Source organism: Rhinolophus sinicus, chromosome 14 (genome assembly GCF_057876585.1).
Source record: "Rhinolophus sinicus isolate RSI-liver-muscle chromosome 14, RSI-T2T, whole genome shotgun sequence".
Lineage (NCBI taxonomy): Eukaryota > Metazoa > Chordata > Mammalia > Chiroptera > Rhinolophidae > Rhinolophus > Rhinolophus sinicus.
In genome coordinates, this window is record NC_142514.1 from 127,257,000 (window position 1) to 127,401,178 (window position 144,179).

The 144,179-nt window shown below is 36.8% G+C and overlaps 5 protein-coding genes across 6 annotated transcripts; 2 read left to right on the plus strand and 3 right to left on the minus strand.

Moving 5' to 3' along the window:
- Nucleotides 1–2,436: 2,436 nt before the first annotated feature.
- LOC109451373 (tripartite motif-containing protein 43-like) lies at nt 2,437–9,367 on the plus strand. Its single transcript, XM_088789881.1, is given in 7 exon segments — nt 2,437–2,453; nt 3,938–4,115; nt 6,003–6,233; nt 7,163–7,185; nt 7,707–7,804; nt 8,899–9,099; nt 9,102–9,367. Coding segments are annotated over 7 exon segments (1,014 nt in total).
- An 11,119-nt stretch (nt 9,368–20,486) lies between these two features.
- LOC141572432 (tripartite motif-containing protein 64B-like) lies at nt 20,487–26,431 on the plus strand. Its single transcript, XM_074337126.2, has 5 exons — nt 20,487–20,980; nt 21,544–21,639; nt 22,715–22,995; nt 24,679–24,776; nt 25,881–26,431. The coding sequence occupies exons 1-5, from the start codon at nt 20,570–20,572 to the stop codon at nt 26,372–26,374; spliced, it is 1,380 nt and encodes a 459-aa protein (XP_074193227.2). The 5' UTR covers nt 20,487–20,569; the 3' UTR covers nt 26,375–26,431.
- An 8,463-nt stretch (nt 26,432–34,894) lies between these two features.
- LOC141572334 (tripartite motif-containing protein 43-like) lies at nt 34,895–42,702 on the minus strand. Its single transcript, XM_088789945.1, has 7 exons — nt 41,864–42,702; nt 40,187–40,601; nt 39,613–39,708; nt 38,131–38,361; nt 37,407–37,429; nt 36,786–36,883; nt 34,895–35,456 (listed from the first exon to the last, which is right to left on the minus strand). Exons 1-7 carry the CDS (start codon nt 41,872–41,874, stop codon nt 34,963–34,965), a joined length of 1,368 nt encoding a protein of 455 aa, XP_088646071.1. The 5' UTR covers nt 41,875–42,702; the 3' UTR covers nt 34,895–34,962.
- A 3,351-nt stretch (nt 42,703–46,053) lies between these two features.
- On the minus strand, nt 46,054–58,757 carry LOC109451390 (tripartite motif-containing protein 64-like). Its single transcript, XM_088791521.1, has 6 exons — nt 54,998–58,757; nt 53,221–53,635; nt 52,562–52,657; nt 51,203–51,483; nt 49,452–49,549; nt 46,054–48,351 (listed from the first exon to the last, which is right to left on the minus strand). The coding sequence occupies exons 2-6, from the start codon at nt 53,629–53,631 to the stop codon at nt 47,858–47,860; spliced, it is 1,380 nt and encodes a 459-aa protein (XP_088647647.1). The 5' UTR covers nt 53,632–53,635; nt 54,998–58,757; the 3' UTR covers nt 46,054–47,857.
- A 142-nt stretch (nt 58,758–58,899) lies between these two features.
- On the minus strand, nt 58,900–105,115 carry FOLH1 (folate hydrolase 1). Of its 2 annotated transcripts, XM_088791520.1 has the most exons (19): nt 104,885–105,115; nt 102,505–102,613; nt 98,230–98,416; nt 94,787–94,888; nt 87,683–87,808; nt 86,633–86,819; nt 84,101–84,194; nt 81,217–81,312; nt 80,832–80,917; nt 79,422–79,541; nt 77,150–77,232; nt 75,669–75,732; nt 72,611–72,678; nt 70,001–70,092; nt 67,050–67,140; nt 63,881–64,145; nt 63,526–63,607; nt 61,172–61,264; nt 58,900–59,834 (listed from the first exon to the last, which is right to left on the minus strand). In XM_088791520.1, exons 1-19 carry the CDS (start codon nt 105,000–105,002, stop codon nt 59,645–59,647), a joined length of 2,253 nt encoding a protein of 750 aa, XP_088647646.1. In that variant the 5' UTR covers nt 105,003–105,115; the 3' UTR covers nt 58,900–59,644. The 2 variants fall into 2 exon arrangements, with proteins under 2 accessions (XP_088647646.1, XP_019595201.3); XM_019739642.3 differs by lacking the exons at nt 98,230–98,416; nt 104,885–105,115.
- Nucleotides 105,116–144,179: the final 39,064 nt, after the last annotated feature.

The following is a 144,179-nucleotide window of genomic DNA, read 5'->3' on the forward strand; positions in this document are numbered from 1 at the left end:
CTGACTATTCCGGCCCCTGCTTACCTCATTCCACTTCTGTCTGTTGCTCCTTTCAGATTCAGTGACTTGCTTTAGTCACTTAAACTTATCACACTCCTTCCCACCTCAGGATGGGAGGTTCCACCCCACCACGCCCTAATTACCCACAAGTCTGTTTTCAAAGGCCACTTCCTTACACTAGCCTAAGTTTACATCTCATTATATATTCCCTTAATTTTGCCCCCTCCCCCTTTTTTTCCTTCATGTCATTAACTCAATTTGTAATTAAAATTCCTGCATCTACTTGTTCAATGCCTTGCTCCCTGACTATATCCTTCAGGAGCGTAGCACTGGTTTTTGTCTTGATCATGGCTGCTTCTCAGTATCTAGGACAAATCGTTCATAAATAAGCCATGAAATAATCCAAGAATGCCTTCAGATGTATTATTCCCAGTATTGAAAATACATTTATGAATTAAAAGGCAGAACATCTTAAATAAATCACAGTGACAATAATCCCAAATCAAAATATCATTCTCTAGTAGATATGAATTTAGATTCATCGTCTAGAGTGACTTTAGGGAATCCTATATAAATCTTGACCAACAGCATTTTAATCTCATTCTTAGCTTTCCATTTTTGCATGACTTCTACTGATTTTTCGTTCTCTCCAGTTACCGGCTAAATACAAGTATTATTATTAATTCATGTTATGATTCTCTAGTTCAGGATTTTTCAATGTCAGACTATTGGCATTTGGGATGGGATAATTCTTTCTTCAGGTGGGGTTCCTCTTTGTATTGTAGGATGTATAGCAGAATTCACGGTCTCTACACTAAATGCTAGTAGTGACTTCCAGTTGTGAAACCAAAAATGTTTCCAGACATCAACAAATGTCCCCTGGAAAAAACAATATCTCCCCCAGTTGAAACTACTGCATTAGTTACTACAACAGAATAAATATAAGGCATGAATAAGATCCTTCCTTAAAATAGTTTAGATATGCTAACTGGTACTTAAAATCGTACAGTTAGATGACACAAAGAAATAACACATAAAATAGTCAGTAGAAAACTTGCTTGTAGAAATGTAAGCATAATAGCGAATAAGCAATAATATGAAAGAAAAATACAATCAAATTATAGTCCAGCAAAAAAAATATATATAGTCCAGCCTGCATTCCATATATATATGTATATACACACAAATAGGTGTTTGAAGATAGAATATGAGGGAGAAATAATAGCATCTACAGTCCACTCCTACCTTGTGTTTGAAGAATGATATTACTATAAATTTATTGAGAAAGGATGTCAATTTAGTCTGATCTTTAGTTGAGGCATTGTTTTCTTCACTCCATAGAAGTTTCCCTGGACTACTCTAGCTCTCTAGAAGCTGTGTGAATCTTTCAAGCTCAAGGCTACAAAAATCCCACGAATCTTCCTTGATCATCCATTTTTTATTCTTGCAGGCTGCTTCCTTTTCGTAAATGCGATTTGTCTTGTTAATAGGATTAGGCTAATGCAGTCAGTGTTAGTTGTGGGTGTTTCCCAGACATCTTTGGAGATGAACTGTAGGTGAGGTGAGACAACTCACAAAGGAAGATTTCCAAGTGGCTGGGGAAAAAGAAGCACAGAGTGAATGATTAATCTTATTTCCTAAGATTGGATTGAGGGAAACTGTTGCTACTGATCTCCTTTCAACATCACAATTACATGAGTCTCCTCTTATCTTTTCACAAAGATATTCTCGATTTGATTTTCTCAAGTATGAAAACAATGAATTTGAGGTCTCCCTTTAAAACAAGGGTATACTTATAGATTTCAGAGCTCCCAAAAGTTTGAAAAGTTTTAAAGTCTCAAAAGCATTCTGTATTAGGTAACTGGAATGGTGGACCAAATGTGTTCTTACATTAAAGTCTTACCTTAAAATGACGAAAGTCAATCAATGAGTACAAGTAAGTGCTTACTCCATAAATGAACATATTTAAACAAACCTCAGGAAACATGTCCAAGTTTTCAGGCATTTTTTTCTAAAATCACTAACTGACAAAATAATCCTTCCTCCCTTTTTGTAAATTAAACAAAAGTTCATAATGTCCAGAAATTTATATGCAAAGGCAGCATATGAGCCTTGTTTTGTTGTAAAATGAGAGGCTCTTGATGAGGTGATGTTTGTAGAGGTTTATTTAGGGAGATTAGCTAAGGTGTTAAATTAATTATTTTCTCTGGTTTGAAGAAAACTAGTCATTATTAACAACTCTCTGGAAGAAAGTGGTCTTCAGAGACTCAATATAAAGAGATTCAGGGAGCCAAGCTCATTCTTCTCCAGAACAGAGAGAGTGTGTTTGGAACTCACCTGGCTGGGGAGACTTTGGAAAGCTACCACACTTGGAAGGCTTGATCCCTGAGCTGACTTCTCTGTGTTATTACTTCTACAGCAAGCATTGGCGAGACCATGGATATGCTCCTTAGGTGAGTACACAATTGACCACTGAGTAGTTCCTGCATCTTTCCTAAAGGCAAATAAAACAATTTCCTAATTTTAATTTATTTGTAAACTGAGGTTTTTCCTATGAAATGACGTTGTTTGCCAACTTAGTGAAAATTGTTCCATTCCTGTTTTGGCGTCCTATGTGTATGTCTGTTGGAATTAATATAATGATTAATTTTAGTTCTTTAGTTTTATGCATCCCATAGTTGTTCCCATATATTATAAGGACTCAGAAGGTAGTGTCCAGATATCTTGTATTTTTGTACCTGGTGTAGATTAAAAACATTTTTAAAGGAATATTTCATTCTATATGTAGTACACATTAGAGTCTACTTTAATAGTGGTACATGCCTATATACACAAAAGATGACAGTTTATATTATATAACTAGATAACACATTCAGTGATTTGAGGAAAATATTGTTTTAAAGTGAAGAAAATGTTGTCTCTTAAGAAGCATAAGTTTTCTGACTTAAATTTTAAAGAAGCTTGGAAATTATATCCAAGTTATATCTTATCACAATGTGAAGGGGTGGTTGATAATCATTTATAGGACTTGGAAGAGACAATCATTTTCTTTAATTTTTAGTGTCTTTGACTTAGTGTCTTTGGTATAGATAGTAGAGGGGGAGGACTATTCAACAGATCAGTATATTCATTTAAGTAGATTCTAGATAGACTCTGTTTCAATTTGACAATGTTTGGTTTCCTCTTCATTAATTCTTAAAGTATTCACAACATTTTGTAAAACAATGTTTTGGGATGTGGATCCTGATTGAGATAAAAAAGGATATCCAAGGAAAAATCCCTGACAGTTACATGAAATAAGGAAAATTGAAGCTTTTCAAATATCCTTTGCTAAATCAATGACTAGCACTGAGCCTTATGATGGATTTTCAGAACATTCAAGACCAACCACCTGGGGCTATAAATTGTGTTAAACTCCTGAAACTCAAGCTATGTGGTAAAAGTAAGACCTCAAAAAACCAGGGTTCTTTTTTTATGATAGAGAGAGGGAGGCAAGAGGTGGATAGTGTTCGTTCAAAGCCTAGTTCTCTACAGATCCTGAGAACTCTCCTTGTCTAAGTTTTCCATTTGTGTCACATGAGCAATCAAGCCTGTTCTGCTCCAAACGCAATGTTATTATCAAATCGAATCACAGCCAGAATCAAATATTACTTAGACCTTTGTGTATTCAGGTCAGAGGTATAAATGCCTGATTTTCTTCCTTCAGAAAAATGGACTCAGACATCTCGCAAGACTTTCATAAATAACTCACCTGTCTCATCTGCCTGAATTACCTTATAGACCAAGTCACCATGGGATGTGGGCAGTTTCTGTTTGTCATGTCTCTGTGTTTCCTGGGAGAAAGTTGAAAGCCCCGCAAGGAACTCTGCAAGGAACCATCACAGCAGACAAACTTCAAAACCAGTATTCTACTGAAAAATCTGGTGTCCATTGCCAGAAAAGTCTGTCTCTGGCAATTCCTCAGCTCTGAGGAACATATGTGTGATATACACAAGGAGACAAAGCAGATCTTCTGCGAAGATGGCAGGAGTCTGCTCTGTTTGCTCTGCTCTGGCTCTCAGGAGCACGAGGCTCACAGACACTGCTCCATTGAAGAGGCTGCTGAGGAATCCCGGGTAAGTGATGGCTCTGAAAGCACTTTGAAAGCTGGGGGGATAGAACAGCAAAGAGATGATAAGGATGTGAGGATCGTGATGATTAAATCCTCTCTTTATTGAGTCTCCAGTACCAATCTAAGCACCAGTAATGAAAACACACTGGTATGCCGACTTTCATGGAGCTTGCGTCCAATGGGATGGTGGTTAAGTTGATGGTCATTATTTTGATGATACAGCATCATACTCAAGGCCTCATAAAACCCTGCTTTTGAGAAAGAGTCTCTGGAATAAAAACTACAAATGCCAAAAAGTTTGCTATGGGGTGCATATTTGCTAATACTTGACAAAAAAGTAGGATAAAGTGCATTGGAATTAGCGTAGAACAAGTATCACTCGTTCCAAATTCTGATGAAAGATGCTTCATCTGGAAGTAGCCATGCTATGTAAAATCAGTTTCCTTAGAAAAATGAATACGTTATATTGTGTGGTTCAATAGGTTGATATCTCCTAAAATTGATCATTTTAAAGACTGATGTGGTATATAAAGCTGAAAAAAACAAAAGAACAAGACAAACAAATGAAGAAATAAAAACTCATAGGCATAGACAACAATTTAGTGGTTACCAGAGGGTAAGGGGGGAGGGGAGTGGTAGATGAGGGTAAAGGGGATCAAATATATGGTGATGGGAAGAGAATTGACATTGGGTGGTGAGCATACAATGTGACATAGGTGATGTATTACAGAATTGTACACCTGACATCTATGTAACTTTAATAATTGTCACTCCAATAAACTTTAATTTAAAAAAAAAGATGAATAGAGAAACATGATTAATCTTACACACTATCTAAAATACTTTTTTTAAACATCTATCATTTGGGGTCTGAAACTAAACCTATTTGCTTCTCTAGGCTAAAATTCACAGTTCTTTTACAGGCGAAGTTCTCAAACCAAATGAAATCTTTATGGGGAAATATCCAAAAAATCCAAAGAATAAAGATGGTGGAATATCTGTCTATTGGATGGTATGTATGAGAAAGTAATTCTGTATGAATTAGGTTACACATACATGCCAGAAAAATGAATTGTGACCAGCAATTTAAGAAATGTGCCTGTGATGGTGAAAACGGATTCTGCGGGTGCTAGAGAGTAACATTAGTTTATTTAGGAGAAAATGTAACATGTTAAAAAGGAAAACAGGAAAATAAGAAAAGAAAAAGGCTATGATTGGAGAGAGCATGAATCCATAACTATTGGGAGAGAATATGCAATAGAATAAGGATTAATGTCCTTCAAAACAATATGAGAGCCTGTGGCTTTAGATGGAGGATGGAAGCTCATTCACAGAGCAAAGAAAAACAGAAAAAAAAGGGTGGGGAGGAGGGACATCAGTTTGAAGTGATGAGAATTTCAGGAAGATATTTTCTGATGGTTTTTAATCCTGAGAGAACAATGCAACATTGCTGCTAAGAGGGAGAGGTCAGGCTGTGGAGTAGGGACGGTTAGACAGTGGAGACTCATTTACTATCACAAAGATCAGACTATTGCATATTATGATTGATTAATCGACGATAAATTTTAATTGCTTGCATGCAGTCTTTCAGATTTGAGAGGATGCATGTGAAGGAAATTATCAATGACAAGCTTTTCTCCATTTGTTTCAGGAACTCATGAATTGGATGGAAGTGGTTTGAGGGAAGAGTGGGATTGGCTTTGGGTATAGTTAAAATGGAAGATAAAGGAAGAGGAATGAGTTTGTGGTTTCTGGCAAGTGGGATGACCCGAAATCAGGATGCATGTAGTTTATTGGTAAAGAACACGAATCATTAAACTAGATGCTGTTTTAAGCACAGGAGGATAAGGTCACCCTGAGTATTTGATCTAGAAAATCTATATCCTTACAGACTTATCTAAATGGACAGCAAGATGAAACCAGAGATTTTTATGAGACTCTGCAACTGGTTCTCCATGAGGAAGAAGAACAATATTTAGAGAATCTTATTAAAGAAGGCTCAAAAATGTTTGAGCAACTGGAGAAATGTGGAGCTGAAATGATCGAGAAGGAGATAAGCCTAAGAGCAATGTATGAGGAGCTCGTGCACCTGTGCCATAAACCAGATGTAGAGCTGCTCCAGGTAGGAATTCAGCATGTGATATGCATATTTTATATCATCAGAAGCCCACACATTTCCATTATTTCATACCAAAGATATATTTCTGTATCTCCTGCATCTATGGTGAGGGGTCTCTTCCAGTTGGGAATAATATAGATAAGCCGCAACTCCTGACCTGATCATGAACAAGCAAGCTTTATGGAACTGTGATTATGGAGGTTCCCCAGGGAATGTTTCCCATCCTAAATGTCCTCTTATGTCTTGCTTCACTAAAAACCAGCAAAGAACAAATTATTCATGGGCATTTAATTGTGGTCTGCAGTTGGGCAATGTGGAGACATTTGGTTAAAGCACCTATATATGTCTTCTTTCTGTTGGGATATGCTTGGTTTCATTTGCCATTAATTTGGGGGCGTATTACCTTTTGGGGACAAGCCATAGAAAAGATCTCTTTGCAGAGAGGTGATGGTGACAGCAATGCAAATAATTACCCTTGTCTTCTGTTTTCACACAGGATTTTCAACTCACCAATAACAAAAAGAGACCAAAAGGATGGTTACCAGAAGGGAGGGAGTGGGAGAAAGGGTGAAAAGAGAGAGGGGTTTATAGTCAATAATATGATAAGTTTACACAGTAAGAGATAATTGCTAGAAGTAGTGGGGTCATCACATTGTAAAATATAAAAATGTCAAATCACTATCGTACACCTGAAACTAATATAACCAATATATAATTGTATACCAACTATAGTTAAATAAAAATTAAATTTAAAAAAAGAATTTAGATTCTGAAAACATGTTATCTTTAGGGAGGAAAATAAAAAGTAATTTATAAGATAGTTTGAGGGCAATAGTGATTCGTACTTTTCTGAACTTGCCCAAATCCGAAGACTGGTTGGCAGAATGCCCTATTTCTGAAGAAGTCTAAGCTTCTCTTTTCTTTCTTGACAGGAATTAGGGGACAAACTGACAAGGTGAGTTTCATCTTCAATGCCAATGGGAGCTTGTGAGGGCTGTGAAAGACTGAGCTACTTCTACCAAAGTGCAGACATAATTTCTCAGATTGTATCCAATTATTTTTGTATGCACATGTTGTGCATGTTTTACTGAATATGATTTCCTGCCCCCTTGATCAAAAGTTAACCTTTTCCTTACTGTGGTGGAGGGAGGTATGTGTTGTTTGGTTCAATTAACAGTTTCTAGAAAACTGGTCATTTATGATTTTAGATTTCAAAATCAGTAAGAACTATAAGTGCAAGGACTAGGTATTCCCAGACATCAGGTGACAGAGGCAAGAACTTCTGAGAAATGGGGGTGGAAACACGCCAAGAAGAAAACAGAGTTTCCCTAAGAATGACACAGTCGTATCCCATAATTGTGCAGGAAAGGATTTAGATGAAGAGTGTTCAGTTAAAGGCTGAGGACTTTCCTTAAACAATGTGTGGTTGAGAAGCCTTGGGCACCAGAAAGTGTGACTGCATCTTCCTCCCTGTAGGACTGAGCGGGTGCAGCTGCACGTGCCGCAGCCTCTGCAGCCACAACTGCCTGCGCGACCCATCACTGGACTGGTGGACAGGCTCAACCACTTCCGAGGTGAATGTCGCACATTTGTGGGAACACCTGGCAGGGCCCTTCAAGAGTGATTTTTATGGGTGATCTTGTCCTCTTTCTTAATCTTCACCTTGTAGGGAAGAACAGCCTGCAAAGAGACATGTATAGTCCTGCTTAGTCACAGAGTCATTATAATAGGGAAAAGATAATGTGAAAGCTGGTGTACCAATACATGGGACTCAGGATTATCAATTACTTATAGATTTGATAAGTTAAAGGACATGCTCCAGAAAAGGGATCCTTGAGCCCCTAAAGTTATTATCATATAAAGTATCAGTTGCTCACTGAGTCATAGAAAACTGGATATTAATTCAAGGTATTCCAATTTCAAATAAGGGCAATGAGTTATATTTTTAAAAATATTTTTTTCTTTAAAGTTTCTGAGTAATTGAATGTATAATGTATGTTTCAAATGATGTAATCAGAAAAAAGCACATAAAAATTAGTGCAGAAACCAAGAATTTATGAATAACAATGATGAAGTAAGTTGGTGGTGGATGAGGCTATATATTGAGCCCACGGTAAACCTAAACCTGGAGAGTTAGTCCAGCAGAAAGAGGAAGTCTAGTCCTCAGGTGGAACCAGCTTTCTAAGGGAGACAATACTCAGTAGGAAACCACTTCTAAGAAGGCATCTAGGTTTTCTTCAATGTCAATTTGTTTACTTAACGAGAATATCATTTTATCCTGGTAAAGTGATCACAGTTTATTTGGTCTCAGGTATATCTTTTTTTTTCCTCCCCTGAGAAGGGGTGGTGGAGTAAATTATATTGCTATGGACTTGGAAGCATTGCACAGGTATCTATCTTTTCAGGTGTCAAGAAAATAACCAGCCACAAATAGACATGACTTCCCTCTCCTTTATGATCTCTGAATTTTTAGGAAGTGTTTTATATTGCAATTAGGTATTTGTTCAAGAGACACTCTGGCATCATTTGAATCCGATATTTTTTAGTCAGAACTACCCTTCTAATTTTGGAATTTTTTTTCCAGTGAGACACTAAGGAGAACCTTTCTCTCATAGACAGTTTTATTTTTAACATTGATTTTGACTGGAATATTCTCTTCTCTCCACAGTGGAAATTTCCTTCACTAATGAAATAACCAGTCACAATATCAGGCTGTTTGATGATGTGAGAAGGCTGAGGTTTATGCATGACAGTCTTCATGTGTCTTTGGATCCTGGAACATGTAACTATTATGCTGCGTGGGGAGCCCAGGTCTTCACCTCTGGCAAACATTATTCGGAGCTGCATGTGGATGACTCTTGGGATTGGGCGGTAACACATTTCTCCTTTTATGTCTGAAGGAGGATAATCGTTACACTCTCTGGACCACCACCCCGATGACTCATCAATTTGTAGAGAAACCTCTGGGCAGGGTTGGTGTGTGCCTTGATGCTGACAGCGGAAGTGGAAGTTTTGTGGATATTGCGAAGTGTTCCCTCATAAACCATTCCCGCATTAAGCCTTCTCCTCTCCAGAGGTATCTAGATGACATGTTCAGTTTCCCTTTCAGGCCGTTCATTTACACGAGCCATTCATGATTAGAGCTGAGTCAGGAACCTGACTTTCTGCCCACGATCTCCATATCTGAGGGAGCCCTTCTCAGTTGAAGCAAATCAATGATAATTTGTCTTTTATGCTTCTACTTTAATGTAATCTCCTTTTCTTATTATTCGATCTGACGATAGTGTGAAATGCAAACTTTTGTTGGGTCCATTTTCTTGACATGAAAATCATATGTTGTGGTTCATTATCTAGAATATATGCTGTTGTTGCTTACCTGTTTTCTGAGCTTGCTGGAGTCACCAAAATAGATACGACTGTGATCCTGCTTCATCGTCCCGAATGCAGGAACACAGGGTTTGCATAGCATGGACAGACCAGGTTATCTGCCATAACCATGTCAGTTCAACTTTCTTCTCCTTCCTCTTGGTCTGGTCAATAGTGCAAGTGAACTTACACTCAGGGGAAAAAAACAAATTGACAGGGAAGTTTCCACTGACTTTTAGGACCTGTTTTAGAGAACATGGAATAACTGATACTTTTCTTTTACCATAGAATAAATGACAAGAGATAGAGAGGAAGTGTCTCTAGCTTTCACTACTGTGTTCTCAATAGCTAACACATTGGCTAGGACATCAGGGGCACTAAACAAATTTTTGCAGGAATAAATTAAATGGGTGAGACAATTACTTTACTTGAGAGGGGTTTGCTATAAAAGTTAGGACATAAATTCAAAACTTTACATTTTCAGGATTTGAAGGCTGGTATGAAAAACTGATTAAATTACATATGCTGAGTTTAAACCCCATTGATTTTTCACTGGTGTGAGAAAAATGGCATCGTTCGTGGGAGGAAGAACGTATAGAGACTAGGGCTGTGTGTTTGTGTGTGTGTGTGTGTGTGTGTGTGTGTGTGTGTGTGTGTTTACGGTCATGGCTGTCTTACATTGTTAATTTATTTAAGATCATTGCCCAGGATCTGAGAAAGGAGATGGAAGGACAGAAAAACAAAATGCAGACATAAACTCCCTACTATCTATCCCCATTTCACTATCATACAGTATTGCCTTGGTTTTTGTTTTAATTGTTCTTGTCCCACGCTGAATTGTAAATTCACCATTGTATTTCCTCCATCAAATATGTTTTCCTAATATATTATTAGAAATTAAAGCTGATTAATTAAATCAAGGTGGTTTCTTAGACTAGAAAATGAGACTCAAGCTTAACAGACATTGTGATCTACCACACATGGGAATGAGTGTTGGCTGCGTTGTCTGGAACAGGTCACTTAAATTCACTTTACCAGTGTCTTCATTTGCAGTTACTAGTAATGAATTTACATTTATGGAGATCTTACCATGTAGTTTTCCTATAAATTTGTTCAATTTACATATAAAAACGTTAATCCATTATTTCTGATGAAGAAACGGAGCCGTGATTAATTTAGTGATTTGAACTAAATCAATAATTAAGTCTCCAATATCTGTGTGCTTACCTTTGCTGTGTGTTGCCTCTAAAAAATACATGACTCTAAGGTGAAATGATATAGGAAATGGAACAACCTCCCAATGACTGTTGGTGAGAGTCAGATTACCTAATGCAAGGAAAGAGTATACTAGGATCCGACACAGTTAATCCTGAGAAACGTGTACTGCCAATATTAAAAATATACATATTATTAATATTAGTGCAGAAATTATCATATTTACTTTGGTTTTCTAGACATTTTCCTCACCCCATTCTATCAATGGCTGATCTAGACTTTTCTTCTGTCAACAGCTACCTCAAATCACCTCCTTTCTTATTCTCAGTAGATGGCTAGTAGAACTCAATAAAATGAAGTTCACGTAGTCCCTTACATTCATGCTCTGACACCTTTATTCCAAACCACATCAGCAACCATCATCACTGCCTCTCAATTTATTGGCAAAAAAAAAAAAAAAAAAAGTAACAAAGTTAGTTTATATCTTTCATAGAGTAAATGTTTATGAAATGCCTTTATTGTGCTTCGAATGAATTGTTATACCCTAGATATACACAGTCCCTGACATTCCCTTCTCACATAATTTTTTAGGAGACAGACGTTAAACAGATAATTACAGTACTAGGGTTTTGTGGCATTAGTAAATTAATTACTTGATTTACAAAGAAAAGGGGTTAATCATATTAATTGGGTTTAGAATTAATGTATTTCAATGAAACTGAATATCTACATAACTGACTGATGCTTATTATTTATCTGTCTTATAAAAACTAATAGAGATGGAATTTCATCTCTGGTTATTAGGGCTTTTCACTATGATTTCTCATATTTCAATTCATGTGCTGTCTACTACATTTACTTGAGTAAATCAGATCCTTCTGGGATTTAAAAAAAAAAATATTTTGGAGCTATTTATAAAGACAACAAACGCAAATGCCAAATAGTGAAATTTTCAAATAATTTAAATTCAGTTTATATCCAACCCAAAATATATTCAAACGCCAAAATAAGTTACAGATGAAATATACAGTTAAATGTGAAGAATATAACAACAAAATCAGAAGAAAATGAAGGTGTGGTTTAACAAGTCTAGATGAATTAGGACCTACTAAACCTAAAAATTGGAAAAATCACAAAGTAAATGATCTACAAACAGAAGAAACTAATAAAAAAAAAAGAAAACAGCAAACTAGGAAAAATATTTGCAATGAATATAACAAAGTGTAACCATAACTAACTTAAAGGTTCTTTTAAATCAATAAGTTCAATATTAATTAATCTCCACCTTCCTCCCCTATGGGTGTGTGTGTGTGTGTGTGTGTGTGTGTGTGTGTGTGTGTGTGTTCAGGTTAGGAGAAAAAGAAAATAAAATGAATGAAGAGGATAAGGAAATAAAAACAAGCCACAAGTAAGTATAGAATGAAAATGCATACAGTTAAGCCTGCTATCCTGAATGTTCAGCCACAACCTTAATATAGGAATAAATCTGTTACTTGAGAGAAGAAAAAAAAAAAAACAATAGGGCAATATGATGGCAGGCTTAGATGGTGAGTGGAGAGGATTACTGAAAAATAATAAATTAGGAGATTGTGAGGAGCAGGTAATAGAGAGTTAATCTCTATAATGTATTGAGCTAGAGTTGAAAGGATCACTATACTAAGTAGACGCCTCTCAGTCTCATACATTTCATCAAAAATGTTTTGATTCTTACTTGTTTTTCATAGTTATATCAGGTTTAGACAATGCTTCAGAGAAGTTCATTAGCCCACTACTAACTTTTGATCTATGAACTTATTGTGATCTGTGATTTGGGAATTTTTGTAAGTCACTACAATTAAATTGTGCTTCAGAATACTGATCTAATGATCCACAACGTTTTTACAGTTTCATACCTATAATTCAGTCACCATAGATTGTGCTGCTGTTGAATAGTAAATGTATCTCAAAGTCATTCAAACTCTATTTTGTGAAATGTCTTTAACTTCCAAAAGGTCACAAACAGGAAAAAGCAGTTCTTTATAATAAAATATATACATACTTATACATACATGCTGACAAACCACTTAACCTAAAGGACAATTTTCTGAGAGAACTCTGTTTTTTTTATCAGAAAACATTTATTTTTAATTGCCTTATAAGAAAAACGTTCTCTGCTTAAAAAAAAAATCGTAATCAGCATAATGGATTCAGGTGGAGCATAGAGGGTTTTTAGACAGTAAAACTACTCTGTATGATACTATTATGGTGAATATATTTCATTATAAATTGTCCAAACTCATAGACACCACCGAGAGTGAACCCTAAGGTAAACTATGGATTTACATATGGGACTCTGTGTCATTGTAGGTTCATCAATTGTAACAAATATACTACTCTGACGGGGAATGCTGATAATGTGGGAGGCTATGCATGTGTGGGGGCAGGAGGTATATGGGAAATTTCTGTACCTTCCCCTCAATTTTGCTGAATCTAAAACTGGTCTAAAAAATAAAGTCTATTTTCATATGAAAAGATGCTCAATGTCACTAATCATCAGAAATGCACATTAAAACCACAATTAGATACAACCTAGAATGGCTATCATCAATAAATGAAAAAACAACAAATGTTGGTGAGGATGTGGAGAAAAGAGAACCCTCATGAACTGTTAGTGGGACTGCAAATTGGTGCAGCCACTATGGAAAATAGTTTGGAGGTCCTCAAAAAATTAAAACTAGATTTACCTTATGACTAAGCAATTCCAATTCTGGATATTTACCTGAAGAAATCCAAAACACTAATTTGAAAAGATATAAGCATCCTTATTTCACTGCCAAGGTATGGAAGCAACTGAAATGTCCTCAGTAGACAATTGGATAAAGAAGATATGGTACATATATACAATGGACTATTAGCCATAAAAACAAAAATGAAATCTTACCATTTGTGACAACGTGGATGGACCTAGAGGATATTATGCTAAGTGAAATAAGTCAGAGAGAGCTAAATATCATATGATCTCACTTATATGTTGTGGAATCTAAAGAACAAAACAAACAAACAAAAAAAACAGAAACAGACTTATAGATCAGAGAACAAACTGATGGTTACCAGCTGGGAGGGAGATTGGGAGGCTCGGCAAAAAAGGTGAAGGGATTAAGAAGTCCAAGTGGGTACTTACAAAATAGTCACAGAGATGTAAAGTACAGTAGGGAATATAGTCAACAATATAGTAATAACTATGTATAAAGCCAGGTGGGTATTGAACTTATCAGGGGGATCACTTCATACATTATATAAATGTCTAACCACTACCTATACATCTGAAATTAATATGAAACAATATTGAATGCCCACTATAATTGAAATAAATAAATAAATATTTTTAAAAAGATTCATGCAAAAGTCCTATTGCAGTTAATATATTTTTAGGTTTAGACTGAAGGGTCACTGAAAGGCACACATAAAGTCACTTTATGTGGGCTTAAAAATGTAAGATCAAATAATGGCATCAAACAAACTAATCTAATTATGAGGTGTTTGTTGTTTCCTTAAATAGATTAAGCGATTATGTAAATCCAATCAAATGACTTGAACTTGTATTTACACCTACTATAACGTAGTCTTCCATTAGTAGTGTACTATAATATGTTAAAATTGTTCATTCTTTGGAAATTCTACAAAGGAGCTTAAGAATAAGATTCAGTCCTCCACATTTTCTAGAAAATAAAGACGCTCGTTGGTGGTCAATATGATGCCAAGTTACATCCTCAGTGAATACTGTCCTATAAAGCAACCAACCTGGCTAACTTTGACAACTTTTCCTGTAAAACTGTTATCATAAGAACATTTAAATGGTCATTTGTTGGAATTTAGAGAATGTAGGTTCCTATCCACCTTCTCTTCCTAAGATTACTTGACATCTTGAAATTGTTCTCTCATTTTTGAGAGGATTTGAAAACCAGGTGTCTCCTATGTAGTTGGGTGGTTTTCCTAATTCTGTATTGCCTAATCGGGTAGTCACATGCAGACACTGAACCCTTGATATGTGACTAGTCTGAATTGGGCTGTGTTGTAAGTGTGAAATGCATGAGGAATGTCAAAAACTTAGGACATTTAATCTAGGAATAAAATTATGATAATCATTGCAGAAAATACTGAAATTAGAAAAAAATAAAATTATAAAACCAACAACAAAAAAACTGGCTCTTGGAATAGATCAATTAAATTTATAACTGCCTAGGAAGACTCATCCAACAACAGGAGGGGTGGTGTTCAAATCAAGAATATAAGATCAAGAATAAGAAGGCAAATGTGAAGGTTCCTTAGACATTAATAAAGAAGTAAGAGGATTTTATTAACAATTGTATGCCTATGCATTTGGCAATTTAGATGTTGGATAAAAAATTGGATATAAATTCAATGCCCATTCATTATGTTTAAATACCTATTAACAAACAAAAAAAGGGAGTGACATTTCATAATCTTATAAAATTATCCAGAAAAAATATAGCATATATTATACTCAATGGAGAACTTGAAAGCTTTCTCCACAGAATATGGAATGAAATGAGAATGTCTGCTATTACCACTTATATATACAACACTATTATGGATGCCCTATTCAATACAATTAGACAAGAAAAAGAAAAATATCTTATAAGAGTTGGGAAGAAATAAAGCTATCATAATTTGCATGATTAGCATAAATGATTGTATGGTTACAAAATTTCCCAAAATCTATAATTAGTGAAGTAAGGAAGAAATGTAACCAACTATATTTCTATAAACAACAATAAAAAGTGGGAAAGGAAATTTAAAATGCATTTAATAAATGCACAAACATCAAATACCTAAAAATAAATCTAATGAAAGATCTACAATTTCATGCATATTACCTATTAACCACTCTTGAAAGAAATTAAAGAACTATGAGTACTGTAACTGAAGATATCCAATATTTGTGGATTGAAAGACATAATATGGTAAATATGTCCATTCTCCCCAAATAGATTTATAGAGTAAATACCATTCAAATAAGTAGTCAACAAGTGGTGTGTGTGCGTGTGTGTGAGTGTGTGTGTGTGTGAGAGAGAGAGAGAGATTGAGAAGTTTATTTTTAATGTGTGGCTGGGGATCTTAGATATTTTATGCTCTAGAGTCTAGACAATAAGGGACAGACAGACCACACTAAAGACGTATTAGTATTATGGGTTTTGTCACCTCAATTCTTTCCATACCTAAATAGCACAAATAAAACTGCTTCCATATTGTGGGGGACATTTGTGAAAAAGAGATACATTGTAGTAGGAACAGAGTATAAAGATCTCTCTAAAAAGGTCCATGTCAGCTTTTCTCTCCTTTCAGGAGTGAGCTTGAGCTAATTTAGGATGTGGTAACCCAGGCAGCTGCAGTGGACTTACATTCTCAATAACTCACAATTTTATTCATTGCTCGTTACCTATTGGATGAAACTGTTTATAGCTCTTTTTTAATCTCAGAGAAAACTTAAAACTTAAAGACAACTACCCACATTCCTCTACGTCACAAGGGGTCTTTCCCTCCCCCTTGTGCTAAATTGGGATTAAGAAGTACCTCAGAAATACTAACACTTTAAACTGAATTATTTCAAATTGGATCCCTAATGTGCTGGTGAGCAGGACTAACTTCCCAGACATATTAGGAAATATACCAGGATGCACTATGTTCTGAGGATACAGAAAATAGCATCTGAAGATGTTTTAAAAAACTTTCCAATGTTCATTTGAAATGCAGTTCTGAGAGAGCTTGGAGCTGCTGCCTTCAGGCTCTTGCTATGCAGCATATTGAGAATGCCAGGCTGGTAACTGGCTCTAGGGTCTGAGTCAGTTCCAAATCTTCCCGTCAAAAGTGGCTCATGTTAGGGTATAAATGATAAATGTCTAACTATTACATTGTTTTGTACACCTGAAGCTAATAAAAACAAATAAACAACTCCACAAAACAACAACAACATAGGCTCATATCTGGGGGGGGGGGGAGGGAAGAAGTACAAACTTCCAGCTATAAAATAAACAAGCCACAGGAATGTAGTGCACAGTACAGGGAGTACAGTATAGTCAATAATATCGTAATAACTTTGTATGGTGACAGTTACTAGACGTGTTGTGGTGAACACTCGAATCACAATGTTGAATACTAGAAACTAATGTAATATTGTATGCCAACTGTACTTTACAATATTTTCCAAAAAAAAAATAAATAAAAAGTTGACTTGAAAACAAAAAAGTGGCTCATATAAGCTGAAAAGCAGATGACCAGGTGAGCGTGACTTGAGCTGTGTTTCCTAAGTGTTCACATCTCTTTATAGTTGGCCAGGGAGTCCTAAAAGCAGTTTTATAAGTTGTTCACCTTCTGCTAAAAAGACTCACCAACTCTTCCCAGCAACCACACTGATGTCAACCTGGAATTCAGTGGTAGTTTCTAGTAGCAAAATCCGACAGCGCCTCTCAAGATGTTCAGGTTTCAGAATGTGGGGGATCCTGTTATCTGTCGTGTTAAAACCCATGTTGCACTTCAGATGGATGTGTTGCTGTTTCTGCCCTGGCTTTTGATGGCACCCTCACCCTCACTCCCCATCCCGACCCTGTCATGTGAGATGAACTGAAGGTTTGTTTTAACCCACTGGTGTGAACTGATCTTCCAAGAGACTCTCTAGGCATAATAGATTATTAGTGTTCTTTTGAAAATATTTTATTTGGTCCATCTGTTTTTTATTTCCAAAGTGTCTGACATTTGTGTTATAAGTATTTCCTTGGCCTAACAAACAAGACCTTTTTTCAACATTCCACTTTCAGAGTTAGGTTCATATGAGTAGATATGTCCTGTTTTATAGCAGGCCCACTGTTGGCCATAGGAGGGACTCAAGCTTTTTTAATCTGTGTTTTTCGGGAGCTTTTTCCTGTGGAAAGATGTTGGTGAAGGAATCTCAGGTTCGAGATTCCTTCTTTGTTTTCTGCTTCAGTTATAACACCTGCTTTGTTTTCTTCTTCAGTTATAACAGCAGAATCTTTTTCCTTATTTGAGATATTATGAACTTTTCATTTCTCTATGTATGTATTCATCTTTCCTACTAACCTGTAATCTCCAGATTCTAGGGGTTTTGTCTTACCTTAAAAGACTGGGTTTCAGGGAGGGAAATCAAGACGTCACTAGTACTTAGTAAAACATAGTAAGAATAACAGCGTCTTACTTACTCTATTTATTTTTTTGAGGGAGAGATGAGATCAAAGCCTGGTATAGGACGTTGAAGTGCTGTCTGAAGTAATTGCAAATCCAGGAAATAACAGTGTAAGTGCTGGACAAGACCCAATAAGAGAGAACGCCATTTACTACCACTCACTACGGGGGACATCCTGCACACATAACCATTTAATTTTTACTAAAACATGAGAACACTAGAAACTTCTTCCTCTAGATGCTTATGTAGATGACATGTAACATGTTGACAAATGTTTGAGGCAATTTTCCAGAATTAATTTTTCAAAAAGACCTCAAATGCATACCTATATGTGCCTTAACAGTACACATATTATATCCTTAGTCTCCTTAGGATACAGTTTTTGAAGTATCTATCACTGCTGGTCAAATGACACTTCTGAACTTATGTTAATTTACAATCTATACATTGAGTAAGAGGCCTGCTACTTTACCTCTTTTTAGGATATGCTGGCTTTTATCATTAGTTTTCCAAATTTTTGATAATTTTTAAATGGAGAATTTTATTTAGATTTTTACGTTTTGAATGTTTCGCAAGGTTAGATTATCTTTGTATGTTTATAGAAAAGGGACTAAATCTCAAACATTAGATAATATAGTGAAACATCTTATATGGAAGCATCGGTGATTTGCTAAACAGTGACAGTGTCAAAACAATACAAGTAGCATCACACCGCTGGTAAAAATAATTTTCTATAGCATGTATAAGATGGCAAATATAGTGAATAATACTGTGTTGCATATTTGAAAGTTTCTTGCATCTTACCCCAAAACACATCTACATTCTGTTAGTCAGTCCCCACATATTGTTTTCTACAGGGTTGTAAACCTAATCAGCCATTTTGACATCTTTTGGTGTAATCTAATCAGCCATTCCCACTTCCTTTGAAGACATTAGCCAATCGCAGGAAGAGGCTGTGGCCTGAGGTGAATGGAATCCCATAAAAGGTACATTTCTCCAGAGACTACTTCTTCTTCAGGGTAGTCTGACTGAGTTTGCAGCTCCCAGCAGAGTGGAGAGCTCTTGCTGACCCTGATATCAGCTGGTCTTCCAGAACGTCCAGAGGTGAGACCACTCAGAATAGGCTCTGGTGAGTTTGGAATTTAGAGCAAATAGCTTCATGTCTACTTTCTCTTATACAGATACATACTTTCAATTTACCTGTTAGCATGCTTGGGTCTTGTCCAAGCGAACAAGTGGCTTTCCTAGTTAATTAATACGTAAATATTGATAACTCCTAATTATCAATACTTAAATTATCTGTGACTAGAACATTGGTAATATATTGATATTGTTAGGTGTTTGATTATTTTTATGTTATTACATTATGTTTTGCTATATTTGTTAGATTTTAAAAGAGATTTCCATAGTTTTTATACAATTATCAAAGTCATAAACCACCTAGAATGTTCAACATCATGTAGGTACGTAATAATAGTCTTTACACACATCAACATAAAAGTAAAATGAATTGCATTAATTAGAAAACCCTTATAAAGATACTATTTGCTAGGCCTTTAAAACCTTCAGTTTGCAGACTTGATTTGAAAACTGTACAAAAGATATGAGACCAATGGTAAGGACTCCGTAGATGTGGCACTGGTCACAATGGGGGAATATCAAAATAAAGATGAACCAGTCATGCTTCCCTGAACTGCATGTCTGGACTTTCTAGTGTAGAGAGGACACCCAGTGTTCTCATTTTTTCTTTTTTTTTTCTTTTTTAAACAATTGATTACTTGTTGCTGATTATAATTGTAGCTTGAACATTCACCCAAAATGTGAAGGTGCTGTGATAATCTGAACTGATTTGGAAAAAATTGTTTTCCTGAACTAGAAATAACAGATGATTTTTATAATTTATTGTTGGAAAGGAGTTTTGCTATTAAAGTTAGAATCATAAATTCAACTGTTTCTAGTTTTAGGAGTGGAAAGATAAAGTTGACCCAGCTTAAACTAATGAGCCTAAGTTAACCTAATCAGTTTTACGGTTTGATTTGTCAGTTCAGAGGCAAAAAACAGAGACCATTCACATAGATATGGGTGTGTGTGTGTGTGTGTGTGTGCGCATGCGCGTGCGTCTTACAGTCAGAGAGTCATGGAGAGAGAGAGAGAGAGAGAGAGAGAGAGAGAGAGAGAGAGAGAGAGAGAGAGAGAGAGAGAGAGAGATCAATCAGCTAAAAAAGTAACTCTGGAATCATTCTAGCTTTTATCCTCTTCTCCAGTCATTCTTCTCATCTAACTCAGTTAGGTGTGATTTGTTTATTTTAACCAAAAAAGATGCCGAGGGCTCTGTTGTCTCATTTTCTCATTTCTATCATAGCCTAAACCCAATCTGTCCTGATTTACCAAGGTTTGTACGGGGGTCAGCTAATAAGTAGATTATGGACCTACTTAATAGGAAGGTGGAGCTCAAAAGACAAGCCAAAGACGTTCTTCCCTCCTCTGGAAAGAATGGCATTCTTTTTCTCCCTCCCTCATTTCTCTCACTTTTTTTTTTTTTTTTTAAATTTTCAGAAACATGGATTCAGACACCTTGCAAGCCTTCCAGAAAGAACTCACCTGCTCCATCTGCATGGACTTCTTCCTAGACCCTGTCACCATAGACTGTGGGCACAGCTTTTGCCGTCCCTGCCTGTGCCTGTGCTGGGAGGAAGGCCAAACTCCAATGTGCTGCCCTGAGTGCAGGGGAGGATCAGAGAAGCCAGATTTCAAAACCAACATCGTACTCAAGAACCTGGCTTCCCTTGCCAGACGGACCAGAGCTTCCTACGTCAACAGCTCTGAGGAGCACATCTGTGTGGCACACAAAAAAGCCAAGAGGCTCTTCTGTGACGTTGAAAACAGCCTGCTCTGTGGGCTCTGCTCTCAATCCGCAGAGCATGTGGCTCACAGCCACAGCCCAATGCAATGGGCTGCGGAGGAATACAGGGTAGGTGACGCCTCCAATGCGATGGGAAAGCCGTAGGTTCCTAAATCAGAGCTAGATGAGGATGATAAGGAAGTTATGAGAATGGAGATGGGGAAGTGGTGATTTTTCCATGTAAATGTCAAGATATAAGTGTATCCTCACAATGCTGTCGACCCATTGAGATCATATTATGGGAGCTGTGATGAGCTGTTACTAAGGGAGGTTTCCTTAGAAACATTGTCCAAATATGTAGAATCGGTGTGATTGTGGGGCAGGTGTCTGCACCAGGAATGCCGGCTTGTGATGCAAGTTTGACTTGTGCATAGTCAGGTTATGTAAAAATCGGGGTGTACATTTCTCAGGAATGGATAATATGATCAGGAAGGTCCCCCTAAATGTTCTACTGATGTTTCTGTCACTTAATGCACCAAATATTAGAATCAAAGTATATTAATGTGAAAAAATCAGACCTCTTCATTTTAACTCAAGGTGGCTGTTTTCAATGACTGCCTCTTATCATAAAATAAGGGATGAAATTTACAAAATCATCTTCTGTGTCGCAGAAGCTCTTGGTTATTTTGCAGGAGAATCTTCTAAAGAGAATGGACTCCTTATGGAATATGACTCAAGAAATGCAAACCAGTCTGAAGCAGGAAACAAGCAAAACCCAGTCATTACAGGTAAGAAGCAACATGTTCTGTTTATTTGTATGCAGATTGATGGCTTAGACTTTTAGCTAAATTCAAGTTGCTGGTTAAAGGGTAATGGTTTCTGTCCAGGAAAATGTAGTGGTTTCAGGTGATGTATCAGTACTCACAAATACACTGGCCAATAGAAGTCAGTGCAAGGAATGCTGATCCAGCTGACCCTTGAACAACGAGGGGAATTAGGGCCCCACAGACTTGCAGTCAAATGCCCAGTTATAACTGGCTCTCCCCAAAAGTTCTCATCCCTTGGTACCTGCAGGGCATTGGCTCCAGTACCTCAATGCAGCCCAAATCCAGGGATGTTCAAGTCCCGTGTATAAAACAGTATAGGATAAATGCATATATCGACTCTGCATGTGGGATCCTTAACCTCGGATCAAAAGTAGTGTCTTTGATGTGCCATTGGTTGAATCATGGATAGGAATCCCTGAGGTACAGATGGCTGACTGTATATTTATACTGAAATAAAACAAAGTATTATTGGACTCTCGCAGTTGAAACGCATGTGGTGCCAGGGAGAACATGTGTGTGGCATAATCCAGGCTTGATACGTGTTCCTAGTTCAACTTTCAGGGTTTGGATACATCTTTTCAGAAACTGAGTATAAGACAATATTGCACTAAGTTTGGCTGTGTAGGAAAGGAGAGAAATAAAGTAGTACCCAGAGGAAAAGTAGAGAATGTTGCAAAAATCTGTAATCTGTAATATGGTGTATACATACATATTTTAAGTATGTAGAAAAATCCGGGAAAGGAACAAAAGGAAAAGAAGATTACAGTAACAGAAAATAATTGAAGGTGTAAGAACCCCAAAGAGCATCACAGATAGAGAGAGCCTGGGACCCCTTCGGGGGCTCAGTTTAACATGAAAACACACCAGGACATAGAGAAAGCATGGACAGAAGGCCAGCAAACACTCAAGACATTTTGAGGGTTGAGGTAGAAGATTTGTCCAGTAAGTTCTTGATGAAGCTAAGGAAATATTTGATGTTTGAAGATTTCTGCTGAGAGTGAGGATATGTAACCCCGTTCACCCCCTACTTCTGCAGGAGTATGTGGCCTTAAGGAAGGTGATGATCAAAGCTGAATATCAGAAGATGCATCTGTTTCTCTGTGAGGACCAGCACCTCCATCTGGACACAATGGAGAGAGAAGCCAAGGACATTTTCCAACAACTCAAGGAAAGTGAACTCAGGATGATGCAACAGAAAGAAAGCCTGAAAGTAATGTACAGAGAGCTGACTGAGATGTGCCACAAGCCTGACATGGAGCTTCTCCAGGTGAGAATGGAGGGTCCATCCTCACAGACAGGAATCCTTTTGGGAGCAAGGTGGCCATGACATTCAAATGTTACCTACACACAGCATTACTCTCAGCTAAGTGATGATGCCCCCTGACTCATATCATTACGTTTGTACAATCACTTATTTCCTAGTATCCTGGTCATCTTTGGGAGATTTCTGTCCTTGGTAGCTAAGACAGGACAGAATTATTTCAGTGTAATCAGGAGTACCATCCACACAGACAGATTATTCAAAATCAGGAAACCTCTGTGGCCATGGGAATGTTAATTTTGTGAGGGTCATTCTCAGTTTGTGTTCCTCTGATTCATTGTCCCACTCTGTTATCTCTACAAATGCAACTTGTTGCAGACACACTGGGGTTTTACCCATTGCCTAAGGAAGATTTGTGCACTCTTCAATTATTTTATATGGTTTCCTATTTTGCTTTAATTGTATCATAAATGGTCAGGTCTCTCTATGGGAATAAGATGGAACAATGAGTGACACTGGAAACCTAGTTCTTGTTGAATGACTTCACACCCCTGCCTGACTTCCTTTCACAATATACCCTGAGGAAGCCCCCCTCGTGTTTTAGTTTAAGTTCTGTTATTTAGATAGCCTGTGATTATTCTGTAAAGGGAATAGGAAAAAAAAATACATTATCAAAACCAATTCTAACATGTAACATGACAGAACAATCATGATTACTCTTTTATTTTATTTTATTTTATTTTATTTTATTTTATTTTATTTTATTTTATTTTATTTTATTTTATTTTATTTTATTTTTTGCAGGACATGGGAAATGTATTGGAAAGGTGAGTTTACACTAAGGATTTCTGACTTCTGAGCCAGTCATTGTCTGTCGGTGAGGCATGTTTTAAGTTATTAACATTGTCATCTGTGGCTATTTTCCATTTTCTTTCAAAAAAGGCCCTGAGGCCTTCTCCTGGGTCTCAGAAGTTTCCTTTTTATGTGGCTGAATACAAATATACCTAAAACCCATCTGACATTCTGGGCTTTGTTCCAGCCAGTCAGCCCCATCCTCTCCAGCCTTATCACAATAAACATTCTGAAGGGATCTTTCTGAGGTATATCAGACGAGGCACCTTCACTATAGAGTGGAAGGTAAAAAAGACAGGAAAGAAGGAGCTTTCCTAAGAGTGGGAAGGGAGTGTGTACATTTGTCCCCAGGAGTAGCACTGACTTGGCCTGTTCTATCACAGCAGACCCCACCTTGTAGGCAAGATTTCAGGGGGAATGGCTTCCTGGTCCCACTTCAGAGCAGGGCTGCCAGGCTGGAGTTCATTCCCCTTGCTTGGCAGAAAAGAGCAAAGCAGTCTGGCCCTGGGACTAGACACTGAATGTATCACTGGTGACTACTTGCAGACTCAAGTCTCAATGGCTTTGCCTGAATTTCCTGCTCTCTGTAAGACACTCAGGATTTTTGTATTCCCCGAGGTGGAGGAGATAGTAGGAATGATTCTGTATAGTTTTAGACATGGAATAATACCTGAGAAGAATGGGGAAGTTGGAATTTGGTATAACTTTAGAATAAAGGCAAGGTATCATTTCTTACATCCCCAAGAGGGTAGAATAGAATGTATGTGTACCCAATTAACCCCCAAATGGGAGAATTCTGATGAAATACCTTGGATTAAAAGTTCCTATTTTTGTAACGGTTGTGTGATCATGCTTTGCTGTGGAATGCCTGATGTCATTCTTTATAGGACTGAATTGGTGCAGATGCAAAAGCCTCAGCCAGTGAACCCAGAGCTCACTTTATGGTGTTTCCCTGGAATCCTAGACATGCTGAACAGCTTCAGAGGTACGTGTCAGCCCTTTGGCCTCAGGCCTCAATTCCTTTCTGGTTTTTGGGAATGAGCCTTTCTCCATCTTAGTTTTAGTTTTGCTGATGTGAAGGTGGTACATGACTTTTCAAAATGATCTCTTCTCCCTGTATAGTTATCACAATGATCAAAACTGAACTTTGCAAGTTATAGTACTGAAAATGAAGAGCAAGATACATATTTTTAATTACACCTAACATAGGCATAATAAGAGAAGAGTAATCGGGTTGGTCATGTGATTTTGAAGAGAGAGATTATTTACTTCCCAGAGTAGCCACCAATAGTGTGTTTATTCAGTTTACCCCACTCTTGAAAGTTTAAATATGTGATTGATGGCTTTTAATTGCTTCTATATTCCAACTGTATTTATCATGCTTTGCACAAAGAATATTTATTATTTATAAAATCAGAAAGTTCTGACTGAAATAAAGACCAAAATTTTCAGAAGCAGAACAATTTTAATGCTTTTAGATCAATCTCGAAACAAGTAGAAGGAGAAGGCTCTGAGCATGACCCAAGCATATTAGGCCCACACTAGAGAGCAGGTCTAGACGCAGAGGGCTGAAATCGGGATCAGGCTAATGTGGGGTCCAAACAGGTAGTGTAAAGACAGAACATTCTCTTCAGAAACTTCTACTCTACGCATAATGAAGATTTCCGTCAGGTATCTTAACACTTGAAAATGAGACACGTACAGCTTATATCCCAGTAAATACCCACATAATAGCAAAGTGCTGTCTATTTATTAAACAACACCAAGGATAATCAACACAAGAGATTTCTAAAGTAAAATTAGTTTTATGTGTGTCCTGAAACATACTTCCTGAAGGTTGACATTAAATCACTGCTTCACACTGTTCAAGATACGTTCTTTTTTGTTTGTTTCCTTTTCTTTTTCTGTATAAGTTGAAGGATTTATGTGTTCTGCAAAGGTAGTAATAACTTCTGTTCTTCATAGATGTCAGTCAGGACTCTCTTTGCTGTCTTTATTTTCCTTTTTTTGGAGGAGGGGCAACTGAAGAGACTCTGCCCTTCAGACATGGAAATCCCATCAGTGACCTTATTTTTGCCTCTTTCTGCAGTGAATAATGTTCTGACTCAGGAAACCATCACTCACTATGTGAACCTTCCTGAGGACATCAGAAGTGTGATGTTTGGAGATGACCGTCAGGACACGTCCAGAGAGCCCCAGAGCATGCAGAGCTTTGCGGCATGGGGAGCTCAGACCTTCACCTCTGGTAGGCATTACTGGGAGGTGGACATGCCACACTCCTTGAATTGGATCCTGGGAGTCTGTAAAGATTCCTTGATAAGTGATACCGGTATCACTATTGATTTTGAAGAAGCTTCTCTCCTGTTTTCCTTGAAGATGAACAATCATTATCGTCTCTCCACTAATTCCCTACCCTTAATTCAGTATATGAAAAGGCCTCTGGGTAAGATTGGAGTCTTTCTCGATTATGACAATGGAAGCGTGAGCTTCTATGATGCTGACAAAGGTTCCCTCATATGTAGTTTAGTTTCTTCCTCCTTCTCTTCCCCTCTGAAGCCTTTCCTTTGCCTTGGTTCCCCATGAGAAGTTGTGGTTGACCATTTATTGGATGAACTTCCATGTCTGAGGAAGCTGTTGTCATGTGAGGCAGCAGGACCATGCCTGTCTTTGAGCACATTTCAGCTTAAGGGAGCACACTTATTATATGTTTACAAAATGCATAACCATGCTGAATGTGTAAATGTGTTTATTAAATTTTCTTTTAATAAAAATTGTTTATAATTGAACATAGCCAATAGCTTTTTCTTCTTTTTAAAATAACAGTTGTATTAAGATGAAACTTACAATACATATAGTCACAATTTCCCCCTAAATACTAACATAAAATTGTCATAAAAATTATAATCCGCTTTCGTTCCAAAACATGCTTTTCACTTCAGCATGCTTTTTCTTAGCAATTAGCACACCATATTTCCAATTCTTCAAATCCTTCATTCACATTCAATAACACTTTGCCTCATCTCGCCCAGTACAATGAAAGTGATCTTTCTTTACAAGCACAATTATAAATATGAGCTGCTGGAGTGTAACAGATTCTGCCAAACTCTAGTAGGTTTTTAAAAAATAATCTTGGGTAATACATTTTGTCACATTTCACCTGTCATTAAACACAGAGTAGACAGATTAGTAAAAGACTCAGATTAGTAAACACTGAAAAGACAGATTAGTAAAAGACAGAATTGACTGTAAGGGAAAATGTTTAAAAATTTAAATTTTAAGGCAGAAAATTCTTTGAAAGGGTTACAATATACATAATGTAGAATCTTAAAATTACCTTTGTTTTTTGACATACATGTTAATTGAAGCTCGTTTGGAATTTATATTGAGTAAATGAGCAGACAAGTTATGCAGAACATATTGACAATATTTTTTTAAATGCAATTATTATAATACACAGCCCAAATATCTTTCAATGGATGATTGGATAAAACTGTGGTACATTACATGATGGAATAGTACTCTGACAAAAAGGTGAAATATTGCCATTTTCAACAAATTGGATGGATCTTGAGAGTATTATGCTAAATAAAATAAGTGAGATGGAAAAGGACAAGAACCTTATGGTTTCACTCATAAAAAGGATATGAAACAAAAAGTAGCAATGCAGAAAAACCAAAATGAACTCATAGATATAGACAATGGAATAGTAGCTACCAGAAGGGAAGTATGGTGGGAGAATAAAGAAGGCAAAGAGGGTCAAATACATGTTGATCGAAGGAGACTAGACTTTGGGTGGTGAGCATACAATACCATACAGATGTCACATTGTAAAGGTCTACCCGAAATTTATATGATGCATTAACCAATATTCTCCCAATAAATTTAATCAGTATACAATGATTGTAATATGCAAATACACACATATGTAGTCTCTATGCTAATAGAGTCTCTAAACACCCTGCTTCCTCACACACAGGTGACTTTTTCTCAACCAGAGAAAAATCTGAAGGGTTTTAAACTGAACAAGTGCCGCTAATGTCCTAGCCAATGTTTTAACTGCTGAGGACAAACACAACAGTGAATACAAGAGACACTTCCTTTATTTCTGGTATTTTATAGTGTTGTAAAAGTAAAGGAACACATATTCTGGGTTCTTAAAACAAAAGCCTGCCGTGGGCCTGAGGGTCAGCAGAGACTTTAATGTCAAATCGGTTTTTAACCCGGAAGGTGAATATATGTGCAGAACGGACTAAATCAAGAGGAAGGAGTAGAAGTTGGACACTGACATGGCCATGCTAGATGAACAGGTTTGATTATGACATGCAAACTGTTTTCCTGCATTCGGACCACAAAGTAGGAATCGCAGTCATACCTGTTTTAGTGACTCCAGCAAGCTCACAAAACAGGCACACAACCACAGCATATATTCCAAATAATGAACCACAACATGTGATTGTAATGTCAAGAAAATGGAAAGAACAAGTCTGCGTTTCACACGATCGTTATATTGAATAAAAATAAAAAGAGGTTACATTAAAGTAGAAGCATAAAAGACAATAAAATATCATTGATTGGCTTCAACAGAGAAAGTCTCTTGACATAACCCTGCTCATGTGTGGCCAGTGTAAATGAGAGACCTGACAGGGAAGTTGAATATGCCATGGGGGTATGCTGAAATGAGGGAACACTCTGCAAGATCTACAAAACTCAAACTTCCATTGTCAGCATAAAGGCACACACCAACCCTGCCCAGAGGTTTCTCTACAAACTGACGAGTCATTGGGGCGGTGGTCCAGAGAGTGTAATGATTATCCTCCTTCAGATATAAAAGGAGAAATGTGTCTCGAGACCCAATCAGTGTGCCATTCTTCCTTAGACGGGACTCCTTACAGACCCCTACAGCCCAGTCCCAAGAGTCATCCATGTGCAGCTCCCAATAATGTTTGCCAGAGGTGAAGACCTGGGCTCCCCACACAGCATAACAGTTACATGTTCCAGGATCCTGAGATGCATGAAGACTGTCACACATAAACCTCAAACCTCTCATATCGTCAAACAGCCTGATGTTGCGATTATTTCATTAGTGAAGGAAATTTCCACTGTGGATAGAAGAGAACATTCCAGTCAAAATCAATGTTAAAAATAAAATTGTCTATGAGAGAAGCACTTCTTAGTGTCTCACTAGGAAAAAAAGAAATCCAGGGTTAGAAGGGCAGTTCTGATTGGAAATATTGGACTCAGATGAAGCCAGCATATCTGTTGAAGAAAAAAAGACTTGATGTCAATGGAACAAAAAGTTCCTAAAAAACTCAGAAAAAAGGAGAGGGAAATCATTTCTACTTGTGGCTGGTTATTTTCTTGATACCTGAAAAGGTGGACACCTGTGCAGTGCCTCCAAGTCCATGGCAATATGATTTACTCCACCACTTCTTCTCAGGGGGGGAAAAAAATTATGCCTTAGACTAAATAAACTGATCACTTTACCAGGATATAATGACATTCCAATTATGTAAACAAATTGACACTGAAGAAGAAAACCTAAACACGCCATCTGAGAAGTGGTTTCCTACTAAGCATTGTCTGCCTTTGATAGCTGCTTCCACCTGAGGACTACACTTCGTCTTTCTGCTAAACTAACCCACCAGGTTTAGGTTTACCATGGAGTTCGATATATGGCCTCCTCACCAACTTATTTCATTGCTGTTCATAAATTCTTGGTTTCTGTACTAATTTTTTAATGTGCTTTTTCTGATTATATCATTTAAAACACACATTACACATTCAATTACTCAGAAAATTTAAAGAAAAAATATTTTTTTACATATAACTCACTGCCCTTATTTGATATTGGAATAGCTTGTTAGTATCCAGTTTTCTACGGCACAGTGAGCAACTGACCTTTCATGTGATAATATTTCTGCAGCTCAAGGAGGCCTTTTCTGAAGCATGTCCTTGTTCTCATTTTATAAGTAACTTATCAAATCTATAAGAAATGGATAAAGCGTGAGTCCCATGTATTGTTACAACAGCTTTCACTGTATCTTTTCCCTATTATTGTGGCTTTGTGACTAAGTAGGACCACACAAGCCTTTGCAGGCAGCTCTCCTCCACAAGGTGAAGATTAAGAAAGAGGAAAAGATCACCCATAAAAATCTTGAAGGGGCCTGCCAGGTGTTCCCACCAATGGGGTTGCACTCACCTTGGAAGCGGATGAGCCTCTCCACCAGTCCAGTGATGGATGCAGTCAGCTGTGGCTGCAGAGGCTGCAGCACGTGCAGCTAATTACCCTTTCTGGTACCCAAGGCTTCTCAATCACTCATTGTTTAAGAAAAGTCCTCATTGTTTAAATGACAGATCTTCATCTAAATCCTTTTCTGCACATTCGTGGCATAGGACTGTGTCATTCTTAGGGAATCTCATTTTTCTTCTTGGCCTTTTTCCACTCCCATTTCTCAGACATAGTTGCCTCTGTCACTTGATGTCTGGAAAACCTAGTCTTTGCACTTTCAATTCTTACTGATTTTGAAATCTAAAATCATAAATGACTGGTCTTCTAGAAATAGCTAATTGAACCCAACATACCTCCCTCCACTACAGAGAGGAAAAAGGTTAACTTTTGATCAAGGGGACAGGAAACCATATTCAGTAAAACATGCACGACATGTGCATACAAAAAAATAGTTGAAAGTAATCTGAGAAATTATGTCTGTGCTTTGCGAGAAGTAGCTAAATCTTTCTCATAGCCCTCATGAGCCCCAGTTAGCATCGAAGATGAAATTTACCTTGTCGGTTTCTTGAAAACGCCCCAGGTTTTCTTTCTCTGCCTCTTGCTTCTCTCTGCCCCACAGCAGCTCACACAGGACAGGGCATGGAGCCAATTCACACGTTTTCTTTCATTTATCCACATATTACTTGAGGACACTCTGCTCTTAATAAATAGAAATGTTTGGCCCAAAACCATCCATCTGGACCACGTCCAAGGTCTAGTGACCTCCCTAGCATTTCTGGAATTCTGAGGACTTCCTGTCCTCTTGGTCACTAAGACCTTCCTCATCAGTATCAATTGTGGTTCTGAATCTATAGATTTGAGTCAGGTGCCAACTACTGAAGTCATGTAGATTCAGAGATGAATTATCCCTTTCTCTGAGTTCAAAAATAAAAGTCACACAAAAGTGTTCTTACACATCTCATCCAAGATTTTTACAGATGTTCCTTCCAATAATTCCTGCTTCAGGAAAAGGCCTGATTTCCCCAAACAACATATCCCTGAATGTCTAGGAATTTTATGGCTCTTAAAAACCTCATGACCCTCAAATTCTCAAGTCATATTTTATCAGGATCCAGAGTAACATCCCCCATGAGAAGAAAAAGCAGTCAGCCTAAAAAATTATAACCTAAAAGTACTGAGTGACAGAAAACTGGTTTTCCTAGGGCTCTTTTCTTTGCTGGCTTTCACCCCAGGACCAGTCTCTGAACCACACAGCAGGAGCTCACAGAAAAACTTTAGGAGACCCTCTCTTTCCAGCCACAGGATCAGGAAAGAGGCAACTGCAAACAGGAAAGTGTGGGGGGAAAGGTTCCATTTTTTTCTTGTTTTTCTCCATCCCTGGGCCAGACCTCATCACAAAAAGCACTGTGTGGCCACATTAAAATGGCAGAGCAGTGGGGATGGCAAGTGCACCTATGCCCATGGCGGGTGGTGGGGGCACTGCCTTTAGTATGGAGGAACTGGGAAAGGGGGCACCTTTAGGTCCAAGGGGTCAGATGCCAGGCCATGAAGGAAGATGGGGTCAGGAAGCACAGGATCTTGCCCCATCACAATCCTGCATCATCTGAGGTTACCCCAGGTTTTCAATTCTCCCATCTATTCAGTCCCTGAGGAATCCCCTTTCCTGCCCAGTGCTTTAGGAGCTTTCAAGCCAGAAGTGCCAGGCACTGCCGAGCACTTTTAGAGAAGAACACTGCCCATCTCTGGTGACTCCTGGGTGCTGCCCAAGGTAGGAAAGTCTTTAAATGCATCTCCCAGATGTCAGTGGCTTTTCTTGGGTGGGGACCATCCCCCACTGTACCCCACGTGCCTGAAGCCATTTCCCACAAGAAGTCATTCTGGGAACATACGAGTAGTGACCTACAGCCTTCAAAACTGTCATCATGCCCCCCACCTTACATCTCCACTGTCACCGCCAGTCATTCTTTTCCCCTCTGTGATAGTTAGAGAGACCCTAGCCATGGCCCAGGGCCTAGCATAGTCCTGGGTACAGCGGGTACTGGGGCTTTGGGAAGGTGTGATCCGTCGTCCTGAGTGTGTCCAGAAGATGCAGTAGTTAGGGCGGCTGAGGACAGAACAAGAGAAAAAGAAAATTTTTTTTTTTTTTTTCAAATAGGTAATGTCACAATGGGGAGCTGGGAGCTAATTCTTCCAGTCTCTCTGCTGTAGCTCGGTGAATTGGTAGAGAGAGTGGAGCTGCCACGCACCAGCCTCCATGTCCTGCTCAAATGCCACGCCTTTGATGCCCTGTGTGACTGTGCTTTGTCCCCAGTGGTGGCTGCAGTGTCACCAGCCGCATCCTGGGTCTCCAGATTCCAGAGTTGCTACCCTCCATCCTCCCGCACACACTCTGTCTGGAGGTGAAGTTGGGGGGAAGATGCCATCCAGTGCACCCCAACCTTGCTTGGAGCCCTGAGTCCTCCAGGACCACCTCCCATTCCCCTCAAGCCCAAGCCTCTGTGTGGAGCCAGGAGAGCAAGATCGCGCTCCTTGAAATCTGCAGCGCCTAGGAGCTGAGAGGGGGCGCTAAGGGCACCTGGGCCTCAGCTGTGGGTTTGTTAGGTTTATTATAGTTACCTTCCAGTACTACTGATTTGTATTCAGTACTTAATAGATACAAAAACACAAGGGGTACGTATCAATTGGAAAGAAATAAGTTAATAAACATCAGCGTTCCTTCCTTTAAGAAACATCTTAAAGTTAATAAAAATCTCTGTTCCTTTAAGAAATGAAATATATATACTGGGGGTGCCAAAAAAGGTATACACATGACTTGTATTCATCTTTTGTTATTGGTATATATTGAGTATTACAATTTTAATATAGTTTTTTTCCATTCTTAAAATGTGTATACATTTTTGGACACCCTCTGTATGTAGTCAAGGATATAAATACATAAAGTACACCATAGGAACTATAGTCAATGGTATTGTAATAGCTATGTATGGAGTCCGATGTGGGTTACCATTTTGTGAGGGGTGTAAATGTCTAATGATTCTGTTGTTTTGTCCATCTGAAACTTACAAAAAATGGAAAAATTGCCCTTTATTGTAATGATTTTAATTTAAATATTCACCATAGTTTTTGATCAAAATAAAATCACCCTTAACTCTGCAGCCCAGTCTGTGCCCCTCCTGACTTATCAGTTTCTCCTGGCTCTCAGAGGAACACCTGTGTAGAAGTTGTAGTTTTGCATGCTTGCTTCACTTTATAATTTGCCATCTGTGTCCATAACTGTCAATAATATATTGTAGAATTTTGTAGGTTTTGAAATATAGCATATGAATTTTACTGAGACTTTTAAAAAGTTTAACGTGGAATTTCTGAGATTTATCCAGTTTGTTACATGTAACAGTATTTTATCCATTTTCACTCTATTGTATATTTTATCACAGAAATGTGCTTCAATTGATTTATCCATTCCACCTTTGATGCAATTGAGATTAGTTCTAGGGTTATTTTACTAACTGTTTTTGTGACTTCCAGTAGCATTATAACTGCTATTGTGTGAGTTTCAATACCTTGGAATTTTCAGATTCCTCCATGTCATTAGCAAAACTTCATATAAATATTTTGAAATTCGTATTTCATGGTAGTGATTATTTTAATTTTAGTTCTGTTTACAAATGAGGTTGAGGTTATTTCTCATGTATTTCTCTCTTCCTTGCCTTGAAGTAATTGTTTCAGTCTTTTTTTTCTTAGAAAAAGAACAAAGAGTTCTTAGAACAAAGAGTTCTTTAGATGATTTGGACTCTTATCCTTTACTAGTTTTGTGTTATAGTTTTCTCTGAGAATTTTATTTCCACTGTGGTGTCTTTTGAGAAAAGAAATTTAAAAAAAATTTGCAGTTAAATTCATAAATAGTTCCCTTATTTAACTGTGGTTTTTGTTTCATTAAGTAATCCATTTCTAGCAGTCATAAAAGATACTCCCCTATATTCACATCATTTAGAATGATAAATTTGTTTTTCTTATTGAATGTGCTTGAAAATAAGTTTTGTGAAAATATCACAACATATTTACTGGGAAGCCTGTCTTTTTAACCCATTCACCATGCCTGTGTTTTTAGTCAAAAAGCAGGTATCCATACATCACATGAGTCTAAGTTAGGCTTTCTCTTTGGTTCCTGTGATCTTGTCCATCCAGGTACCAATGTGCCACCTCTTAATATTTACAGTGTCATAAAACCATAACATTTACCACTGATATCTCCTATTTGATGCTTTCACCCATAAAAGAACATTTTTCCACTAACACGGACATTTTAGATAACCAGGTCTATCCATGATGGGCATGCTGTGTTCCAGCCTAAAACCATTAAGTTAGAATCCCACACTCACTATTTGTATAACTCCACCCAGGAGTCACCAGAGATGGGCAGTGTTCTTCTCTAAAAGTGCTCGGCAGTGCCTGGCACTTCTGGCTTGAAAGCTCCTAAAGCACTGGGCAGGGAAGGGGATTCCTCACAGACTAAATGGATGGGAGAATCGAAAACCTGGGGTAACCTCAGATGATGCAGGATTGTGATGGGGCAAGATCCTGTGCTTCCTGACCCCGTCTTCCTTCATGGCCTGGCATCTGACCACTTGGACCTAAAGGTGCCCCCTTTCCCAGTTCCTCCAGACTGAAGGCAGTGCCCCTCCCATGGCCATAGGTGTCTATGCCATCCCCACCGCTCTGCCGTTTTAATGTGGCCACACAGTGCTTTTTGTGGATAATGTGCAAAAGAAATGATTTTCATGCAAAGAAGCTAAAACAAACAATTTTTTTCATTTCATAGTAGTTTTGTATTTAATAACCAAAGAACAAGGTTACATGAAAGTAGAACAAGCTTAAAAGAAAATAAAGTATCATTGGTTTGGTTCAACTGAGACTGGCTCCCTCAGATAACACTTAATGCTCCTCATGTGTGGCCAGTATAAATGAAAGGCCTGACAGGGAAGTTGAATATGCCATGAGGATAAGCCCAAATGAGGGAACACTTTGCAACATCCACAAAACTCAAACTTCCACTGTCAGCATCAAGGCACACACCAACCCTGCCCAGAGGTTTCTCTACAAACTGACGAGTCATTGGGGCGGTGGTCCAGAGAGTGTAATGATTATCCTCCTTCAGACATAAAAGGAGAAATGTATCCTGAGACCCAATCAGTGTGCCATTCTTCCTTAGACGGGACTCCTTACAGACCCCTACAGCCCAGTCCCAAGAGTCATCCATGTGCAGCTCCCAATAATGTTTGCCAGAGGTGAAGACCTGGGCTCCCCATGCAGAATAATAGTTACATGTTCCAGGATCCTGAGATGCATAATGACTGTCACCCCTAAAACTCAGACTTCTCACGTCGTCAAGAAGCCTGATATTGTGATTGGTTATTTCATTGGTGAAGGAAATTTCCACTGTGGAGAGAGGAGAATATTCTAGTCAAAATCATGTTAAAAATGAAATTGTCTATGAGAGAAAGGTTCTCCTTAGTGTCTCACTAGGAAGAAAACAAAAACCCCCAAGGATAGAAGGGCAAGTCTGACTGGAAAATATTGGATTCAAATGATACCAGCATGTCTCCTGAAGAAACACATACCTAATTACAATGGGAAAAACTTCCTAAAAATTCAGAGATCATAAAGGAGAGGGAAGTCATGTGTACTTGAAGCTGGTTATTTTCTTGACACCTGAAAAGCTGGACACCTGTGCCTCCAAATCCATAACAATATAATTTACCTCCACGATCTCTTCTCAGGGGAAAAAATATTACGTCTTAGAACAAATAAATGGGGTTATATTTACCAGGATATGACAATATTCCAGTTAAGTCGACAAATTAACACTGAAGATGAAAACCTAAACACGCCATCTGAGAAGTGCTTTCCTTCTAATCATTGTCTGCCTTTGAAAGCTGGTTCCAAATGAGGACTAGACTTCCGCTTTCTGCTAGACTAACCCTCCAGGTTCAGGTTTACCATGGAGCTCGATATATGGCCTCATCACCAACTTACTTCATTGCTGTTTATAAATTCTTGATTTCCCCAGTAATTTTTATTTGCTTTCTTCTAATTGTGTAATTTGAAAAATACGTTATACATTCTATGACTCAGAAACTTTACAGTAAAACTTTTTTTAAAAATCTAACTTACTGCCCTTAGTTGAAATTGGAATATGTTGAATATCCAGTTTTCTATGGCTCAGTGAGCCACTGACCTTTCATGTGATAATACTTCTATGGCTCAAGCAGACCTTTTCTGAAGTGTGTCTTAACTTTCATTTTATAAGTAACTTATCAAATCTATAAATAATTGATAATCTTGATCCCATGTACTGTTATACCAGCTTTCACTTTATCTTTCCCTATTACCTTGTTTCCCCCAAAATAAGACCTAGACGGACAATCAGCTCTAATGCATCTTTTGGAGCAAAAATTAATATAAGACCAGGTATTCTTATTCTATCATATCATATCATATCATATCATATCATATCATGTCATAGACCCGATCTTATAGTAAAATGAGACCTGGTCTTAATTTTAGCTCCAAGAGACTGATTGTCTGGCAAGGTCTTATTTTTGGGGAAACACCGCATAGTGAGTCTGTGACTAAGTAGGACCACACATGCCTCTTTGCAGGCTGTTCTTCTCTACATGATGAACAGTAAGAAAGAGGACAAGATCACCCATAAAAATCACTCTTGAAGGGCCCTGCCAGGTGTTCCCACCAATGTGCGACACTCACCTCGGAAGCGGTTGAGCCTGTCCACCAGTCCAGTGATGGGCCGCGCAGGCAGTTGTGGCTGCAGAGGCTGCAGCACGTCCAGCTGCACCCGCTCACTCCTACAGGGAGGAAGATGCAATTATGCTTTCTGGTGCCCAAGGCTTCTCAACCACACATTGTTTAAGAAAAGTCGTCATCGTTTAATTGAACGTTCTTCATTTAAATCCTTTTCTGCACAATCGTGGGATAGAACTGTGCCATTCTTAGGGAATCTCTCTCACTTTTCTTCTTGGCCTGCTTCCACCCCCATTTCTCAGAGGTAATTGCCTCTGTCACCTGTTGTCTAGGAAAACCTCCTCTTTGCACTTTCAGTTCTCACTGATTTTGAAATCTAAAATCATAAATGACTGCTCTTCTGGAAACTGCTGATTGAGCCCAACTATACATAGCTCCCTCTACCACAGAAAGGAAAAAGGCAAACTTCTCATCAAAGGGACAGGAAATCATATTCAGTAAAACATGCACATGTGGATGCAAAAATAATTGGGCATAATCAAAGAAATTATGTCTGCACTTTGGTAGAAGTAGCTCAATCTCTCATAGCCCTCATGAGCCACAGTTAGCACTGAAGATGAAACTTACCTTGTCAGTTTGTCTCCTAATTCCTGTAAGGAAAGAAAAGAGAAACTTAAAATTCATCAAAAATAGTGTATTCTGCCAACCAGTCTTAGGGTTTGGGAACTTCAGAAAAGTACTAATCACCACCACCCAAGCTGTCCTGTAAATTCATTTTCCTTTTACTCCCTAAGGATAATCTTGGCACAATACATTGTCAGAATCTAAATTCTTGATGAACTAGAACCCTGAGGGCGAGCAGAGAGGACAAGTGTGTGACTGCGCATAGCTGCCACCCTCAGCTCTCTGTGGACTTTGTCCATCCTAAGGTTTGTCCCCAAAGGGTACATGCCCCAAATTCATGGCAAATGAAACCAAGGTCATCCCAACAGGACAAGGAAATATACTGGAGTTTTTACCACATGTCTCCACATTTCCCAATTATGGACCAAAATTGAACGTCTATGATTAAACTGTTCCTTTCTAGTGTTCAGTGAAGGAAGCTGCCAAAGGAGATTTTGAGCAGGGAAATATTCCCTGGGGAATCTCCATGATCGCAGTCCTATAAAGCCTGCTTGTTCATGGTTAGGTCAGGAGTTGCAGCTAATTTCCAATTGGAAGAGACCCCCCCCCCCACCTCTACCATAGATGCAGGAGGTGCAGAAATATATCTTTGTTACCAAATAATGGAAGTCAAAGGTGTGGGCTTCTGATAACATAAAATATTTCTAGACAGGTGCTCAGTTCCTACCTGGAGCAGCTCTGCATCTGGTCTATGGCACATGGCCACGAGCTCCTCATACATTGCTCTTAGGCTTATCTTCTTCTCAACCATTTCAGCTTGACGTTTCTTGAGTTGTTTAAACATCTCTGAGCCTTCCTTTTCTAGGCTCTTTAAATGTTGCTTTTCTTCCTGATGGAGAACGTCACGCAGTGCATGATAAGCAGATCTTGTGAAGTGCTCATGTCGATACACATAACTCTGCAGGGAGATGGATTTCCTAGATCACATGCTCAGGCCAACCTATTCTCCTTCACTTAAACAGCATCTAGTTTGCTGATTCTTGTTGTCTACCAGTAAGCTACGTATATTTTAAATTCATGTCCTCCTACTTATCAGACACCACAAACTCATTCCTTTCCTTTATTTATATTCCATTCTTAACTATACCAACAGCCCATCCCACTCTTCTCTCAAACCACTTCTACCCGCTTCATGAATCTTGAAACTGTAGAAAAGCTGCTCATTGATTATTTCTTTCACACTCATCCTCTCAAATCTGAAAAACTACAAGCAAACAGTATATGCGATATTCTGATCTCTGGGTTAGTGAATCCGTCTCTAGTGTCAAACCTCTCCACTCCACCCGCTGACCTCTCCCTCTTAGCAGCAATGTTGCATTTTACTCAGGCTAGAAACCATCAGAAAAGATATGCCTGAAATTCTCACCATCTTCCCTCAAACTGATGTCCATCCTCCCAGCCCTTTTTCTGCCCTCCTTTCTGTATGGAATGTGCTTCCATTCTCCATAAGGCCACTGGCTCCTGTATTGTTTACAAGGACTTTACTCCTCATTCCATCGCATATTCCTCCCAACAGTTATAGATTCACTCTCTTACTCTCCAAACCCAGTCTTTTTCTTTGTTCAATTTTGTCATTATTTTTAACATGTTACATTTTTTCCTACTTGAAGCAATATTGTTCACTTTCTCTTCCTGCAGTATTAGTTCCAATCATCACAGAAATAAATCTTAAATTGCTGGTCAAAGTTCCTTTTTATCCCCCTGGGCTCATTGTACTAGTCAGACTTAAATACCTGCAGTTCTCAGTGATACCCTCTTTAGTTTCTAGAATGTATGACATACAGCAATGTCGGTCTGAAATACTGTGGAATTTTTAACATCTACTTGTCCTTCAGAACTGGGATTGATTTTACACCTAAGAAATTTTGCCCATGACTCTGAATAATGATTACTGAGCTGTCCAAATCACACTATGTACCTCCTTCTGAAACTGGTTACATATTTCTGATGGTTCTTTTTCAAAGTGACTGAAACATTAGTCTAAAAATCCTAAAAGTCTTGCTACCATAAGCTGAAAACAGAAGTTTCTTGTTTAACCTTCTCACAAAACTTTATGACACATGATGCTTTCAGCTCAAATTGTTAATGGATAAGTTTCTAGCATGTCAGTGTCAACCTGATTCAGAGCAAAATACAGTCTCATACTTACCATCCACTGGTCAGATATCCTGCCATCTTTATTGAGATTTCTTTGGATTTCTTGGATCTTCTCCCATAAGGATGTCATTTGGTTTGACAGCTTCTTCTGGAAAATAACTAAATTTTAGTATCAGAGAAGCAAATATATTTAGGTTTCAGACCCCAAATGATGGATGCTAGATAAAAGTATTTTAGGGAGAGTTGAAGGATCATCACATTAACCTATTCACCCTCATTAATGATCACTTTCTGAAGATTTTGACAAGGATCACAAATGTAGTCATTTGTCTAGGGATACTCAGTAAAATTCTGATTTTACTTAGCATGACTGCTTTTCAGATTTTGTGATATCTTGCATAGAATTTGGATGCTTGTATATTATAATTCCAATTTACTTTACCCTACTTCTTTGCCCAGTGTTAGTAAATATGTACATCACAGAGACCCTTATTTTCTTCACAGCTTGATCATTGTATCTGGCATTGGGTAAAGAGGATTTAATCATCACGATCCTCACATCCTTATCATCTCTTTGCTGTACCATCCCCTCCAGCTTTCTAAGTGCTCTCAGAGGCATCACTTACCCGGGATTCCTCAGCAGCCTCTTCAATGGAGCAGTGTCTGTGAGCCTCGTGCTCCTGAGAGCTGGAGCAGAGCAAACAGAGCAGGCTCCTATTGTCTTCACAGAAGATCTGCTTTGTCTCCTTGTGTAATGCACACATATGTTCCTCAGAGCTCAGGAATTGCCGGAGACTGGCCTTTCTGGCAATGGACACCAGATTTTTCAGAAGAATATTGGTTTTGAGCTTTGTCTGCTGTGGTGGTTCCCTGCACAGAGGACAATGAGCAGGGCTCTCAGCTTTCTCCCAGGAAACACAGAGACATGGCAAACAGAAGCTGTGCCCACATCCCAGGGTGACTGGGTTTATAAGGTAATTCACGCAGATGAGGCAGGTGAGTTCTTCCTGGAAAGCTTGTAAGATGTCTGAGTCCATTTTTCTGAGGGAAGAAAATCAGGCATTTATACCTCTGACCTGAATACACAAAGGTCTAAGCAAAATTTGACACAGATTGTGACACAATAACATTGTGTCTGGAGGAGAACAAGATTGATATTGCCCAAGATATAAATGGAAAACCAAGACGTAGGAGAACTCTCAATCTCTGTAGAGATCTTTCTTGGCTTTCCAACCAACACTATCCAGTTCCTGCCCTGTTTTCTCCTGCATAAATGAGAACCTTAGTTTTGCTGAGATCTTAATTTGTGCAGATAGATTGAGTTTCAGGAGTTTGACCCAACTTATAGCTCTAGGTGGTAGTTCTGAAAGTTCTAAAAATTAATCATAATGCTCAAAGTCAATCACTGATGTAGCATAGGATGTTTAAATAAGCTTCTACTTTCCTTATTTCATGTAGTTGTGGAGCATTTTGTTGTTGTTTTGATATCCTTTTTCACCTCAATCAGAATCTACATCCCAAAACTGTATTTTTTTTTTTTACAAAACACTATATGTATGCATGAAGAGTTAATAAAGAGGAAACTAAACATTGTCAAATTGTTTCAAAATTTAACCAGAATCTTTGTACATGATTATACCAATGTGCTGAATTTGCCCTCCTCTCTTTATTATCTATACTTCTTTAATGAATGAAATCAAATTAAAGAGTGGCTATATCTTCCAATTCTTTAAAATGATTACGAAGAACTCCTTCACCTTTTGACAAGATATAATGCTCCTAATCAGCACCAAAAAAACATTATGGTTTTTAAAATTTATTTGGCTAAACAAAACAAAACAAAATAAAATGGGTTATCTTATCTATACAAGCTAAATACAGATGCCCCTCAAATTTATCATATTTCTGTATGGCCACCAATATCTCTTTTCTAGCTGTCCAATCATTTCAAAGCTTCTTTAAAATTTAAGTAAAAAAATTCATGTTTTTTCAAAGAAATATTTACTTCATTTTCAAACAATAATTTCCCAAATCATTGAATGCTTATCTAGGTATATATTAGAAATGTCATCTCTCTTGTGTATACAGGCAACTGATTAACTAAAATGAACTACCATATTATTTCCAATATACATACACACCAGATGTGAAAACAAAACAGGAATGGAATCATTTTCACTAAGTTGCAAATGATGTAATTTCACAAAACAACCACAGTTTGCGGATAAATTAAAATTAGAAAATGTTTTTGTTATCTGTTAAGAAAGTTACAGGAACTCCTCTGTGTTCAACTGTGTACTCACCTAAGGAGCATATCCACGGTCTCTCCAAGGCTTGCAGTGGAAGTAATAACACAAAGAAGTCAGCTCAGAGATCAAGCCTTCCACGTGTCGTAAAGGTAGCTTTCAAAAGTCTCCCCAGCCAGGTGAGTTCCAAACACTGTTCTGGAGAAGAATGAGTTTGGCTCCCTGAATCTCCTTATATGGAGTCTCTAAAAGACCACACCCATTTCTTCCAAGAGATTACATTTCAGAAGTCTTCAGATAGGTTTAATAATGGATGATTGGGTTTCTTCAAACTAAAGGAAAGGGTTAATGTAACAACTTTGCTAATCCTAAATAAACCTCTACAAACATAATCTAATCAAGGGGTAGTGATTTTACAACTGACCAACCCTCACATGCCCCTTTATATCTAAATTTCTCAAAATCAAAGACTTCTGTTTTTAACTTACAGAAAGAGACAAAAGATTATGTAACAAGTTAGGAATTTTAGAAAATGTCTGAATGTGTGGAAATATTTTACCTGAAGTTAGTTTAATTATGTCCTGCCACGTAGGAAGTGCTTTATTTTATTTGTTGGTATATTTTTGTATTTTAATGTAAGACTTTAATGTAAAAACACGTTGGCCACCACTCTTGAGCAGAAATTCGTTCCACCCCTCACAGTCCAGATCAAGCCCCCCAAAGCCTCCCAGCAACAGCAGGACAGGCGATTCTCTGCCTGGACCTCCCCAACCCAGCTCTGGGGGACAGTAGAGAATGGCCCTAGTTCAGAGAACCCCACCCTCTCTGAGTCAATTTATAACTAGCATTGAAACAAAGCAGAAACAATAATAAAATATTACAAAAGACATTTTTTAAAGAGTAACTCATATCCCCACTCTGTCACAACTTGATAGTTAAATCTGTATATCTCCCTTTCACTTTCCCACCAAACACTCAGCTTGGGAATGCAGAGGCTTTGGAAAGAGTAGAAATCGTGACCTGGCCTTTAAATCTTTCAAAACATATGTACAACAAATATCTATTTCAACTGGATGATGCTTGTAAATGTTTACAACCATGCTTTTTAAAAAACATCTTGACTCCAAAAGCAAAACTACTCTCATTTGGTCCAAGTATTGTGAAAGATACCCCAAGAACTTCATTTTCTAATTTTTAACCAATTTTTCTAGCACCCTTCTTTCCGCAGTGAAGTATGGAAATGCAGGTTATTTAATACAGTAATATGTCTTTTTCCAAAACATTCATAAAACGTTTCTAGGAGTAATAACATTAAAGTGATTTCGTTATATAATTTTGATACTCTGTATTTTACAAAATGGTGGATGCCCCAAAACTGGGACCCTGGAAACATGTGCACATTTTTGTTTTCAGGGACATGCTAGATTTTTAGCTTGCCTAACACACCCCCACACTAATCTCTGAGGAGGGTTACAGAGGACCCCCTTATGTGTTTGTTTAATTAGCAGCCTGCCCTCAGGCAACAGCTATGAAGATAAGCTACTTTGAGCTCTGTAGTTTAAAATAATGATAAGGGATTTTACTTACATCTGCAAAACCACTTCATAGTAGCAGTTAAAGTATATTGAATAACTGGGAGAAGGTGTGTGTATGCTATAAAATGGCTGCCACCTCATTTCAGTCCTGGTAGTTATGCCTAGTCATGTTGTCAGTCAAAAATCCACCATGAGGTTCTATGCCATCATATTTTGTTGCGTCCTGCGCAACACAGGCTGTGGGGAGGCGAGAAGAGGCGGCTTTGGGTTAAGCTTTAAGAAAGAAGCAGACACTCAATGCGGTTAAATCTCAGCGGGCCAAGGGTCTCGCAGCCTCGAAAGACTGGAGTCCCGAATCAGACCGACTGACGGATTTTATTGATCACATACAAGAAAGTGGCATTGTTTTAGACACGGTCTGTGAAACTCATCCACTACGTCAGAAAATTACCTCAAACCGAAATTATTTGTCCCAAAACAGCCGAAGCATATAGTAGCATGATGACTAAGGTGCTGTATGCACCTCCCTGGGGGGCAAAGTCTCTCATGTTGAAACAGTTCTATAGAGTTGAGCAGAAAGAGCTTGATCTTATCGCTCCAAAGACCTCTCTCACAATTAGGTGAGAGGGAGCAGCAAGAGTCAGCAGCAGCTTTTCTCAAGCATAGGGAAAAGGGAGGCAAGGCCCTTCCCAGATCTCATAAGGCAGCTCATCGGGGTCTCTGTAGGGTCCCGCCTGGCTTGAGTTGTCCCCCCCCCCCCCCCCCCCCGTGGGGAATCTTACTCGTCATTGGCTGCAGACCCTCTTTTGGAGACCAGACAGAGAAACATAAGCTGTAATAAACTCAGTCCCAGAGAAGCACAGTCCCACAGACTCTTCTTTCCTTAAGGAAAGGTATGGGGGACAGATGGCTAGGCTGTTGTGTGACTACAATATTTATTTATTTTAAAACTTAAATTTTTTATTAGTTTCAGGTGTACAAAACAATGTAATAGTTAGACATTTACACGCTGCACCAAGTGATAACCTCCCTCCCCCACTCTACTACCCCTCTGACATCATATATAGCTGCTACAATTCTATTGACTCTATTCCCTATGCTATACTCCACATCCTGTGACTATATGTAAGTTAAATTACAGTTGACATTCATTATTATTCAGCTTCAGCTTCAGGTCTACAGTGCAGTGGTCAGGCATCTACACTGTCCATGAAGTGGTCTCCCTAATAAGACAAGTGTCTATGACATGGAAACAACTGATATGGCCATCAGTAGACGACTGGAATAAGAAACTGTGGCATATTTATAAATGGAATATTACTCAGCCATAAAGAAGAATGAAATCTTGCCATTTGCAATTATATGGATGGACCTAGAGAACATTATGCTAAGTGAAATAAGTCAAACTGAGAAAGGCAAATACCAGATGATCTCACTTATATGTGGAATCTAAATAATAGAATAAAAGAGCAAACTAATCAGAAACAGCCTCAGAGATAAGGTATAGAGAAAAAACAGGGTTGCTAGATGGGAGATGGACGAGGATGAGGGAGAAGGTGAGGGGATTAGAAAGCATAAATTGGTAACCACAACATTGCCACGGGGATACAAAAGACAGTTAGGAGAATATAATCAATAATGTTGTAAAGATTTTGTATGCCATTATATTTAAATACAAAAATTGGTCTCCTTGTTCCATTCTAGATTTACCATGCAGGACCATCTACAGAGTGAATACACTGGATATGCCTTCTCTAATCCAATGGATTGATTATTACAGTAAACATTTCTGATTGTATTGGCAATAAATTGAAATTTTAGCCTCTACGATCACTTACTGTGAACTTGACTGACATCAGTGAATTTTATTATTAATTTGATATCAGACAGTACTGTGAATAGTCTTCCAGTAATTTTTATCATGTAGAAGCCTTTGTTTTAAAATATTAATGAAATCCATTAGTTAAAAACATACAAAATATGAAATAAACTAGTGATTGCAGAATATTGTCACATATCAGGCTGATAATATGTAGTATATTTTATTAAATGTTTCACCGTATTTCAGAACATTTAAGTTATTTCTTATTTATGTATTCATTCATTCATTCATTCATTCATTCATTCATTCATTCAGCTCATCTGTAGATGAGGAAATTGCCAAAAGAATGTTATCTTTCATAACACAAAGTTAACATGCTCCCACATCCAGTTCCCAGTATTGCCTACCTTTTTCCAACTCTAAGCCCCTCCCTTTTAAAGGTGATCACATCTAGGTGATTAACATACCCTGATACTAATTATCATTTCTTAAAATTTATATAACTAAAATCACATAGCATATACTCTTTCATGTGTGATTTCTTTTGTTTAAAAGTATGTTGGTGAGATTCATCCCCTCTGTTGCATATAGCAATTGTTTTTAGTATTTTGTTTCACAGTATTCTGTCACATCAGTATACCACAATTTACTTATTCCACTGTGAGTGAATGACTTCACTTCCAACTGGGTAAGCATAAATACTGCTGCCATTAATTCTGCACATCCTTTTCTTTTTTTTTTTGATCATATGTATGTATTGCTATTGGGTGTGTAACTAGGAGTGAAATCATTGGATCATAATGCATAACTAATGCTTAAAAAAATGTTTGCAGGCTGGCCCGATGGCTCAGGTGGTTAGAGCTCCGTGCTCCTAACTCCGAAGGCTGCAGGTACGATTCCCACATGGGCCAGTGGGCTCTCAACCACAAGGTTGCCAATTCAATTCCTGCAAGGGATGGTGGGCTGCGCCCCCTGCACTAGTAATGGCAACTGTACCTGGAGCTGAGCTGCACCCTCCACAACTAAGACTGAAAGGACAACAACTTGAAGCTGAATGGTACTCTCCACAAATAAGATTGAAAGGACAACAACTTGACTTGGAAAAAAGTCCTGGAGGTACACACTGTTCCCTAATAAAATCCTGTAAAAAAAAAAAATGTTTACCAAATGACTATGCCAGTTTACATATACACTTTCAAGTGATAGATCATTCTTTTGTTTCCTCCATTCTTTTGCTAACACTGGCCTTTATTTGTTTTAACACTTGTGTCATTTTTGTGGTTGATATGGTGGTTTTAATTTACATATACCTGATGACAAATGCAGTTGAACACCTCTTCATAGGCTTATCAGCCTTTTGGACACCACTTTTTGGAGAAATGCCCTTTCAGATCACACCTTCCAACATTATTTTTTACCATGTTGAGCTTGTATTTTTCTTATTGACTTTTGGAATTCTTCTTGTCTCCTCTAGAGTCATTTGTCAGATGCAAACATGTCAAATATCTCCTCCCATTATTGCTTTGCATTTTCAATGGTGTCTTAATACACAGAAGTTATTCATTTTAATGCATTCCAATTTACTTTCCTTTATGTTTAGTAACTTATGTGCCGTACTTAGGAAAACTTTCAGTTTTAACTTATATGCCATACTTAGGAAAGCTTTCAGAGAGCACATTACAGATTTATTTATTTATTCATTCAGATTATATGTATAGTGCTTTATGTTCTAAGTACTGCATTGAGTAGTGGAAATATAGTAGTAACTAAGACAGATACCTTGCTTACTCTCAGAATTTTCAGTTTAGTAGTAATAACTATCTACAAATTTGATGAAAGTTTGTTGAATATTATGATTAAATAGTATACTATGCTCAGAGAGTTTGTAATAAGGAACTACCCTGGTCTGTGGAGAATTCCCTTAAAAAAACTTTTATTTGAGCTGAGATGTGAATGACCAGATTTAGAGAAATAGGAAGTCTGTCAGACATGGGGATCTACCCAAGTAGGTCACACTTGAAGAGAAAACTAAGTACCATTCCTTTTCTTTATTAAACTGAGAAATATACCCCTTTATTCTTCTACCCAATCTGATTCAAATATGCAAGTAAAACATTGCTTACAATGTGGAGGAACCTTGAAAATATTCTGCTAAGTGAAAGAAACCAGGCACAAAAACCCACAAGTTGTAAGATTCCATTTATTTGAAATGTATATAATAAACAAATTCATAAAGACAAAAAGTAGATTAGGGGTTGACAAGGGAAAGAGGAAGGGTGAATGGAAAGTAAATGTTAATAGGTATTGGTTTCTTTAGGGGGTGATGGAAATGTTCTGGAATTAGATAGTTATGATTGTTGCACAACTCTTTGGATAATACTAAAAATCACTAAATTACATACGCTATAGGGGTGACTTTTATGGTATGTAAGTTTTATCTCAATAAAAGTGTTATAAAAAAAAGAAATTCCCTTGATTATGTTCTAGGAAGTGCTGCATTATAAACAATTTTTATTAAAAGATAATTTATCAAGCACATTTATATTCAGCATGGTTATGCATTTTGTAAACATATAATAACTGTGCTCCCTTAAGCTGCAATGTGCTCAAAGACAGGCATGGTCCCGCTGCCTCACATGGCAATAGCTTCCTCAGACATGGAAGTTCATCCAATAAATGGTCAACCACAACTTCTCATGGGGAACCAAGGCAAAGGAAAGGCTTCAGAGGGGAAGAGAAGGAGGAAGAAACTAAACTACATATGAGGGAACCTTTGTCAGCATCATAGAAGCTCACGCTTCCATTGTCATAATCGAGAAAGACTCCAATCTTACCCAGAGGCCTTTTCATATACTGAATTAAGGGTAGGGAATTAGTGGAGAGACGATAATGATTGTTCATCTTCAAGGAAAACAGGAGAGAAGCTTCTTCAAAATCAATAGTGATACCGGTATTACTTATCAAAGAATCTTTACAGACTCCCAGGATCCAGTTCAAGGAGTGTGGCATGTCCACCTCCCAGTAATGCCTACCAGAGGTGAAGGTCTGAGCTCCCCATGCCGCAAAGCTCTGCATGCTCTGGGGCTCTCTGGACGTGCCCTGACGGTCATCTCCAAACATCACACTTCTGATGTCCTCAGGAAGGTTCACATAGTGAGTGATGGTTTCCTGAGTCAGAACATTATGCACTGCAGAAAGAGGCAAAAATAAGGTCACCGATGGGATTTCCATGTCCTGAAGGGCAGAGTCTCATCAGTTGCCCCTCCTCCAAAAAAAAGAAAATAAAGACAGCAAAGAGAGTCTGGACTGACATCTATGAAGAACAGAAGTTATCACTACCTTTGCAGCTCACATAAATCCTTCAACTTATACAGAAAAAGAAAAGGAAACAAACAAAAAAAGACCGTATCTTGAAGAGTGTGAAGCAGTGATTTAATGTCAACCTTCAGGAAGTATGTTTCAGGACACACATAAAACTAACTTTACTTTAGAAATCTCTTGTGTTGATTATCCTTGATATTGTTTAATAAATAGACAGCACTTTGCTATTATCTGGGTATTTACTGGGATATAAGCTGTACGTGCCTCATTTTCAAGTGTTAAAATACCTGACGGAAATCCTCATTATGCGTAGAGTAGAAGTTTCTGAAGAGAATGTTCTGTCTTTACATTACCTGTTTGGACCCCACATTAGCCTGATCCTGATTTCAGCCCTCTGCGTCTAGACCTGCTCTCTAGCGTGGGCCTAATATGCTTGGGTCATGCTCAGAGCTTTCTCCCTCTACTTGTTTTGAGATTGATCTAAAAGCATTAAAATTGTTCTGCTTCTGAAAATTTTGGTCCTTTTTCTGGTCACAACTTTCTGATTTTATAAATAATAAATATTGTTTGTGCAAACTATGATAAATGCAGTTGGAATATAGAAGCAATTAAAAGCCATCAATCACATATTTAAACTTTCAAGAGTGAATAAACATACACTATTGGTGGCTACTCTGGGAAGTAAATATTCTCTCTCTTCAAAATCACATGACCAACCCGATTACTCTTCTTTTATTCTGCCTATGTTAGGTGTAATTAAAAATATGTATCTTGCTCTTCATTTTCAGTACACTATAACTTGCAAAGTTCAGTATTGATCATTGTGATAACTATACAGGGAGAAGCGATCATTTTGGAAAGTCATGTACCACCTTCACATCAGCAAAACTAAAACTAAGATGGAGAAAGGCTCATTCCCAAAAACCAGAAAGGAATTGAGGCCTGAGGCCAAAGGGCTGACACGTACCTGTGAAGCTGTTCAGCATGTCTAGGATTCCAGGGAAGCACCATGAAGTAAGCTCTGGGTTCACTGGCTGAGGCTTTTGCATCTGCACCAATTCAGTCCTATAAAGAATGACATCAGGCATTCCACAGCAAAGCATGATCACACAACCGTTACAAAAATAGGAACTTTTAATCCAAGGTATTTCATCAGAATTCGCCCATTTGGGGGTTAATTGGGTACACATACATTCTATTCTACCCTCTTGGGGGTGTAAGAAATGATACCTTGCCTTTATTCTAAAGCTATACCAAATTCCAACTTCCCCATTCTTCTCAGATATTATTCCATGTCTAAAACTATTCAGAATCATTCCTACTATCTCCTCCACCTCGGGGAATACAAAACTCCTGGGTGTCTTACAGAGAGCAGGAAATTCAGGCAAAGCCACTGAGGCTTGAGTCCGCAAGTAGTCACCAGTGATACATTCAGTGTCTAGTCCCAGCGTCAGACTGCTTTGCTCTTTTCTGCCAAGCAAGAGGAACGAACTCCAGCCTGGCAGCCCTGCTCTGAAGTGGGACCAGGAAGCCATTCCCCCTGAAATCTTGCCTACAAGGGTGGTCTTCAGTGATAGAACAGGCCAAGTCAGTGCTACTCCTGAGGACAAATGCACACACTCCCTTCCCACTCTTAGGAAAGCTCCTTCTTTCCTGTCTTTTTCACCTTCCACTCTGTAGTGTAGGTGCCTCGTCTGATATACCTTAGAAAGATCCCTTCAGAATGTTTATTGTGATAAGGCTGGAGAGGATGGGGCTGACTGGCTGGAACAAAGCCCAGAATGTCAGATGGGTTTTAGGTGTATTTGTATTCAGCCACATAAAAAGAAAACTTCTGAGACCCAGGAGAAGGCCTCAGGGCCTGTTTTGAAAGAAAATGGAAAATAGCCACAGATGACAATGCTAATCGCTCAAAACATGCCTCATCGACAGACAATGACTAGCTCTGGAGTCAGAAATCCTTAGTGTAAACTCACCTTTCCAATACGTTGCCCAAGTCCCCCCCAAAAATAAAATAAAATAAAATATAAAATAAAATAAAATAAAATAAAATAAAAGAGTAATCATGATTGTTCTGTCTTGTTATACATTAGAATTGGTTTTGATAATGTATTTTTTCCCTATTCCCTTTAAAGAATAATCACAGGGTATCTTAATAACAGAACTTAAACTAAAACACGAGGGTGGCTTCCTCAGGGTACATTGTGGAAGGAAGGAAGTCAGGCAGGGGTGTGAAGTCATTCAACAAGAACTAGGTTTCCAGTGTCACTCATTGTTCCATCTTATTCCTATGGAGAGACCTGACCATTTATGATACAATTAAAGCAAAACAATAAACCATATAAAAATAATTAAAGACTGCACAAATCTTGCCTATGGGCAAAATCCCAATGTATCTGTAGCAAGTTGCTTTTGTGGAGATAACAGACTGGGACAGTGGATCAGAGGAACACAAAGTGAGAATGACCCTCACAAAATTGACGTTCTCATGGCCACAGAGATTTCCTGATTTTGAATAAACTGTCTGGGTAGATGGTACTCCTGATTATACTGAAATAATTCTGTCCTGTCTTAGCTACCGAGGACAGAAATCTCCCAAAGATGACCAGGATACTAGGAAATAAGTGATTGGACAAACGCAATGATATGAGTCAAGGGGCATCATCACTTAGCTGAGAGTAATGCTGTGTGCAGGTAACATTTGAATGTCATGGCCACCTTGCTCCCAAAAGGGTTCCTGTCTGTGAGGATGGACTCTCCATTCTCACCTGGAGAAGCTCCATGTCAGGCTTGTGGCACATCTCAGTCAGCTCTCTGTACATTTCTTTCAGGCTTTCTTTCTGTTGCATCATCCTGAGTTCACTTTCCTTGAGTTGTTGGAAAATCTCCTTGGCTTCTCTCTCCATTGTGTCCAGATGGAGGTGCTGGTCCTCACAGAGAAACAGATGCATCTTCTGATATTCAGCTTTGATCATCACCTTCCTTAAAGCCACATACTTCTGCAGAAGTAGGGGGTGAACGGGGTTACATATCCTCACTCTCAGCAGAAATCTTCAAACATCAAATATTTCCTTAGCTTCATGAAGAACTTACTGGACAAATCTTCTACCTCAACCCTCAAAATGTCTTGTGTGTTTGCTGGCCTTCTGTCCATGCTTTCTCTATGTCCTGGTGTGTTTTCATGTTAAACTGAGCCCCCGAAGGGGTCCCAGGCTCTCTCTATCTGTGATGTTTCTTTGCGGTTCTTACACCTTCAATTATTTTCTGTTATTGTAATATTCTTTATCTTTTGCTTCTTAGCCCAATTTTTCTACATATTTAAAAATATTTATGTATACACCATATTACACAGATTTTTGCACATTCTCTACTTTCCCTCTGGGTACTACTTTATTTCTCTCCTTTTCTTCACAGCCAAACTTAGTGCAATATTGTCTCATACTCAGTTTCTGAAAAGATGTATCCAAACCCTGAAAGTTGAACTAGGAACACGTATCAAGCCTGGATTATGCCACACACATGTTGTCCCTTGCACAACATGTGTTTCAACTGCGAGAGTCCACTAATACTTTGTTTTGTTTCAGTATAAATATCCAGTCAGTCCGCTGTACCTGAGGGATTCCTATCCATGATTCAACCAATGGCACATCAAAGACAGTACTTTTGATCTGACGTTAAGGATCCCACATGCAGAGTCGATATATGCATTTATCCTATACTGTTTTATACACGGGACTTGAACATCCCTGGATTTGGGCTGCATTGAGGTACTGGAACCAATGCCCTGCAGGTACCAAGGGATGAGAACTTTTGGGGAGAGCCAGTTATAACTGGACATTTGACTGCAAGTCTGTGGGGCCCTAATTCCCCTCGTTGTTCAAGGGTCAGCTGGATCAGCATTCCTTGCACTGACTTCTATTGGCCAGTGTATTTGTGAGTACTGATACATCACCTGAAACCACTACATTTTCCTGGACAGAAACCATTATCCTTTAACCAGCAACTTGAATATAGCTAAAAATCTAAGCCAGCATTCATCAATCTGCATACAAATAAACAGAACATGTTGCTTCTTACCTCTAATGACTGGGTTTTGCTTGTGTCCTTCTTCAGACTGGTTTGCATTTCTTGAGTCATATTCCGTAAGGAGTCCATTCTCTTTAGAAGATTCTCCTGCAAAATAACCATGAGCTTCTGCGACACAGAAGATGATTTTGTAAATTTTATCCCTTATTTTATGGTAAGAGGCAGTCATTGAAAACAGCCACCTTGAGTTAAAATGAAGAGGTCTAATTTTTTCACATTAATATAATTTGATTCTAATGTTTGGTACATCAGGCAACAGAAACATCAGTAGAACATTTAGGGGGACCTTCCTGATCATATTATCCATTCCTGAGAAACATACACCCAGATTTTCACATACCCTGACTATGAAGAAGTCAAACTTGCATCAGAAGCCGGCATTCCTGGTGCAGACACCTGCCCCACAATCACACCGATTCTACATATTTGGACAATGTTTCTAAGGAAACCTCCCTTAGTAACGGATCATGACAGCTCCCATAATAGGGTCCCAATGGGTCGACAGCATTGTGAGGACACACTTATATCTTGACATTTACATGGAAAAATCACCACTTCCCCATCTCCATTCTCATAACTTCCTTATCATCCTCATCTAGCTCTGATTTAGGAGCCTACGGCTTTCCCATCGCATTGGAGGCGTCACCTACCCTGCATTCCTCCGCAGCCCATTGCATTGGGCTGTGGCTGTGAGCCACATGCTCTGGGGATTGAGAGCAGAGCCCACAGAGCAGGCTGTTTTCAACGTCACAGAAGAGCCTCTTGGCTTTTTTGTGTGCCACACAGATGTGCTCCTCAGAGCTGTTGACATAGGAAGCTCTGGCCTGTCTGGCAAGGGAAGCCAGGCTCTTGAGTACGACGTTGGTTTTGAAATCTGGCTTCTCTGATCCTCCCCTGCACTCAGGGCAGCACATTGGAGTTTGGCCTTCCTCCCAGCACAGGCACAGGCAGGGACGGCAAAAGCTGTGCCCACAGTCTATGGTGATGGGGTCTAGGAAGAAGTCCATGCAGATGGAGCAGGTGAGTTCTTTCTGGAAGGCATGCAAGGTGTCTGAATCCATGTTTCTGAAAATTAAAAAAAAAAAAAAAAAAAGTGAGAGAAATGAGGGAGGGAGAAAAAGAATGCCATTCTTTCCAGAGGAGGGAAGAACGTCTTTGGCTTGTCTTTTGAGCTCCACCTTCCTATTAAGTAGGTACGTAATCTACTTATTAGCTGACCCCCCCAGACAAACCTACACTTGGTAAATCAGGACAGGTTGGGTTTAGGCTATGATAGACATGAGAAAATGAGACAACAGAGCCCTCGGCATCTTTTTTGGTTAAGGTAAACAAATCAGACCTAACTGAGTTAGATGAGAAGAATGACTGGAGAAGAGGGTAAAGCTAGAATGATTCCAGAGTTACTTTTTTAGCTGATTGATCTCTCTCTCTCCAAGACTCTGTGACTTTAACACGCACATACACACACAGCATATCTATGTGAATGGTCTGTGTTTTTTGCCTCTGAACTGACAAATCAAACCGTAAAACTGATTAGGTTAACTTAGGCTCATTAATTTAAGCTGGGTCAACTTTATCTTTCCACTCCTAAAACTAGAAACAGTTGAATTTATGATTCTAACTTTAATAGCAAAACTCCTTTCAAGCAATAAATTACAAAAATCATGTTATTTCTAGTTCAGGAAAACAATTTTTTCCAAATCAGTTCAGATGATCACAGCACCTTCACATTTTGGGTGAATGTTCAAGCTACAATTATAATCAGCAACAAGTAATCAATTGTTTAAAAATGAGAACACTGTGTGTCCTCTCTACACTAAAAAGTCCAGACATGCAGTTCACGGAAGCATGACTGGTTCATCTTTATTTTGATATTCCCCCATTGTGACCAGTGCCACATCTAGGGAGTCCTTACCATTGGTCTCATCTCTTTTGTACAGTTTTCAAATCAAGTCTGCAAACTGAAGGTTTTAAAGGCCTAGCCAATAGGATCTTTATAAGGGTTTTCTAATTAATGCAATTCATTTTACTTTTATGTTGATGTGTGTAAAGACTATTATTACGTACCTACATGATGTTGAACATTCTAGGTGGTTTATGATTTTGATAATTGCATAAAAACTATGGAAATCTCTTTTAAAATCTAACAAATCTAACAAAACATAATGTAATAACATAAAAATAATCAAACACTTAACAAATATCAATATATTACCAATGTTCTAGTCACAGATATTTTAAGTATTGATAACTAGGAGTTATCAATATTTACGTATTAATTAACTAGGAAAGCCACTTGTTTGCTTGGACAAGACCCAAGCATGCTAACAGGTAAATTGAAAGTATGTATCTGTATAAGAGAAAGTAGACATGAAGCTATTTGCTCTGAATTCCAAACTCATCAGAGCCTATTCTGAGTGGCCTCACCTCTGGACGTTCTGGAAGACAAGCTGATATCGGTCAGCAAGAGCTCTCCACTCTGCTGGGAGCTGCAAACTCAGTCAGACTACCCTGAAGAAGAAGTAGTCTCTGGAGAAATGTACCTTTTATGGGATTCCATTCACCTCAGGCCACAGCCTCTTCCTGCGATTGGCTAATGTCTTCAAAGGAAGTGGGAATGGCTGATTAGATTACACAGAAAGATGTCAAAATGGCTGATTAGGTTTACAACCCTGTAGAAAACAATATGTGGGGGCTGACTAACAGAATGTAGATATATTTTGGGGTAAGATGCAAGAAACTTTCAAATATGCAACACAGTATTATTCACTATATTCACCATCTTATACATGCTATAGAAAAGTATTTTTACCGGTGGTGTGATGCTACTTGTATTGTTTTGACACTATCACTGTTTAGCAAATCACCGATGCTTCCATATAAGATGTTTCACTATATTATCTAATGTTTGAGATTTAGTCCCTTTTCTATAAACATACAAAGATAATCTAACCTTGAGAAACATTCAAAACATAAAAATCTAAATAAAATTCTCCATTTAAAAATTATCAAAAATTGGAAAACCAATGATAAAAGCCAGTATATCCTAAAAAGAGGTAAAGTAGGAGTCCTCTTACTCAATCTATAGATTGTAAATTAACATAAGCTTCAAAAGTGTCATTTGACCAGCAGTGATACTTCAAAAACTGTATCCTAAGGAGACTAGGGATACAGTATGTGTACTGTTAAGGCACATATAGTTATGCATTTGAGGACTTTTTGAAAAATTAATTCTGGAAAATTGCCTCAAACATTTGTCAACATGTTACATGTCATCTACATAAGCATCTAGAGGAAGAAGTTTCTAGTGTTCTCATGTTTTAGTAAAAATTAAATGGTTATGTGTGCAGGATGCCCCCCGTAGTGAGTGCTAGTAAATGGTGTTCTCTCTTATTGGGTCTTGTCCAGCACTTACTTACACTATTATTTCCTGGATTTGCAATTACTTCACACAGCACTTCAAAGTCCTATACCAGGCTTATTTGAATGGTGTTTACTCTATAGATGTATTTGGCTATGCTAGCAGAAAATGGGGGCTAGCAAGAAGATGGTAGCTGAGCTAGCAAGAGCAGATTGCAGTTAACACGGTAGAGTGTGGATTGCGAATTGCAGAGGTCGATGCAGCAAGAATACAGTGGTATTCCCCTATCTATGGCTCCGTGGGTGTTCCTTTTTGGCCTCACCATATCCTGTGTTCTTATGTGGGGAGTGGGAGCAGAGACCCTGCATGCCACCACGCATGACACTGCTCATATTTTTTTTTTTCTTTTTTAGTGGAGAACATTTCTCTTATAAGACAATTACAAATATATATTTTCTGATATAAATAAAAACCTGAGTTCTGTCAGAAAATTGTCCTTTAGGTTGAGGTGTTTTATAGGCACTAGTATGTATATGTTTTATTATAAGAACTACTTTTTCTGTCTCTGAACTTTTGAAAGTTCAAAATATTTTATGAAAAAGAGTTTGAATGACTTTGAAGATAAATTTTCTATTCAACAGTGGCACCATCTTTGGAGACTGAGTTACAGGTATGAAACTATGAAAGCATATGGATCATTGAATCAGTATTGTGAAGCAAAAATTAGTTACAGTGACTTAGAAAATTTCCCACATCACAGAGCATAACGAATTTATAGATCAAAAGTTTGGAGTGGGTTAATGAACTCTGAAGCATAGTCTAAACCTCCTACACCTATGAAAAACAAAAAAGAATAAAAACATTTTTTATGAAATGGGTCAGACCGAGATATGTCTGCACGGCATAGGGGCTCTTTAAACTCTGGGTCAATACATTATAAAGATTAATGTATTCTGTGACCTGCTCCTCATGACCTCTTAATTTACTTTTGTTCGATAATCCTCTTGACTCTGCATCTAAGCTTATCATAACACCCCCCTCCCTTTTTTTGCCTCTCCCAAATAGATTTATTTCCATCTTAAGGTTGTGGCTGTACTTCAAGAGGCATAGTGGTCTTACCAGTATGCATTTTCATACTATATTTCTTTGTGGCTTTATTTTTTGTCTCTATTCCTTATATTTTTTTCTCCTAACTTGAACACACACACACACACACACACACACACACACACACAAACACACACACACCTCTAGAGGAGGGAGGTGGAGATTAATTATTAATATTGAACTTATTGATTTAAAAAAGCCTTTGTTAGTTATGGTAATACTTTGTTATATTCATTGCAAATATTTTTCCCAGCATGCTGTTTTCTTCTGTTTACAAATCATTTACTTTGTGATCTTTCCAATTTTTAGGTTTAGTAGGTCCTAATTTATCTAGCCTTATTAAAGCACACTCTCATTTTCCTGTGATTTTTATGGTGGTATCCTTCACATTTAACTGTTTATTCCATGTGAAATTTATTTTGAGATTTGAATATTCTGGATTGAATATAAATTGAATTAAATTCAAATTATCTGATTAAAGTATATTTAATTAAAATATAAATATGTATTTTGGAATGAATATAAATTTAAATTATTTGAAAATTTTACTATTTGGCATTTGGATTTGATTTCTTTACAAATACCCCTAAACCATTTATTGAAAACCCAGAAGGGTCTGATTTACTCAAATAATTGTAGTAAACAATGTATAAATTGAAATAGGAGAAATAATGATTAGCCCTAATAACCAGATTAAATTCCATCTCTACTGGTCTCTATAACCTTTCCAGTTTTTCAAATTGGTCTGTTCTATAAACTTTCCTATGAGGCATACAGTACTGTCCCTGAGATAGAAAAATAAGTTTTATATATATATATATATATATATATATATATATATATACTTTTCTTTATATAAAATTCTTATTCGATACTTCATTATTATAAATATATATTTACGATATTCCATTTATAGTTGGACTGTCAGAAAAGAGAATATCTTTAATATTTATATTGGGAGACATGTTCATAGGAGCAAAATACAGAAAACATTCAAACATCCACCAGCAGAAAAATGAACACATACATTGTTATGTGCCTGGTATCCCTCGGATTAGTTCCATTTACTATTCATTGACTCTTCTTTATAAGTGGATCTGGACACTTTAAATATGTTTTCCTTGCCAAAAGGCATGATGCTAAACTTTGTAAGAGGCATTGGAAAAACATTGCAAGGTGTTTTCCTTTCTTGTTTCCAGGTGCTCACTTAGCAGGCTCCTGCATGCAAATGATTGCTCTACCCTCTAGCCCCTGGAGTACACAAGGCTTCACAGTGCCCCCATCCCGAAGCACAGGCTGCTGCTATAGCACCTGGTTCTTGCAGTTCACGGTGGCCAGCAGAACCAGCAGCCAGAAGCCTTTTCCAAAGCTGCCCTTGGCTGGTTTTGTAGTTGAGTGCCTCCGGCAAGACACTTCCCTATGAACACAGCTTCCCACAATGGTCTAGAGTGCAGGTTTCTGGGGAGTTCTAAAGTATAGATTTGCAGCAACTTCTGCTAGTGCAGCACCACAGGGACTTCTCCACCGTTCAGTGAGGTCCATGGTGGAGTTGGTGGCGGAGAAGGGGGACACTCTTTATGGTCAGCCCTAGGGACAGTGACCACCCCTTCTATCTGCTATTCTTTTGAGTTCTGTTTACCTTTTACTAGATAGCATCTCATTGCTCCAATAATCACTCATTATATGAACTTTCCCTATTCATGTTTCTGTGTGGTTTCTCTGCCTTGACTGGACACTGACTCATAAATATTATATTCATGCAAGTGAATGCTTTGTATCAATGAAATCTAGTAAACTCCAGCCACAGTGATGCATGGATCAACCTTCAAAGGTGAGTGACAAATATCCAGTCCTAGAAAAATACACATGGTATGATTTTATTTATAAAAAAGTTCACAAAGTACACAGAGCCAAAACATGCCAGGGATCTAGCCATGTGTGGTAAAATTATAAATAATAGGAAAGATTGACATAAAATTCAAGAAAGTGAGTATGTCTGGCAAACAAGAAAGGCACACTGGTCAACAGTTCCTGGAGGATCCAAAGATATTGGTCACATTTCTTTTCTCCATACTGCTTGTTGGTGTGTGTGTGTAGGGGTGGGGGCATTATAAATAGTCATTTCTTCATTATTTTTCACTGTACATACATGTTATATATACCCCTTGGTATAAATATTTGCTAATTTGAAAGAATTAATTATCTTTATGGCACAGAGGGACTATATCTACTAGCAGTTTGCACAGACCAGAGTTGTCCAAGTAGTGTCCTAAGATAGTATCCTCTCAGCCTTGGGGGCCAGGAAGGGGCTTGAGGCCCCTGGCCCTTGCCAGGAGTAGGTTTGGAAATGCTAAATTAAACTCGATTCCCTGGTAATGCCACATAAGAGTTTTAATATATTAGGCTGTCTTTAATTTTAACACGTAGTTCAACTTCAGAATAACCTTTTGTAATTATAGAATAGAAATCACCTCTCTTTTTTGAGAAGAAAAAAATAGTAAGATACACACAACTTCAATTTTTAGTTTATCAATACACCCATGATGATTCTTTCTGAGTCATCAGAAAGAAGCACCAACTCAATATGGGTTCTCTACAAAAACGCCTTATGCTACTTCTCTCAGAGACCCTGCTGCAGCCTGCACCGTGAAGGCTGCGATAGAAATCTGTCTCTTCACTTCTCTCCAGGCCTTGGAAGGATCCTCTTTGCTTTCAATATCAAATAGAGCATCATAAATTCCTGGAAATGACTCCCCCACGTACTTGTTGTGGCTACTTGGAGCATAGATGACATGCCTGTTGATAAAAATAGTTTGCTGTTTATTAGTCGCCCAATGATATATACAAGAGAAAAAAAGCACACTACAATTCCTGGATTGCATAATTCTAATTGTATCATTTGAATAAGCCCCTTGTCAACTAAATTTCCGAGTTCAATCATCTACAAAGACTAATCTATGAAATTTGTATAAGTTAATTATTTTTTTACTTTAAACAGATGACAGTGTTCATAATAATAGAAATAACAACAATGATAGCAATAACTTTTCACCTACTATGGATCATGCTTGGTATTATAGAATTTACCTACAACTTTTCTAATCCTTAAAAATAAACTCAACAAAGCTGCTATCAGTATTTCAAAGAGGAGGAAATTAAGGTCTGAGAGATTAAGTGTTTAAGTGATCAGTCTCACGCACACTGCAAATAAGTGCTGACTTTTCACGATAATACTCTATCCAGAAATGTAGAAAAATTGTGATGACTTAAGTCTTGTTTGTGACCAGACAATTTTGGTTTTCTCTACTTTAAAAAAGAAGCCCCGCAAACACGTTAGAATGTCCCACTGAAAGCATGAAGAATCATTTAAAACAGATCAGTCATGTTCTGTCTGACCTAGGCAGAAGATGATGTTTTATTGAAAGAGCTATGCCAGTTTCTGTAATAGCCCCGGTAGGCAAGAACAAGTTCCAATGCAAAAAGGTAAAGAAGGGAAGAGGCACAATCATGCCACCATTGGCAAACCAGTCACCCTGTTTGGATGATGCCCTTACTTCCAATTCTGATCCTTTAATAATCCCCAAACAGAAAGATGGGGCCATTTCTGGCCAGTCAATGATCTAATTCTTTCTGCAATACTTAGACCAACCTGGGGACAGTTGGTGTTTATCAGAAATAATTACAAGTAAATTAGAAAAAACAAACAAACAAAAAAAACTAAATTACATCATTAGGAGAGTGAGTCAATTATTATATATTATATATGTATAAATATATATCTATCTATATACACAAACACAAATATATTTAAAATGAGAATGGGGCTAAAATTATATACACTAAAATATAAAAATGATTTATAAATAACTAATGAAATTGGGGAGATTTTTATTTTCTATTTGTGACTCTTTGGATCCTCTAAATTTCCTGCAATGGAAATATGTTCTTTTATAATCAGAAACAAGAAAGATATGTGGCAATCATATTACATTTTATGAAGAAACAAAATATTTATCATTTACAACATATATTTTGAAATTTTCTACTTGCTTTCAAGAATTAAATTATGATATTTTTTCCACAGTGAAAGAAAGAGAAATATTATAATAAGGAGTCTTTTTTCTTTTCCTTACCTATAGAAAGGCCTGTCTGGTAACCCTAAAGGATCAATAAATGCTCGTTCCAGAAACATCAGTTGATCATTCATAATTCTCAACAATATTGGGCTACAAAGGGAAATACAGTTGTAACATCATGAAAATGTATGCACTACTGAGCAAAATAAAAATTTAGAACAAAACTAAACAATGCTAATATGTTTTAAATCACTATACTATGAAAATTAAGAACAAAACATACATAGTTACACTTTATAAAGTACTATTCTACTGAGACTTATAAAACCACAGAAACAGTTATATGTGACAATGGAAAAAACAGTAATTTTTATTTATATTGAAATAATAATAAACCCAGGTATTTAAATATACAAAAGACTTTTTTCATCTTAAGTATCTTATTAATCTACCCATAGAAGTAATTTCAATATTGAAATGGGACAGTCTATAAATGTTTAGTAGGGTGCCTGGAAAATTATACATACTAATCAAATGACAGCTAATAGTTTCTTTATTGTTATTAAAAATAAACCTATAGTGAACAAAAGAGATAGTATTTATTTTATCCTTTCAATAGTATTTGAATGCCTGCTATGTATAAGACACTTCCTGCTTTCACAGAGATCACATTCCATAGTGGTGGGGGGATTGATATCACTGAAAATTTATCAATAAGCCTTGAATAGTTTAACAAAGAGTTTTTAAATTCAACATATCCATTATCAAATAATTTAATGAAATAAATAATCATTACAATAGGGAATAATAAACACTTTAATAATTTATCTCTTAAGTTTGTTATAATTTAGTTTTAACAATAACAGATATTTACTGACTGGTTCCTATATGCTAATTACTGTTCTGAATGTTTATAAATGTTATTTTTACTCTTCAGAAAAACCTACGAGTTAGGCAGGATATTAGCCCCATTCCAGAGATGAGATTATTTAATTAAACTCACTACGTAATGGTTCTTAAAACTTTAGCAATATGTATTGATATTTTTCAAAAGGTTAAAACATTTCACAGTGCTATCAAAAAAGCAAGAGAGCGTCAGCTTCAGTGCACAGCCTGTAGCAATAGGTACAACCAAGTTTTAAATTGTTATTAATTTGATATGAAAATAGTATTATTTTCTTTTGTATTTTTGAACTATTGATGAATTTGAATATTTTTATATCCATTCTGTACTCATGGTATCCTTTTTTAGATTTGTTTATCTTGTCCATTGCCAATATTTCCAATTTTGTTCTTTTGGATTTTCTTATCAATTTTCAAAAAAATATTTTTATAATGTCTATATTACCCTTTTCCAAATTTGCTGAAAAAATAGCTTCTGAATCTTTTTTTTTTTTTTTTGGAAAGAAGTTTTAGGGAGGGTGCCATGAGCTCTCGCTCTGGGTCCTCTCAGCACTAATGAGGAGACAGGCCACCCCTTCGTGACCTCACAAGAGGTTTCCCAGTCTTTTCTCTTTACTTTTGATGATTATTTATATATTATTAACCATTGCACCGTTCTCAACTGTGATTGTATTGTCATTTCTTTGTTGCTTCTAAACTTGGATTTTCACTTCCAAGAAATTTCAATTTTTAGTAAAGAATTTTTTATACCCACTGCTTATTTGCATACAATGTGAAGTGAAATTCTGAACTCATTTGTATAAGCTAAAAGAGCTTATACAACATTATTTTTGAATACATCTTTCTTTCCCCATTGATTTTTGATATATCCTTCATTACAAATACATCCATATATATCACTAGTCTAATTTTTGACTGCTCTGATCTTTCTATGTATTCTTGCATCAATACCCAAGGATTTGCTATTTTTTCGTCATAATATGATTAATATACAGTCGATGTTAGCCCTTAAAATTTTACTTTTAAAAAAATGTTCTTAATAAATTTCCTCACATTACTTTTCTTCCATCTAAAATTTTTGTTTGAATTATGTTTTACTTTTGTGATTTTACACAGAATTAATTCTAAATGCTTAACATTTGGGAGAAAGAAGGTGTGCTCTGGAAATAGGAGAGTTTGGTTGAAATAAATGGACAGATACAGAAAGAGCAAGAGCGAGCTGGAGAAAGCTTCGGTCACACAGTGGAGGACCTTCAATGCCAAGGTGGGGTTTCGTACTAATGAGGTGGTAGTAAAGTAGGCACCAGCATTTCTCAGCAGCACAGCTGCCACTCAGAATGTCAGAAATAGGTCTTTGAGAGATATGGCAGCTCTACATCAGATGTGTTGGAGTGGAGAGACAGAAGCAGCAAAAAACATGCCAAAGATATTTCAGCAACAAAGATATCAATTAGTATCTATTTTTAATTGTATCTATTATATGTATAATTTATAAATGTATAACATACTTGTTTTTGTCCAAGTCTTGGAGCCTCTCACTGAACTTAGAAGCAATTTCTGTAAAATTCTTCACTGCAGAAAACAGTGAATCTGAAAGAGAAATCAGGAGCTAATGGTATTGTTCTATAGCTTAGCAAGGGGAACAATATAGAAAACTGTTCTCCTTTGTATTTTACAAGGTATTTGTACTTTGTATATTACAGGATAAGCATCATTGAAATGGAAAATACATTTGTAGATGTAAACAAAATATTTGATCATATGGAACAGCAATAAATAATAAATGAATGTAAGGGAGGTCATTATATTTTAGAGATTAATAGAAACATACAGATAATGAATTTTGAAAGAAGTGTAGCATACCAAATGACACACTGTATGTTTCCATTTCTTGTGGATGTTTCATTGAAATATTGTAGATTTTGTCAGCATACTTTCTTAACACTGCAGCATAATCTCGACAGTCAAAAGGGAGCACTATGGAATTGGCTAGTTCAAATATCATCCCTCCTCGAACCTGGGCCACAGCATGGTGATACTTAAAAGTTGGATCATAAAACTTTTCCACCAACTCATATGTTTCATAGACACTGTGATACAGTGGATAGCTGCTGAGTTTGTTTATTGCCTACAAAAGAAAAAATAAAAATATATATATATCTTGAAAGATAGCTTATAATACAATAAATAGTGCCATATTTACTATTAATATCAATGAGGCTATTTTGGTCAGAAATGAGTAAAAGAAAGTACTTGAGTATCACTTACTAAAGGGTTAATAAACTATTAAAACCCATTCCAGGTTTTCACTAATGAAAACATATGTGTATATAACATAAATGGTATTATAAAAATTATCTTGGAAAGAGCTAACCATTTTGCCTTTAAGAATACAGGAGATGTGGAAATGTTTTTGAAACAAGGAAAAGATAATGTGCATTTCAATAAAAACTTAAGAAGACAGGACCTTTATAGGCAAGTACATAAGTATTATACAGTATTACATAGGGTAATGCTGCAAAGTGTTTAATGACTGAAATTCCATGAATAATTCTCTGACAAGTAGTGTGCTAAAGAGTGAAGAGTCTGAGCAGTGAAGGGTTTAGCAGTGGATCCAAAATCTCACTAAGGAGAGAGAAGTACTCAGACAGGTGTAAAAAACCAAGAACATACACAAAAGGCAAGAGCAAAGGACTTTTCAAATGGTGAATTGTTGATTTATGCCTTCTGACGATTTTTTAGCTGCTTATTTTTTTACTGATATAAAAGAACAGTTTATACAGCGGTATGCTGAAGAGACTGGGACACTGGAATGAGCCTGACAGAGTACGAATCCAGGCTCAGGACTTATTACCAAATACATTTGGATGGTTATTAACCCAAAGTTTATTAACCTTTTTCTGCTATAATTTTCTCATCAGTAAAATGTAGATAATATTAGCATCTACTCTCATCACCAAACTCCATCTAACTTTGCTTAACTTTCTACCCCAATGAGAGGAGATTAAAGATTTCCTGTCTGGGGTGAGTAATTAGCCTAAGAAATGACCTATAGATTCTCAATGTTGGTTGTCTCCCAGTGAAGCAACTAGAAGAGGCATTCTGGGTCGTTCTCCTGGAAAGCTTCCCATTCGCCAGGGGCCCTTCTTGCACACAGGGCTTCAATCATCTTTTTAGGGTCTCACTCCTAAATGACACATATTGCTTAAGATGACCAGGCATTGAAAGGAACCTGTTAACTTCAAACATATTGATAAAGCACACAGACTAAAAATAAAATCAACTCAGAGTAAGGAGGTACTTCAGGGAATGGAGGGACACTTAACAAATAAGATTTCAATAATAAAAAAAAGTGAATGACAGAGTTGAGGAAATATATTCCAGTAAGTAGAAAAAAGACAGAGAAAACAAAAGAGAAAAGATAAAACAGAAAAGAAAATCCAAAACTAATTTCCAAATGCTAAATAATAGTTCAAAAAAGAGGAAGGAGGGAAGAAATAATCAATGAGAGAAACATTTCCTTCAACTGCAAGACAGGTTTTCAGAGTAAAGGGCCCAGTTTGTTGTACATCCTAGTGTATGGAAAAATGGCATAACCAAGGCACATGTGTATACCAAGGACAACTGAGTCTTAAAGAGAAGATACTAAACTATTCCTTTAAAAAAAAAATCAGAGAAAGGAACTGGGATCAAATGGTACCAAATTTCTCAAAAGTAATCCTGAAGGCTGGAAAACAATGAGGCCATGACATCAAAATTCTGAGGATACAGGATTTTCAACCAAAAGTTTAGTGCCCAGCCAAACGATCCAAAGAATTGTGTGTGGAATAAATGACATTTTCAGATATGCAAGGTCTTTAGCTTTCATACACCCTTTTCAAGGAGTTACTGAAGGATATGCTCCAAAAAAAGTAGAGTAAGCAAGAAAAAGGAAGACACAAAATCCAGGAAACAGAAGATCCAAAACAGGAGAGAAATGAAGGTACGCTCAGATTTCTCAGTGAACAAATTTCACAGGCAAGAGGTGTGCTGCAGGAAGAGAACAACCAGAGAAACCAGAGGAATCAGAGAAGAGCCCCATGGGGGAAAATTAAATCTACCAGATCAACTGATATGTTTGCATAGACTAAGAGTTTGTGGTGAATTAGTTGTGGATACATGGAGAGAAAAAAAAAGTGTTCTAATCAACATGTGTAGTGCAACTATACACTGAAAAAATGTGATGAGGCTAAGTATCTGGGGGTTGGGAGAAGAAGCAATATAATAGAGCTGAATGCTTATCTTCCCTAGTAAGAAATAAATGGACAATACATAAAACTAATTAGTAAAGAAATAGCAGCATAAGCATATTATTTATAAACATGCAGATAGCTATCAGAAGAAGCCAACAGAAAAGTTGAAAGAACTTTAATCTGCTAAACAGAATCAAAAGTGGGACAAGTATGAAAGTGGGATGAGGAACCATGTTTTTCATTATAAACTCTTCTAGTACTATATGATATTTTGTGAACTATGTACCTGTTACTTTGATAAAAGTAAAGAACTATACAATTGTCTATCATCAGCAGCAACAATAATAGGAAAGAATCATGACTTGTATATGTGTTCATTGTTTATTATGTCATTTGTTATTATAACTTTCATGTTTAATAATTGGAGATATAATGAGATAAAAATCCAAATATTTGCAAGTCATGATACTGATTAATTTTGAATGACAATGGGTAAAAAGGAGTCCAAGACAATTCCTACATTTCTAGCTTGAATAACTGGGTGAAAACAATGCCACCATATGAAACAGAAAATATGTTTAAGGGAGTACATGGAAGTTCTCGTTACAAGGCTCAGGATACCAGACGCAGGAACTATCCCTTGTAGCAGTAGCACCATCTAACCAATTGAGACTTCTTCTTCCTTCTACTTCAAATTCCTCTATTGCTTTAATACTTAAATCACTTTTTTTTATTCAAAGTAATTTATTTAGTTAAAATGTATTTTTAAATAATCTTGAAGTACTTATCAATAGACTTACCCAATTTTTAGTATACCGTGCTCTGCCTGAAGCAATTCCAAGTCTTTGGAAGAACACCTCAAAATCATTACCAGATCCCAATTTGCTAATCCTTTTAGAAATAAAATTCAGGATTATTTGATTAATTTCTTCATCAAGTACAGATTAAAAGGTTAATTAAATTAAGCTCCATTCTTACTATTATGAATATAATATTTAGATGTATTGTCTTAGACAAGCAACAACAACAAAACATGTGAGAGCTATCAGTTCTGATCACAAAATAGCTATTATAAGGCTATTCTATGTGTTCTATGTATGGTGACCATTGTTCCTTTGGGTTCCTGGACCCAATTCCATCTTGTGGAGTGGGGGGAGAGGGGGTGTTTTCTCAACAGCAAGCAATTCTGGGGGAAACCAGCTGGGTGTCTTACAATTCCACTCAATTCTGACACTATCTACCTGGAGATGGCACTAGATTTCACAGGTTAAGGGATCAGTCGCACAAGGCTGCCCTGCCTCCCTGTGCTTCACCAACACGCTACAAATTGGAGGTTCCCATGACCCTCTCCTTGGGTTAAATTAATTTGCTACAGTGGCTCACAGAACTCAGAGAAACATTTTATTTACGAGATCACTACAGGGAAGAAGTGCATAAGGCAAGGTTTGGGGATACTACACAGAAGTTCTATGCCCTTTCCATTTACACCTCTCTCCCTGAAACTCCACATATTTACCAACCTGAAGCTCTCTGAACCTCATCCTTTGGGTTTTTGTGGAGGCTTCATTACATAGGCATAATTAATTAAATTATTGGCCACTGGTGATTAATTGAACCTCCAGCCACTCTCCCCTCCCTCAAGGTTGGGGGTGGGATTGAAAGTTGGAGGCCAGCCTGGTGGCTCAGGTGGTTGGAGCTCCATGCTCCAATGCCAAGGTCACCGGTTCAATTCCCACATGGGCCAGTGAGCTGCGCCCTCTACAGCTAAGATTGTGAACTCCTCTCCCTGGAGCTGGGATGCTGTGAGCAGCCGGAGGTTGGTGTGAGCTGCCACCGGCTGCTGTGTGCTGCCGTGGGCTACCATGTGCCATCATGAGTGGCCAGCAGCCAGCGTGAGTGGCAGGCAAGCCAGCGAGAGCTGCCATGAGCTGCTGTGAGCCAATTGCCTGAGCCCAGGGCAGCACAAGGCTCTTAATACCAGCACGGGCCAAGGAGCTGGGTCCTACACAACTAGACTGAGAAACAACGGCTTGAACCGGAGTGGGGAAGGGCAGGGAGGCAGAAGAAAGGAGGGGGGGGAAAGAAAGTTGGGGGTGGTTCTCTTGGCAACCAGTCCCCATTCTTAGGTGCTTTCCAAAGGGAAATCATTAACATAACAAGAAACACCTTTGTCACTCTCGAAATGCCAAGGGTTTTAGGAGCTCCGTGCCAGAAATTGGGACAAAGAATAAATATATATATTTCTTATCATAAATCACAATTGTATAGGTCACTTTTTTAAAAAGATTCATGAAGTTGGAAAATATTTTCCTTCAGCTATATTTGTTGTACATGATGCAGTTAAAAGAAGTGTAGATTTTTCAGATAATTCAGACATAAATCCTACCCTTATAATTTTAAATTATTCCTATTTGTTGATATCTATAATCTTAAACTACTAAGACATTTATTCCTTTTCCCTTGCTTGTGAACGTACAACTGTGGACCCTGAGAAGACAGATTAATTTGAAGTGAACCCCAAGAAGGAATTTATCTGCTGAGATGGACTCCCCATGGTCAACCAAGGGTGCACATTTTATAAAAATTATTAAAGAGCCTAGTGGCCACTTGCTGACAGTGGCTTCTCACATACTCTGTATAATGGGAAGAACCTCAAGGCTGAACTTTTGCTTCCTGCATTATACACCACTTGTTTACTCCTTCTGAGTCAATCACTGTAGGGAAACTCCGGTTCCTCTTTCTACCAATGACTGAGACTTGCTCTGTCCAATCAGAATTGCACAATTTGGATACTTCATTTACATAAAACAGACCTAACTGTGAACCTAGGTGGGAACTTTCACTGCAAAAGGTGGCCTGCCCTTTTTCTCAGGGGAACACAATTTAGGTTGCTACCTAAATATGTGTTTTCTGGGCTGCATCTCCTTTTTGCTCAAATAAATGCTTTTTATTCTCTATTATAGCCTAAAATTAATTTTTGTTTACACAACCAAAAACTGAAATAATGCTGTGGGGACAGAGTCCCAGAGAGCAGTTTCCAGGCTCTCGGCCTCACATGGGGAGGTGCTGGCTCAGGTAGTGAATGACCATCAACTGTGATTAGTTGGCCATCAGCTGTAACCAGTTGGCCAATTGGCTACTGATGTAACTGCGGGGCTGCGTTGATTGGTTGATTGGTAGGCAGGCAGAGAAGTGAATGGCGGACTGCAGATTGTGTGGCTACTACTGTGTGTGTCTCGCCAGGCCTCCAGAGAGAATATAGTGATGTGATTCCCCTATCTATGGCTCCGTGGGTGTTTTTGGCCTAGCCATATCCTGCGTTCTTATGTGGGAAGCCGGACCAGAGGCCCCGCAGGCTGCCCCTCACGATAAATGCCTATACTTTTTTTAGCATAACTAAAATATTTGTTGATTGTATAATGTTCAGAAAAGAGAAAATTTATAGAGTGGCTAGGGGACAGAAATGTGAGGGGGAATTAATTTCCACCACTATGACCTTTGATTTGTGTACCATGTGTATATATTACCTATTCAGAAGAGAAGCATTTTTTTATGGCGTACAGATTGAACTTCAAATACATGGTAATATTTTATTTGTTAACCTCAGCATTGCTTTTCCTTTGTCAGATGTTAGAGAATTTTGAAAAATTAATTTGTTATTATTATGATTGAAAGAAAATACCCTTTTATTTTCAACACAAGCCCACACTGAATTCAGTAGAGTTTTGTCTGTGCTTGTTTGTCTGTTTACCTGGGCATGCCAGTGAACTCTGGTGAAGGATTTTTTTCACTCCAGCTCTCATAGAGAGATCTGCCTTCAAAGCCTTCATCAGGGCTTTGGAGCTACACAAATTAAAAGAAAAAAAAAAAAAAAAAAAAAAAGTGAATACTTACAAATCAGATGTTTTAAAAATCAAAATTTCCATTAATCAGGGGGAAAAAAAGCTAAACTATATTCAGCAAACAAGGGGTGCAATTCATACATCAGCAATCATTAAGAATTATAATAATGAGTTTCTGACAATGTGGCAAAATGCTCACGTTATTATGTATAAGTGCAACTACTATAAAAAAATACATGGAAAAGAAGGTTACACCAAATTATACCAAGATATTGTATTCAAAGGAACGGTCATATTATAAATTTTTTTGGTCTATTTTTCTGAATTAAGGGCGGCTACTCTCAAAAACACATATTTCTTCTCCTTTTATAAAAAAGAAATTGAAAGGAAGCAAGCTGGTTAAGGAAGATATTCCTTTTAATATTCTTTCCTAAGGTTGCTAAAATCATTAAATACTACATAATATGAGAATGCATTAACATTTTATTTAATTAATTGAGTACTCACTGTGATTGCATTAAACATTGTACTTTAAATACATTTTCTGGCTTTACAGATGAGAAAACTAAAGGAGTAAAATATGAGCTATTATTGAATTCAGAGGATTAGATGTTATGCCAAAAACATTTAGCAAACAAGCTTTAATTAATGTTCCACAGTTATTCACAGGTTATTGAATGGTATACATTTTTAAAAATTTTATATTTAATAAGAATCTTACGTTCTATTTTTCAACAAATTCAATTTTTAAAACTTTATAGAATACCTATGCTGTTCATGACTTCTTGTGAATGCCAGGGATACAAAGCTCAGTAAGACACACTTTGTACTCTCCACTAGTGGGAACTATAAATAAAAAATATGGAATTCAATGTGCTTGGTGCTATAACAGAGGTATGTGCAAAGGTCTATGGGGACACAAATATACTGGGGTGCCAAAAAAATGTATACACATGACTTGTATTCATCTTTTGTTGTCGTTATATTGAGTATTACAATTTTAATACAGTTTTTTCCTTTCTTAAAATGTGTATACATTTTTTGGCACCCTCTGTGTTTGCATACGCATGGGGAGAGAGGAGTTATGCCAACATCTTAAGTTGGAAAATATGAATAAATACAGCAACAAAGAAATTTCACTTAAGCTTATAAATTTACACAAAATTTTCCTAGATGGGATAGTACCACTACATTAATTCTAAGAAATGCAAATTTTGAATAGTATAGAAATATATTACTAAATTCTCACTTTATCAATAAAAGTTGAAATGCTACAAATTACTCTCCCAAAACAGAATAAAACAAACCAAAAACTGGTAAGCATCACATAATTTCGAATCTGACCCAGAGAGTAAGTAGTGTTTTCGCAAATGTTCCAGGATGTCAGCAACCCAGTTAGTAAACAAAAATAACAGCCAACCTTCCTTAGCATTTACCTTAAATTACATGTATGGTGGGAATTCTCTGAAATACCATGTTTCAGATGTTTAAATTTTTATGCATTTCATGGAAATTGATAAAACTGCAGGCAAATAAAGGCATACCTAGGTAATGACATAAATAGATTTTTTTCAAATTATTTTTTTCTATTCTTATAGAAATTTTAAGATTAAATTCCATGCTTTTGAAACCAAAGCTTGGTGTTGTTTAAGTCTTATTTAAAATACCTATCTGAACTGAAACATTATATTTTTCTTGGTAATTACATTTGAATCAGTAATTCTATTAAATAGACAAGTCTTTTTTTCCTTTCCAATACAAACCAGGTAATTAGTAGTAACACAAAAATCTGCCAGGCCAAAAATTTGTTCATTATGATGAACTTGAGGCACAGCGGATTTATGGGGCAGGAGAACTAAAGTGAAGAATTGCCTGTCACTCCTATAAGAATTCAGGCACCATCTCTCTGCCAAGTTCAGTATCTTGTGCTGCTGTCAGAATTAAGATAACTTTAGCTGTCAGCCCAGAGCAGTGGAGCTCAGCAGATTGGAGCCCAAGGCAAGCAGTCAGGAAGACAGGTAGATGGTCTCACCTAGGCTTTGCCCCAAATTGATTTGCCCCTAGCAATCAGTCCTTGGTGTGTTTTCACTCATACACTTTCTCAATCAGTTAGAAACTTTAACTCTTCCTGAATCCTCAGTTGATTGGTATCATTATATTAAGGAGTATAAACCAGTTTTAAGATTAAGGTGTTAAACCACAGGACCAAGTCCAGGTTCAGCTACTGTACATGTTGTGTGACTTTGGTGGCTACTGCTTTTTAAGCTCAGTTTTCTCATTTACAAATGGGGATGGTAGATACATGCCACCCAAAGGCTGCCTCGGGGTTGTGTGGTGGAAAATGGGGTAATGTGTGTCAACAGTTTATTGGATATAATGTTCTGTGGAGCAAATATCTGCTATCTGAAAAAAAAAGACAAGTTATAAAACAACACAGATGCTTAACATAATAATGGTACCTCAAGATAACATCACTTGTAGAACTCAGGTTTTCTACAATTATATCTCATTACTTTTACCTCCTTTGTTAGGTTGTATACCAGGCTGTACATCAGTGGAGTACAATCAACTCTCAGAGTGTAGTTTCCTGAAAGATAAAGAGAGGATGCTTTATTTTTTATTTCATTTCTTTATTTTATTCTCTCATTCAAAGACCATTCCTAACTCCTTAGCCAAAATGATCCTTTGAAAAGCTAAGTCCCATAAACTCATCACTCAATAAAATCCGTCATCCTCACCATGGCCTCCAGTGCCAGACACAAAACCACCTTAGATCACCTCTCCAAATCTTCACCTCCCACTCTGGCCCCCCAGAATCCTTCTCAGGGTCTCTGTGCATAGCACTCCCCAAGCCTAGCACAGTGTTCTGCATTATATCTGCATGACCTACTCCCTCACTTCACTTAGACCTCTGGCCTAATGTCATGTTTTCTGAGAGGTTTTCCCTGAATGAAAAAGGCAAGGTGCAGAACCATTTCTCTGTAATATGATACCAATAATGGTACATGCATAAGGTACTGAGAGACAGTAGAACACAGTGGTTAGAAGGATAAAGTTGAAAGAGGCCAGTCTGAGTTAAGTCTCAGCTCAATCCTTTAAAATCTGGGTAACCTTGGGAAAGTTACTTAATCCCTCTCAATTTTAGTTCCCTCTTCTATACAGGAGAGATATAACACTTACCTCACAGTGTTATTGTGAATATTAAGTAAACTTTTACATGTAAAGCACCTAAGACAGCTACACTATTGGTGATTTGTATGAGCTAAATTCTATGTATGAATGTCAACATGATGGAAAAAACCCAAACCGAGGACAATAGTACCTTTGAAGAGAGGGCTAAATTTGAGAGTGGTATTAGTAGGGAGCTTTGTTTTATTGGTAAATTTTGCATTTTAACGTGAGAAAGCTAGTTTTCATTTATTGTATTATTTGAGAAATGAACATTTAATAAAATTTTAACTATACAACAAAGTGAGATAAGTGGTGTCCCAATCTTAGAGTAATGTTTGTATCATTTATTCTTGATCTCGAAAACAATGGGAAGACAATGGAACATTTTAAGGCAGGGAAATGACATGATCAGCAAAATCCAACGATTCAGAAACATCCATTGAAAAAGGACAAATGGGATGATGATAAAAAAACAATTTTAAAAACATACATTAAAAACCAAATCTTAAAAAAACTAGCAAGAAAGAGAACATTATTCTACTTTTGAAGAATATATGGAGTATTTATTCTGTGCGGCAAAGTGTTTCATCGTATTAAGTGTTTTTAAGGAAGGGTAATAATAATCCAAGCTGACTTTTTTGAACATTTATTCTGTGCAAGGTATAGGTCTGGGAGTTTTGCTAATATTATCTACTTTTGCCCTTACAAGAGTCTTTGAGATATGTGTTCTTAGTAATTCTATTTAGAGGTGAGAAAACTGAGACACGAAAAGTACCAATCTGAAGTCACACAACAAGAAGTGGCAGTAACAGGAAGAAGGCCAGGCCCTTAGCCACAAACCTAAGGAGGAAAGGATAACTGAAATGCACTGCGTAAACTAACTTAGGGGATGATGTAGTTCAGACACGTGGACAAAAATGAAAATGTAAATGTCAACATGTGACAATCAAAAGGCAATGTCTCAATTATTGTTAACATGGCAAATTTGCTAATACACTAAAGACAAGATTCTAAAATTCTACCCTTAGGTCATTTATTCACTCATTTGTAGCACCATGCAACAAATATTTAGTTAATGAGATGTTAGGAATCCAGGAGTTATCAAGCAAGATCCTGTTTGTTCTTTGCAGAGGGAGATAGTCTAGTAAGGGAGGCAATTTTTTAAAACAATTATTTAATGGCAGTGATGAGTGCTACAAAAATACGGCTCCTCTGAAAAAACAACCTTTCAGGAGACACTGTAAGGAGAAGAATTGAACAGGTAGAGAGGGTGCTGAACAGTAATCCAAGTATAGAGGACACGAGCTGCAAGGGCTGGGAAGTTGCACATGGTCAGGAATAGAAAGATTTGTAGGTGTGCAGTGTAGTGATAATGTACTGTTTGATCTCCTTGCAAACAAACCTGAGAATGTCCTTTCATTCACATCTCTCGTTATCAAAAGCAAATCTATTCTTAAAGGTCTGTCTCAAATGTCTATCTAATCTCTCAAGCATTTCCTGAAGTTGCTATTATTCTCTCCTCTGAATTCTCAGACCCAGTCTGATTATATCCTTCTTATAGTTCCTGAACGTATTCAGTCAGACCCTAGACTGATTTAATTTTTTCATCTCTACAAGACTGTTCTTACTAACCTGATTTCTTTGAAATCCTGGAAAGTATACTGAATAGAGAGGGGCTCAGTAAACACCTATTTGTTGAATTGAAAAAAAGAATTCAAGAACAAAAACACTTGGTGAAAGACGAATCTTGAACATTGGCATTTTTTCAAAATTTCCACATATGATATGATGATGAAACTGGGGTGAAATTTAAATTATGCTTTTTTGCTACCGCCATTCTAAAATCACAGAAATCTTTAGTTCCATGATTTACTGTGTTTCCCCAAAAATGAGACCTAGCTGGATCATCAGCTCTAATGCGTCTTTTGGAGCAAAAATTAGTATACGACTTGGTCTTATTTTACTATAGGGCCAGGTATAATATAATAATATAATGTAATATAATGTAATATAATACTGGGTATAATATAACATAATATAATATGATATAATAATACCGGGTCTTATATTAATTTTTGCTCCAAAAGACGCATTAGAACTGATGGTCTGGCTAGGTCTTATTTTCGGGGAAACATGGTACTTCTTCATTTAACGGGTATTTGCTGAATTCCTACCATATACAAGGTAATCTGCCAGATGAAATGAATCATAGAGTGCTGCTTTTCCAAATTAACACTCTAGGGCTCACAGCTGCTGTCAGCTAGGAGCAGCAGTCTGGCAAAGGGGCAGCAGATTTCCTAACCACATGTTAATGAAACCGCCTTCCTTGTTAGAACATAATTTATTAACTAAGTCTGTTGCTACTACCATGATCGCATCTTTTCCTATAAGACCAATGATACTCACCTTCTATAGAAGAATCAGCATTAATATAGGCCACACCACGCTCTTGAAGGAGTCTGGAATTCTCCTATAATATGAAAGAAAGAAAACCATAAACATGTAGCCCTAACCTCCCCCTGAAAAAATGCATATCTACATTAAATGTAGATTTCTGAATTAAGCTGGCCCAAATTTACCACAAATTTGACAAATAAGATTCTCAAAAGAATTTGAAAGAAGTTCAGTAAAGATCATTGGTAAGAATAGCAATCAAAACACTTTTAGGATCAAAATTTAAAATACAACTGTCTACATTCTTAATCTGGTAAATGGAAAAGGAGTTGATTTCTTAATCAATCTATAGTTTATCCTTCAAGAAATTCACTTAGCAAACATGAACGACCTGACATCCTTTCAGTGATAATCTTCCCATGAATATCTCATTATTTAAGTAGAGAATCTTGCCTGATTCACAGGGAATGAGCTATCTCAAATTTACAGGTTAAAAATAATGGGAATTTCAATCATGTCTATATCCTGAAAACATGAAGTTAGTTCCTCTGTAGGATGGTACCACCTACTGGTCAACATTGATCATTGCAGTTTTAAAACTAAAAAGGAAGTGTAGCAAAAATTTGAGATAATCAAGTGGACTCTGAATCTCTCAAACGTGCGATTTCCTAAGCATCCTGACTGTAAGAAAGAAAATGCAACTTTAGGTGATGAAAATAGTTGGAAAAAGACAAAATCACAGCCTCAACATATTTAGGCTCTTCCTGATGCCAGCATACATCTTTCCTGTCTACAGAAGCACTACTTCCCCCACACCACCCCCAAGAAAATTGAAATTTACAAGCTTCTCATAATTTCTGGAGTATAATAGGAGTCAAATAAATATTTACAGCATGGCTGGAAGTTAATGGTATAAATATCAACTTCGTATATATTTACAGCTAGCTAATGCCTCTATTACACAAAGCCAACAATTCATGCAGGTAGAATTACTTTCCAAGGGACATGGTAAATATTCTGCGGTGGGACTTTCTGTCTCACTTTTAGCATAATTTAATTTAGAGTAGGTCATTATGATATAAGAAGATAATTGTGAAAAATAAACCTTACTGCACGAGCTCAAGGGGTATTTAAATGTGGTTAGCTAATTTAGGAGCTAATCTGGAAAGGGTAACAGAAACTTGGTATCTTATTTTGATGTTTCATTTCTAGTGAATTTATTTACTTACTATCACACTCCCAGAAAATGAAGAAAAATTATTTTGATAATTGACACTAACTGGCTCTAAAAATTTCAAATGGAACTTGGTTCTTTAGTGTCAAAGATATTTTTACTTCTGATTTTTGAACAAGGATATGTTGCTTCAGATTGTCTGGGGAAAAGTTTGAATATTTTCTCACTGGATTCACTTGTTATTTTTATATCCTTGAGAATTGAATATGAACTGCTTTATTATTATGAAACTACATATTGTAGCAAATTACCAACTAACCTCTGCCCACTCAGTAGAACCAAGTAGACCAAATTCTTCTGCATCCCAGCTTGCAAACAAAATTGTTCTTCTAGGCCTCCATCCTAAAATATATGTGCATACATATGAATGCTGGGAAAGTGCATAATATATCCAAGACACTGCCAAGCCAAACAGGAAAAACAACAAAAACAAATTCATTGATTTTTTTTTTTTTTTAGGAAGTGTGAAATGTGGTGAGAATCTTTACATATATAATTTCCTTTTGTAAGATTTTAAAGCTGATCTGTTAATGCCAAATAGCACATTTGTATTGAAAAGGGAAAAATACAGACATAAGTAAAAATCCTGTGAGGTCATAAAATATCCTAATTATATCCTAGTTTTATAATGATTGGCTATGCATAAGAAACGACCTGTGGTCTGCAGCTGCTTAAAGTAGAAAAAGAAAGTGCTAGATGTGGTCTTGTTCTGAGCAGATAAAACTGAAAGAAAATCCTTTACAACTCTGTCATGTTGTTCTGGCATCACATGACTGTGCCATGTCAGCTGTTTGATGATTTTGTTCTACTCTCTGCCAGAATTAGTCAACAGAAGCTCAGTTATCAATGCCAATATCTGCTGCTGCTGAAAACTACATAATTAAATAGGGAGGTCTTATGGCTCGGAGTCATAAACACTGACCTTGGAGTTAAAGACAGATCTTATATCAAATCCTGGTTTTTTCACTTACTAGCAGTATGACTAAGGGAAAGTCATCCAAATTTACTAAGACTGCATTTCTTCATCTATACACCAGGAATAACAGAGTAAAGATGAAGATACCACTTAATTGCTAGAAGGATTAAATGGAATGATATTTATATATACGAGTATAGTACCTAATAAGTGCTCCAAAAATTGTAAATTGCAATTATTTTAGTCACTATTTCATTTGCATTTGTTATGAATGTGTACCCCTATGCTGAGTCCAGTGTTTCATTTTTGTCGTTTGTTAATAGTATTATTCAAATTTCCTATTATTACTCCTCATAATTGCATTCTTTTGGCATGCTCTAGAACTATCACAATATGTTTTTGTATTTACCACCGGGACTCTGCTTACAAAATCATGAAAGTGTTTGTAATAATATTAAACACTATCTAATTCATGAACTATGTAAATTCAGGTCTCCATAGTTCTATTTTCTTAAAATATAAGATAGCTGTATGGAAAAAAAAAATTGAGCAGCTTTACATTTTATTTTATAAAGAGACATCATGGTTTTGTGGGCTGGTAGTCAGAAATTTGAGTTTAAGCCCTGGTTCTCTGACTCTGCCACACACACTAGTTATACAACCTAGTTATATAACCTTACATAATCAATTACTTGATTATGTAAACCTTGGTTAGCTTATTTGTAAAATGGAAACAGAAATAACTAGGTAAACTTCTCCCTGGTTTCTATGAGTTCAAAATAGAGAGCACATGTGAAAACTGTTTTTATGAGAAAATAAGTACCATGCAAACTTACATATTTTTACCCATTTTTATTATTGCTAAAAAAATATGGAACATTACACAGCCCCGAGACACCATGTTTACAGGGCCATAAACAGAGTAAACTTTCTTCTCTCAGTGTATAGTAATTATTTTAAAAAGCAACCATTTCAACTAAATTTTATTTTGGTTTTTATACGAAGATTCTAAAATTAACTGAAGTAATGGTGCTAAGAGTATAAACCTAAATTCTGGAGAGCAAATCAAAGCTGGAGGTGTGAGAATGCAGATACTGAATTTTTGGCAGTATCCTATTAGGCAAGCAAACTAGTAGATTTCTGAATAAGCTTTGATCTCCTCAGCTACTTAGTACACTTGACCTGAGGTATGAGGCTGGGAGAACTTGAGGAACTTCTGCTCAGTTTTCAGACCAGGAAGCTTTGGCTTATGACCTAATCCTAGTGTACTCTCTAGTGAAGAAATCTGTCTCCACCTTCTTAGTCGCTGAGTGCAACCACTCACAGAATAATTCCTTTATTTCAGATTATAGTTTAATATACAAATATCAATAATGTAATTATTATATAAATACATGCAAAAACAAATAAGCGCCATAATTAACTAATCACAGAAGTCGTACAGCCACTGTTTATTGAAAGCTACTCTGTGCTACTGCTAAGTGCTTAGACAATATAGTCTGTATGTACCCTCTCAGGGCACCCTACACAAACCTAGGAGGTGGCATTTTTACACTCATTTTATAGAGGATTGAACTGAGACTTAGAGAGGCTTTTTACTCTCTGTTTAAATTACCTTCTTTTTTCAGCATTCCGAAACTCCTCACAATTTCATGAACAACAGCTGCTCCACTCTGAGGGTCAATGCCACCAAACACCCATGAGTCACGGTGACCTCCAAGAATGACATACCTGTCTAGAAGGCATCGTTGCAAAATTACTTGTCATTTCAGGTCAGTAACATGGCAAATCGCAAATGACTCAATAGCATCTAAACACAGAGCACTCACAACGCAAAGAAAGGTAACAAAGCTCCTATAGACTTGTGGAAATATATTACATACTTTGTTCTAAGGTTGATGTACAAAGAAAATATGAATGTGATAAGCAAATGGAAACTTCAGTGTATTGCAGTAATTATAAGTATATATGTAATGATAACTATAAAATTATCCTTATTCACATCTTTATATAACTCTTTATTACTCCTCTCTTACCAACTTACTACTTTGTTTCCAGTACTTTTAGAGTAAGAGAACACAGTGGCCATATAATAAATTTTATACTTCCTAATTCTATTCAATTATCAAGACACAGGTCAAAGATTTCTCTTTCTATGAACCATTCCTATTTTCTATAGAGAAAGGGAATTGCTCCTCTACCCAGCTCTCAGGGCAATCTTTTCATACCTGATAAAGCATTTACCAAATACTTACATGTGTGGTTTCCCTCCCAAACCGTGAACTCCTTGTCCCTGGTCTGTGTCTTTTTTTACCCCTCTATCCTCCATGCTTAGCCCAGAGCTGGCATGATAGGTATTCAATAAGATTCAATAAATAGCCAGTTACATATCACTTAGTATTCATTGGAAGCATATCAACATTCTTCATCGCAGAACAAAACCAGTGGGTGCTTGTAAGAAAAATATGCAATTAAACTGGATCAGTTTTAGTCAGAAATATATAACCAAATAATTTCTAAGGAACTGGAACATATCCTCAGGTCGTCTGGAATCCTATGGGAATTGTGTGTCTATATACTATTTCATCAACTTCAATGGAAAATAAAGCTGTGTAAAAAATTCATTAATTCAAGGTCACTTGAATTTTCTAAGAGTACTATCTTTTACGTATATTTGTAGTTATCATGAAGCTATTTCCCTATGCAAAATATGTGATAAACACATCCAGACAACTCAGAGCACCTAAAATCCATCTCTCCCTGCCCTTTTTCCCTCGATCCTCTAAGTAAAGCATGCAGTTTATTACTAACCTTGGTTATCTGACCCACCTACTCCCACCATTTACTTCTCTTTTCTTCACTACACATATCATAATACAAAATTACCTCATATTTATGTTTTTTGTATTATGTAAGTTCCACTAGGGGGGGAAGTTGCTTTGCTTTGATAATCCCAGAGCTCAGAGCAGGACCTGGAACAGAAAAGCTGCTCATTCGGTATTTGCTGAGCAAATGATTAATTTACCTGGTTCCACTGCTCCTCTGAGAGTTCCAACCACATTGTAAATTCTTGTCACTTTATTGTTGGAGTGGATGTGCATCTTGACTTTTCTAACGCAAACATAAAGCACACATTTGAAAAATACTGCTTAACAGATCACCACCCACATTGTTTAAATCTTATGTCATTGTTTAAAAGATTTCTAAAGGTACACAGGCAAAAATTACATTGGCCGACTATCCAAATATAATGGTGTAAGTGCAATCTCCTCTTCAGGCTGTGATTTTGTTTTCTGTTGGTTCTAGGTAGGTTTTACTTTTTCAGTCATCCTCTATAATTGCTTTTTTATTTAAAAAAAAAAAGTTTATTCCCTTAGAAAGAGTTAAAATAAAAATAATCAAGTCTTAACTGTGTAGAAAAGTTTCCAGTAAAGCCAGGTCCGATATTGTAGGGCACTTTGAGACTTCCTTTCCAGCTATCTGGTGGTGCTGATCCACCCATTTTTCTGTTGAACACAAAAAGTATTATTAGCTGAAGGAAAACTTTGAAGTTATAAGTTCAAGTGTCAACGAACTTGCTTTCTTGGGTGTCTGTTCCTAAGAGCTTCTATGAGTCAGGGATCGTGCAAAGTGCTTTGCCTATGACATGCCATTTAAATCCTTACTATAACTCTTAAGAAGTCAGATCTATCATCCTCACATCCCAGATGAGGTGCATGAGGCGTAGAGAGATTAAATAACATAGCCAAGTCATGTAGCCAATAAGTGGTATAGCTGAGATTCAAATATGTGTTAAGAATTCAGACTCTGTTACCAGTTTCCGATAGTAAACCATGTGAAAAGTGCTCTCTAGCGCATGCTCTGAAGAGAGCTTGATGTCAAACTCTTTGGGACTTTCAATTATGTTATTTCTCCCACTGATAAATGTATTCAAAATATGTATACGGTCATCCTTTACAAAGCACTTTCACACTCACAGATTAGGGAGAAAGGAAAGATTTCACTTCATTCAGCAGCCCCAAAAGCTTCATGCTATTTTGATGTTTAAAGTCAGAAAGGTAGAAAGATTCCGGCAGACCAGCCAGCACATGCCACCAGCCCTGCTTATCTCTCATCAGGGGACTGAGAAAGAAATTTGATAATGGAATGGTGGGGTTCTTGCAGTCCTACTGTGCTGTATTAAGAACATGGATTAATTTTTTTTTCTTGATTTGTGCATGGAAACCAAAGGTACTTTTGCTAAATACCAGCAGATAAAGGAATGTGGTTCAAGACAAACCTAAGAAAGTGGAAAACATCAGTTTGTCTTTTATACCATTATCTCTGGTCACGTATAGGGTTTGCAGTGTAGCACACTCTGCAGTTTTTTCCTCTTTCTGTGCCAGCTCACAAGTGCTTGTTCCCTGCCTACATATTTGAGGAAATGCGAACAGCTCAACTTGACCTAGAATCTACTGCAAACCCAGTACTAAAACAATTGAGAAGATGATCTTCTCATGAAAAAACTAATTATAAATAATATTCTGCTTTTAAATGTTCTATCATAGAGTAAATGCTTACTTTCCCTTCTCTTATCTCACTAGGAAGTTTACCTAATAAACCTAATTCAAAGTACTACAGCATCAAATTTATTTATCTACTCACAATGACATTTCGCACAAAAAGGATCAAGTAACATGAATGGGCATTTTACACGAAAAAAAAAAAAAGCATAATCAATAGTCAAAACAGCAAAGAATTAAGTATGCAAAAAAGTTACAAAAGGTAAGTGAAGAAGAATCTATATATGCTAGATTATACATAAAATAGTTCTATAATATACACTACTAACTGAATGCCTTTGGGGTGGAAATGAGTAAGAGGGAAAGTTGCTACTGCATAACCCTTTGAATTTTGAACTGTGTAAGTGTATTTCCTTTTATGTAATTGTAATTACACTAAATATTGTTTTGCAATCTTCTTTTTTCACTAAATAGTATAGCATATGCATGTTTCCATATCATTAAATATTTTTGTATAACGGGTATTCTAATGGCTTCAACCACTATCACAGCTGGTTATGTATTTGACTACTTATCAATTATTGAAGATTTGTGTAGTTTATAGTTTTCCACTGTTAGAAGTAATACTAAAATCACTTTCATCTTTTAAATATCACGAATGTTTAGACTTTATTTATGAACATGTTTAGACAAATGTGTAATCTATGGTGCCTCAAAACTGAATCCTAACCCATGTGGTAAAGCTAAGAGCCCCCCACCCCCTAAAAAAAGACCAGGGTACCATTCCTTAATCTGCTCTTAAGTTGGAGAGATCCCTCCAACACTGATATCAGTCTCCTCACGTGTAAAATTGAGGTCACTGCACTAGGTTATAAAAAGTTTTCTTGTAGATACTAACATAAAATGATCGAGAATGTCTTGAACTCAGGAAGAGAAGGGACTAGCTGGCCAGACACTGTGGTCTCTAGCAACTCTTTCAGAGAAGGCAGTGTTCTCTCCCCTCCTAGGGGATAATGGTGAAGAAAGGGCATGCAGATGGCAGAAAGCAGGGCAGGAAAGGGGGAAGGGTTCCAATGTCAGGTTCAGCAATAACACGTTTGGAGAGGTTTCAATAATGAAAGCAGAGAGGGGAGAGGAATAGAAATGAAAACAACATGGAAGTTGCTCTCTCAGTGTGTTATTCCAGCTCTTCCAAGAAGTGGACAGTAAGAGGATTAGATGAGTAAGAGACTAACTAGTGGAAAGGTCTGTGAGGAAAATAGTAAGGGAGGTAGCAAAGGCTGAGAAAGCCACCAGACTGCAATGCAGGTCTGATACATGGGGCAGAGAAAGGGAAGAAAGAAAAGAGTGTTGGGTGGCAGCATCTAGTTGAACAAGGCTATCGGGGAATCCTGAACCAAAATGTCCCATCAGACGAATCCTACGCCTCCCAGTAACAGACCTGGTTTAGTATCTCTAACACATTCCATCACTGATTGGGAGCATTTGTGGGAAGTGTGGCCTTGACACAAATAGGGTGATGCATTTCAAATCAAAGTGGCTGGACCAATTGATCAATTATGCTCCCTGCAGTTGGAGATCTGAAAGACACATTTTCATGGCTATCACACACGAGATACCAATATATAAAGTAAATTCCAAACAGAACCACTATGCTATAAAATGGTGATAAAATAGGATGCTTCTCCCATCTCGGGAGATTTTCTGTATCAAATATTGGAGATAAAAGCATAAAAGTTGAAGATTGTCAAAAAAGAGAATTATGCCATGTATTTGTTTCTTACAAACTTACTCTAGGAGCTTCTGTGCATCATAGTATCCAATTGGGTGAACGGGAATACTTGGAAGACCAACAGCCTCTGGGATTTCACGTCTGTAAGCATATTCTGAAAAAAGTTGAACATACTTCTAATAAAAATTCAGTCCTTTTCCAAAGGTTCTCTGTAAGTCATGTTAAACATATTCTCATATCGCATCAACTAGAATTCTTAAAATAAAAAAATAGACAATTTCAAATGTTAGTGAGAATGTGGAGCAACTAGAACACTCATACATGGCTTGTGATAGTGTAAAATTATACAGTCACGTTGGATAACTTTTGAAAAGCAATGCTAAACAGACATGCGCACTGTGGCAGAGCAATTCCACTCGTAGGTATTTACCCAAAAAGGATGAAAACATACCATATGACCACAGAGACCTGTGCAAAATTCCTCATGACAGCCGTATTTGTATTAGCCAAATACTGGACATGGTCCAGGTGTCTGTCATCGGGAGACTGAATAAATAATCTGTAGTATAGTCCCACAATAGAATGCTACTCAGGAATTAAAAGGAACAAATTGCTAATAAACACAATAACATGGATAAATCTCAATCCTTTATACTGTGTGAATGCAGCAAAGCACAAAAGAATACAGACTGTCTCACTGCATTTGTATGAAGTTCAAAATGAGACAAACTAATCAGTGATGCTAGACATCAGAAAGTGGTTGCTTCTGAGGAGTGCAGTGAAAATGGATCAGAAAGCATCACAAAAGAACTTTCTGGACTCATGGAAAGACCTGTATCTTATTTTGAGTGACACAGATGTATGGAATTTTAAAAATTTATTGAACTGACCTCTTAAGAGCTGTGCATTTTATTGCATGTAAACTCTATCTCAGGATAAAAACCTGTATTCTGTCATGTCTTCAGATTTAAGAATAAAGGTGATTTTTCCGTTTTTCTCCAAATTTTTAAATTATCTACTGAGAGCTTTTTTAAATATATGATTACAGAACTTTTTTCTTTTTATGGGTAAAATAACAATAACATGTTGTGTGGAATTTGTTTTAAAATTCTCTAGAGTACTAACAATAAATAAATAAATAAATAAATAAATAAATAGGTGGAGGGATGAAACAAAATTGTCAAAATGTTGATAATTACTTCTATTATGTATTGTATGTTATCTATTATATATTATATGTTATGTATTATATATAATATATTGTTTATGTTAGAAGTATTTCATGATAGAAAGTAAATTTAAAAGAAAGAAAAAAGAATAAGGTATAAAAGGGAATTCAATAAATGTAAACCCCATAGGGATAACATGACTTTTCCTCCTCATTTTATGTTCATAATTTTAGCTTTGAATAACTAACAGAGCTAGGGAGAAGTTGTATTTTTTTTTAACTTGGAAATAAAAAGGTGAAGTAAGTAAAGTTCAAGTATATTTATGGGATTTTTATTATAGGATAGTATGTATTGCTTACACAAATAATCTATGACAATGTACTATGTTCCAAAAATTTTTACAAAGCCAAAGTACATAAACTTTTGCAGAATCTACAATTTGATTTAAAAAAAAAAGGATGAAAAATAATTATAGAAACGCCACAAATACTTTGGCAACTTATTTTGTCCAAGTTATATATCTCAGTTAGTTTTAAACCACACAAACCAAATGATCACAGATTTTTGTAAATGTCATCAAATAGCTGAGAACATTCACAATAAATTAGCTCCCTTTGTTAATTATCTACAGTTTTACAAGGGAGTATTTCAGCACAAGACAAGCATGTGGACTCTGGAGAGAGACTAAGGGAATTTGAAGCCCAACTCCTCGTTTAGTGGCGTGATATTCTGAGACAGATTGCTTCCTTCTCCTAACCTCACATTCCTTCGGTCAAATAGAGATAATAATAGTTAATGCATTGAGGAGCTGGCATTTAGGAAATACTACCTGAAAGTTATCACTATTGTCTTTATATAGCAAAGATGCAATAAGCATTTTCAGGGCTCTGTTCTAAATGTGCTATTTCAGGGGTTTACAGAACTTCTATTCTACTGTCCCTTATCCACAACTGGGAAATCTAAGAACTGTGAAAAACATAAGTTTGGAGGGAATTTACTTGGCAACAAAACCTAATCTGACATAAATTCATTTGACAGCAAAATCTGACTTAAGCTGACATAAAGCTATTTATATTACTTCTTTACCTCAGCTTAGTATGATTATTCATACATTTTGCTGTAAAAACATTTATATGCTTGCTTCCTGTATTCTATCCCACCTCCTGTGTATTATGCAATATATGGTATATGCACCATATTACTTTTAAATATCGGAAAATGTCAGAATTCCAACATTTACCAGGCCCAAGGGTTCCAAATAAGGGACTTGAACCAGTAATTTTTAGAGTTCAAAACTCTTGAATTTATTTCTTAGATGCAAAGACAATAAGAAAAAGACAAACTTTGTTGTCAAAGGAAGTCCTTTAATAAAATCACTTAAAAATGTTAAGTTTCCTGCGATAATTAAGACCTGATCACTCACCATTTGCTGGGTAACCAGGTGTGAGAGGGTCCCCTGCACCATTAAGACTTAAAATATTTCCTCGCTGGACACCGCCTCCAGGAAGATTCCAACCATCTGGATAGGACTCCACCCCAGGAACAAAGTAATCAGCAGGGTCTGAGTACAGAATGACTCCTTTGGCTCCCGCCAGCTGGGCGTTTTTAACCTGAAAAACAGTGTCTTTCTTATTTTAGGTTCGTTGTTCCAAATTTGTACCTGTCAATTTTCAAAATTGCACATAAATAAATAACCAAACTTTGTATCTTCAATCTTTATTATTAGACCTACGACAAAGGACATCTCACAGAGAACTGGCTTTTTCTTTTTCCTACTATAAGCTCTAAAGAATTTCCAGGGCTGGTTCAACCCTCAGAGCAGCGGTATTTGGAAAATGTACACATTAGTGGTAGTGCTTACTTGCTGGTTCCTTCCACTAGTCTAGAAGCATAATAAGCAAGCAGACTCCACAGGCCAGACTCCCATTTCTTCTGTGGTTGAAAGGGAATATTTTTGAAATTTAATTTCACAAAGAAAAAACAAACAAACAAACAAAAAAACAATATATATATATATATATATATATATATATATATATATATATATAAACAAATCAGGGGAAACTAACTTTAAAAACTGCTATGTAGGTATAAATTGGTTTCTTTTATTGCCTATAATAACAATTTATATTAAAATTTAGTTACACAAGGATTTTCAAAGATAATATTTAAAACAAAGCTACTGAAGGTTAACTACAAATCCAATGCATGCTTCTTTTTAGACCATTGGCATAATTTGTAGGTATGGAAAGAAATCTGCTCTATTCTCCCTGAACTTCTGCCTGGCCATAGTCCAATGAGCCAATTTGAAACCCCAGTCTCTAGCCTGGTAGATGTGTCCTCCCTGTAAGGTGGGCATGTTACAAAATATGAGAGAATCACGGTCCTCAGAAAGTTTCAAGGATATGGTTCTACACAAATAAGATACAATATAACTTTATATTTGTGGAGAATGATAAAAAATGATTTTTACCTTATTTCCTCTGAAAATTTTCCCATATCTGGCAATCACAATCTTGCCAGAGCAATTGATTTTCATGTCCCGCTCTAGTTTAAAGAAGTCTTCAGTCCGTGCATAGTTAGCATACACTAGATCGCCCTGTTGAGATCATAAACGATTTAGTACAAGTAAGATGAGATAAAAGAGGTTTTTCTGCAGGATGACTATTTTACATCTTTGAAAGAGGGAAGAGACAAGAGTGTGCAAGAGGATCAGAAAAAACATTAGCCTCAGATAAGAGATTCAAGGGAGACATGGACTTGAATTGAGAAGGCAATTAGCTGGATTAGAGACAGGAATTCAAGTTTTGTTTATATCTGTCTCCTCTACAGTTGCTATAAAGCTATAGAAGCATTCCCCGGGGGCAGGGAGGAAGTATATGAATATCCACATTGCTGCATGCAATTGGAAGGTGTCCAGGTCCCCTAGGTTAAGAAGCCCTTGAAGAGAGCGTTATTCTCTTTGAAGTACATTCAGAAATAGTTGCTTAGTGGGTCTTTACAACCACTAGGTAAGGAAAAAAGGTCAGGTAACATCACTTGTTTACAGGTCTGGTTTTATATCATTACTCTGATTATGTGCAAGTCTTATAATATCTCCGAGTTTCAATACAGTCATAGCCGCATAACAACCCACTGGGTCAGCTGAGGGTGTCCTTGAGCTGGCAGTGAGGTGAATCTTCTCCTTCTGCTTAATCCAGCTTCCTTCCCCTTCTTGCCACAAATATTGATCCAAAGAGAACACTCCTTAATTAACATTTAGCACTCTAAATTCCATTTCAGTTTCTGTTACCTAGGATCTGAGTATGCTTGAAAATCTTTTATTAATGACTATCATATAACCCTTAATTAAGAGCATATATATAAGGTCTGACAATTAAGTTCATGTACTCATCCTAGAAAAAGTGCTATATACCTCATTGTTGAATATCACTAGTCACTTTTGAAGTACTCCCCTTGGGAAGCTATGCACTGACGGATGCACTGACGCCAGCGTCTAGTCCACCCTTCAAAGCAATTTTGGAACTATTTTTCTGGAATGGCCATCAGAGCTGTTGTCTTATTACCCTTGATGTCCTGAATGTCATCAAAATGTCTTCCTTTCAACATTTCCTTTATCTTCGGGTAAAGAAAGATGTCACTGGGGGCCAGATCAGGTGAGGGAGGGGGTATTCCAATAGTTCTTTGTTTACTGGGTAAAAACTCCCTCACAGGCAGTGCCGTGTGAGCTGGTGCATTGTCGTGATGCAAAAGCCATGAATTGTTGGTAAAAAGTTCAGATAGTTTTTATCTAACTTTTTCATGAAGCCTTTTCAGCACCTTCCAAATAGTAAATTTGGTTAACTGTTTGTCCAGTTGATACAAATTCATAATGAATAATCCCTCTGACATCAAAAAAGATTAGCAACATCGTTGCAACAAGTTCGCGAACTTAATTGTCTGACCTCATATATACATTACATTTTTATAAATACTTATATTTTTAATATGGCTGTATGTGTTAAGAAAATTTTTCAGGAGTAAGTTATTGTTATTATTAGTAGTATCAAATTGAGTCTAATAACATCAGTACAAATTTTATAAAGAATACTTTAGCATACAATTTTACTCAAAATATACCTCTTAATGCTATGGGATGTTAAAACATTAGGTCATGGATCTACGACCTAATAAATGAATAGACTATTTCTAGAATGAGATAGCACTCAGCATTAGTTCAATTCACATTTCTTGTTTTTAGACATAAGTTCTGAGAAATCTTGGGATAAGAATGAAAAACTTGTTTTGAAATCTTCACTAAATTATTTAAATTCTTTCAAAGTTAGAACCCAAAAATCATATGCTGATCTATTATCCAAGTTAATTGTAATGATATTGGCTGGAAACTCAATTAGGCTCATCTTTAACTTTGTTCAACTGCAAACCATTTGACTCTCCAAATCATTTGTTACCGAGCTAGTGGAATCTTTCACTTTCATCTCTTTGTTTAGAGCCCGAGAGATATTTTACAACTCAGGGGTGCCCTTCATATTGTTTTAGGATGGGTGGATGATGTCTTTCATTCATAAAATAGGAGAAAAATCACTATAAATAGGAAGGAGGGGACAGAGTACCAGAAGGACCTCACCACAGGTTAGTTCTCAATTTCATGAAAGAGTACACTGAGAAATTGATGGTGCAACTCATTTCTTTAAAATAATCCCATGCCTGCCTTTGGAAAGTCTTCATACACCCTAGTTTGAAGCCCCTGCTCTGGACAATTTCTAATATCCTACAATTTAATTTTTTTTATTGTTTTCCTCTTTTACTACATTTTTCATAGCATGTGCACAACAAATTTATAACAGATACTAAAATAAAATTGTTTCCAAGCTGATTCTAGGATTCATTTGACAAATTTATTGAAGACATATCATTATGTGTCCAGCAGTGTTTTACGACTTAGGGATATCCCTGTCCTTGATGGAACTTAGATTCACATGGAGATAAGATAATAAAGAGTAAAGTTAATAACTAAATTAATAAGTGCTGTAGAAAAAGTCAAAAAGGGTTAAATAGAGTAGGCAGTGAACTGGTACTCAGGTGGGTGCGATTTTAAATAAAAAGAGGAAGTCTATTGAGAAAGTGACATTTGAATCTTTGCTTCAGTAAAAGGATTACTTTTAGTTCTTGTATTTCTTCCGAAAACCAATCAATATTAATGCACAGTTAATGACAGCACTGTATGTCTGATTTATCATTGTTAGTACCCTCTGGAGTTCACTCTTATTCTAACTGTGAATACAGAGTAATTAACCAATTTGATTTCAGTGAATTTTATTTTAGTGAAAGTGTTCTACTTGAAATTTATCCCTATTTAATATCACCAACTTTGGGGAGACTCCTTTTTCAAATATCTGTAAATTGTAGTTATCTTTTAAATAATCTGCAATCCATACAAAACAAATTATGGCAGAGAAGGGATTGGAGAAAACATTAGTTTAAAAATGACAACAGACTTTGAAAATGAAAACAAGTGTGATAGATATGCAAGTTGTCACTGTGAGTTAGAAAAAAAGCTTTGTTTTCAGACAATGACCTTCTTGTAAAATTTACACTGTATCATTGTTCCATGACTAGGAATAAATACAATTTTATACTGTTAGCCTAGAATTTTCTGTTTCTTTCAAGCTTCTCTTTTCCTGATCTTTTTAATAGACAGAATGAGAAGCAAGACCCATGGTTCTCAAAGAATTGGTTCTTACACCCTCAGAATCAACATCACTTCAGACCTTGTTGGAAACTAACTCTCAGGCTTTACCCAGGACCTACTGAAACTCAGGGAGTAGGAAGCTGAATCTGAGTTTTACAAACCCTCTGGATTATTATGATACATGCTGAAGTTTGAGAACCCTTACAGTAGACTATATTTCATGGACATTGTCAAATCACTAATTTCAAATAGGCTAAAGCAAAACCCAGTATTTCATACTCCAGAGGATTCAGATGTAGATCCAAAGATAATTTACAGTGAAATATCTTAAAGATACATACAGACGTACATAATTTTAAAAAGAATTAACACTCCACTGGCTGGGTCACAGGTGATCAAATGAAGCACACCAGCCAGAAAATCTCATCTAATATTTGAACACAAACAACAATCCCTTGCAGAATCACATGCTCCTTCTATCTGCCCATGAATCTGGAATAGTTTAAGCCTACTTGAAAGATGTGAGTTAATAATCTCTACGACTCTCTTATGAGTGGAAAAATTCTGTCAAAGTTCAAAAATTATTTTAGGGATTTAACAAATTATATAGTAAACCCACAAACTAATGTGGGTAAAAGTTTCTCCTTATAACATTCTGTCTTCCCATCCAGAAATATAATTTGTTTCTTTGTACATAATATTTTCACTGCTCAATAAGTTTCAGTGTTCTTTAACTAGTCCATACTTATTTAAATTTAAGATTTTTAAAGTGTATTTTATGTTTTATGGCTATTTAAATTTAAATTTATTTGATATATTTTCTGCTATTATATACTATGTGTCCACATATATATATCTAACTTTCATCTGGTAATATCAATGCTATTTTAAAAATGAAGATGTATTAGATAGTATTTTTGTATATTCTGGTTATACAGACATATCACTTTAAATAATGAAGGAAGGAATTAATCAAGAAGATCCAAAGTGTAAAAACATAGAGAGCAATTAGACAGTGTCAAAATTAAAGATTCATTTTCAATAAAGGACAACATAGGTAATATAAATAAATAGGTGAAAATTAGGAGAAGGTATTTTCAATATTTTAACCTATATAGGATGAATAAAATATTTAAGAAACCCCTAAAGTTAATAAGAAAAAGGCTGGAAATTCAACAGGAAAGGGAAAAAGCTGTAATTAATCATTTCACAGATGGAAAAGAAACAGAGAACTAATAAATATGTTTAGAGATGAGCACCTTGTTTGTTATAAAAAAATTAAATTAAATAATTGAAACAACGATAAAACATATAGATGGGCAAAAATTATAAAGTTATATAATTTGCACTGTTAATAAACATATGAGGAAAAAGTAACACATACAGTGTCAGTGGGAGTAATAAACGGCTACTGCCTGGACATTGTGAAATTAAGTATTCCCTACAAACCAGCAGTCCCACGCCTGGCTTATGCACACAGAGAAACCCTTGTAAGTCTATATGGATACTTGTAAGAGCATATTCACTCCAACACTGTGGTAATTCAGATTTAGAGGCAAACCATGTGTTTATCACTAAGAGAAGGGTTAAGTTATATGCAGTGAGCACATAACATTGGATGATGTGAAAAGTAATGAACTACCTTGACCTAAAGAAATACGGATAGATTTTTAAAAGACTTTTGATTAAAAATAGTAAGAGATCAAATAAGAGCTAAAATACAACACTATTTATGTGAGTCTAAAATACATGAAACACAAAATAAAACCATGTATTTTCAAGAATACATACAAGGTATGACAATTAAGTTCGCGAACTCATCCTAGAAAAAGTGCTACATACCTCATTACTGAATATCACTACGGTCACCTTCGAAGTACTCCCCTTGGGAAGTTATGCAGTGGCGCCAACACCTAGTCTGCCCTTCAGAGCAATTTTGGAACTCTTTTTCTGGAATGGCCAACAGGAATAGCCATCAGAGCTGTCATCTTATTACCCTTGATGTCCTGAATGTCATCAAAATGTCTTCCTTTCCATAGTTCCTTTATCTTTGGGGGAAGACAGAAGTCACTGGGGGCCAGATCAGGTGAGTAGGGAGCGTGTTCCAATACAGTGATTTGTTTACTGGCTAAAACTTCCCTCACAGACAGTGCAGTGTGAGCTGGTGCATTGTCGGGATGCAAGAGCCATGAATTGTTGGCAAAAAGTTCAGGTCGTCTAACTTTTTCAGTCTTTTCAGTGCTTCCAAATAGTAAAGTTGGTTAACTGTTTGCCCAGTTGGTACAAATTAATAATGATATCTGATATCAAAAAAGGTTAGCAAACGCTCTGCAACAAGTTTGCAAACTTAATTGTCATACCTTCATACATTGCTGAAGACATAAATGGCAGGGTGGGGGGGAGGTTCGAGAAAGAGTGGGAAAAGAGGAATGAGACTGAGAGCAGGTATGATAGATGAAAGGAAAGGAAATAAATTAAATTAGGGATTTTACATGGATCCATGATGGTTATGTGCCTTAGCCTGAGCACCTGATATCTAAAATATACTATCTCTTCATTTCCAATTATTATACTCCGTATTTCTATCTCATGTCAATTATGAAATTATTAAATAATTGCAAGCATTCTATTTATGTGCTAATTTTTAGGGAGAATTTTTTCTAATATTATTTCAAGTATAATGTTATTCATTCGGAGTAAATTTCATACAACCAACAGAAAATATTCTTCTATTCTAAATTTGTGAAGTTTTTAAATTAGAAATAAGTTAATAAATCAAATACTTTTGAAAAATAGTAAAAATAACATGATTTTTTACCTTACTTATTAAAATATGTGGCATTGCCTGATATTACAACATCCTTATAAATCTTGATTGGTGAAGACAGATTTTTAAATATCAGTTCAAATTTATATGAAAAGTTTTTACTTAGGATGTTTACAATGATAGCCCAAGCCCTTACCTCTCTTTTGAGTGATATTTCAATATACCCAACTGTCAAATGGCAATTTGTTGTGACTAAATCCTAGGCATCTACATTCAATACGTCTGAAATTCAATTTACTCAATGTGAAATATTATAGTAGGAGAGATAATTTTTTAAAAGATATTAATAAATTATATTCAACTATTTCAAATTTAGCTTTCTTATAAAAAAACTGAAGTATTGTGTAAGAATCTAGGGATTGACTATAAAACTCCAGATGACAGTGGTGCACAGTGCTTTACTGAGTAAACCACATAAAATTTTCTGGGCTGGACCTTCATGTTCTTCATTTGAAAATGGCAATAATGCACTTCTTATTCAAATACTTTGAAAACAAATCAGTGCTATACAACAACAGTAAGATATATAGTATTTTTGTAAAATGGAAATTACTTAGTAAAGTGAAAAGAAACAAATGCTAAAACGTGAATCTCACAGTCTCTATACTTAGTGAAAGGAACTAGACACAAATGATACATGATATACAATTCCATTTATATGAATTTCTAAAATAGACAAAACTAATCAATGGTGGCAAAAAAAAATCAGGAGAATTGTTGTCTTGGGGCGTGTGGAATTAATTGAGAAGGGGCATAAGTGTTCCTTCTGAAGTGATGGTAACATTGTATATGTTGATGGGGTTTGGATGACACAGATACATACATTTCTCAAAAGTCAATAAATGTACATTTTGGATTTCTGCATCTCATTGTTAGTAAATTTTATCTTTAAAATGTTGTGAACACAAAATAATACATTTTTTTCTTACTAATAAATTGTAATTTAGTAAGTGTGGAAAAAAGGTGAATTTGGCTTATATCAATATCCATTTCATTTTTGCCTGTATGTATGAGGCGGTTCTGATTGTTATTCTTATTTTATTGTATTGGATTTTTACCTCTGGCATTCCTTGTGGAGAGAAAGCACTAAAAGGTGGCACAACATCTGAAACATTTTCATATCCCGGAGGAGGTGGTTCAAATAATGATGAGTTCGAAATCTAGAGAAACAAAATACAATAATCAGAAGTAAATCAGGTAAAGTTTGATTACTACCATCAAATAAAGAAAAGTATGTATGATCTTTTTTGTCAGTAGAGGGTTAATCAATCCTTCAGTATTTCTAGAATACATATCAAATACCCAGCACTTCACTAGAAGCTGTGAGGCTTCCGTGAGATGAATAAACTACAGACCCTGAGGGGATCTATAAGCACCAGCTTTTGATTTAGGAGGAAAATTTTATTCCCCAAATAAAAAGTAACATTGTATAGTAATCGTAACCACTTAAAACAATGCTAAGATAATTCCTTAGAGTCATATTAAATAATTAAATATTAAATTCACTTCAATAAAATTTACATTTTAGGGGGATCCACAACTGATAGTACCTAGACACACTAAACAACATTCACTCTGAAAAGAACTAAAAACACTGAGCCAAATATAAAATGTTATATTTTTAAGTGCATCACTGAATTGGGGGGGAAAAAAACGCAAGGAAATAATCAAGAGCCAAAAGAAAAAAGAAAAAAAAAGAAAGAAAGAAAAGAAAAGAAAATGACATGAAAGCAGGAATTCTGAGATTAGCACTAAGATGTGCTTTTGCCTTAGCTGGGTCTTTCAAAGCCTAGGGCTCCCTGGGAGGGGCCCAGGAGTTAAAAGACAAGTACAGACCTGGCCCAAATAATGGAGTCTGACAGGAGACACCTGCATCAAAGCTGGGTCTTTAAAGACCAACCTCCTTTACGGTTAAGGATAAGTTAGAAGTAAACCTGTCCCACAGAAAGTGATGGCTTGTGGGAGAGGGGAAAAAATTGCGCCAGGGAATTCATAATTCTATAATTATGTAGCTACTGATATACAGTACTCAGATCATTTCTACCTTCTTATTATGATTTTTACTCTTCCTTTTTTTCCCTAATGCTTCGTTTTCTCCTTCCCTGTCCCCCTTTTTTGAGGGATGGTTAATTTTAAATGTTTTATTTCTTTTAGTAGTTTGGAAATTGAAAGGTCCAATTCCTGATTAATAAAGTTAGAACAAATATCAAAATGAATGGTGAAACATTAAAAACATTCCCATGAAGTCAAAGATATCTGCTATTGCCCCTTCTTTTCAACATTATGCTACAGGTCCTGGCCAGTGCAGCAGTACAGTGATTATTGGGAGTGGGGGAGTGAATATGGGCTGGCATGTTATTGTCCTAACAAGAGCACTAGTTTGCTACCTCTCCTGAGGCTGACAGAACCTACAATAAAACCAAATCAACTACTACCCTCCAAAAACACTGACATATCCCATATTTCCCATTTTTCTCTTATCCACATAGAGTACAAACTTATCTAAATCACTGGGAAAGATTATGAGAGAAACTATACTAAATTGCAATAAAAATCCATCTAGAAACAAAGTCTTTCAGCGAAAGGAATATTCAAGTTTGTCTCACTTGGTTTGCCTTTACACTAATCTTCAATTTTACAGCACTACCAAGCAAGTGGATTTTAAAGCAAATTTATGAGTTATTCTAAGAACTAGCAAAAGTTTTTCAAGGTCAAGGAAATACCTTTTTGGGGGGTGGCTTTATCAAAGGTAGACTATTATACAAGTGAGCATTGCTTACTTTCCAAAATTCACTAGTATAGCCTCAAATTAGGTATTCTGAGCACAACTAAAACAATTCCGGCTTGCAAATTTTTATTTCCTTGTTATGACAAAAAAGGCAATTTATAGTTCAATCTCTATGGTATGTTATCTCTACATCAACAAAGGTAAAGGAATGTGTCTGGATATATTTAAAATATTTCTGGTAGAAGTTACAAAACCCTAATCATACCTGTTGCCTGTGCCAGGGAGAGCTTGTATGTGTTGTGCAGGAGAGTAGCAGTTTAGTTTACAACATATCTCAGCTGTGAATAGTCACAATAATTAAACTGCACTGGAAGATGAGGCCAGGGTAAGATAGTGCTTGTAGTTGGGATAGAACAATGAACTGTCACAATGTCAAAAGATAATGTAGTTGGGATAGAGCTGAACTGTCACAATGTCAAAAGATAATGCCTGAATCTGAAGCACGACTAATGCAAGCACAAGATTTAAGGAAATAGAGGTAAATAGCAAAAGAATCAACTCATGGTTAAATAGTGTGTGTGTCTCAGTGAAGAAGGAAATAGGAGGAAACAAGTCACCTTGTGGAGAACTGTGATTATGTGCAGGTATAACTTGGATAAAAACAAAAATGAAAGTGAACTAATGAAATAACTTATAAATATTAAGAAGCTTTAGGCAGCTAACACCATTCAGGAAAATCTCCAAAATGAAACTTCTACATGATATGCTTATATTATGTGACAGACTTTAGGAATTGCATAAATGCTTGTAATGGCAAAAATAATGAAATGAAATAATAAAAGCAAAAGCACAGTCAAAATTTGGAGGTAAAATAGGAAAACAGACATAAAAGTTTGCTATTTTCCTCATTGTACATAGATAATCTCCAAATTTGATAGCTCAACATAGAGGTTTAAGTATATGTATATTTTTAACATTATCAATATTGATCAAGCTTGGTCACTGATCAAGATGGATATATTTGAAGCTACATATAATTTAGAAGCCCCAGCTAAGAAAAGGACTGATGGAAGCTATCTAGACTGAAAGGGGATATTTTAGTTAGGTATGGTAGCTCTAAAACCAAGGTATGCTAACCAGGACTAAATATACGTTATATTTTATGAGCTTTCATACTGAATATATTTCACGATAAGAAATACCTCAGCTGCTTGCATTGTCTTCTCTTTCTCATGTGCCTTAACTTGCAAACAAGATTGTCAATTCTTTAGAGTTGGAATCATTTCTATAGACTTTCTCCCCAAACTCTCTTCCTCTGCAAATGCCCATATCCAAGTTCTGGGCATAGAGCTGAACACGTGATCATATGAGATATAATCATTAAGTACCAACAAAAACTTCTGGCTCAAACAGCACACTGGGTCTCTGAATTTCCTAGCAACTCCAAAGCTATGCAGTATCTTTCAGAGTCTGAACCTATCAAAAATGTATCTATTTTAGTTGCTTGGAAGTCTCTAATATGTTTTACTTTAGTATACAATAATAAAAATAAAAAATAGCAACTGTTTTCAAGCATTAATTTCTCAGAATCTTTCCAACATCACATTAAAGCCAAACATTCTAAGAAAATTGATACTGATAATGAGATTCAATAATACTAATTTATATCAATAATTGGAGATGTATAGGACATTCTTTCATAAAAAGGTATCTGAAAAATATAGAGGGGTGAGTTTCTTTTCTATTGTTTTTTTTTTTTTTTTTTTTTTTTACCTCATTTCCATCTTCATCAATTATTGAAATGTAGTTGGGATGAGTCTTATTTGGATAGGACAACAGGACATCATAATGGGCTAACTCAACAGAATCCAGGCCAAATTCTTTCCACTGGGATTGAATTTGTTTTGCAAGCTGAAAGTTTTCTTCTGTTCCTGCTAAATGTGGAATCCGTGTAAAATTACTGGCAAACAAAAATTGAAAGTGGTTAGAAATTAATGTTTAGTCAGCCTTTATCCCAAATCAACAACCAAATAAGACATATTAACATAAAAATACTTTGAAATGTGATACGTGGAAAAAGCAACTTGGTAGGATTGTTGCATCAAATAGATTTTCAAAGTATATTTTGAAGTTTTCATTTTCTAAGTTGTACTCATTCAAGAGAAAAACTGGAGAAATGGATCTTTATAGAGAATTGTTATGTGCAACCCTATGGACGTATCTCTGGACAGAATATGAGGGCTGTGTTGTATTCTTTCCTTAAGACCCATGCCTCTTAGAACTTTTATGGAATTGCTGTTTACTTCACTATATAAAACATGTAAGATTTAAAAAAATATTTTCACACAAAATACCAAGCTGTGACATGCCAAGAGTTACTGATAATTACATTTATTTTTAAATAGTGAAAGTTATCAAGTGAGAAACTTTTTGATTAGCAACCGTTTATAAAATGTCTTCATTAAGGAAGAAATCTGAACATATATATACAAGCTCAGATGGAATGTCTTGAACTCCAACTATCATGCATTGTAATACACTTAAAAATCAATGATGAGAATTAGTTTGATCAGAAATATCTTTCACAAATAAATTAGGCCAAAATTTTGGCTGCTAGAAATATTTTCATGAGTAGACTAATTTTTCATTTAATATGTTTAAATATTGGTGCTTTTAAAAAAACTTTTCCTCCTGGAAATTTGTTATTTCCCTGAAGATTCAGCTCATTGGTATTTTCAACTTAAATCTCTTAAGGGGGAGGAGACGGGGAAGAAAATTCCAAATGACAAAGCATCACATACCATGTAAAGACCTTTATTTCTAGCCCATGAACTTCTTGAACTTCATGAATTTCTGGTTCTAAATATGTAAGTTTTACTAAAATTAACACACTTCCATCTTTATAGCGATTAAAACAAACAAACAAACAAACAAAAAACTAATAGGCAACAAGGCTATGATGATCCCAATTTCAAATGTTTAATTCTGTGTATCTGAATTTTTGATTTGGAGAATCAACTGCCAAGGAAAATGACTCTCAATTTGAAAAAAGAAGAAAAAAAGAGAAAACCCACAATTCCTATGATTCTTTATATTTATAAAGAATTTAAATTGCATTTACAAAAATAGTATTAAAAGCCTCATTCAGTAAATTTTTAAGGGATTAAAACCTTACATAGGATTTATAATACGTATTTGCAAAATATAGTAACAAAAGAACACAATTTTTAAAAGGTAGCTGAGAAGTCTATCCCTTCATCAATGTATACCTGCAAAGGAAACAGAAAAATAGCTAATGTGTTGCTATTCTATTATACAGATCACAAATTGTGACATTACTAAAGTGGACGCAGATTATTGGTATTTCCTGAAGGATTGCTATGGGGAGTCTTGAATCTGCTCAAATAAATAAATAAATAAATAAATTCATTGTCGGACTTTGTTATTATGAGTGATTCTTTATAACAGTTGTGTTATTACCAACTAGGATACAACCAGGTGCTATCAAGGTTGAACCCACTCACCACTCATTTGGAGCAAAGGTGATCCTGAAAAAGATAAATAAATCTGTTTCCAAGGATAAATAAATTAATAGGCATAAAATCATATAAGTGTATAAGAGGTCACTAATTTGTTGTGTGTTCCTGGCCATGTCTCAAATTTCTCATCTGTACATGGGGAGACTATTGCTATCTCACCACTTCACAATTTGAGGCTCAATTAGATAACTGATATTAAACAGTATTTCTGAAATCATTTGTTGTTTTAGTCAATTGAGAAATATATCACAGTGATTTGTTGACCCTACTAGAATACCAACTTTTTTTAAAAAAATAGTAATAATTTAGAAATTATCCAAAATAGCCAACAAGTTGTATTAAAAACAATTGGCTTATGTATCTCTGCCTGGTTAGCGAAGTTTCAATATCGTCCAAGTATCATCACATTATCTCAATTAATAAAGGGAGCTGTTGGCATTCCTATTTTAATACATTTAATCTGGTCTATAAATGATGGACCAGATCTTAAAAGTTAGACGACTTAAAGGCAGCTAATAAAAGGTGGAACTGGTATTCAAATACAGATCACTCTCCTAAAATAATCTTATTCTCCAGAACAGAATGGAAAAGGGCAGCTCTCATAAAGAGATGCCAAATAGTAAACAGATCTGAGGACCAACCAGGTGTTTATAAAACTGAAGGGAAACAGAACACTGTACCCTAAGGGAAACTGAAGACAGCCCCTACTTAATCCTCCTAGGTACAACTGAGAGGCAGGTAATTTAGAAGTAGTCGCGCTGTTAGTAGCAGACCAAAGGGTTATAAAAGATGAGAGATCCAAGTCTTTAATGATCCCTGACCTATGGGTATAATTAACTTGAAAGCTTTCTGATGGACAAATGGCGAAGTGGAAATCTGGAGAGTCCAGAAGGCTCCTGGAGATTCTGCGGTCCTTGGACAGGTGAATGTGGGTTCTCTTAATCTCTTTCTTTTGTGTGTTAATGATGAACATCCTGGGATTCTGAAGCATTAGAGGAATTTGGTAAGGGCCATGGAGAATGAGCAAGAAGCTGACTACTTTGATCTTGCTCAAGCGTCCAGAAAGAGAAATAAAGGCATTCCTTTTTCTTCTTTGCTGGTTAGTCCATGCCACAGGTTAGGAAAGGAAGAAGGGAGTAGAGATAAGAGCTCGGTCTAGGAGTAAATATTAAATCTTGCCAGATCTCCATTTTCATTATTTCGATTATACATAATTATAGTGAAATAATAAGTTGCAAGAGGCAGAGGAGGGATTTCCACAAAGTTTAACCTTAAGAGTCTCTCACTTGAAATGGCTCTTCCAAAGACCTGGGAGGAGCACCAGCACATGTTTATTCATAATTTTAATTATATCATAATTAATAGACGTGTTTATGTGATGATGTGTGTGCACATCTATGCATATATATTTATGTATATGTAAAACTGTCTTTTATATACAATTACAACTTGTATTCACTAAAGAATCCTTCAATCACTATATGGGATTTCAAGTATATTTGGAGACATACATTAAGCCAACTAGTTAAAAAAAAGGACTTTATGCTTTGAATAGCTAAATAGTCTAATCAATTATATATAATCATTCTATACAAGTGTTTTATTTTTAGTTGCTTTGCAAATACTTTTTAAATGTACTCATTTACCTCTTTAGCTCTATACTAGAATTAACTATTCAGGAAATAGGGAGCTAGATTTTTATTTTATTTTATTATTAGCTTCAGGTGTACAAAGCAACATACTCGTTAGACATTAACACGCCTCACAAAGTGATAACCAGGAGCTAGATTTTAAACTATGTCCAGATATATGCTAATTTCATCCTCAACACAAACATGTAATTGTCTTTATTTTACAGATGTGGAAAGGAGGGCTCAGGAAGGTTAAGTATTCACACTTTGCTATCAATAGGCAAAGATAGAATTTAAACTCAAGTATGTCTGACTCTGAAGTCCAGGTTTACTCTTTTGACTAGAATATACTATCTTCCTCTAAAACAGGAGTCAGCAAACAATGTTCCACTGACCAAATCCAGCCCACTTCCTGGTTTTGTACACCCCACCACTAAGAATGGTTATTACATTTTCAATAGGTGAAAAAAATAAAGAGGAATAATATTTTGTGACATATCAGTTACATGAAATTCAACTTTTAGTGCCCACAAATGAAGTTTTATCAGAACTGCCACGCTTATTCATTTATGTATTTTCTATGGCTTCTTTTCTACTATAATAGCAGAGCTGTGTAGTTGTGACAGCAATCAGCCTGATAACAAAGGCAGACCCTTTTCAGAAAGCTTCCTGACTCCTGCTATAAAACGTCGAGAACAACCAAGTTCAGGTGAAATACACAATCTCTCCAGATGAAATTTAATACAAAATCTTCAACAAATAAATTCAAAAAATAAATAAGAGTCAGTTCCTGTGTATAAAATATTGGATCAAAACTTCTGAACAGATTAATGAGTTTCCAACCAATTGTCCATATAAGCTTTCAAGTTTATGCTTACTATAAGAACTTCCGGATGTTCTCAGCTTTCAATTCATCCAAAAATGCCTTCTTCACCTTATGCTGTGGCACAATGTTAGTAGCTTCATTGGAGGATTTTATAAACCATCCTGTAGAATACATACACATATATGAATCAGAAGTGAGGTCATAGACAGGATCTATTTTTCCATTGTGCTGTGTCTATCATATGTAAAAATCATACATTTCCAATGACCTCTGGCATTAACTGAAATTTCCTGAAATTTAATTTTTCTTGCATACTTCCCCCAGGGAAAAATAAATCATACACACAGACTTTTAAATTATGAATCAATAACAATATATTCTTCTCCAACTTCATCGATAAGATTGTTGTGATTCTAAGAAATGTTTTATGATGAAATCAGCACTAAAACACGTTTCAACTAATGGGGATGAACAAGATCTCTTGAAAATTAAGGCAAACGGAGATCTACCATCTGTCTCCTTAAAGCTTCCATCCCCAGTGACTGCTCTCTGCTGAATAAGCATTTGTAATCTATTTTTATAATGAATTAATTATGAATACATTTCAAGTACATAAATTATTTCAAAGAGTTGAAGGAAACTCAGATTTATAATTCGTTCTGGTTCTGAAACTAAAACAATATATGCTGAGATTTCACGTTTCCATTTGAAGTAGGCTTGAGACGTTCAAGTTCAGAAAACTGCTATGAAACTACCATCGGCCCAACATCTCTGGATGACACACAGTGCACACAGGCCAGGAGCAATGGGTAGCCAGATGTCTTAGAGAGGTTAGGCTTTTAAACTGAGGGAAGGCGGGCATCATTACAGGGTTTATTTAAGGAAATATAATCTGGGCATAAAATGGTTACCAAAATCAGCACCCAGCCAGCTTTCATGGGGCCTTCTACTTATTAATCACATGCATACATACACATAAGCATATTGAAATAAATGTTTGGCAGCAAATGGAAATACAGTTTGACCTGTACATAGAACAAAGGTTTAGCCTGTGGGTCCAGGAAGGACACACTGAAGATGAAATGCTTGAACTGAAATCAAGAGAAGGAACAGAATGAAGAGACGGGAGGCATATGGGGGAAGGGAGAGCAGAGACCCTAGTGAAAAATAAACAAACACTAATAAAGAACCAATTCTGTGTCAGCCCCTGAGCAGTGAATATAAGGATGGGGCTGAGGGCAATATTAGGAATAACGAAATGCCCTTTTAAGAGACGCATAACATTTTAATCCCCATGCCAGCTATTTCCCATTCTTACAGTTGATAAAATTGAAACTCAATTTGAAGTGTGTCCTTATTGAGCACTTATCTCATGTAAGCCCCACAACAACTCTAAGCAGTTACTAATACCCACATGTTAGTTATGAGCAAAGTGTGGCTCAGAAGTTTTTTTTTACTGACTCCAAGGTCACGCAGCAAGCAAGAGGAGAGAGGTCTACGCCCTGGTCTTCTAAATCCCAGAAAGGAAATCTAGAATTCAGAGCACTGGCAAACTACCTGGTGATACCTTAGGGACATTACATTAATGTCCAAATAGAAGCATCTCCTCATCAAGAAGAAATAAAGAAAAGTGCCAATACCCCCAATACTGTGCTAGGAACTTTACATGCTACTTCACTTACTATTCCCAATAAATTGCAGATATTATCGTCATCATAAAGATTGGCAAACTGAGGCTAAGAGAGACTGGGTAACTTGTTGAAGGTCACGAAGTGGCAAAGTCAAAATTAGAATTTAAGAGTCTAAGTTTGTCTGTGCCGCCCCTGGTTTTCTTAAAGAGTTAGGTGAAGTCTGCAAATCAGTACACAGGGGACAATGGAAAGGCACTGCTGATAAAGATCTGTTCAGCGCGCTGACACTATCAGACAAGTCCCAAGTGTTCGTCTATTATTTACTCCCAAGGTCGAAAGGCGGAGGAGAGAAAAGGGCTCCCTTGCAGTAGTGAATGCCCAGAAGTCTACCTTGCGTGCATACGTGAAGCAGCCCCAAGCACAGGACCAGATACAGCCCCAAATACGGAATCGTCTTTTCCTGCAAAGCACCCTGGACGACCTGGTTTAATTGCACCAGGGACCCACCGCTCGCCCTAAAACCTACGAATTTTTCCAAGGGTTCAAGCGGGTGGACCTTCCAAAGTCCAGTTTCAGGGTCCCTTCTTTCTAACCCTTAACCTGGGTGACTGTCCTACAATGGCTTGTCCAGAACCCTACCGTGCACCGCCCCCAGCAACCCTCACCTACCTCGCGGGATCCCTACCTACCCCCTAAACAAACCACCGCTCCCGGGACCCCACGTGGCAGCGGGCCCGCGAGTCCTGCCAAGCAATGAACTGCCCGGGAGGCTGCGGGTGTGTGCGGCCAGCGCGCCCCTACCGAGGAGGAAGCCGACGATGAAGAGGCCGGTGGCCAGCCCCAGCGCCCCAGCGCAGAGCCAGCGTGGGCGACGCCAAGCCACAAAGATCGAGTCGGTTTCGTGAAGGGGATTCCACATCTCGGCTACGGGCGGCGGGGCCCTCCCGGGACCTGCGCTTAGGCTGCGGTCCTGCTGCGGGCTAGATGCTTCTGCCCAGAGGGCTAGAATTCACTCCCAGCTCCGACGCCTACTTTCTCCGCCCTAAAACTGTTTCTAGTTTACTCTCAACCAATCCCAGCGAGAGGGAGGCAATAGCAGTCCCCTAAGAAGAAAACCCGGCCCCTTTGGAGGGGCGCTCAAGAAAAGTTTATCTTGAAACGTTCTAGTAGATCTTGTTTATTTAAAAATGAAAGGAGAAAAAAAAAAAAAAAAAAAAAAAGGAGGGAGGGAGCTAGAAGCTGTTCTGCATTCTTCACTCCCAGACCAAAATCTGATTTCGCAAAAAGAGTTAAGGATTGCCCCTGTAACTCAATAGAATGATCCTCTTTTGTCTGCCTAGGAAAATACCTAGGGACCTGGCTCTGGGCTAGTTGCTAGACTAGACTAAATTATCTCTCAAAAACTGTTTTTCATATACCACATATCAGTGAAATCACATGGTTCTCTGCTTTTTCTGTCTGGCTTATTTCGCTCAGCATTACACTCTCAAGATCCATCCATGTTGTCACAAATGTTCCTATATCATCCAAAAACAACAAAAGAACAAGACAAACAAATGAGAAATAGAAACTCATAGACACAGACAATAGTTTAGTGGTTACCAGAGGGTAAGGGGGGTGGGGGGGTGGGAGAAGAGGGTAAAGGGGATCAAATATATGGTGATGGAAGGAGAACTGACTCTGGGTGGTGAACACACAATGGGATTTATAGATGATGTAATACAGAATTGTACACCTGAAATCTATGTAATTTTACTAATAATTGTCACCCCAATAAATTTAAAAAAATAAATTAAGACAAACAAATGAGAAAAAAACCCACTGTTTTTCAGCTCTGAATTCCTATTAAATACCTTATAGCACTATAATGTGTAAAGTCAAGTAGAAAAATGTGGTGTTCAGTTCTGGCATTGTGTTGGATAGTCAAGATGGTGTCAGTGTGAATTACCACTGTGCCCTTTCTCATAATGAATATCACTGACATTAATAAACTTTTAGGGAATCATTTCCTCTTTACATACCAAAACCATTATGAAAGAAGTAATATTGGAACTTTCTGAAGGCCAGTTCTTCAGTTCAATCATTCATTCATTGAAAGTGTATTTATTAAACAGATATTCTGTTCCAGGAATTATGAGTACAAATGTATGTAAAATAAAGTCCCTGACCTCAAACAAGATCACAATATCTGGGAGGATATATGTGAATGCAGTTACAATGTAGTATAATAAATATTATAATCAAGAGAAACAGTATCCAACTGTGTTCGGCATTATTCTTCTTCCACAAGTCCTTATATGGCAAGTCATCTCCCATCTTTCCTCCATAGTTGAAGAAGGACACATAATGTGGTCTAATGGTTTTCAAAGCAAATATGTGCCAGTTTTTTGAGGGGAAGTTAAACATCTACACTGAACCTTAGCTTCCTCACCTGTAAAAGGAGATCATAATAAAAGTGACCACAGAAAACCCTAGTGTGGCTTGCATAAACACCTAGAGATTTTAAATTCTTTGGGGGGATGTCCTGAAAAGTATATGAAATAATTCATGTAAAGCACATAACATAGTGCCTACCATGTGGAATGTGTTTATAATATTAGTTATAAAAGGTATGTCTTCGCCACTAGACTGTAAGCTCCATGAGGGGAAGAGGAATCCTTTCTATAACATCTGACAATGTTCATTCATTCTCTGATACTAATACACTGATCTCTCTTTTTCTTTAATTTTAATTGTTAACTTTTTGTTACAATTTTTGTTCTTTTATTTCCTTTCAGATTTGAAGCTCCTTGGCACCAGGGACCGTATCTTGTTTCTGTTTTTCCAGAGTTACATAATTCTTAGCATGTAGAAACATCCTTTTGAATGAGTAGACTATATCATGCAAAGCAATGAAGCAGTTATGAGGTAAAAGAAATGATTACTGTTTTTGAAGAACTTTAGTCAAAGTGGAAAGACAGGACCTAAATAAAAAGATAATTAACAATACCAGAAAGCAGAGATTATGAGCCAAAAAGAACAGCAACAGCTTGTGTTCAGGAGAGCATTATGGGCTCCTTATACATACCTAATGATCCTTAATAACCTCAATAGCTCTTGCTGGAAGAACAAGCTGAAATATGTCATAGTGCCATATGCACATTCATACACAAAAAAAGTGTGGCACTACTTTGTGGGTAGCTGAATAAGTTAAAATATAACCTGACCATCCTCTTCCTCTTTGAGTGCAGGAAATGGTAGATTCAGAATAGAAAGATTAAATAAAAGAAAGGTAATATACTTGCATCTGTTACTAGCCATCAGCTCTTATAGAATCTCTAGATTGAAAGGTTCCATAGAAGAGGGATTGTGCCTGGTAGAGCACTTGATCCATAATAGCTATACAATAAATACTTTTAAATGAATGAATTGTATAGCAACTATTAGATGATGAAAAATTACTACCTAGTTATAAACTTCTTTTAAACAATAGACTAGTATGGTACAAAATAAAAATATTTAACTTTAGTTCAGTAATGAGAGAAAGTATTATTGTCCTTTATTAATATGTATTCATGAAAGTATTTCATCCAGTGTGAAAAGCATTTCTTAATTATCACTACGGCCAAGAAGTGGGCTGCGTCACAGGAACACCAAAAAAGGGATCCTTTTTTGCTTTGGCTGGCATTTCTGACTTTTGGAACTGTAATGTTTGGTGAGAAGCAGATGCTCAATAGATAGCAGCCATTATGAGCCTCACTTATTCCTGACTAGAATTGAGTACAGTAGCTTCCTCCCCCTTACTCATGATTTGGTTTTCTATGTTTTGCTTTCTGTAGTTTCAGTTACCAGAGGTCGACCATGGTCTGAAAATATTAAATGGAAAATTCCAGAAATAAATAATTTATGAATTTTAAATTGAGTGCCATTCTGAGTAGTGATGAAATCTCGTGACATCCTGTTCCATCCCTCCTGGGACATGAGTCATCCCTTTATTTAGTGTATCCACACTGCAGCTGGCTATGTATAGTGATGCTGGGAATTCAAGTATGCCAAAGAGAAGCCATAAAGTGCTTCCTTTAAGAAAAAAAAGTGATAGTTCTTGACTGAATAAGGAAAGAAGAACAATCCTATGCTGAGGTTGCTAAGATATACAGAAAGAACAAATCTGCTACCTGTGAAATTGTGAAGAAGGAAAAAGAAATTCATGCTAGCTGTCGCACCTCAAACTGCAAAAATTACAGCCACGGTACATGATAAGTACTTAGTTAAGATAGAAAATATATTAAATTTGTGGGTAGAAGACATGACATTGTCATGGCTCAATGATTTTCCTTCTGATGAATCTTCAGACAGCCAATAATCACCTAACGCTATGTCACAATGCCTACGTCAGAGTTGTATAATCTTACATAATCACAAGAAATCTGAGTATATTACAATAAGATATTTTGAGAGAGAGACATACGTATTCACATAACTTTTATTATGGTATATTGTTATAATTGTTCTCTTTTATTATTAGGTGTTATTCTTTTACTGTGCCTAATTTAGAAATTAAACTTTATCATAGGTATGTATATACAGGGTTTGGTACTAATTGCAGTTTCAGGCACCCACTGAGGGATCTTAGAAGGTATACCCTGCAGATAAGGGGGGCTACTGTATATATAAATCAGAAAAAATGACAGTGTTGTTTAAACAGCTTTGGAGAGAGTGTGTATAATCTATCCTTGTTAGGCTGAAATGATTTAAAACAGTCTTGACCAAGAAATCTTGAAATTTTCCTGTGAATTCAGATGGAAGAAAGCTTGAGAGCTCAAACAGATACTTGTCAGATTAGTTTTCCAAGGTCTCCATTCTGTTTTTAATTCCCCAACTCAAAGTATATGTGGATTCCAATGAACTATATAATGATTCTAAATTCCTTAACAAAGCAATGTAGGCCGTCTACATTTTGAAATTTTTCTACCATAATGAATAATTTTTCTACATAATGAATTTATCCTTCATTAATTTCCTTGTCATACACTTTTATGTAATTTATTTAATCTTCCTATTCCTCATTTTACTCATCCATAAAATAGAAATAATAAAAGTTCCTTTTGCTCATAGTGGTTAAAAAGGGTTAGCAATGAAATCTGGCACTTAGATAATTGTGAATGAGTGACAAATGAAGTCATTACAAATTTCAAGAAAAAAATGATATAAAATCTCTATCATTGCTGATCAGATCATTTTAAGTAGAACCACATATATGTACTCAGCAATCTCCTGTTTTAAAACTGATACATTATCATTATGGTAACCTAAAATTAAGTAAAACCCACTCTTATAAAAACAGTAAGTAAATACATTCCAAAGAGTAAAATGAGATACTCTATGCACAATACTAAGATTTCTTTCATAAATTGAAAGAGATTATGTCAGTCAAAATAACAATGGGGACAAGATGAATCTTTCTTTGTACAGACATGAACTAAATCAGAGAGTGTTACAGTCATACCTGGGATTTGCTCAAAAGAAAACAATTACATTTATTTTAGATTTTTTTTTTCCCTTCTTCTGCCTCCCCTCCCCGCCACTCTGGTTCAAGCCGTTGTTTCTTAGTCTAGTTGTGTAGTACACATCTCCCTGGCCCATGCTGGTATTATGAGCCTTGCGGTCCCCAGCTGAGGCAGTCGGTCCCCAGTCGTCGTTCAGCTGTTCACAGTAGCTCATACCTGCGCTTCCGGCTGCCAGCGACTCATACTGGCCACTGGCTGCTCTTAATAGCACACGGTAGCCAGCGGCAGCACTCAGCAGCACCCTCTGACCTCTGGCTGCTCACGGTAGCCCAGCTCCAGGGGAGCCGTTGCTCACAATCTTAGCTGTAGAGGGCACAGCTCACTGGTCCATGTGGGAATTGAACTGGCAACCTCAGAGTTAGGAGCACAGTGCTCCAACCACCTGAGCTACTGGGCCGGCCGTATTTTAGTTATTTTTTTATCCCCAGCCTCTAATACATATTTACTTTTCAATTGTTTTTTAATTTCCTCAAGAAAAAAATAATATTCCTTGACATCTACTTAAAGTATAAATACAGCATTCCTGAACTATCAATTAGACACTAAAGGGTACAACTCAGGAAGACAAGAATTCTAACTTTTCCAAGTGATTTTATATATATTTTTTAAGTTGGAGGGTGGCTGTATGAGCATACATCTTTCAAACACTTTGGACTATACATTTAAAATCTGTTCATTTTATTGTATATAAATTATAAATCAAGATAATTGATTTAAACAATAAGATAGGGGTATAGAGAATATTTCTTAATGATTCATTAAATTCTACTCTTTCGGATTTCATAAAAATGGCAGCGTGAGGTGAGCCTCTTGAAATCTATCCTGGAATTTACAACAAATTGAACAACTATAACTCCACAAAGGACTCCCTGAACAGCAGACAGGCAAGACTAAGAAGCACACTACTGAAATTATCTAATGGTGGGCAAATTGCGCGAGCAGGGGAGAGAGGAAGGGAGAAGTGCGGACACAGGGCCACTCCGATGCAGGACAGAGACCTAGCTCGGTGCTCTGAACTCGCTGCATCCCAGAACTACTGCACCTGTGGGAGAGGGAAGAACTCGGACTGCTAGGGCTTCGCTTATGGCCCACAGGGCTGAGGGGACAGTATATAACATGACTGAACCTAACACTCACAGCAGAGACCGTGGAGTAAAAACTGAGGTAAGAAAGCTGAAAATGATGGTTTAAGCCCTCACTGCTGCAGAGAATGGAAACCTTAGGCATTGAGCCTAGCCGCCCCCTCCCTACCCTCCCAGAGCTCTCCCTATCCCCACCCTCCCAGTGCTAGAAGCGAATGGTAGCAATGTCAGATCAAAAAAACAGAATATTTGCAGTTCTGAGAACTGTGATCTGCAGACATGAACTCACAGCCCAACTAGTTCCCACAAAGGGGAGGGAGCCGTGGAATCAGGACCGGCTGTGGTGGTGGTTGTTGCCAATATTTTGAGCCACCTCTCACAACCCACCCTGCCCCTGTCCCCACCTATATGGGTGGATCCCTGCAGGAGTAAATAGAACTGCTAAGACACACAGGCTCTGAATCTGATGCAGGAAGAGCTTTGCAACTTCAGAAGCTCTCTGCATCCCCACACAGAGGAGTCACAATATGACCAAGGTGAACTGTTCACAGAGGAGAAGCCTGCCTTCCAGAGAATACCCCCATTATGTGAGAAGCCAGAATAGTGCAAAAAAAAAACATAACACTATAGTGTGAGAGAAAATAAAAGGCTGCAGTCAGAGAGAAAATAAAACATTCTACCAACACCTACTGGAAAACAAAAGAAAGACCTCTTTCTATCAACCTGTTTTGCAGAACCCACTCCTATAGATGTCTAGGAAGAGAAATAATAAATCATTAATTGACATGAATAACCAAGACAAAAAGACAGCTCAGAAAGAAAATGAAAAGTCTCCAGAAAATGAACTTTAAGATATGGAAATGTGTGACTTAAATGACAAAGAATTCAAGATTGCAGTTCTGAAAAAAAAACTCAATGAGATGCAAGAAAACACAGATAGGCAGTTTAATGAACTCAGAAACACAATCACAAAACAAAATGAACATTTTACCAAAGAGACTGAAATTTAAAAAAGAACCAAATGGAATTTCTGGACATTCAGAACTCAATAAAAGAAATGAAGAATGAAATAGCCAGCTTAGGTAGTAGAGTTGGCCAGAGGGAGGAAAGAATCAGTGACATGGAAGATAGAAATCTGGAAATGACACGGATGGAAGAAGAAAGAGACTTGAGTCTTAAAACAAATGAAAGAACTCTACAAGAACTTTCTGACTCCAACAGAAAGAACAATATAAGAATAATGGGCATACCAAAAGGAGAAGAAAGAGAGAAGGGGACAGAGAGTATATTCAAACAAATAGTCTATGAGAATGTCCCAAACTTGTGGAAAAAACTGGATCCTCGAATCCAAGAAGCAAATAGAACACCTAATTACCTCAACCCCAAAAGGCCTTCTCCAAGGCACATTTTATTGAAGCTGTCAAAAATCAATGACAAAGAAAGAATCCTCAAGGCAGCCAGGGAAAAGTAGATGGTAACCTACAATGGAAAGCCCATTAGAATATCATCAGATTTTTCAGCAGAAACTCTACAAGCCAGGAGGCAGTGGAACCAAATATTCACACTATTGAAAGAGAGAAATTATGAGCCAAGAATAATACATCCAACAAAGATATCCTTTAGATATGAAGGAGGAATAAAGGCTTTTCCAGACATACAGAAGCTGAGGGAATTTTCTAACACATGACATGCAGTATAAGAAATACTGAAGGAGGCTATTCAGCCAGCATCAATAGGCATAATTTGTGGCCACCAAAACATAAAAGGGGGGAGAGTAAAGACCTGAACCAGATATGGGAATGGAGAAAGTAAGCATACTGAAGAAAATGGAATATTCTAAATATCAAACTTTCTTTTACAAAAACTTAATGGTAATCACTCAAAAGAAAAAAAAAAAAAAATCCAGAACTGAAATATACAACATAATAAAAGAAGAAACAGAGGGGGAAATCATAGACTACTACCACACAGAAATACTAGACAACAACAAAAAGGCAAAGAAACAATGGAGACACAGTCTTACCAGAAAACTAAAGATAGAATGATAGGAAATCCTCACATATCAATAATCACCCTAAATGTAAATGGACTAAACTCACCAATAAAAAGGCACAGAGTACCAGATTGGATTAAAAAAAAAAAAAAAAAAAAAAAAACTAAACCTAACCATATGCTGTCTCCAAGAGACATATCTTAGCTACAAGTACAAACATAGATTCAAAGTGAAAGGGTGGAAATTGACACTCCAAGCAAATGGTATCCAGAGAAAATCAGGTGTAGCCATACTGATATCAGATGAAACAGACTTCAGGATAAAAAAGGTAACAAGAAAGAAAAATGGACATTTCAGAATGCTAAAGGTGACTATACAATAAGAAGACAACAGTCATCAATATTTATGCCCCCAGTCAGGGAGCACTGAAATATACCAAGCAACTACTAACAGAACTAAAGGGAGAAATTGACCAAAACACAATTATAGTAGGGGACCTAAATACATCATTGGCAGCTATGGATAGATCATCCAAACAGAAAATAAATAAAGAAATAGCAGCCCTAAATGACATATTGGATGAAATGGACATAATTGACATTTATAGAGCACTTCATCCTAAAATATCAGACTATATATTCTTTTCTAGTGTACATGGAACATTCTCAAGGATAGACCATATATCGGGACATAAAATTAGCCTCAGCAAATTTAAGAAGATTGAAATCATACCATGCATATTCTCTGATCACAAGACTTTGAAAGTGGATATCAACTGCAAAAAGAAAGCAGGAAAAACCACAAATACGTGGAGATAAAACAACATACTTTTAAAGAATGACCAAGTCAAAGAAGAGATAAGAGGAGAGATCAAAAGATACATAGAAACAAATGACAATGAAAATACATCCCACCAAAATTTTTGTGATGCAGTGAAAGCAGTTTAAGAGGAAAATTTATATCATTACAGGCCTATCTCAAGAAACAAGAAAAATCCCAAATAAATAACCTCACATTACACCTTAAAGAACTAGAAAAAGAAGAACAAGTGAAACCCAAGGTCAGCAGAAGAAAGGAAATAATAAAAATCAGAGCAGAATTAAATGAAATAGTGAACAAAAAGACAATAGAAAATTAATGTGACAAAGAGCTGGTTTGTTGAAAAGATTAATAAAATTGACAAACCCTTGGATAGACTCACTAAGGTAAAAAGAGAAAAGACACTAATAAACAAAATCAGAAATGAAAGAGGGGAAGTTATCACGGATGCCACAGAAATACGAAAGATCATCCAAGAATACTAGGAAAGACTATATGCCACCAAATTCAATAACTTAGAAGAAATGGAGAAGTTCTTAGAAACATATAGCCTTCCTAGGCTGAACTGTGAAGAATTCGAAAATCTAAATAGCCCGATCACCAGTAAGGAAATTGAATCAGTCATCCAAAATCTTCCCCAAAGCAAAAGTCTGGGACCAAATGGCTTCACTAGTGAATTCTACCAAACCTTCAAAGAGGATCTAATAACTGTCCTACTCAAACTCTTCCAAAAAATTGAAGAAGAGACAATACTCCCTGACTCATTTTATGAGGCCAACATTACCCTGATACCAAACCTGGTAAGTATAACACAAAAAAAGAAAACTACAGACCAATATCTCTGATGAATACAGATGCAAAAATCCTAAACAAAATTCCAGCAAATCGAATGCAACGACGTATTAAAACGATTACTCATCAGGATCAAATGGGGTTCATCCCAGGGGCACAAGGATGGTTCAACATTCGCAAATCCATCAATGTGATACATCACATAAACAAAATAAAGGACAAAAATCATATGATTATATCAATTAAGGCAGAAAAAGCATTTGACAAGATAAAACATCCATTTATGATTAAAACACTTAATAAAATAGGTATAGAAGGAAAATACCTTAACATAATAAAGGCCATTTTTGACAAACCCTCAGCTAATATAATTAACGGTGAAAAACAGAAACCCTTTGCTCTACGTTCAGGAACATGACAGGGCTGTCCCCTATCACCTCTGCTTTTCAACATAGTGTTGGAAGTCCTTGCTAGAGTAATCAGGCAAGACAAAGAAATAAAAGGCATCCAAATTGGGACTGAGACGTTAAATTGTCAATCAAATGTGTCAATTGCAGATGACACAATGCTATATATAGAAAACCCTAAAGACTCCACCAAAAAACTATTAGAAACAATAAATGAATACGATGAAGCTGTTGGCTACAAAATCAATATACAAAAGTTCATTGCATTCCTATATATTAACAATAAAATCTCAGACAAAGAAATAAAAAAAGCAATTCCTTTTGCAATTGCAACAAAAAGAATAAAATACTTAGGAATAAACTTAACCAAGGATGTGAAAGACATATATGCTGAAAACTATAAGACGTTTTTAAAAGAAATTGAAGAAGACACAAGAAATGGAAAAACATTCCGTGCTCATGGATTGGAAGAATCAACATGGTTAAAATGGCCATATTACCCAAAGCAATATACAGATTTAATGCAATCCCCATCAAAATCCCAATGGCATTTTTTAAAGAAATAGAACAAGTGGAGTACAGCATTAGGAATAGAGACAGTGGAAATGTAATGGCTGTGTGCGATGTCAGAGGGATAGTGAATGGGGGGAGGGGGGTTGACACAGTGTGAGGGATATAAATGATAAACGTCTAAGTATTACTTTGTTTTATGCCCCTGAAACTAATAAAAAAAAAAAGAAGAAAAGAAATAGAACAAAAAATCATCAGATTTGTATGGAACCACAAAAGACCCCGAATAGTCAAAGCAATCTTAAGAAAAAAGAACAATACTGGAGGTATCACACTCCCTGACTTTAGCTTGTACTACAGGGCAACAATAATCAAAACAGCATGGTATTGGCAGAACAACAGACACACAGACCAATGGAATAGAATTGAGAACGCAGAAATAAAACCACATAAATATGGACAGATAATTTTTGACAAAGAAGTTAAAAACATACAATGGAGGAAAGACAGCCTCTTCAATAAATGGTGCTGGCAGAATGGGAAAGCCATGTACAAAAGAATGAAACTGGACTGCTATCTGTCTGTCACCATGTACCAAAATTAATTCAAAATGGATCAAAGACTTAAGCATAAGACCTGAAACAATAAACTGCATAGAAGAAAACATAGGTACTAAACTTATGGACCTTAGGTTCAAAGAGCATTTTATGAATTTGACTCCAAAGGCAATGGAAGTAAAAACTAAAATAAATGAATGAAACTATATCAAACTTGAAAGCTTCTGCACAGCAAAAGAAACCATCAGCAAAATAAAGAGGCAACCAACTGAATGGGAGAAGATTTTTGCAAATAGTGCCTCTGATAAGGGGCTAATATCCAAAATATACATGGAACTCATGCAACTCAACAACAAAAATCAAACAACCCAATTGAAAAACGAGCAGAGGACCTGAAGAAATGTTTTTCCAAAGAGGACATACAAATGGCAAACAGACATATGAAAAAATGCTCAACATCACTAATCATCAGAGAAATGCAAATAAAAACCACAATGAGATATCACCTCACCTCAGTCAGAATGGCTATTATCAACAAGACAAATAGTAACAAGTATTGGAGAGGCTGTGGAGAAAAAGGAACTCTCATGCACTGTTGGTGGGAATGCAGATTGGTGCAGCAGCTATGGAAGGCAGTGTGGAGGTTCCTCAAAAAATTATGAATAGAATTACCATATGACCCAGCAATCCCTCTCCTGGGTATCTATCCAAAAAATCTGAAAACATTTATACATAAAGACACATGTGCTCCAATGTTCATTGCAGCTTTGTTTACGGTGGCCAAGACATGGAAACAACCAAAATGTCCTTCGATAGAGGAATGGATAAAGAAGTTGTGGTATATATATACAATGGAATACAATTCGGCGTAAGAAAAGATGAAATAGTACCGTTTGTGACAACATGGATGGATCTTGAGATTATAATGCTAGCAAAATAAGTCAAACAGAAAAAGTAGAGAACCATATGATTTCACTGATATGTGGTATATAAACCAAAAACAACAAAAGAACAAGACAAACAAATAAGAAACAAAAACTCATAGACACAGACAATAGTTTGGTGGTTACCAGAGGGTAAGGGGGAAGGGGGGTGGTAGATGAGGGTAAAGGGGATCAAATATATGGTGATGGAAGGAGAACTGACTCTGGGTGGTGGCCACACAATATAATTTATAGATGATGTGATACAGAATTGTATACCTGAAATCTATGTAACTTTACTAACAATTGTCACCCCAGTAAACTTTAATTAAAAAAAAAATTCTACTCTTTCAGAGTAATTAATTCTCATTCTTCTTATGCCAACTTGACCTATACTAGGGGAATCTTTGCAGACAAATTTCTGTGATTTGAAATTTTGAGAAGTAGAAAAATTAGCTACACTTTTTCCAATGTAATGATGGGATGGAATAGTAAAATGATATTTTAAGGAAACATATGGTTTTAATATTTAAGTAAAATGTAGTTTTTCTGTTACATTTTATTACTAAAATAAAACTTGCTTTTTATTTTAATAAATGTGTATAGAGGTATAGGAAGTAAAAATCTCAAGTAATCTGTTCTACCCCTCTCTCCTTTCCCATACCATGTCACCCTCTAGAAGTACGTACTGTAAACATTTGGTACTCATCCTTCCCAGACATTTTCTATGCACACATCCAATACTTAAAAAAGTTCAAAATGAGATCATGCCATGTCTTTATTTATCTTTATGAAAGCTTTTAATTAACGTATGCATACATACAGAAAATTAGACATCATAATTATACAACTTCATAAATTTTTTTAAATTTATTTTTTAAATTTATTGGGGTGACAATTGTTAGTAAAATTACATAGATTTCAGGTGTACAATTATGTATTACATCATCTATAAATCCCATTGTGTGTTCACCACCCAGAGTCAGTTCTCCTTCCATCACCATATATTTGATCCCCCTTACCCTCATCTCCCACTCCCCTCCCCCCTTACCCTCTGGTAACCACTAAACTATTACTGAGAACTCCAGATGCTCTCCTCAATCCCTTTACTTCACTACCCTTTACATTGGTAGGATACCCACTATTCTCCTAGTCTGAATTCTAACACCGATGTTTAGTTTTGCCTGTTTTTGAAATTTCGGTATTACACACACACACACACACACACACACACACACACACACACACACACACACAGAGTTGTATTGGCTTCTTTCACTCAGAATTATGCTTATGAGACACTTTTAGTGTTGTGCTAGTACATCAGCTCTGCCAAGGACGGGAAAAGTCCTAATATGTAGCATTTCCTGATTTCCATGATACTACTGTGGCAGATTTCAGGCTAACAACATGATGTAACTGAACGTGCAGTTGGAAAGAGATGTCCATAATTGCCTCTTGTAAGCTGGTAGGAGGAGGCTCCAACACACCACTGGACCATATTTTTTCATGCATCTGTAGTTCATTCATTATCAGTGCTATGGAGTAACAATTGTACAAATATGCCACCATTTATGCATTCTCCTCTTGGTAGACACCTAGACTTTTTTTCCATTTCTTGGCTATTGGAAATAATGCTTCTATGAATATTTTTGCGCATATCTCTTGGAAATCACATATATTTATTTCTGTGGATATTTACCTAGAAGTCACAGGTATATTTATGTTCAGCTTTAGTAAACAGGTCTATTTTTTATGGACCATTCTTACCAGCAGTACATATGAAATTCCAATTTATCCGTATCTTTGCCAACTACATTGTGTTTCCCTGATGGCTAATAAAATAGAGCAGCTTTTCCTACGTTTGTTGCCCATTTGTGCGTCTGTTTTTTTAGAGTGACTGTCCAGTGTTTTATTCAATGTTTTTATTGGGTATTCTGCTTTTCTCTCTCCTGTAGAAATTTTTATATATACTTATGACTAAAATTTTTTAATTTGTTTGTTTTACTTAATAATACAGAATTTTAAATCAGTACATAAGTTATCTCTTTTGTTGTTTTAGTAGCTTTACTGTATAATATTTTAAAGAATAGATGTGAAAAATGGAATTTTAATTCTTAAGCTTACCAATAATTTCTGTGTTTTCTGATTTATATAAGAATTTAATATATTGAATCAAGCTGAAATCTGTCCTGGAAAGTAGCACCAGGAATTTTATCATGAATAAATATTTAAAAGGAAAGAGTGGCCCATAAAGAACTTGAAAAATGAAAAGGCATTCTCCAGACAGATGAAGTAGAAAGGACCTTTTTATTCCACACAGAGCAGAATAATCATAGAATGTTAGTGATTTTAGTGTGGTAAGAAGCAAGGTGAGTATGATTTGTAAGGGGCAAAGTGAAAACTGTTGAGATTTGTTTGAAATACAAAAGTAAGAACTCAGCCAGAAGCTGACTGGGAAAAAATATTGGCAAAGATCATAGTTTTGAAGGTCCCTCGTGGAAATTCTGAGAAAAATATATGATAAAGACATAAACTGAAGGGAATTGATTTAGCATGTGTCTAAAGAAATATTTTCTTCATAGCTCTTGAGAGAATACGGGGAACAATAAGCTGTAGCTTCAATTAAAATGCAATTTTATTGGGGGACGGGGGAGTAGGGATTGGAGGCATGTTTTATCATGTATTTCAAACTAGAAACTAAAAGCTAGAATCTCTGTTTTTTGTTGTTGTTTGTTTGTTATTTTTTAAATAATTAAAACCCTTGTACTGTTGGTGGGAATGCAAAATGGTACAGCAGGTATGGAAAACAGTGTGGAGGTTCCTCAAAAAATTTAAAAAGAACTACTATACGACTCAGCAATCCCACTTCTGGGTATTTATCCAGAAGAATTGAAAGCAGGATCTCAAAGAGATATTAATACTGCCATGTTTACTACAGTCTTATTTGTTCACAATGCCAGGATGTGGGAACATCTTAAATGTCCATCGAAATATGTTATATATATATACATACACACACACACACACACACACACACACACACACAAAATGGAATATTGTTTAGCCTTAAAAAAGAAGGGAATCCTGTAATACCCAAAGCAACGACATCGAGATGAATCTTGAGGACATTATGCTAAATGAAATAAGCCAGTCACAGAAGGGAAAATATTGCATGCTTCTGCTTACACGAAGTATCTAAACTAGTCAAATTCATAGAAGCAAAGAATAGAATAGTGGTTACCAGGGGCTGGGGTAAGGGAGAGTAGGTAAATTGCTAATCAATGGATATAAACTTTCCAAGATTTTGCAAGATGCAAGTTTTGCAAGATGCAAAACTTTGCAAGTTTTGCAAGATGACTAAATTCTAGAAGTATGGTGAACAACATTATGCCTATAGATAATATTATGCAGTATAGATAACAATACTATTTTGTACACTTAAAATCTGTTAAAAGGGTAGTTCTTATATTAAATGTCCTTACCACATTAAAACAAACAAACAAACAAACAAACAAACAAAACTACATGGCAATTCTAAAAAAAAAACTAAAGGATGTTAAGAGACCCAAACTATAACCAAGGCAATAAATTAACAAAGATTTAGCTTCTAAAATGCTGAATCTTAGATTCATTTAGAGTATTCACCTAACAAAAAGTAAACAACAAATATTGAAAAGACACAAAGATTCACACATAGAAATATGCCAGGTACATCTCAATGCCATGGCATTGAAATCATATATGTATACATGGTTGTAAATCTGTTACTCACATATGGAATTATAAGTAAATTGTTCAGTTTTACCTCTTTTATAATCTCTACCACTCCACAGAAAAGGCTTTTCTCAAAGCTACCAAGGCAGTGACCAATTCTTTCTTTATCTCTCTCTCTCCCTCCCTCCCTCCCTCCCTCCCTCCCTCCCTCCCTCTCTCTCTCTCTCTCTCTCTCTCTCTCTCTCTCTCTCTCTCTCTCTCTCTCTCTCTCAAATAACTGAACTTGGTTACACTGTATAGCCATGTGAGTTATCTAGACCTATAAAACTCCTGTTCCTACCAAATGGCAAAAATATGACAAAAGTGTAGGTTTCCATCAAGATCAGAGGCACTTAGACCTATGTAGGAAGGTATTTTAAATAACACAGGCACCAAAGAAAATTAAATCCAGAGCAGTGGTGTAACCACCTGAATGGGGTTGCAGAGTCTTGTGAAATGAATTAGGTAAAATCCAAATTCAAGCATATAATCTACATGAGCTATGAAATCAATAAAACCATTTAGTGGGTTGATATAGTGACTACAAATGGGAGTCAGAGGCACAGATATGAGTATAACGGTTCAGTATCTCAGGTAAATACTCACATCCCAAACATCTAAGAGACTGTTCTTAAAAACTCTTTATGATGACACCAATGTTTCCTTTGAGAGAAACCATATTTTTACCGCTAGAATATTTAGATTTAAACATAGAAATGTGTTAGGTAATTGAATGCATAAATTATGAGATGTAGGCATATTTAGTATTTCAAAAGTGTAATGTCTGATACTTGAGAGAATTTGGCCTATTTGATCAGCCTGATTCTAATATAAGCTGTATAATTGAGTAACTGAGTTTATCTTTTGGGTTTTAAATTGAAATCACTCACTGTATTTATATGACGTTTTACTAGAATATGTAAAAGGAGTTAAGATTTCCCATAATTATAAATTAAATTTATTAGACTTATAAAAATTAATTTTAAGTACATGAGGTTTGTTAGGTGATTGAAGTGCCTAAATATTAATAGAATACATTAAATGTGTAAGCGCTATTCAAAATGTTTGACAGTATTTAATTAACTGTGTAAAATAAGATTGAAATTATAAAAGGTCCCATAGTTATTGTTAAAATTTATCAGGTTTATAAATAGAATAAGATACACATGCTGAATTAAAGAAATGAAGAAACAACAAAGCTTTTAAATTTTTTTTTCTTGGAGAACAAAATTTGATGCTAAAAATGTATCTCAGTAACAATGAAATACCAAAAGCTGGTCATTATAATAGAAAAGGAAAAAAAGTAAGAGGAATTTGCTTTAAATTTTTTTTTCTGAAAAGTACAGAATTATCACTATTGTAATATACTGCCAACACTCACTTATCTGTATTTAAATTATTCATTTTATGGATTAGCCAAGGAAATTTTAAAATCATTGATTGGACTCTACCTAATATTTATATACATCTGGATTGCTTTTATCTTCAGTTAAATGCATTCTTATAGGATGCAAACAAAATTGAACATTTGCCTAAGTAAACACAATTTGGAAGATAAATTTATGTTTAGAAAATGTGCTCCAAAGCAAAATGTAGGTTTACATCACTGTTTCTCCCAATTTTTGCACATAACCAAAACAAATCTGACTGCACTGAAGTACTGGTATTTAAAAGTAACAAATTCTACTACCTATATACAGAGAAAAGACAACTAAATTATTTGAAACCCAAAGCACAGGAAACCTTTAAGGCATATAATGACAGTTAGTACTTAAAAAGTGTTTTTCTATCTTCAAAGTGCTAAAGAAATAAGTACTGAAGTAAATTTCAGGCCTGTCTACAAAGTTCTGACTGATTTGAAGTCAGAAATATCAAGTATGCAGGGAACCAAGCAATTTAAACTTAAAAGGCCCCCATTTCTATAAAATATATCTTAAGTATATTTTGCAAAGATATGAAAGCAATAGTTGAAAGACCAGTTAGGGCTCAGTTAATCACATACAAATTATCTATCAGCCCACATCTTTTTCCAAACTAATGTAAGCACATGTTTCATAATATTTGTTCCACTCTGCATGTGTCACATCCTGTCATATCCGTATTTTGAATAATTTTTATCATCCATGTTCATCACATCAATTGGCCATAATGCACAGTGAACAGAAATGATCCTTTTATATAAAAATTCTTGATATATGGTGTTTTCTGTAATCCAAAAGCTGATCACAAAAGTTACATTTAATTCCTATTTAATGTAAGTGCATGTTTCTTAGGACATTTTAGCTCATTTTTAGACTATGAGAAATTGGTATCTTAGCTTTAATATGACTACATATTAATAAATACTTCGCCAAAAATTGAGTTTTGAGTGCTGGAATATAAACCGCAAAACCGAAACACTCCAAAATATGTTGGCTAATATTGATATCCCTCTAATACTGTGCTTTTTCTCGCCATTAACATAATACAAAGGGAAGTGCTTGTCTTCATAGAAGGAGGAAGAGGAATGGTCTGAAGAATTCCCAAATGAGGCAGGAAGCTTGCTGTCTTAAAAATTCCCATTTTAAAACTTTCTAAGAATTTATTCTAAGATACTGTGGGGACAGAGCCAGGAGTGCAGTTTCCAGGTTCTCAGCCTCATGTGGAAAGGTGCTTGCTCAGGTAGTAAATGGCCATCAATTGTGATTGGACGGCCAATCAATTGTGATTGGCTGTCAGTTGTAACCATTGAGCCATTCATTGGCCACTAATGTAACTGCCGTGGCTACGCTAGCAGAAAATGGGGGCTGGCAAGAAGATGGTGGCTGAGCTAGCAAGAGCAGAGTGCAGTTAGCAAGTGAGGTTGGTTGGCAGAAAGAAGTAGACAGTAGGTTGCAGATAGTGTAGCTCTTGCTTCCTGTGTCTCCAACTCAGCCCCAGCGAGACTATAGTGGTGTGACTCCCCTATCTATGGCTCTGTGGGTGTTCCTTTTTGGCCTCACCATGTCCTGCGTTCTTATGTGGGGAGCAGGACTAGAAGCCCTGCAGGCCACCCCGCATGACAAATACATTGGAGTTTTAGTATAAAAATGCTGTTTCCTCAAATTTTTGAGTGAAATAAGCAGTGCAGGAAAATGCAGCCTTTTCATCCTGTAGGTTTAGTAGCCTTAGGGGAGCTCCACAATCCCTGGCTTGATAAACAGCATTAATTTATAGTTGTGAACACACAGAGTTCTAAATGTTGTCTTGGAACTCATATAAGGGGCTTAATTTTTTTTTTTTTTAAGTTAGGTGTGTTTACACTACATTAAACATTTCTAGATATTGAAAGCAGCTTTACACATAAAAAATATTCACTAAATATATCAATAGCTGAATATAAAATAAAGCAATTTCCAGCGGTGATGATATTCTGACAGTAGCAAATAATCTTACTTCTTATTTAATACTAAGAACTAAGTCTTTAAAATATTATTATGTTAAATATTAAAATTTGCTGAGGTTACACAGAGGAAAAAATATAATTATATCAACTGCCATTGAAAGCTTGAAAGAAGTTATTCATAAAAATATAGGCTCTCCAGTGGATCTCTTTTCTTGGGGGTGGAGGGTGGGGATTGCATTTTGTTTCTAAACCAAGTACTAAGCTCTAAAACATAAAATATTGATAGCTTCTGAAGAGACATTTAAACTAAAATTATGCTTAAGATCTGGTTTACTCACAAAATTTCTGTTGTGTTTCCCCGAAAATAAGACCTAGCCAGACAATCAGCTCTAATGCATCTTTTGGAGCAAAAATTAATAGAAGACCCGGTGTTATTTTACTATAATATAAGACCTGGTCTATAATATAATATAATATGATAAAGTATAGTATAGTATAGTATAGTATAGTATAGTATAGTATAGTATAGTATAGTATAATATAATATAATATAATATAATATAATATAATATAATATAATATAATATAATATAATATAATACAAAGTTAATTGCTACTTCTCCAATTAACACTTTCTCTTCTAGATGAGATGACACCACTTCTCTCAAAGTGACTGGCATTCCTTCTCAGTCTCCATGCCAACTCCTCCTTTATCAACCCTTTCAATGCCAGACTGTCTCAAGGCTCTGCCTTTGGCCCTGCACTCCTCTATCTATAGTATCTCTTGAGGTGATTTCAAACTCTAAGTACCATCTATACGCTGGCAGAAACTGGCTAGGAGTTCACCAAACACATTTCCCGGATTCCTATGGGGAAATTAGCTAGACTAAAATTCTCAGTCAATCTTGAAGCTGGGTAAGCCCACATTATTGTGTAAGAGCTAATAAAATATGGGAGGAATGACATACGTCACTGCTAAGCCTAGCCCTTTAGAACCTTCTACACAATCCTCTACTCCCTCTCTTCACTTCAATCGTTTGCTGAATGCACAGGATCTAGCAGAGGAATCAGAAGCCCTAGAAGATGGTATAGCCTCAAGATGCAAAGAACATCGATTACTGAATCATTGCTTGGAAGAATGACCAGCTGTACTTCAGAGAAGTGAAAATAAGCTTCTGTGTTTTTAACCCAATTAGTTTATTTGTTACAGAAACTGGTAAATGTCACTGCTCTTGATGGACTCCTCCATTTTTTGTGTTTATTTTCAGGCTAGACTTCACCTCTGAAATCCAGAATTAAATACTGAATTGCTTAATTGAGAGCTCCACCTGGAAGCCTATTAGGCCACCTAAACTTCATATGATCAAAGAGAAGTTGGTCTGCTACACACTTGTATTAGTCAGGGTTCTTCAGGGAAACAGAACCAATAAAACATATATATATATATATATATATATATATATATATATATATATATATATATATATACATGTATACGTATATGTATATATGCATATATGTATACATACACATATATGTATATGTATATATACATGTATACTTATATGTATATATACATATACATACGTATACATATATATGTCATATATATATATATATATATATATATATATATATATATATATATGACTCTAAGAAGTCCCACAATCTACTGTCTGCAAGCTGGAGAACCAAGAAAGCCAGTGGTGGGCCGGCCCGGTGGCTCAAGCAGTTGGAGCTCCATGCTCCTAACTCCTAAGGCTGCCAGTTCGATTCCCACATGGGCCAGTGGGCTCTCAACCACAAGGTTGCTGGTTCAACTCCTCGAGTCCCGCAAGAGATGGTGGGCTCCATCCCCTGCACCTAAGATTGAACACGGCACCTTGAGCTGAGCTGCCTCCCGGATGGCTCAGTTGGTTGGAGCACGGGCTCTCAACAACAAGGTTGCCAGTTCAATTCCTCAGAGTCCCGCAAGGGATGGTGGGCAGCGCCCCCTGCAACTAGAAACAGCAACTGGACCTGGAGCTGAGCTGCGTCCTCCACAACTAAGACTGAAAGGACAACAACTTGACTTGGAAAAAAAGCCTGGAAGTACACACTGTTCCCCAATAAAGTCCTGTTCCTCTTCCCCAATAAAATCTTTTTAAAAAAAAGAAAAAGAAAACTAGTGGTATAATTTAGGAGAAGGTGTGTGTGCGTGTGTGGCGGAGGGTGTCTCTGGTGTAAGTCCCAAGTCTGAAGGCCTAAGAATTAGTTGCTCCAATGTCAGAGGGCAGGAAAAGATGAACATCTCAGTTCAAGTAGAGAGAGAGAGAGAGAGAGAGAGAGAGAGAGAGAATTCACCTGTTTGTTCTATTAATGCTCTAGTCACATTGTTGAGTGCAGATATTCTTTACTCAGTCTACTGAATCAAATGCTAATCTCTTCCAGAGACACCCTCACAAATACACCCAGAAATGGTGTTTTACCAGCTATCTGGGCATTCCTTAGTCCAGTAGGGTTGACACATAAAATGAACCATCACACTAAGCCCAACAAATCTATTCTTCATCTCCCCAACACCACCCCTATCTCTTGCCAGAATTCCCTGTCTGCCCTATCTAAATAAATGACACCATTATCCATTGCTATTCAGGATATAAAGCTAAGTCATTCTTTATGAAATTCCCTTATGAAATATTTACTGAGTGTCTCCTATGCATCAGGAACTATGCCAGGTGCTGCAGATATAATAGTAAACAAAGTAGTTTTGTTTCCTGTTCTTCATACCCAACTACAATTTGTGTCCTCCTAAAAAATATAATCATATCCATCTCTTGCATGAAAATCTTTGCCTTTACTCTTTTTTCTCTACAAAATAAAGTTTAAATTCTTCATCAAGATATGCACATATTTTTTCAAAACCTTGTAAAAGTTATTGTTGTACTGGACATTGTGAGGAAGGGGAAGAATTCCCTCTCCCTCCTCTGGACACCCCCATGCAGGAGAGGTTCAGAGATAGAAAAGAGGGCTGAAGTATACAAGACATCCAGAGTTTGGGATGAGGTAAGGTGCCTTGGGGGCTTCAAAAGGTCATTGCAGGATGACAAGAAGCATAGACCTTTAGTAATTAGTACTTTGTCCTGCCCTATAATAGGTCAAAAGAAGTGATCTCTGGTAACCTCTTATGGGCAAGGCCTTTAATTCAAATTCTTCTAGGTTGTTCAAGGAGGGGGAGGCAGAAGTTTTCCTTGAGCCTGCAGCTAAAATTGCCTTTAGCTCAAAGTAATCTGCATACCACAGAGGCGCATCTTGGGTGGCACGGCCTGGATGCTCACAAAGCCCACCCTGAAAACCTCATGCCCCTGGACAGTCAATTGAATGAAGAAGAATAGATACCTGATTCAAGTTGGAGGAAAATCTTTTTGGCTGAGGTGTAAACTGGATTTTGAAGTGACTGGAAGTGTTACACAGGTGGCCAGTTATGCCTACCATGTGAGTACACAGTTTCATTGATCTTAGGGGAGAAAGTTTAAAAAAAAATTTCCTATCAGACTCTGAATGTCAGCTTCCAATTGGCCAACTTTTGACCTTCGAGTTACTTAAAAAAAAAATACAAAAAAACAAAAAAGAAGTCCTTTTGAATATCTTGTCAGGTTTCAGCCAGGACAAACAGTAAATATTCCTGGCAGTATTGAACAACTTCATGGATGCAAGAGGTGCCCCCAAAGAAGTACAGAAGATGCTATCCTCCCAAAATTCAAAGCAACTCCCAAAGATAGGCAACAGAAACAAATGTTACTGGAGAGTGGGCTGTTCTCAGCGTAGTGTCCAGGCTCTTGGCGTCTCGAGCAAAAATTGAACAAGACACAGAAATAAAATGATGAAAGAGTAGTTTATTAGAAGAAATAGTATGCTCCAAAGAAATAGGATCTGAGCAACAGAGAATGGCTCAAGAGCTCATTATTAAAAGAAAACTTATGCTGCAAAGGGTTTGGCGTGCGCTGCTGAGCAAAAGCAAGGCTCAAGAGACTCAAAGGGGCTCGGACTGGCGAGTACTTGGAGTTTTTATCCTTTTTTTCTCTAGAACGGGCTGTTCCTTTCCAGGCATGGGACCACTGATTGACACCTGTGATTGACAAAAGGCAATTACCTCATCATTTTAGACTGCACATGTTCCTTTCCAGAAGTCAGTCTGTTATAATTATATTAATGAAATTCCAGGCGTATGTATGATATTACATGGTTGTGGGGACAGAGTCCCAGAGAACAGTTTCTAGGCTCTCAGCCTCACGTGGAGGGAAGCTGACTCAGGTAGTAGATGGCCGTCAGCTGTGGTTAGTTGACCATCAGCTGTAACCAGTTAGCCAATTAGCCACTGATATAACTGACGCAGCTGCACTGGTTGGTGAGTCCAGTCGGTTGGTTGGCAGGCAGAGAAGCAGACAGCAGGTTGCAGGTCGTGGGACTCCAGCCACCAGTGAGATTACAGTGGTATGAGTCCCCTACCTATGGTTCCATGGGTGTTCCTTTTTGTACTAGCCACATCCTGCATTCTTAATTGGGGAGCGGGAGCTGAGACCCCACACGACAAATGGCGGAGCGAGCAGGGTCCCCCGCACAACAATGGTATAATGAGGCCCAGGTGAAATGAAGGTCATTGTGGCTTTTACTGTGCAGGTGTGGGTGGCCGTTTTAATCCAGTTGGGTATTTTGTACCTATTTGTTTCTCATAGGGGTAGATAATTACAATGAAAAGGGGAAATTTTGGGCGGAGAGGGGAGGTCTTTTGGGCCATTGCATTCTGTGGATTATGCAGGAATGCAAAGACCCAATGCCTATCTCTAATTGCCTGCCTTGTTTTCCCCTTGAGAGACATGATCCCCATAAAATCTCTATGGAAAGTTAAGGGACAGAGGTCTTTTCTTCTGTATCTGCTTCCTGCTGGGCAGGGGCATAGAGTTGTCCCTACCTATTGGGGGATTCATGGAAGTCTTGCCCTATCTGATCTCATATGAGAGGAAGGGGTCTCGAGATCTGCCTGGAAGACCGCATTGGCTTCTTTGGTTGGGACTGGTAATCTTGCCAGGGCATCTTCCACATCCCCAAGGCCCCCCTAAGCCCCCAAATAAGGAAACACAGATTTTAATAAATCCATTAGCTCTATAGAGCCTGTGGCCATTCAACCAGTCATTCAGATGTTGTGAATTGTCCAGGAGTTAGGCCCAGAATAGGTAGGAGAGAACATTAGGCTTCAATGATTATAATCAACAAGTATCAATCACAAGTTTTAGGGTAATTATCTAAAGCAGAGTGTGGGGACAGAGCCAGGAGAGCAGTTTCCAGACTCTCGGCCTCATGTGGGAAGATGCTGGTTCAGTTAATAGATGGCCATCAGGTGTGGCTGGGTGGCCATCAGCTGTAACCAGTTAGCCATTAGCCACTAATATAACTGCTGTGGCTACATTTGGGTGTTAGTTGTTTGGCAGAAAAGCGGAGGGCGGATTGCAGATTGTGTGGATCCTGCTCTCTGTGTCTCCAACCCAGCCGCCAGTGAGACTGTAGTGGTATGAACCCCCTATCCATGGTTTCATTGTTGTTCCTTTTTGGCCTCAGCATATCCTGCGTTCTTGTGCGGGGAACGGGAGCTGAGTCCCTGCATTACAAACAGGTAGGAGCTAAAAAACTGGGGAAAAGGAAACTTAAGGAGAAAGAAACTTAAAATTTTTATAGGAAAGGAAACTTAAAGTTTTGCAGTAGTGGCGGGGCTACCTGTTGGCCCATATCAGAAAGACTTGGACAGTTCTCCTGAGAGGTGACAACAGTGGTAGGAACCTAGCCACAAATGTATATAGTACAACCCACATTTCTCCCTGACCATAGGCCTCTAACCTGATGGTTGCCAAGCCAAGTTCTCAGGACACAAAGTGAGACAAATAAGAAGGCAATAGTCGTTCTTGGTAGAGAAAGGATTGACAACTAATGGGCACCCAAAATCAAATTCACAAGTCACAATTCAAAGACCTAATTCTTACAAGTATTTTTTTCCTCTGCCAATTTGAATTTGGAAAGGAAGGGACTATGTGAAATGTTCCTTTCTCTTTTGACTACCACAGGTAAAGAAATCTGGGAGAGCTGACTTCGTTAAGAATTCTCACTTTTTCCGGCTTCTGCCAGATTTCCCAGGGTCCCATTTGCAGGCTCTGGATGAGTGGGGTGTCCCAGTACATCCCATGCTAGTCACCAGAAACTGTAGAAGGAGAAGGTTCAGAGATAGAAAGGGAAAATAAATATGTAAGACATCCTGAGCTAGGGATGGGGTAAGGTGTCTTGGGGACTTCAATAGTCACTGCAGGATGATAGATGGGCAGATCTTTAGTAAATAGAAGTTTGCCCTGCCCTAGCTAGGTCAAAAGAAGTTATCTCTGATTATTATGCACAAGGCTTCTAATTCAAATTCTTCTAGGTCATTAAGATGGGACGGGCAGAAGTTCCTGTTGAGCCCTCAACTATAGTTGCCTTTAGCTCAAAACAATCTGCATACCACAAAGGCATATCTTGGGGTGACTTGTTCTGGATCCCCATAGTTCCCGCCTCTGAAATGTCCCTGGAAGTTTTACATTCCACAAGTGGTGTTGGTAGATTGTTCTATATCTCATTAAGCCAGTTGCAGTCTTGAGAAAAGTTCAGTTAAACAGTTCTGTCTCGTTTCAGGAGGCAGTGATACAAATGGGTTTCCAAAGTTAAGCCTATGGTGCAAGCAATTAAGTATTTAATAAGAGGCATTTCTATGGAAACAAAAGAAAAGCAAAGGTTATTATAATCCTGGTTTCTGAATTCTGAAGGCACCATAAAATACAGAAAATCATTTTGATAAAACACAGAATCTTTGCTTTCTAGGCAAAAAAACAAACAAAAACTTTTCATGATATCAGTAGGAGACAAATACTTAGCAGAGAGAGAAAACCAAACTCTAATTTTGCATCAGCTTACTTTTGATATTTAAGTTCACTTATGTAATTAAAGTTTCCTTTCTCCAGATTCTTTTTCCACAAACCTTCTACAACTTTCCTTCTTACATTCAGATTTATGTCCTGTTTTTCCTCTTTCCCATTCTGAAACAACCAGCCTTACTTTAGGACAAAATCAATTTCCTTTCCCTCAAAAATATATCTCCCTATAGCCATATTTTTTTAAAAAAAAAACAAAACATATCCCATTTTTCTTATATACACAGTTTTCCCTAATATTATTAACTTCTATAGCTTTAATTACCTATTAGCACTCTTAACCTTTAAAACCCTTAATTAGTGAAAACTAAGAAGTAAGCAATTGTGAACTGTTACACCAGTATTCTTTTGATTGATACATGTGTAAACACATATCATAATTTCTAGAAATATATATTTCCTCATATCACATTTTTTTTAAATGAGGCACAAGACATGTTTACTAATGGACCCAAATATCTTTAGTTCCTCTCTAATAAACAAGTAGATAAATCTATATTCAGTAATTAATGATTCATTATTTTATCTTATTTGAAAATAGTCTAGACATTCCATGAATATCCGTCATTTATTTAGCAAAACTTTAATGTTTTAAGTTACTGGAGAGATTTAGGAAACCATTTTTAACAATATAATTGTCACTAAAGAGCTCACCTATTATCTTATTTACATTTATTTACTTGCTCCTAACAATTAAGTTTGGATTACTTATGAAAATTTTATTATACCAAGTTACTTTTCTTGCTGACAAGTTTTGCAACAGAGATAACATGAACTTATTTGACTAATAAACCCACGTAGAATAAAGTACTATTTAATGCATATCTAAAGATATGCCTATTTAACCAAACCAAACTTAAATCAGCTTTAATATCAAACATTTTCCCAGATCGTGTGATTTTTTTAAAGCATTTGTGTTAGTTTCTATTATATTTTTGAGAAATCTCATATAAGCACTTGTTTGTTTAAGCCAATTTAATACAGCTCCTTTTAATTTTCTTTTTATTTTTTAAAGATTTGTATTAAAAAAATATACCTAACATATAACATTATATCAGTTTCAGGTGTACACCATAGTTGTTCAATATTTAAAAACCTAAAGAAGTGATCACCATAAGTCCAGCAACCATCTGACACTGTATGACGCTATCATAATATTATTGATTGTACTCCCCATGCTGTACATTTCATCCCCATGACTTATTTTATATCTGGACATTTGAACCACTTATTCCCCTTCTCCTTCCCCCCCCCTTTTTAATTTTTCAATCACAGTTAACATTCAGTATTTTACGTTATTTTCAAGTGTACAGTATAGTGGTTAGACATTCATATAATTTAAGAAGTGATCCACCTGTCTTGTCAAGTACTCACTTGGTGCTATACATAGTTATTACCTTATTATTGGCTTTATTCCCTATGCTTTACTTTACATTCCCATGACTATTTTGTAACTACCAATTTGTACTTCTTAATGCCTTCACCTTTTTCACCCTGTCCCCCAAACCTCTTCCATCTATCACCCTGATAAATCTGACACCATACATAGTTATTAGATCTCCTTTTATATAAATCAACAATGCCATTTGGAGGCAGAAAATACCACACAAAAAACATGAACATACAAACAGATGGAAACAGAAAACTCCTAGCCTTCATTTTAAAATAACTACCATAGGATGAGTAAGATAATGTAAAGAAAGAAACAGTTGGATCGCAACTGTGTTTCTGGCAGAATAAACGAAGATTACCTGTGTAGGTGGCTGAAGCTTTTTCTTACTAATATTTGTGGAGAAAGCACTTATGATTTGTATTTGTCCCTGGCAAGGCAGCTTTGGAGCCATAAAATCAGTTTGTGCTTTTAAAAACATCCCAGCCTCCCATATTTTCCCTTCACTCTTAGAGAATTGGAGATGATAAAGATAGATGGGCTTGAACTGCTTCTAGAGCTGCATTTCTGTTTTCTACAAAAAAAGATTTGTAGGATAACAATTGCTCTCAAAATTTGGGCTGAAACTTAAATGACATCATAGGTTGACTTATCTGTCTAACTACATCTCTAATTTGTTTCTTTCCCTCTGGGTATACAGTTTTATTTTAGTTTATGGAGGGGGCTCAAAAAAAAAAAAAAATATATATATATATATACATACACACACACATATATATGTGTGTGTGTATATATATTATATATATACACAGAGAGAGAGAGAGGCAGAGAGACAGAGAGACAGAGCGAGACAGAGTGACAGAGAGACAGAGGGTGCCAAAAATGTATACACATTTTAAGAAAGGAAAAAAGTATATTAAAATTGTAATACTCAATATATACCAACAACAAAAGATGAATACAAGTCATGTGTATACATTTTTTTGGCAACCCTGGTCTATCTATCTACCTATCTATCTATCTATCGATCTACCATGTTTCCCCGAAAATAAGATCTAGCCGGACAATCAGCTCTAACGCGTCTTTTGGAGAAAAGGATTAATTTAAGACCCAGTATTATTGTATCATATCATATCATATCATATCATATCATATCATATCATATCATATCATATCATATATCATATCATATCATATCATATCATATCACATCACATCATATAAGACCCGGTCTTATATAAAAATAAGACCGGGTCTTATATTAAGTTTTGCTCCAAAAGACGCATTAGAACTGATTGTCCAGCTAAGTCTTATTTTCAGGGAAACACGGTATGTATCTATTGATCTATCATCTATTTATCTATTGATATAGATAAATAGATCGATAGACAGAGATCTCCTATCAGGCTCTGACATTAATTTCAATATGGCAAAATTTCTGTTCAGAAAGTTATTAAATCCTATCATATTTTGTCAAGTTTCAGCTGGGACAAACACTAAATATTTCTGACGTTATTAAACAATTCCATGGACCCAAGAGGGAGCAAAGTTTACTACCTTGTAAAATCTTTGCCTCTGGATAGCTAAAATAAAGAACTGACAGCTTTCATATCTCAGTTTCCCAATGAGACACAATGCCGATTTCCACGATACAATCAGGTAAAAGAGATGCAATCAATTAAAGTTGACAGAAGCATTCCGATTTTCATAATCTTATTAATCCTTACATTTCCATATTCTTTTAGTCTAATTGTAGCCTGGGTCAGGGCTTCTCCAGTGGGTTTTGGTACCACAGTTCAGGAACTCCCATATCAAGGAGTCCTGGGAATCGCTCTTTTCTACCTCCTGACCATTTTACCCACTCGAGTAAAAGGCTTTGGGTCCCCAGCAAGGGGTCAGGTAAAGGGATCCTGGCCCTGTTATCAATCTTCAATATGATTTAACCAGACTGACTGTTGCCCCAAGTGATTGCTGGTCAGGTTTCTCATTGTAATTGCTTCCTTCCAGTCTTTTAAACTTCTCCACACTGGGGCAAATAAAGCAGACTTGCTTGGGGACCTTTAATCTTGAGGGGGAAAGGGGGCAACCAGAGGTCATCTTGGCTCGTTCAGGCTTGGTTAGTGCTGCACTGAACCTTTGCTTTAACCTCATCAATATCTCTTGTTTTTAGCCCAATTGTTTTTCTTAATTGGTCATTCCTCATAATAGGCATTGTAGTTTTATATTTTAATTTCCTTGAGGGCTGGCAGCAGTTTGGTAGGATCCTAGCTGCAAATGGAGGTTAGCCCACATTTCTGTCTGGCTATATTGTGGAGCTTCTAGTCTCATAGTTACCAAGCCAAGTTCATAGGACATAACATTTTTATGTCCTAGTAAGATTTTGTCTTTAGTACTAAGCTTTTGCCATTCTTTTTCTTTCACTTCTCTTCTTAAGAGCAGGCCAATTGTACTTCCTATATCCTGATATATGTATATATGTGCATATATGTGTATATATGTATGTGTATATATATACATACATATAGTCTGCAAATGCCTGAAGGCAAACAGGAAGAAGGTCTGAGTAGGCTTTGATTTTTGTTCTCATTTCCTGTCCTTCCATCTTCTTAAGGAATCTTAATGACTAGCTATTATAACAATATGAGAGCTTTCTAAGAAAATTGTTCAATTTTGAAGTGTTTAACATTGAAAGGATCCATCATATGGCCTTGGCACTAAGATCTGTAGTGACACAAATCAATACTGTGGATGCAAGAGGAATCCCCAATAATTCTGAGTTATTCCCAGAGTGAGCCTAAGAGAGAAGGGGAGCCCTGCCTTTAAATAGCTGTTCTAAAATATAGGGAATCACATGTTTTCTCCCCTTGAACAGAATAAGGTTTAAGATTCCCTGAGCTTGGATCCATAGCCTATCCGGCTGCCTGCTATATACATATGCATCATCCAACTGGCGGAGATAACAGACCATCTCTGGGAAGAACAGGGTAGACAGAAAATAAACTCTTTGAGAGCTTGTCATGGCTGGATTGAGAGCAAGGTGTGCCTTGACAGGTGCACTCTCTGGATGGTAGAGGTCAGAGAGTAATATTCTCACTAGTCATAAGGCCAAGCTCTCAGTACATGTAACAAGATGAAAGGAGAGAAACTAGACAGGGACAGAGAAAAACAAAACCCATGAGTACTCATACCAAGTAACCAAGAGTTGCTAGCCCAAGAAACTAGTTTCATGATTATTTTCTCCTAGCAATCTAAATTTAGAATAGAGAAAAACATTCTTACCATTTTTGCTTCCACCGGATCCTGCAGACAGAGATCTGGAGGTGTGCTGACATGGTAAGAATCCTTACCTTCTGTTGGCCTATGTCAGACACCCTAGGATGTCCTCATCTACAGCAGCCTCACAGGGAAAAGTGGGGTTCCAGCCAGTGAGTTTATCTTGCTCACAGCACCAAACATCAGGGAGGAACAAATTTTCCTCTACCCTCAAAGTTCTTCTGGCTGGTCTAATAATCAAATAGACGTGAGACAGATTAGCAAAAGAAAATAACCAGATTTAATACATATGTATGTACGGGAACCCCACAAGCACAAGAGGTTCAGAGATAGAAAGGGAACAGGGGTATATAAAACATCCTGAGCTACAGATGAAGTAAGGTACCTTGGGGGCCTCCAAAGTCATTGCAGGATGATAAGATGGGCAGATCTTTAGTAAATGGAAGTTTGCCCTGCCCTGTAGACAGGTCAAAAGAAGTTATCTCTAATAGTCTCTTATAGGCAAGGTCTTTAATTCAAATTCTTTTAGGTAATTAAGGGGAGGGGTGGGCAGAAATTTCTCTTGAGAATTCAGCTAAAGTTGCCTTTAGCTCAAAACAATCTGCATACCACAGAGGCACATCTTGGGGTGACTCGTTCTGGATCCCCACACTAGCTAGGATAACTTTGCGGGAGAAAAACCTCTTTACCCATCAGAAGTGACAGGAAAATCATGTTCCTCAGATTCGCCTATCTGCTTGTGACTCTAACATAATTATATGAAGTGATACTGATGTAGGCTTTAGAACTCAATTCATTGTTTCTTGCCCTTTTCTGGTGAGGAACTTGATCTATTCATGGTTCAGCTGTTCCCTTTCACAGAAAGTAAGTCAAAGGGGAGGAAAGAGTTGTGGGGAAGGATAAGACCTCAGAGTGAGGGTTTTAAAGTGACTTTTTCCAGAAAGTCTGAAGAATTATGCCAACCTGTTAAAACACATTTTGGAGTTAAATATGGATTAGAATTTTTGTTCTCTGTCTTTTTGTTCCAGTTTTTTTAAAAATTTCTCCTTTATTTTATTTATTTTTTTAGCACAAATTCGATAGAAAAACTTGAACTTTGTCATAGCTGAACTGACAGAACAAGGAATGTTTTCTGATTTCAGACCTAAATAAATAGGGGGACAGCTTATACCTAAGGTGGCAAAACAGTAGGGAGCACCCTCTTTGAAAAGCCCAGTGACAAGAAAGTTGCTATGAAGTGGAAATCAGGAGTTTCTCTGCAAAATAATCCTTATCCTCTTGCCCATAAACAAAAGAACTTAGTCCTTGCAATGTTCTAAGGATTTCCTAGCTGCTGCTTGCTAATCAGGAGGGAACAGCTTTAGTTTTTCTCTACAAGGGCAAAGTGAGAGTTGCACGTAGCTCAGTTTCCAAAAGACGAGGGGTTGCTGCTGTGGTTTGCCAAGAAATCCTTTTATAGCTCAGCTTCTGCTTAGAATTCTCATTCCCATCTCTTATGCACTCTTCTTCTTCCTGTTTCTTGGGGAAGTTGCCCAATCCATCTGTGCTTCTATCTGGATATTTGGTACTTACTCTCTTCTTCTTATTATGTATTAATCATATAATATTCTACTGGATTTTGCTGGTGAATGGAAGGAACACTAGACCAGGAATCTCCTATATGTCCAGGACTGTGATAAATAATTCACATGAACTGTTGGAAGTAAATGAAATATTAAGTGAGCAACAAACTATGAGGGTAGATATATATGATAAAATTTGGTTACAAAACAAAATATAAATAAAATTGTCTATAGTGTACATGTAATCATTAGTGTGCTTTGTGTTTAGGCAAAAGTGGGGAGTATTTCAGACAAATGTAATTTTTACAGTCAAGCCACGTAACTCAATAGAAGAGAAGTCTGCCTTTATTATTATTTTTTGTTAAGCCTACGCAGCTGGATATCTTACTTCTACCAAAAACAGTACCCACAGCCTGGGCATTGCAAGACCTGTATATTTACTGTCATAGACACATAGCACAGCTGAGCTATACCCTTTGTTCAGAAGCCCCTGGGGAACGTGGGGCTATATAATGGGGTATGAATCTAAGATTCTAAAAAGGGCAGAACATTTTTCTCATTTTTTAAGTTTCTTTTTCACCTCTCTTCAACTGAAGAGAATTGCCGTCATAAATATTTCTTTTTCCTCCCCGTTTTCCTTATAGATGTTACATAAAGGTGGAGTAAATTACTGACAGAAAGACCCCTTTCTGGGCTTTGTCATCCCAGATAAACTCTATTATTCAATAAAACTCGCATGTAAGAAAATAGTTTGGATTAACAAGCAAGTGGGACAGATGTGTGTAGTAGTCATATTTCAACAAGTAGGACACCATTATTAGTAGTAGAGCTTACTTTGGGTTTGTACTTTCTGGGCACTGCCTTTCTGACAGCAAGAGTAAGATAAGGTTGTGACAACCCAAAATACAGAGGAGTTCTATAACTCAGGACTTGGAAGCACAATTAAAGATTTTTCAAAAGACCAATTAAAGAATGTCTTTCCTTTAAAGAAAAGAAAGAAACGCTGTACTTTTTAACACTACTAATTTAAGCGTCATTAGGGGCAATATATTACCAATGATAAATGATGGGGTTCTGTCAGATCCAGACATTGCACAGCTCCCCCTCGGGACACAAATGGTACTCAGCGTGGATTGAGTACCCTGGAGTTGTTTGCCTTTGGGCCCTGGTTTGTATAAATATTTAATTACATTTTAGTAATCCCTTAACCAATAGTGGCTATGAGACATTGTATTCTGGTTTGGTTGAATTCTTCTTTGTTGCTTGGACTAAATTCAGTAAATCCTCTTCTGTATGTCTTCATATTCTGTTTTGCACCACACCCTTCTGCATTCAGATGTTTCTTTGTATTGAAAAGAAATTAACCGTGTAGATGTACATTCATGATTTTCAGAATTCACTGTACATACCCTGGTGTGCATATGCAGTGCACTTCTAGTTCCCCTCCATCTCTGTTTCTTCCTATGTGTGTGGATCACTGTTCTGCCTGAACTATTTACAATGCAGTTCTCTTCACAAAAAGAGTACATTATTCATGGCGATCTCAATATAACTGTTCTTCCCACTGGACAGAAATGTGGATGACCTGGCACTTCCTATATGACAGTATTTAATATCGACCTTTGAATCAGTTTAGAATTATTATTGGTTAATCATTTTATGCTCCATAACATGTTAGAGAAGAATGCTAATTTAATACATCTTCCCTACATCCTGGTTTATTTTTCATTCTGTTGTATTTTGTGAATCTCTTCCCCTCCCTTTTTCTGCCTCCCCTCCGCCCACTCTGGTTCAAGCCATTGTTTCTCAGTCTAGTTGTATAGGACACAGCTCCCTGGCCCATGCTGGAATTATGAGCCTTGCGCTATCCCTAGCTGAGGCAGTCCGTCGCCAGTCATCGGTTGGCCACTCACAGCAGCTCATGGCAGCCCTCGCTGGCTGCCGGCCACTCACAGCAGCCCAGTTCCAGGGAGAGCTATTGTTCAGTCTTAATTGTAGAGGGCACAGCTCACTGGCCCATGTGGGACTCAAACTGGTGACCTAGGGCCTTAGGAGCATGGCGTTCCAACCACCTGAGCCACCGGGCCAGCCCGTGAATGCCACCTCAAACTTCTTTCTTTTTTTTGGACAAAGTCTAGAAATTACTTCTATGCTCTAGCCAAATTTCTGTGTACCTGTAGGTTGAATGTGTTCTCCGAAAACTTATATTGAAGTCCTAACCCCCAGTCCCTCAGAATGTGACCTTATTTGGAGAGAGGGTCTTTACAGAGGAAATCAAGTTAAAATAAGGCCCTAATCTAATATGACTGGGTCTTATTTTAACTTGATTTAATACGAGTGTGCCCTAATCTGACTGGGTCCTTATAAAAGGGGAAATTTGGACACAGGCATTCATAGAGGAATACAGAGATCAGGGTGATTTTTCTACATGCCAAGGAATGCCAATGATTGCCAGCATGCCACCAGAAGGTAGAGTAGGGACAATGAACAGATCCTTCTCTCAGCTTTCAGAAAGAACCAACCCTGCCAGCACCTTGACTTTGGACTTCTAGTCTCCACAACTGTCAGACAATGAATTTCTGTTTTTTTTTTAGGCTACCCAATTATTGTATTCTGTTATAGCAATTCTGGGAAACTAATACAGTGCTCCTATTAAAACAATTATCTTATTAACTGTAGTTTTTTCTTTGGCATTTTTGTTCCATACTGGCGTATGGATTCATCAAGAGAAGTAACTTTCCCTGTCACATACTTTACTCTGTAGTAGTTTTGTAAGAGACACAACATGTAAGAGACAATCTAAAATTTATTCATGAAATATTTATTGAGTGTCTGATGTAATTATGCAACAAGCACTCAGTCAGGAGATGGGTCATACAGTGGCGAAGACAAGAGATGAACCTTACTAATGGAGCATACAGTCTAGAAGACAGCAGTGGGGTAGAGCATTAAGAACATACACCAAGAGAAAATAACTGTACATTATGATAAATAGGTTGAAGGAAAACAAAGCAAACAAGGTTCTTATAGCAATAATTTCAATGCATAAAAATATGTGATGACTGCTAAGTAGGAAAGAAACAACTGTACATAAAGAAGAGGTTGTTTTGGTCACCCTTGGCCTTGGGATTGTCTGGGAAGGCCTCGAAGGAAGGGCATTTGAGCTCAGCTTACAAAGAACAGTTGATTTTGATAGAGGATAGGAAGAGAGCCCGCTTACACTTGTCAAGATGGGAATGAGCAAGAACCACTGGGTCACTAACGTAGTAGTCCTTTTGTCTGCGGAACAGAGAAGTCATTAAGTAGAATGGCAAGGCAATGATAACCATTATTATTTTTTTTATTTCCAGGGACTAAAATACATTTACATTATCTAATTTACCTTTACAGTTTTTGAGGTTTCCTATAGTTGCCCCAATTTACAGATAAGGATGTTAAAGTTTGCTCAACCATTGTTTTGGACTCATGTTATTATACCATATTACATACCACCAAGACTTATTTGTAGGAGTAACTGTGATTTGGAATGAGGTCTCGGACTCCACAGCTGCTTTTTTTGTTGTTTTTTCTTTTTCCATGAAAGAGGACTGTCCCCCAAAATGCAGAGTCAGAGGATAGGTTGCAGGCAGATTATAGAATACTTTGTATACTTAATTAAAAATTATAAAGTTTAGTTATAGTAACCGAAGGGAGAACTAGAACTACAAATTAGTGACATGACCAGGTATATGCTAAAACGTTGTGGTGGGAAGATGTTTGGGGGAGTAGGATCCCTTAGCACTTACTAACAGGAATGTCCAGATGAGAAACATAGGCTTATTATTAGGATGGCTTAGTGTGCACAAGAAGTGTCTGAGGTGCCTTTTAATAATTCCTATTTCTAGGCATCATCCCAGGGATTGCTAATGTGAGGAGGCTTGAGACAATATTGTGTTCTCGCCTAGCCAAAGCATTAGGGAAGCATTGTGAACCAAACTTCCTTCTTCTCAGTAAGCTTTTGGCCTGCTGGGACCAGAATACACTCATCTTTTCATTCCCTGTCTCCCAGGACCTAAGATCTGGCTCATAATAAGCATGTGGATGAATTGAATTGAACAGTCAGGTGGAAGACTTAACAAAGAAGAATCATTAGGATTGTGTGAATTGAAAAAGAACAAATTCAAGAAAACACAATTTTTGAGTCTGGGAGAGAGAACACGTGGGATATAGGGATGGTGACACATGAGCAACAAAAACGATTAAAATGAAATCCCTACCAATTATATTTGAGTGATCTGCTACTTAGGGTGCACGATTAAGTTCCTAGCAAGTCTTATGGGTACTTTTCCTCCACAGTATCTGAAAGCAGTTTGAAGGGACTGTGTCACCATTAGGAGACAATATAAAGCACCCCTTGATTATGGTCTACTCTGGAAACTGGCAGCCACCGTTCTTTCTGCTGAATGCCATGGAGAGGAGGTGGAGAAAAGCTTTTTCCACTGAAAATAGCAGGAAGATATACACGTATATAGAGAAGCACAGTATGGTTTTCTGAGTTAGAAACTGGCTAGAACACAGGGATGTGAGTGCCCTTCTGCTCTAGAATATGCTGGTCACCGATAGGTGTGAATAAGGTGAAACCTATTAAAATAAGTGGCAACATCAAATAGTGCTAGAATCTTTCTTCAGTCCTCATCAATTGACCTGAATTAGTTGGCATTCCAATAAATATCTGTTGAAACAAAGAGAACAGTAACAAACAGGAAATACGTGCTCTTGGTGGTTGCTGGTATGGCTTCTTATACCTTTTCTGCCACTGGACCTAGTTGTAGAGAGGTTATCACTCTTTTTCCTAGTTGACACTCCAGATCATTTTCCCTCTTTTCCTCAAAAATCACCCAACTTGATGTTCATATCATAGATTATATTACTTATTCTCCTCTATTGCTTCAAGATTTTATCATATGTGTGTTAATGTCAGTCTTCACAACACTCCTGTCATAAGTCTTCGTAAATGTCCATTGATTAAAATTCCCAAATCCTAACCTGTTTTTCAGAGAACTTCCATTCTCCTTTAGCAACCCAGGTCCTTGTTTGTCCCCTAGAACAATCAGTAGGTCACTCCTCTGTCTTGTTAACACATCAGCTAACCTGTCCTATCTGTACATGGATATTATCTCTTCTTTCATGTTACTACGGATGAAATTGCCATGATCCTATCTGGTAATATTGACGTACCATGTCTCACTTTCTTTCACTTTAGCAAGTGGACTCTCTTTCTTAAACAATATTTTTCTGCCCCAACCAGATAATCCCATAGTCATACAAATATACCGTAATATCTTCTTTTTAAAAGTAACCCCCTTCTTTAAAATAACCTCCAACTACCACCTGATTTTTCTCCTTCCCTGTACATCAACATTCCTTGAAAGTGATTTCTTGTATTTACTCTGCCCCCTTTTTCTATTCCCATTCTCACTCAGATCTACTCCAAAAGGTCTACACACACACACACACACACACACACACACACACACACACACACACAGTAGATTACCCATGACTTCCATAGTGCTAACTAAATTCAATGGTAAACTCTCAATCTTTTGATGTCCTAGATAACTCTCTCCTTACTTCACTTAGCTTCCAGAAATTACTCTCTCAGTTCTCCTATTCCCTTTGGTTGCTTCTTGTAGCTCCCTTTATTGATTCTTCTCATCTCTCCCCTGGAATTCACTGGGGTTCAGTCTTTAGATCCCTTCTCTATCAACATTCACTCCCAAGGTGATATCATCCAATCTTGTGGCTTTAACTATTATTTGCATGTTGATAATGCTCAAATGTCCTTTCCACTGCACTCAGGCTTCTATTCAACTGCTACTGAATAGCCTCACTTCTGCTGCTAATAGACATCTCAAATTTAATATATCCTGGTTGGGCCCTTGAGATCCAGCTCCTGGTCTTCCTGCACATTTCCTGATTTCATGTAACTTTTTCCAATTGCTTAAGTAACTAGGAGTCCTTCCCCACAATAAACTTTTCTCTCTTTTTCGTATGTATTTGATCTATCAATCAATCCTGTTAATTATACCTTTAAAATGTATAAGTAATCTGGTTATTCTTTTCCTATTGATAGCTGTCCTCAAGGTGGCCATCATCTGTTTCCTGGATAAATATAGTACTTTTCTTTTGGTATGTCTTATTCAGCACCTGCCTCTCGCTTATGGTCTGTTCTGAATGTAGCAGCTAGGCCACACTGGGTAATGTCAACCCTGTACCCTAAACTCTATAACAGTTTCCCTTATATTGACCAGTAGGTCCTATGTTATTTGCCGCCCATCTCCTGCCAATTTGTTTTTCAGACCTAGTTTCTTCTGCCCTGTTCACTGTCACAGTGTCCTCTCTAGTATTCTTCCCACTCCATGCATGCTCGCAACAGAGCTTTTACTCTGATTGTTCCCTCTACTTGGAGCACTCTCCCTCAAACAGCAACATGTCAGTTTCTCAAGGAAACTTTACCTGACCACCATATTTAAAATTATACCCTTCCCAGCACTATCCATCCCTCATCCCCCATTAATTTTTCTTAATATTTATAGCCATATGACTTACTATATACTTATTTATTTATTGACTCTCCTCCACTCTAGAATGTAAGTACAGTGAGGGTATGAATTTTGTTTAGAATTTTATCTCCAGCACCGTGAAGAATATCTAACATACAGTAGACAGTTAATAAGTAACATTCGAATACTTCAAAATCAGATAACTCTGGTTTTTTTTTACCCCCAGCTCTTCTGCTTGCCAGATATAGAAATAAGAAATATTGATACTATCATGAACAGCCCTGTGTTATTGACTAGGAACAGTGGTATGCTCTTTTTCTCTGCAAAGACCAAGTTAATCAATACTGAAGAAATATCAGTGCCAGTCATACTCATGGAATGAAATTTAATAAAAATATATTTAGGTGTCTCATATATATATATCTATATGAATTGAGACCTTTTGCTTTTAAGTCATGTAGATTCCCAAACCCTTTTTAATAATTCAGTTACGAAGGTCTTATTTTCTCTGAAGCCTTCCTGACTTTCCAGTCACTCCTTCCTCAGAATCTCTTCCTCAGCAGATTTTACACATACCTTAATTTTAGA

Coding starts and splice junctions, on each gene's coding strand:
- LOC141572432 (XM_074337126.2), top strand. CDS start 20,570: ATGGATTCAGACACCTTGCAAGCCTTCCAGAAAGAACTCACCTGCTCC. Junction 21,640..22,714: donor GCAAAACCCAGTCATTACAG/GTAAGAAGCAAC, acceptor CTACTTCTGCAG/GAGTATGTGGCCTTAAGGAA. Junction 22,996..24,678: donor GGAATCCTTTTGGGAGCAAG/GTGGCCATGACA, acceptor CATTCTTTATAG/GACTGAATTGGTGCAGATGC.
- LOC141572334 (XM_088789945.1), bottom strand. Junction 36,884..37,406: donor TTAGGAGACAAACTGACAAG/GTAAGTTTCATC, acceptor TCCTCCCTGTAG/GAGTGAGCGGGTGCAGCTGG. Junction 35,457..36,785: donor CAGGCTCAACCGCTTCCGAG/GTGAGTGTCGCA, acceptor CTCTCTCCACAG/TGGAAATTTCCTTCACCAAT.
- LOC109451390 (XM_088791521.1), bottom strand. CDS start 53,631: ATGGATTCAGACACCTTGCATGCCTTCCAGAAAGAACTCACCTGCTCC. Junction 51,484..52,561: donor GCAAAACCCAGTCATTAGAG/GTAAGAAGCAAC, acceptor CTACTTCTGCAG/AAGTATGTGGCTTTAAGGAA. Junction 49,550..51,202: donor GGAACCCTTTTGGGAGCAAG/GTGGCCATGACA, acceptor CATTCTTTATAG/GACTGAATTGGTGCAGATGC.
- FOLH1 (XM_088791520.1), bottom strand. CDS start 105,002: ATGTGGAATCCCCTTCACGAAACCGACTCGATCTTTGTGGCTTGGCGT. Junction 86,820..87,682: donor AAATTTTCAGAGGAAATAAG/GTAAAAATCATT, acceptor ACTGTTTTTCAG/GTTAAAAACGCCCAGCTGGC. Junction 80,918..81,216: donor ACTGGAAACTTTTCTACACA/GTTAAGACTTGA, acceptor TGTTTGCGTTAG/AAAAGTCAAGATGCACATCC.